The sequence below is a fragment of the Sphaerodactylus townsendi genome, linkage group LG05 (assembly GCF_021028975.2).
Source record: "Sphaerodactylus townsendi isolate TG3544 linkage group LG05, MPM_Stown_v2.3, whole genome shotgun sequence".
Taxonomy (NCBI): domain Eukaryota; kingdom Metazoa; phylum Chordata; class Lepidosauria; order Squamata; family Sphaerodactylidae; genus Sphaerodactylus; species Sphaerodactylus townsendi.
This window is the reverse complement of record NC_059429.1, coordinates 17,959,544-18,103,722: the sequence shown is the minus strand read 5'-3', so window position 1 is coordinate 18,103,722 and position 144,179 is coordinate 17,959,544. Positions and strand designations below refer to the sequence as shown.

General features: G+C 45.4%; 1 protein-coding gene across 2 annotated transcripts; it reads right to left on the bottom strand.

Moving 5' to 3' along the window:
- Positions 1-44,125: 44,125 nt before the first annotated feature.
- On the bottom strand, positions 44,126-129,378 carry LMX1A (LIM homeobox transcription factor 1 alpha). Of its 2 annotated transcripts, XM_048495821.1 has the most exons (8): positions 128,931-129,378; positions 124,529-124,715; positions 62,897-63,129; positions 57,557-57,726; positions 54,898-54,975; positions 48,699-48,768; positions 46,848-47,021; positions 44,126-45,406 (listed from the first exon to the last, which is right to left on the bottom strand). In XM_048495821.1, the coding sequence occupies exons 1-8, from the start codon at positions 129,007-129,009 to the stop codon at positions 45,246-45,248; spliced, it is 1,152 nt and encodes a 383-aa protein (XP_048351778.1). In that variant the 5' UTR covers positions 129,010-129,378; the 3' UTR covers positions 44,126-45,245. The 2 variants fall into 2 exon arrangements, with proteins under 2 accessions (XP_048351778.1, XP_048351779.1); XM_048495822.1 differs by lacking the exon at positions 54,898-54,975.
- Positions 129,379-144,179: the final 14,801 nt, after the last annotated feature.

Here is a 144,179-nt window from a genome sequence, read left to right as displayed (position 1 = left end):
GAATCTTCGTCGGGTCGATTCGCCCATTCAGCCAATCACAGATGAATGTTTTGGGCATGCGCAAGACGGAAGACTTGCGTCGGCAAAAAGCACGCCTTTCCCCCCAGCTTCCATATAACACTGACGACCATGCACAGTAACGAAGGGCAGATTGCACGCCACTCATAGCAACGAAACAGCAACATTTTTCCTTCACAGCACCATTTTGCCCAATCAATTGCACCTCATCCCGTCCTCCTTTCGGGTGGCATGTTATAAACACTTGTCATTATGTCAATGCTACATAGCTGTAACGTTAAAAAAATTGGAAAAAAGGAACACACGTTCGCATTCCTGCCTGAACGCAGCAGCCAATCAGGCACGACGAGTGAATGACGCGCCGAAGTGATTCCGCCCTCTGAACTCTGCTCCGGCAGGACAACCTTGGCTGCTGTGGGAAGTTACAAGGGGATTGACATAGGTCAACTCTTTCAGCCTGATGAGTCGATCCTCTGTCAATTCTCAAGTGCGAAATCGCCCTAGGAGTGCCTGCTTTCTTCCACTTATGTGCTGCTTGTAAGGTAATAAAAAACAAACAAAGATGATATGTAACCTACTTATCCTTGGCCACATCAATCTCCTAGGAAAATTTAAAAGTTAATATAATGACAGCACCCTGTGGTTTTACAAACAAATATGAAATTGATTGAACAAATGAACAAACCTTTAATTTAAACACAACAATTTTCTATCATTTAGGGATAAATAATAGTGAACATATATATGTATATATATACAGCACAACTCAATTATACAAAATATTTAGTGCCTTTTAAGAAAAGCACTCAAAACAGTTACAACTACTAACAGTGCCCAATAAATACAAAACAGCAAGAAAATCCAAACTATTAATAAATCAGGGTATCTCATCTGTTCTTCTGCATAGGATGTAGCTGCTGCAAGTCTTTCTTCAATTTGGGCCTGTAAAAATAATAAGTAATTCCCCCAATTGAGCTGTAGGCCTTCCTTCTCCTGTTGAAGCCAGATCAACTGAAGAGGGTTGAGGCCAGTGGTGGGATTCAGCCAGTTCGCACCAGTTCAGTAGAATGGGTAGCAATTTTTTGTAATCCCACCACTGCACCCCCCCTCTGGCAGCCCACTTGAGCAGGGAGGGCTGCAGCAACCAGGGGCGCAACAGCCAGCAGGGCCATGGCTTCCTGCCAGCTGCTGCTGCCTCCTCTTCAACCTCCATCGGTGGGTGGCACTGCTACCTGAGGCAGCAGGGCCAACACAGATGAAGGTTGAGCCGGGGGGCGGGTCCACCTGTTGCTGCCACCCCCACCCCCCGCTCAACCGGAACCGGTTGTTAAATTATTTTAATTCCACCACTGGGTGGGGCTCTTGCAGTTGGTAATAAGTAAGCAAGCTTACCTACCGCACATGCTCATTGAGCATGGGTCCCCTGGGTCCAAAGATCTAAACAAAACACAAATACTAAAATGGCATGGGTTACAGATACATCTCCAGTGGTTCTTCCCAGCCTGGTAGCGCTGCTTCTGACATTAGTTACAGCGTAGAAGCGGATAAGTGCATGTAACCGCACTTGCTGATCGTGTTTCTTTCCAAAGCCAAAATGAGTAGGAAACTTCCTGACTTTCTGGGATGGGATTCTGACATCCTCATTTCCACAAGTGGGAATGAAGAAGACTGAGCAAGCAGAGGCCGGCGTGGACCATCAAACAGCAGGATAGTAATAACCTCATTATTAGCTCGGAGATGCCAAGGCTGCCGACACAGCTGCCCTTCTGCTGACCACACTCTGCTGCTTGGCAGTTTGCAAAGTCTGTAATTGTGAGGAAGTTTGCCTGCTTCACACCTTGCAGCTCATTAGCTCCCTGCTGCTCTGGCACATGGGCAGATGAGGAGGGCTTGCGGAGCCCCATTGCCGATTTCGGTGCCACCCGGTTCGCCACCTCCCAGAGAGTGGAATTTGGGTCTGAAAAACAAGCCAGTGAGCCTTGACAATGTCCTGCCAACCTTGGATGCCAGTTCAGGTGAAAACAGGCATCATGTCATGAAATGGCGTTGACTTAGTAACAACCCACAGGGTGGATCAGTGCACCTGTGGGTCACTGGTGGTTTGCAAATTGTGATGCTCAAAGTTTTGCAAGATAGTATCCCAACTTTCATCTTTTATCCCACTCAAAGGAGAGCAAGGTGTCCAGTAACACCGTGAAGACTAACCGTATCTCCAAGCTACATAGGCTTTTGAAAGTCAAGACTCCTGGCGGTTGCGGATTTTTGTTGGCTAGTATTTATGAGATATTAATATTCATCATCATAATTCATACTTGGCAGAGGAATGCAACGAAGGCAGACAAGAGTCAGCCCACTGTGAATGAGATTTTATAAAAAGAGTCTTTACTAAATAATGCTAAATAAGAAGGGTTTACGTGATAGTAAAATAGTGAACTTTTCTAACTAAGCTGCATCTTAACTACATTGTGACTAGAGACTGACAGACATAAAAGAGAAACATGTGTTACCCTAGAGCAGGGGTAGGGAACCTTTAACACTCAAAGAGCCATTTGGACCCGTTTTCCATGGGAAAAGAAAACACTTGGAGCCGCAAATAATTTTTGACATTTAAAATAAAGATAACACTATATATATATTGGCTTTTAAAAAACCTTTTACTCCGCTCATTCTGAAAAGCGCATGGATGCATCCGCCCTGCTGCCTGCAGGGCGGGCAAGGATTGGGCCAGCGGCTCAGCCTTGCCGGCCGCCGGGAAAGCGCCTGCCCCGCTCGAATGGGGCGGACAAGAGGGGAAGCCCATGGCGCGGCCCAGCCAACCACGGGCAGTTGGTGCGCCTGCCCTGCTGCCTGCAGGGTGGGCAAGGATGGGGCCGGCGGTTCAGCTCGTGGAGCCGCAGTGCAAGAGCAGAAGAGCCGCATGCGGCTCTCCAGGTTCCCTACCTCTGCCCTAGAGATATGGCTGGTCTTTACAGTGCTCCTTAACTTGAATACTATGTTCTTATGTTCTTACTATTCTTATGCAGACCAACGTGGCTGTTCACCTGAAATCTCCCTGTGGAGTTCAGGGTAATGTCCCATTTCCTTTATTTTGTTCTCTCAATAGCTCTGGATCCTTTCCAGCTTGTCAATATCCTTCTTAAATTGTGGTGCCCAGAACTGAACACGGTAGTCTAGGTGAGGCAGAGGCGGAGCAAGGGGAAACTGCATCCAGGGTGCACGCACGCCTTGCACCCCTGCTGCAGCATCACCTGCCACGCCCTGGAATGCCCCCCGCAACACCCCCTTGACTGCCCGGCCACACCTCCAATGCTGCTCCACCCAGGGTGCCCCCCTCCGTGGGTGCTATGCCACTGAGGTGAGGTATGACCAATGCAGAGTAGAGTGGTACAATTACTTCCCTCGATCTAGACACTATACTCACCTTTGTCATGTCTTAAAAACAAGTATATGTACATTACATCTGCCCACAAGTGAAAGCAGTCTTAAACAACATATATTATTACTGATACCTAGTTTCCCTAGAGAGATAAAATTTAGTCAAAACATAATTTTTCTGGATTAAATCCATACAGAGGTTTTACATAAAAATTTCTGTTAATATAGGACTCATACCGTAAGTCGTTGAAACAGTAAGGCCTATTTTTACATGATATCCCAATAAAGGTTTCCGTATATCATCATAGCTTTCTAAGCTATCCTTCGCCAAATAAAATGTTAGCTTCTCTGCCGTTCTATACTCTTATGCTTTAATTAAGCAAACTTCTATAGTTGGACTTTCTTTTCTTCTCCAGCATCTGGCAACAGCAACCCTTGCTGCTGTTAATAAATAAATAAAAGAGTCTTTTATATTTTTGAAGCGTCTTATCTTCGAAGTCCAGGAATCCCCCAATGTAAGTTTCAGGTAATTTCTTAAATTTACATTTAAGAATTATTATTATTATTATTATTATTATTATTATTATTATTATTATTATTATTATTATTATTATTATTATTATTATTATTTATTAGATTTTTATACCGCCCTATCCCCAAGGGGCTCCGTATTCTATTTTTTTGCAGGACCACCAGCAATGACAAAAGGAGCCCACCTTTTCTTCACATTTCCAGCAGAGTGATAAGTAGGATTGGGTAAACTTGGAAATTGATAAGGGTGTTAGATACCATTTATATAACATCTTTAGATTATTTTCTCCTTTTTCTGCTGACAAAGTTTATAAATGTTTGTCCAACAGGTCTCCCAACTTTGTAACTATGTTTTTTCCCAAATTCTTTGCCCATTTTATCATATTGCTTTTAACAAATTCCGTTTCCATTTTGAGGGTTAATACCAGTTTATAAATTTTGCTAATAATTTTTGTTTGGTCTGTAAAATATATTAAATCTAAATCGGTATTACATTTCATAATTATCTTCTATGAAATTGTTTCTGAGCTGGAGGTATGTATACCAATAGCATTTTCCATTATCGATCAAGATTTCCTCTCTTCGTTTAAAATTAAATTCTGAACCTGATTTAGTCAGTAATTTTTAAAGGTCAGCCAGTTTTTTCTCTTCATTTCTATCTCTAACTTTTTAAAGTTTCCATCCTGGAAATCCACAATGGGGTTTTAGGATAAAATAAGTTTTTATATTTCATCCAGATCCTGTAAGGGCTCTTTCTCAAAGGGTGTTCTTCAATTTCCTTTGTTTTATCCTTTTTACTTTTGCTGGGCCATACATAATAATGCCAGCCATTCTTTAGGTCATAGGCCCTTTCTGCACTGCAACGGTGCGGGGGTTCTTCGGCATAAACAATGCCTATGCACCCCCCTGAGACCGTTCACATGGACGGTCCCAGGAGAATGGCAGGCGGCGGCACAGCCTTTGCACAGGCTGCGCTGTCGCCGAACGCTTACCTTGTCTCCTGGCTTCCAGCTCGTCGCAGAAGCCAGGGGACACGCCCCCGCAGCATGGAGCGACGGCTCTGGAGTCGCAGGCCAGGGGGGCATGTCCCCTGGCCTCTGCGACAAGCCGGAAGCCAGGAGACAAGGTAGGCATTCGGGAAAGGGGAGAATGGTGCCTTCCAGCTGCTGTCGTTCGCACGGCAGCGTTTGGAAGCCACTGTTTCCAAAATACCTTGCTCAGGGAGCGAGGTTCGGAAACAGCGGCTTCGCGCTGTTCAGGGGTTGCTAACCCGCCGCCGCCGCTGCAATGCGGCGGCAGCCGTGTGAACCCCTCCCCAGGGATGCTATTTTTAGCATCCCTGGGTTGCTGTATTCCGCCCGTGCGGAAACAGCCATAGTCTTCCAGATTTAATAAAGTCGTATTTTGAAGACTATCCAGTCTTTGGCCCACATTAATGCACATGCTTTGTAATAGGTCTCTAAATCTGGGCATGCCGATCCCTTTCTTTTTTCGTCAATCAAAGGCCCCTTCCGCACATGCAAAATAATGCATTTTCAAACCACTTTCACAACTGTTTGCAAGTGGATTTTGCCATTCCGCACAGCTTCAAAGAGCACTGAAAGCAGTTTGAAAGTGCATTATTCTGCATGTGCGGAATGAGCCCAATATAGATATTTTATTCTTGGCCTTCTCCCATTCCAGATAAACTTTGTTATCTCTTGTCTCCATTTTGCAAAGTTATTTTTACCAATATCCGTGGATAGATTCCTAAAAAGATAAAGAAATTTTGGTATAACAGACATCTTAATTAGAGCTATTTTCCCCAATAGAGAGACATTTATTTTGTTCCATTTCTCCAAATCTTCATCTTCTGCCATAAGATTTTGTAACTATTCTCAAATATTTGGCTATTGTTATTCCTCAGAAATATTCCTAGATACTTTATTGATTTTTCAATCTTAAATTCTGAGAGTTGTTCCAATTGTCTTTTCCCATCTGTTGGTATATTTCTAGTTAGCATTTTTGTTTTCCGTTTGTTAATTTAAAACCCATCAGCTTACCAAACTCATTAATTTTTCCTATTAAATATTGTATATTATCAATGGGGTTATTTAGCAAAACAATGACATCATCCACAAAAGCCATTATTTTCAAATGTTGGTTCTTAATTTGTAAACCTTTAATCTGTTTATCTTTTCTGATATTACTTAATAATGTTTCCAAAATGATAATAAAGAGGTTAGGAGAAAGCGGGTACCCTTGTCTTTCGGCATCCAACAATATTAAGGCTATTGGTAAATCCAACCTTTTTGATGACCTCTATTCGCTTACTGTTCTTATATTTGAAATCCCCTGTCTACCAGGTAAGAAACCTTCGTGGTCTATATACTTATTTATGATTTTTTAAAGTCTATTTCTTAAAATATAAACAAATAATTTCTAATTATTATTCAGAAGTGATATTGGCATAAAATCACTCACTTCAAGATGTTCTTTTTGGTTCTTTGGAATCAAGGAGATTGTAACAAGGAGATTGTAACAAGCATTGTAATCAAGGACATTGTAACAAGGAGATTTGGAATCAAGGAGATTGTAACAAGGAGATTGTTTCTGGGATCTTCACTCCTTCCATAGTGCTGTTGAATAGGGATTTCAAGTCATCTATAGCTTCCTGCTTTATTTTTGCTAGTTTTTTATTTTCTAAGTACCTGCTTATATTTTGATTTGAGATTTGTTTTTCCACATATAATGCCTCAAAAAAATCAACAAAGCAGTCCTGGATCTTTTCCCTTTCTAAAATAATTTTTCCCTCTTTAACTATACTGGTTACCCATCTCTTTTGTCTTTTCTTCTTTAATTTTGCCGCTATCTACCTGGTTTGTTCCCTTCAGCAAATTCCTTTTGTTTATAGAAATTTAGCTGGCAGGCCATTTGTTCTGTGTTTAAAATATTCAGTTGATTTCTTTTGTTTTTGTTTATTTTTTTACTTAATACATTCTTAGTATGATCTATTTCTAACTGTTTAAGTTCTTTCTCTAATTTTAGTTGATGTTCCTTCTTTTGTTTGTTTTAATTTTGTGTTTTATCATATCTCCTCCCAATACAGTCTCCATTGTATCCCAAATAATTTATTTTTGGGGTATTGAATCTTGGTTCAGTTCTCAAAAATCTTTCACAACTTTCTCAAAGGCTTCATTTCTCTCTCTCTCTTTTTCAGTAACCAATTTTTTAGAATCCATGTTTTGTTTCTACATTGCTTTTTCAATTCCCACACGATTGGATTTTGGTCTTAATTTGCTATCAAAAAGTTCTGCAACTGTCGTACACAAGCGTAATTTTACATGTGCCTGCAGTTACGGCAAGCAACACTGTTTTTTCTTTTCCCCCTTCATTTACACCACCTTCTTCCTCATCATTCTTGTTGGTTCTGGAGAACTTGAACAGTTGTTCACTGATCTGAGACATTTTCACTTGACACTAATAACATTTTTTGCACAACTGGTGGATTTTTTTGTGGTAGTGGGGAGGGAATTGCTCAGACATTATTGTGATCAGGAAGTCTTACTTATTAATGAAACAAATGCTAACATGTCACACCGCAGAGAGGGATTGCTGTATGCTAGCTGTGGTGTGGAGATCTCTTGTAATTAAAACAGACCTACAGACTATCGGGATCTGTTTCCCTGGAGAAAATGGCAGCTCTGGAGAGGTGAATTCCATGACATTGTATCTAACAAACTCTGCCCTCTCAAGGCTCCACCTCCAAATTTCTAGAAATTTCCAAGCCTGGAAGTGGCAATAATATAGGACAGCTCAGTATTTCCATCCATTTTCTGACATGATCTGTCTGACCCCAAAAAGAAAGTAAAAGAAGCCACACTTGCAGAACTGGCATAAATCCACTTATGTCATGATGACTCTTCTCTTAGGCCCTTTATGCACGGGCCAAATACAGCACCCCAGGGACGGCCAAAACGCCATCCCCAGGGAGCTGTTCGCATGGATGGCGCAGCTGCTTTGCAGCCATGCCGCCCTCGCACCTTCCCAGCAGCGCGAAGCCGTCATTTTCCCACCTTGCTCTCCGAGTGAGGTTGTTGGAAAACGGCGGCTTCCCGCCGCTGCTGTGTGAACAGCAGCAGCTGGAAGGCACCATCCCTCCCCCCTTTGCCCAATCGACCTACCGTCTCTGCGACCATCCGGCGCGTCGCCGAAGCTTGGGGACACGCCCCCTGCCCTGCGACTCTGGAGCGGTTGTGCAGGGCAGGGGGGCGTGTCCCCTGGCCTCGGCGATGCACCGGACGGTCGCAGAGAACGTAGGTCGATCGGACGACGGCGCTCCACAGCGCCGTCTTCCTGTTCGTTACCGGGACCGTTCATGCGAACGGTCCCGGGGGGGTTGGGTCGGCGTCATGTATGCTGACCCAACCCCCAGCATGGCCATGCAGAAACGGCCTCAGACAGGACTTAGGAAGCAGGACTTCATTTGTTCATGCTACACTCCATGACAAGGATCCAGCACTGATCACTGATCTGTTTGTCAGAGATCAAACATGTGTGAGGAAACATTTTCATGGAGCATATGTGGCAGCTTCCAGTGAAGGAGAGGGGAAAATATACAGTTCCATAGATGTGGGTAGATGGGCATAGTGTGAGAAAGATTGAGCAACATTTAACCAAAAAAAAGGTTGCTGGAGGCTTTGTATGTGACCCAGGGTATTGTTTTCCTGAAAGCAAAGGTTAAAATAATATCAGCGCATGCACCACCTTTATAAGAAGCCATGCAATTTATGTTGGGGCAGAGAGTGTTGAGCACTCTATTGGGGTTGAATGCCTGTGAGTCTAGCTCTAGTAATTAAAATTTTTCAAGTCAGATGCTGTACAGATATTAGTTGTCACATTGCATTAAAGGAATCCTCAGCTTATTCCCTAGAAAGGAATGGACTACCTGCCGTCCTGTCATCTGTTCGTGTGCCTTGAATATACCCAGCCAGAATGTCTCATTGGCAGGTTCTACTGAACAGCAACCTCTTTGTTATTGGGAGGGGGAATGAACTTCTCATGGGTAAGAAAGAGGAAATTTGCGATATCCTCTTGATTCTGGCGAGTTTCGACTATTAGGCTTGAAAAGTCCAACCGATATTCTGGATGGTAGAAGGAAGGCACTGAAAACTGGTTGGATAAGTGGCAAAGAAGTAAACTGGAAGGGGATCTACAAGGTTGTAAGTTGAAGTTCCCCATCAAAAGATGCAAAAGAGGATGGGTGCATAATACCAGTGACGACGCTGTTTAAGCTTTGCTTTCTTCAAAAACTCCCTATCTAGCCTACATAAGGGCTACCGACTGTTGTAGTCCACTTGGCTAGAGCAGGATCACACATTCTCTTGCAGTTGAGTTCACTTTATCATGAGCAGCTGGAATTAAAGAGGAATATTTAATTCTTGAGTAAATTGGGTCCAAAGTTTAGTTTTCATTGAACAAAGGCAGCAGAAGAGAACATTTCTATTTCCCTGGCTCCCATTGAGGCCCACTTATCCCTAAACTGGTTCCTTGACCCACAAGAACAGCATTTTGAAGAGATCAGTGGGTTGATATGAGAGGAATGGGGGCATTAGAAACTATGGCCCCTTCTGCACATGCAAAATAATGCATTTTCAAACCACTTTCACAACTGTTTGCAAGTGGATTTTGCTATTCCGCACAGCTTCAAAAAGCACTGAAAGCAGTTTGAAAGTGCATCATTCTGCAAGTGCGGAATGAGCCCGAGTAATCTGTTTCACTGATGAAAATTCTGTTGATAGAAACTGAATTTTGATTCCAGCCCAATATTTGAAATATCACGCTAGTTGATCACTATGGTCAGAGTAAAGTATCTTAATGAATCCTTGGTTGTGCTTTTATTGAACGCTCACATCTCTAAACACACACACCCAGAAATAGGTTTAAAACATTTTCTCCAATGCCCATTTTGGACAGATGCTGAAGGATGATACTGAAGTTATGGGAATGCTGGAAGCAGGGTTGCCAGCTCCAAGTTGGGAAATACCTGCAGATTTGGGGGGATGGAACCTGAGGAGAATGCAATTGGAAAGGGGAGTTACTTCAGTGGAATATAATGACATAGAGACTCCACCTTCCAGAGTCACCATTTTCTCTAGGGCGGTTTCTGCACAGGCTGAAAGCAACGGCTTCAGCCCAGTAAAACATGGTTTTGGCAGGGACCCTTCGCACAGGCGCTGCTGCCAAATCGATGCAGCAGCGCTCTGTGCCCGCCAAAATGGTGTATTCAAAACTCGCTTGGGGAGCGAGTTTTTCTGCAAATGCCGGCTTCCATCCGCTGCCATGCGAACGGCAGCGGGTGGAAGCCGGCGTTTTCCCCTCCCCTCCCCGGCCCCAAATGCCTTGTTACCTTCTGCTGGCAGCCAGCGTCTGCTATAAATTACGCTCTCTGAGGAGGAAGGGACATGCCCCTGGTCTCCGGTGCTTCCGCCATCGCTGTGGCCATGGGGGCATGTCCCCTTCCCTCCTCAGAGTGACGATAGAGCGACGTGGCTCACTCAGCAAAAGATAACAAGTGTTTAAGGGAGCTGGGAAGAAGGCTTCTACTGACTTTGTCGCGGAGCTTGCTCCCACACCTGCGCATCCCATGGGGCCGCTTGTGCGAACGGCCCCATAGCCTGCATTGGCATGATTAATGCCGATGCAGGGTCTCTCCCTTGGCTGTGTGGAAACCACCTAGGTGAACAGATCTCTGCTGCCTGGAGACCAGTTGTAATCCCAGGTGATCTCCAGCCACCACCTGGAGGTTGACCACCATAGCTCTGAGTCCAGAGATCTCTGAATCATAGAAGTGCACATCCTTGACACTTGAAATTTGCTGGCTTTGTGGACACTGATGGAAAAGTTGAGAAAATGTTTACCAGGGAAGGAAGGGCCCATTCTATTTCTATCTCAGTCAACTTGCACTTTGCTCAAAATTCAGTGGAAGATCATAACCATGAGTCAAAAAGAGTAGAGATACACTCCCTTGGATCCTAAGCCTTGCTTCCTTCTGGTGCTCCTCTTCATCTTTCACAGAGGTAATCCTCCATTACTCAAGGCTTTCTTTGGGTTTTACATGTATTTGAGCTTGTTGAAGGATGTCACATTAGCTGAAGGTCCTAGTGCTAGCGTAATATGCTTGGTAGTGGAGGACCACCCCCTCAGTGCAAGGTAAACAAAGGTCAGGGTTAGTATCCAAGGTGCTGAATCCCAAGGGGAAAGTGCTAAGAAAAGCTGATCATCTCTGCTAGCCATGCTGCATACCTACACCAGTTTCACTGGCATAGTTTCTAACAAATAATCTTGAGAAATGACATTTCAGTGACAGAGCAGAAGATAGTCGTTTCCCCACTTACCTCGACCACCCTTTGCTGCACGCTACTCCCAGCCCGCGGCATTTCTGGCGCGCTCCCGGGCTTCCCCACGCTTCTGCGCTCTGCACAGGGTCATCAAAAGGCGCCTTTTTGAGGAGCGCCAGGAATGACGCACGCTGAGGGGGCGCGACAGCGGCAGCGTCGGGGCGGCTGCATTGTCACCGCCCCTGTAGTGGGGAGTGCCGGGGGACCCCGCGCTACTTGGGGAGAGTAGCGCGCAGCAGCAGGTAAGTGGGGAAACGACCGATGTTATGGTTGAGATTCAATGCATCTATCAAAGGACTATAGTTGTGGGATTGCTTGAGAAAGGACAATTTCTATTCAAAGAAGTCCAGTTGGGGGTTTTTTTTAGAGTGTAGATGTGAAGTCCTAGTTTCATTTCTTAGGGAACCCAGTTCTTACTGGACTTTGATTTGTAGCACCCTCTGGTACTAAGGGCAAGGTTTTGTTTCATATAAAATTGGGAGTGGGGGAAACAGGCAGATTAAGGCTACAGTAAGACCTGAAGTTCCTTGAGGCTTGAGGACTCTATGTAGTTTTTTTTTTTTTAAAAAAAAACTGATTTTCTTTCCTCCAGAAGCCCCACAAAATGTACCGTTTTGAGCATTCTAACAGAGTTCCTCTCAGCTCCTTTCCCCAACTGCATTTGCCCATGTGAAGACAGTTAAGTCAGGAACCAGATTTAGATGGAGAGGGGCCCTAGGCTATTTCACTTGTGAGGCCCCTCCCAATTCCCCCCTTATGACCAGAGCAAGATGGGGTCCACAAAATGGGGTCCTTTTCAGTGAAGCCTTGGAAGGGCAAAATCAATATAGAACTCAATGCTTGTGTTGAGTTACCAGCTTAAGACAGTATTATTCTGAAACTTGAGGCCCTTTCCTTACCCAGGCCAAATACAGCCGGGGGCGGCAAAGCGCCGATCCCCAGGGAGTGTTTACGCCTTGGAGCGCAGCTAACCGAAGCCGCTATTTTCTCACCTCGCTCCCTGAGCGAAGTTTTTGGAAAATGGCGGCTTCCAGCCGCTGCCGTGTGAACAGCAGCGGCTGGAAGGCGCCATCCCTCCCCCCTTTGCCCGATGGACCTCCCTTCTCTGCGACCGTCCAGTGTGTTGCCGAGGTCTTGGGACACGCCCCCCTGCCCTGCGACTCCAGAAGCGGCCCGGTTCGCGGAGCAGGGGCGGAAACACGTCCCCTGGCCTCCGGCAACACCTGAAGATGAATTACAGCAGAAGGTAGACTCGAACCAGCGACTTGGCGGTATGCGGCGCCCGTCTTCCGCCGTTACGGGGACCGTTCATGCAGAGAGAGCGGTCCCGAAGTTGGGTCGGCGTCATGTATGCTGACCCAACTCCCAGCATGGCCATGTGGAAACGGCCTGAGGGTAAGGAAAATTACTGAAGGGTTGTTTAGAGATTACAGTGTGTCATGGCAACATGTGTAAGAAAGGCCTTTGACAATGTCAAAAATATTATATACCTTGGCTGGAGGCTCCTTATATTTTGAGGTCCTAGACTTCAGCCCGCCACGCCTCTAGGTAAATCCAGCACTGGTTAAGCCGGTATAAAACTGGTGAAGAATTGTAGTGTAGTAGATCTGCCCTTCATTTCAATACTAATTCATATGAAACCAGGAGGGTTAAATGTAGATCCCACCACAAACAAAGTTTCAATTAAAATTCCTTAAGGTTTATTGTGACTTCATGAGATGCTATTCTTAACAAAAAGTGTTCTACAATTTTCACAGCTTCGCAATCACCTATGAAATGAGTGTGCCTAAACTGACTTTTCCACATAGCAGAGACATTGAGAGAATTGAATGATTCTTGCCTCAGGAACACAAGAAGAGTCTGATGTAAACTTAGAGTCCCTGGCTGAGCTTTGAGCTGGCTTCTCCATGTGTTCCTGCTGACAGATATATTATTGTCTCTAAAGAATCTGATGGAGATTTGAGATAAGTGTAAAATTATTTAGAACTAAAGTCCCCATTAAATAGATTGGATTTGATCCCAACACCATTGACTACTTTCTAGGGCCAAGTTCACACGTCCCAGTTTAAATGCTCATCACTCCTCATCCCACTATTGCTAGGCATGTGTGAAAACCAGAACAGCTGATCTGAGTACACCAGTTTCAGGTTTTTCAAAATGTAAACAGCAGAGAAGCAAGTTGAAGCATGAATTTATTTATTTATTTATAATTTATATACCGCTCACCCCCGAAGGGCTCTGGGTGTTGTACAGCAGAAACAACATAACAAACAAAATTCACAGAGGCTCATTCCACACATGGAGAATAATGCACTGTCAAACTGCTTTCAGTGCTTGCACAAAGGACTGCCTTTAACTTTCTCTATTTTTAAGGAGACTCAATGCGGCTTACAAACTTCTTTCCTTCCACTCCCCACAATCTTGTGATGTCGGTGGGACTGAGAGGCCGTTTCCGCATGAAGGCGGAAGCGGCCGGGTCGGCGTACTCGACGCCGACCCGATGACGCTGGGACCGTTCACATGAACGGTCCCAGAAAGAGCCGGGACGACGGTGCCGCAGAGCACCATCGCCCGACCGACCCGGCATGTCCCCGGGCCTCTGGCACATCGCTGAGGCCTGAGGACATGCCCCTCCGGCCCTGCGCACCTGCTCCAGCGTCGCAGGGCAGGGGGGCGTGTCCCCAGGCCTCGGCAATGCGCTGGAGGCCCGGGGACAAGGTAAGTGCAGGGAGGGAGGGGGGGAAAGCGCCGGGAAGCCGCTGCCATTCGCACAGCAGTGGCTTCCAGCCGGGCGGCGTTTCCAGAAAAAAGTCGCGGCTTCCCAGGCGCACTCTGGAAACTGACCGGCTTCCGGCGCCGAGGTGGGCGAGTCTGCCGAGGGCGGTCGCGGCTGCTGAAGCAGCTCTGCGCCCTAATCGCGAATGGCGGACCTAGAGGGGCCCGGCGTTTTATGGCATCCCGAGGCCACCATTATTCCACCCACGTCTTGAAGCAGGCCAGAGAGTTTAGAGAGAAGTGTGACTAGCCCAAGGTCACCCAGTAGACTTCACATGGAGTAATAGGGAAATAAACCTGATTCTCCGGATTAGTCTGCCGCTCTTAACCACTGCATCATGCTAGTTCTCATAGAGCATTTATTTTTTAATCCATGTATTTGATTTTTGATAAGATTGGTTGGTAGATTGATAGATTTTGATAGATTGGTTGATAGACTGGCACAGAAATGGTGGAGGCAAAATAGAAGTCTCTATTGGGCTGTGTGAGAATGACAACCTGACTGAGTTGTGTGTTGCACTGGGAGGGAGGAATGCTGTGAAGCAACCTGCCAAATAACCACAAATAGGCCGACAAAACAGACAAGCCATCAAAACAATCGACTCGCTGTTCACAGCTGGCAAACATGACGTCAGCCCAAACCAGCAGGTGTTCCAGCATCCCTAAAATAATAGAAACCTGAACCACCATCAAGAATATAAATGAGTTAAAGACAGACACTATTTACTGAGAAAGTATTCAACCCCCAGTAAAATGGGAGTTAAGGTAAAGCTGCTTTGCCTCAGAGAGACAAAAAAAAAGTCCTCAAAGTTTTCAAACACTGAAGATGTTTTGATCAGGAGCAGAGGTGGGATCCAGCAGGTTCTCACAGGTTCCCGAGAGTAGGTTACTAATTATTTGTGTGTGCTGAGAGGGGGTTACTAATTGGTGATTTTGCCACGTGATTTTTGCCTTAGTTACGCCCCTCCTCTCAGCAGTAGCGCGCAGAACTTGAAGCAGTCTAGCAGGTGCACTGGTGTGCGTGGCAGCCTGCGCCTGCGTGCATTCATTTCCCGCCCAAGGACCGGCGCAGTGGCTGCGTCCTTGCCCCAGCCCCGCCCAGGAATGCCCCGCCCCAGAATGCCTGGCCACACCCCTGTTGTGCCCCGCCCAGCCCCATTGGTGCTACGCCACAGTTTGAATCCCACCACCATGGGAACCTGTTACTAAAATGTTTGGATCCCACCACTGATCAGGAGGGTTTGTCAGTAATGAGTCTATATTCTCAACAGCAATTGGTGCTCCTATGATCTCCCCTCTAGGCCTTTTGTCCCTAAGTTGAATTACATTGTTCCATCAATACGTAGAACTAACAACAGAAAGAAAAATGATTATTTTTTAAAAAAATTAAAAGGCAGAAGAACATGGCAATTCTCATGATCTGGAGAAGAGGTGGGTGAACAAGGCTGCTGCAGTCGGGGCCCTTCCTCAAGTGAAGCAGGAAAACCGTGAGAAGAGCCCAATATGGAGCAAGCAGGCTCAAGGCAGAAGGGATTTGAATAACCAGCCTAAATCTTTGCAGAGAGGTGTTTGTTTAGGCCCGTGGTGGCGAACCTTTGGCACTCCAGATGTTATGGACTACAATTCCCATCAGCCCCTTCCAGCATGGCCAATTGCCCATGCTGGCAAGGGCTGACAGAATTGTAATCCCATATCATCTGGAGATATAAGATTCTACTATGATTTAAACAGTATGCTTTATTACTGGAAGAGGGTTGTTATTACCGCGTAGAGGAAGATCCCTATTATGGCCTGTGAGATTTCACCAGGGTAAATGATCTTTCTTCCCATGGTCCTTTTAGGGTTGCCAGGGGTGTGCCTGACATAGGCAGGGAGCATTTGGGGCAGGCCATTGGGAAGCAGAACCTCATTTGACATGGCGACATCACTTCTAAGTGAAGAAGAACCAGAAGTGACATCACTTAATTGAGAGATGTTCTAGAAAGTTCCTCAATCTCTATAGTGAAGACCAAAGAGACTGGGGTGATGTCCGAAGAGTTGCTCAGTGTGTCAATGTCATTTCCCCTGTCCCTTACCCCTTCCTGTTTTCTCCACTGGGGGGAAAGAGAAGTGTGGACAGGAGGCTATCTCATCAGACGTAGAACTGTCTTAACACATTGGCACATTAGGCAGTTGCCCGGAGGCCCCACAAGCATATCTCTATCTCTATCTCTATCTCTCTCTCTCTCTCTCTCTCTATCTCTCTCTCTATCTCTATCTCTATCTCTATCTCTATCTCTATCTCTATCTCCATCCATCCATCCATCCATCCATCCATCCATCCATCCATCCATCCATCCATCCATCCATCCATCCATCCATCCATCCATCCATCCATCCATCCATCCATCCATCCATCCATCCATCCATCCATCCATCCATCCATCCATCGACCGACCGACCGACCGACCGACCGACCGACCGACCGACCGACCGACCGACCGACCGACCGACCGACCGACCGACCGACCTATCTATCTATCTATCTATCTATCTATCTATCTATCTATCTATCTATCTATCTATCTATCTATCTATCTATCTATCTATCTATCTATCTATCTATCTATCTATCTATCAAAATTAATATTATATATATATATATATATATAAATTAAAATTAATATTGTTTGTTATCTTCAGTAAAAATACATGCTAAATATGCATTTTCAAATAATAAATATGCATAGTGTGGTGTTTATTTAATTGACAGCAAGTCTATATATATATATATAGATAGATATAGATATAGATATAGATATAGATATAGATAGATAGATAGATAGATAGATAGATAGATAGATAGATAGATAGATAGATAGATAGATAGATAGATAGATAGATAGTGACTTGCTGTCAATTAAATAAACACCACACTATGCATATTTATTATTTGAAAATGCATATTTAGCATGTATTTTTACTGAAGATAACAAACAATATTAATATTAATTTTTATGATAACAAGTGGACTTTGCCGTTTGCCTCTGATTTAGTATCACGGTCACCTCTGCAGCCACACATACATGTATGTGTACATATCTCACGCACTGCTTTGCCCGGGGGCCTACAATGCTGTTAAGACTGCACTGATCAGATGTTATCTCTATATCTTTCTATCTGCATTGTGTTTCTGCGTGTTTGTACACTGAGTGTTTAGACAGACAGGCTCACATGGCTTCTTAAGGTGTTAAGCCCATGCCTATCAGGAGCCAAGCCACTGCATTTCACAGGAGTGTGTGGCATTCCCACTGCCCCCAATATGTGCAGTTGCATCCCTCTTACCTTTTCCCCGGAGAGATTCATGGCATACTCACAGAAAAAGCGTACATGTCCATATTGCTCAACCTCTGAGGAATCATTGGAGCATGTTCTATTAGGCTCTTTCCGCACATGTAGAATAATGCACTTTCAAACTGCTTTCAATGCTCTTTGAAGCTGTGCGGAATGGCAAAATTCACTTGCAAACAGTTGTGAAAATGGTTTGAAAACGCATTATTTTGCGTGTGCGGAAGGGGCCTTAGTCTGCCCAAAATTCATAGATCTCAGACCTAGTTTGTTTTTTTCAACACCGACTTACTTGTGCCCTCCATATTCCAAATTGAACTGCCTCTTGGACAATGAGGATCCCAGGCAGTTGAAAATGGTGGCCAAGTTCCTGCTCGATATTATGAAATAAGGCTGTTTCCTTGCAGTGGCGGCCTGGAGGCGGTAAGCGTCTCGGGCTGCCACACCGACCACTGCGGGCGGCGCAGCAACAGCGCCAGCAGCGCCCAGCGCCCGGCTGGCCCGCGGCAGTATTCGAAGCGGCTTTCTGGCGTTCTTTTTTGGAAACTCTGCTTAGCCGTGAAGCCCGCTTGCGGTGCAAGCGGCAGCGGCTTCCGCAGCGCCTCCGACCGGCACTCACCTTGTTCCTGGGCCTCCCGGTATGGCCGGGCAGGAGACACGCCCCCCCCCGCCTGTAGCGCGAACAGGCAGCGCCAGGCCAGGGGAAGCGTGTCCCCAGGCCACCAGCGCGTGCCTGAAAACCAAAGGCTAGCGAACAATCTTGAGCGCCCGGCTCAGCGGCGCCCGGCTGCCCGCTTCTTCGAACCCGTCGATGCGGGCCGGTCCCAAGCGTCTTCGATGAAGCCAAAGCGCCCGACAGCCCTCGCCGCCCGTCGCGTGACTGGCCTAAGTTTCTGGCTCTCCTTTTATTCACTTATTTCCTTGAGGTTTGTACTGCATGAACTATGAGCAGTTGTTTTACTCCGTCAAACTCTGGATCATATTACTGCACAGCTTTATCTGTATTTTCTCTTGACGCCTAATAAAGGTCTTTGAATTTGAATTTGAATACGTGCAGTTGCCATCGTGTCTGAACAGGGCAATGCACGTGTTCATCTGTGAACCAGAACCCTGCAAGTATAAGTGTCAGTCGGCACTTGCCGAAGCTGCGCACAAAATACATGCGTCACCCTATTCAGACAACTTACCAGCCATGCAAATCAGGAGCATCATGGGGCGTTTCCCCACTCTTGAGGATCTCCCCTATGCCGCACACTGCTCTCAGCGCACGGCATCCCTGGCACGCGCCCTGGCGTCTCCACGACCCCGCGCTCTGCACGGGGTCATCAAAAGGCGATGTTTACAAGAGCGCCAGGGATGCCGCGCGCTGAGGGGGTGCGACAGCGGCAGCGTCGGGGTGGCTGTGCTGTCGCCGCCCGTGTCATTGGGAGTGCCGGGGCTTGAGGAGAGTAGCGCGGGGCTTAAGGCAAGTGGGGAAAGGCCCATGGATAACGCAGGATCCCAAGATGCATAGCTGCCGGACTCCCCGTGCATGCGGACGTCACATATATTTTAAAAGCTGCACACAAACACCAGAAATTAGCATGGAAAGAGATCCCATGGACTGACAAGGACTTAGACTATGTTTTGTGATTCATGCGAGTCCCTATCACAAAGGCTCTCTTTCCCAGGTTATCTGCTTCTTCTGGTACGTGCCCAGTTCTTTTCCCCTGATGTGCTACAGAAAAAATGCAAAGCACGCATTGGCCTTAGCTGCCAGCAGGCAGGAGTCCGTAGCAAAGCTCTCCGACTATGCTCGGTATTCCCAACCCTCTGCCAAGGCAGGAGATTCACCTGTGTGGTGCAGACAGTGAAGAATTGTTCCGAGCAAAACACTGTGCAATCAAGTGGAGATAGTGGAGGCAATGGGGTCAGGCAAGCTGCCCGGGGTGTCTTTCATCTCCAACTTATTTTGGTGGGGTGTAAAGGGTGCGTTGGATGGTCCGACGGGCGACTGAAAGGCACCCTTGTTTCTGCGCTCTATCTCCCATCTCTCTGAGGTCACAGGTTTCGTTCAGGTAGCTCACTTCAAAGGCTCTTTGGTGGGGCATGGCTTTTTTCTAAAGTTGGGGGATAATAGCAACGCTTTTCAAAAGCATTTTGCTATGCAATAAAATCAAATATTTTTAAATGCGGTCGGGTGGGCTAGCCCAGCTCGAGCAAAGGAGCTTCCCAGGAGTCGCCAAGAAAGAGATACTGAAGCAAGTTTGCAAAGATATTGTAAAGTAGAGAGTGTTACTCTTGTTTATTTCTGCAAAGGATTTAAGGGGCTATTCTGGGGGCACACTGGTACAGAGGCACAGGGAAACCTAACTAGTAAGTCTCATTTCAAAATGCAAAATATTACCTTTTTAAAACTGTTAACCAGCTGCCTTTTAATAATTGGAGGTGAGAGCAGCAGAGGCAGTTCTGACTAGAAGTACCTGCAGCACAACAGGTTGTCATGGCACACGTGCAGTCATAAGTGATCACATTTATGCTCTTCAGATACAAGCAAACAGCTGCTGAACACCAAACTGCGATGAGCACAACTTGGAGCCCAACCAGTGGGTGAATGGATATCATTGATGCCAAACACTACTTTTGAGAATTTAAAAGCTGCAATTATATGCTGTGGACTGCCTTCTCCCATAGCCTCCCTGGACAATTTGGTCATCTGAAAAAAGTCCCTTACTGTGAAACTGCCCACCAGAAAAATTATGTCTGCAACAGGACAACAATTCTGGAACAAGCAAAGAAATTTCCATATGCCTGAGACTGTGGAGGGGATGGTCAGCCACAGTAGATAAGACCGGTCATGATAGACCAAGGGTCTGAGTCGGTATAAGTCAGCTTCATGGATTCATGGATGTGTGCACCCTATCATGAAAATAAGGGTAGCATAATATATATATATAATTCTTATTTACTATTATGTACATTCTGCCTTTATATATATATGGGGCTTTGGTATTTCAGTTTCCCCCAGCATTGCAGAATTCCCCCCATGCTGCCACAGGAGGTGGTGATGGCCACTAACCTGGATAGCTTTAAAAGGGGCTTGGACAGATTTAAGGAGGAGAAGTCGATTTATGGCTACCAATCTTGATCCTCTTTGATCTTAGATTGCAAATACCTTAACAGTCCAAGTGCTCAGGAGCAGCAGCAGCAGCAGAAGGCCATTGCTTTCACATCCTGCATGTGAGCTCCCAAAGGCACCTGGTGGGCCACTGCGAGTAGCAGAGAGCTGGACTAGATGGACTCTGGTCTGATCCAGCTGGCTTGTTCTTATGTTCTTATGTTCTTAGAATTATCACAGATAGTGGCTCTTGATGCACAGACCATTTAAAATGTTTGGAAAATAGTTTAAAAAGAACTGTTTTGGATTTTTGTCTGCATGCTGCAGAAACATTAAGCGTTTCAGGCAAAAATTGTTCTTTTGTCTGCCATTTTCTGCTGCTTCAGTTTGATTCTGCGTGCCACCTGCCATTTTCTGACTCTTTCCCACAGACATTTCCTCCACAGGCATTATGGCTAGATGCCATTCCAGTCGCTGAAGTACATGGATGAATTCAGTTGTGCCTGCCGAATACAGTAACATGTCATTCTCACCCCCCTTTTAAAAATATTTGATGGAATATCTTCAAAGGTTTGAAGATTCAATGATTCGATGTGACGATCAGCATGGATTCTCGTATCGAGGCTTCAAGGCTTTGAAGATACCTCATGGAAAATAAAGCGGGGGGGGGGGGCGCGGCGGCAACATGTTGCCATAATTGGCAGGCACAGCTGAGTTAATTCGTGTACTATAATAATTGAAATGATGCACAGCTACAATACCAGTGGAAAAAAATGTCTATAGGAAAGAATCAAAAACGGCAGGCAGCACGGAGAATCAATCTGAAGTGGCAGAAGATGGCGGGCGCGAGCAGCTGAGAAAATGGAAGTGAGAGCTTTGCATTTGGGTGGGAAAAATAAAACGCTTCCTGCTCTCTGCACAGCAAGTAGGAAACGTTTCAAAAACGGCATTAGGGAAAAAAGTCGTTAGTTTAGCATTTTCAGAATAACCCATTTTGAGCACAAATAAAACATTTTTAAAAGTTTTTTGGGGTGAAGCTGTGCAGAACTCCCCCCAAAATGCTTTCACCCCCTTCCTGAAAGTGCTTTATTTGTGCTGTGTGGAATGGGTCACACCAGCCACATTGCAGAAATGTTTATGCATACATGTATAAACAATAATAATATTATATTGGTACTGCTGTGTCATGTAAATCTGTTTTCCCCAGTGCAAGCAGAATCTAGAATTCTGAATCTGCACACAATAGAATATGCACACAATAGCCTTAGATTAATTTGCATTTGCAACCCACTTTGCTGCAATCGAATAGCTAACCTTTTTGCCCGGCTGTCATACTTTCCTAGCAGGTGGAAGATAATTTGTGGGGAAACCAGTTCAGCACACCTGTGTTCACTTGAGCAGACTCAGGAATGTTCCACACTTTCCAATAGCAGAACACCCACCAGTGATGAAAAGGGGGGCCCAAGTGAGGATATTGTTTTCTAATTCTCCTGTGTGTACCCATTAGTCTCCTTAATGTGGTCAGTAAACAGTAAACATCTAACTATAACATTTCTCACGTGGCTTGATAAGGAAGAATTGATTGCTCAGGAACAAGCTGGATTTTGTAAAGGACATTCAATTATCAATCATTGTTTAGTTCTGGATTATTTAATTGGAAAAAAACGTGCGAATCAAAAAGGATCCCCTTTTTGTGGCATTTATTGACTTGAAAGCAGCATTTGATAAAATTTCGCATGATAGATGGTGGGCTAAGCTAGCTGAGACCAACATCGATAATCGTGATCTTTACCTACTTAAGATACATAACAATACATCGTTTCGTATTAGATATGCTCACGAAAGTGACTTAACTGACTACATAGCTTCTGGAAAAGGAGTGAGACAAAGGTGTATTCTGCCCACACCCCCTCACCCTCAATTATTCAATTTTTATATCAGCACATTCATTAAAGACATGCAGGGCAAAGATACACATGTGCCAATTCTTGATAATGGCTACAGGTTACCAATCCCTATGTACGCAGATGATACCGCCATTTTATCTGGGTCAAGGGTAGGATGAAAATGGGCAACAAGGGATTTTGTCCTAAAGTGTGAGGAAGAACATTTGGTTATTAATGATACTTCTATGAGAAGCAGAAGCAAGCCTTTGTTGGCATAGATATTAATGATAGCAATAACATTTGGTTATTAATTATACCAAATTGTACACTTTAACTCTAAATTTAACAAATCAAAATGGCAGATATCAGGCCACCCCATGGAACAAGAAAAGGGTTTCAAATACCTGGGGGTTGTTTTTCAACAAAATGGGAGACCTACAGCCCATCTACAATCTGTTGTACAACTGGCATCTAGAAGTTCGCAAAGGATATTTAGATTTTTTCACTCTCTAGGAGGGGGCTATATACTGTATTAAGCTCTATACAGCTAAGTCACTGGCACAGCTTACCTTTGGAGCGCAGTTCAGCTGTGTATATGACTTTAATCACTTAGAGCGAGTACAATCTACTTTTTGAGAGCTTTTTTTAACACTCCTAGAGGCACGTCAAATGCTAGCCATTAAGTATTGGCTTAGAGCACATCCTTCGGTCGCCATGAATTGGAAGCCGCTGTTTCTGAAAAACCTCGCTCAGGGAGTGAGGTTCGGAAACAGCGGCTTTGTGCCGCTTGGGGGTTGCGAGGCCCCCCTCCCCAGGGATGCTGTTTTAAGCTGTTTTAATTATTTGTGTGTGCTGAGAGGGGGTTACTAATTGGTGATTTTGCCACGTGATTTTTGCCTTAGTTACGCCCCTCCTCTCAGCAGTAGTGCGCAGAACTTGAAGCAGTCTAGCAGGAGTTGCACCGGCATGCGTGGAAGCCTGCGCCTGTGTGCATTCGTTTGCCACAGCCCTGCCCAGGTATGCCCGGCCACACCCCTGTCGTGCCCTGCCCAGCCCCATTGGCACTACGTCACAGTTTGAATCCCACCACCATGGGAACCTGTTACTAAAATTTTTGGATCCCACCACTGCTCACAAGGTGTCTGTTGTGGGGAGAGGAAGGGAAAGGAGTTTGCAAGCCACCTTGAGTCTCCTTACAGGAGAGAAAGGCAGAGTAGAAATCCAAACTCTTCTCTTCTCCTTCTTCTTTGCACATTCCCCTGCCAAAATATATTTTAAGAAACACTTGGATTCTAGCCAAAACTAGCAATGAATTTTTGCCAGTGGTTGCACTTTGAAACAAGCAGTTTTGACAACCAGGGCTATACATCAAAAGAATTCTGGGTAACATTTCTGGCTGCCAGGTGGGAAGCCAAATTGAAGCCCAGTATCTCTAATTCATCCCTAATCCCTAATTCATCATTTGCCCTAACCTTAAACTTTGGTGTTGGGGAGAGGGCTATCTTCTATACATAAAAGACGTACTGGTGATGGCTCACACTTTCAAGAGCTACACAGGTGCATGGATGTAGGCTGCACTGATGCATGTGCATGCAAAGTATATTGGCAATGACTCACAGTTTTCTATAGCCCATTCTATTTTGTCGCACAATGGGCTTTACTGCTAGTCTCGCTATAACCCTGCAACAAACTAATTTTATAGCTAGATAACAGAAACTACGGGGGGTTTTAAACCAAGGCCACCCAGTTATACTTATGTAAGCTGACTTTTGAGAAAGGAGCCAATCAAGGCATTGCTGTTCTTCTGGCAATGATGGGGGGAGATCTTCATCATGTTTCATGCACCACCATTCCACAGTTCTGGAGGAACAATGGCTATGGAGTTGACTTCAGGACAATGGCCCAGAAACCAAGTATTAACAACCTTTTTCTGTGGCATAGCAAAGGCCCTTCCGCACATGCACTTTCAATCCACTTTCACAATTGTTTGCAAGTGGATTTTGCTATTCCGCACAGCAAAATCCAGCTGCAAAGTGTATTGAAAGTGGATTGAAAGTGCATTATTCTGCATTTGCAGAAGGAGCCAAAGGTCTGTTATCAACTCAGAGTACATCCAAAGAGGCTCAGCAATCTGAGAAGATTCCTCCTAAGTTTTAGGCATTGAGGAGAGGGCAGGAATGAAAATATGGGAATCTAAATCAATGGCAGCGGGTACATTGACAGGGAAAGATGAGAAGGTGAGGAAATTTGAGTCTGCAGAAGACAATTGATCAGAATATATGGCAAGTGTGAAGAGGCCGAGGGAGGGCAACATTGAGGCACTGCAGAACAGACACACTCCCTTTGTACTATTTTTGGGAACCGATAGATTTTACCTGTTTTGTCAAGTTGGTTGATAGATAATTCTCGGAAAGATGGTATTCCCTATCTGATGCTGGACAGTGGTTTGACAATAACCATCTTGGTTGCTAAATTCCTGTCTGTCATATTTTGCTTGCTCTTAACTTTGTTATTTAAATTTTAAGAAACTGCTGCTGTGGAAACTTGTTTTAATGGGGTTAAGTTTTGGTTATGTATTTTATGTGCTGTTATTGGAACAGCTGTATTGTGAACCGCCTTGAGTCCTTTGGGGGTGAGGCGGCCTATAAATCTAGTAAATAATAATAATAATAATAATAATAATAATAATAATAATAATAATAATAATAATAATAATAATAATAATAATAATAATAATAATATGTTCCTTTACAAACTTAGTACTTTTAAAAGTAATTGCTCAAGATCTATTCATCAGAGAAGTTCAGGGAAGGAAAGGAAAGGACAAAGGAATGAACCAAAAAGCAAGCTGACAGGTGCTCTTCAGTTATCTTGTTATTTACTAAGAAAGTTCCGCTGTACAAGACTAAAATGAATGAGTTCTTCAAGCGCTTGTGAATCTTCTAGTTAAGCTTCCTTATGTTTCAATCATGTTTACCCAAGAGAACTGCCCAGAAGACCACCATTTTCCCCCTGACTCAGTAAATGTCAGCTGCAATCCTTAGAACCCTTTCTTAAGACTAAACCCAACTGAATAAAGTTGGAATTACTATGACTTGCTGTCATTATTCCCATTCCGTGGAGATAGATTCCTATGCACCATGCAAAAATGAAGTCAAAATACTTTGCGATTACTCTAAAGCAGACCTGGGCATTATACGGCCCGAGGGCCACATCCGGCCCACCGGACGACCCTGACTGGTCCCCCTGCCATGCAGGGGAGCGAGGCGCCTTTGAAAGCCCCGCAGAAGCCGGTTGCCTTGGCTGCCAGCTTCTGCGGGGCTTTCAAAAGCACCTCGCCCCCCTGCCTTTTGGCCCGGCCCTCCACAATATTTTCTGTTTCTTATGCGGCCCCATGGAAAAAATAATTGCCCACCCCTGCTCTAAAGCGTGGTTGACAAATCTACTACTTAAAGCATGGAGTGTCAGTATCTACCGGAATGAGATGATTCATCTACAAATTAATGCTGGGACATCTCAGATCCAGTGAAAGTTTTGTTGATTGGTCTACTGGTGAAAGCATGGGTTTCTAGAACCAACTAAAGGACAAGTTGATTAGTCACTGATGGCCAATTTTAATCAATGAAAGCAAATTTTAATAAGTGGGATCAACATTTGAGTGTACTGTATCGTTATTTTTACAGCTTTTATTTTGAGAAATGAAAAAAACACTGAAGGCAGCACATTTCATAATGCATGATGCTTATATTTATTTAATAACTAGCAGGGCACCCATGCTTCCCTACGCATACTTCATCACAGGCTGTCTATGAATTTTGGGATGACATTCAACATACTTCTTTACAGCCTGTTTGTGAACTTTGGGGTGACATGCAGCATATTTCCTCACAGCCTGTCTGTGGACTGATGGGTTTCACATATTTTGCAGCAGCTTCCTGTAGTTGTCTTTTTCTAATGCAATGGGTTATTGCTCTCTTTCACCTGGTGGGCTCCAAAAGTCGTCATGTGGAAGCAGCCGTTGTATTTTCGGGATGCAGAAAGGAAGTGTTCTGCAATTGGATGCTGTTGAGTGAGAAGGCTGTGAAGAGGTTCAGGGTAGGGTTGAAGGGCAGGGAGTTGGACTGTATTGCCACTGCAGCACATTCCTGGGGACTCATCCCAACACTTCAGAGCACGACACCAAGCACAGGGTGATCGGAGGCCGAGAGCAGTATTCAATCTGATGTCTATATGCAAAACCCAACAAAAGTTTAGTAGTCCAAGGTAATAGTGTGGTATGATAGTATTTGGTTGTAGCGGTGTTGTTAACGTGCGGGTGGGTGGAGGAGTACTTTTTCACAGCCTGTCTGTTAACTTCGGGGTAACATTCAGCATACTTTTTTGCAGCCTGTTTGTGAACTTTGGGGTGACATGCGCATATTTCCTCATAGCCTGTCTGTGGACTGATGGGTTTGTTTTCAAATAGGTTCACATGCGTTGTGGAGGGCGGTGATAGAGTGCAGTTGGTGAAGGACATGAAGCTGGTGGTGTTGAACTGTCACCCTTAGAATGTTCAAGCAGCATGTCTGTGAACTGAGCGGTTGGTTTGCCCTTAGAATGTTCGCGCAGATGGCCAGAGATGAGCAGTGAAAACAGTAAATAGGTAATAAATTGAGTGAAAGTGAATATTTTGGAAAATCCTTTCTTAGTGAGCACCTGGAGTACATAAGGAACAGGTGTGCCGAATTCCATATGTGTGGCTTCGGTGGTTTTTGAGTTCTGTTGATGAGTCAGTCAGTGAGTCAGTCAGTGGTATTTCGCATTTATAGATATAGATAAGTAAAGTCATAAGTATAGTCAGCCTTTTTTGACAATGTGCAAATTTGTTTAGATGTCGTTGATTAACTAGCTAAATTAATAGTACAAATTAAAGTGCTAATAAATACTATCTCACAAATTAAAGCACTAATTAATACTGTATCGGAGATGGGAGGAGTAAGAATTTAAAAATAAAATCAAAATATATAAAATAAAAGATGAAAAGTACACCATTCCAAAACTGGGAAGCAATATTTTTTGACTGATCTAACCATGTTCTACTGTATATACTCGTGTATAAGTCGACCTGAATATAAGTCGGGGCACCTAATTTTACCACAAAAAACTGGGAAAACTTATTGACTCGAGTATAAGTCTAGGGTGGGAAATGCAGCAGCTACTGGTAAATTTCAAAAATAAAAATAGATACGGTCGGGCGCTATTTGGGGGTCTCTGCCACTGACCCCCCCATCTCACCAATCCCAGGGTCTCTGCCACCAACCACTCCATCCCGCAGCTTGTTCAGATCACCCGGGTCAACTGGCTGTCACCCGCCGAGAGCCAGGGGCCAGCCGCTGCCGAGAAGAAGGCAGAGGCAGAGAAAGTGGCTGAAAGGGGGGGGGCAGAGAAGAAGGCAGGAGAGAGCAAAGACGAGGGGGAACACCACACAAGAATTAAGGGGACCCTCACTCGCATATAAGTTGAGGGAGGCTTTTTCAGCACAAAAAATGTGCTGAAAAAGTAGATTTATACACGAGTATATAAGGTAAATTAATGTGAGAGTCCTTAGGTTGCAGGTAAGACCATTTAAGCAAGGCTTCCAATCTGTTTTCATTCTCTATAGAGTATTTAGCTTCACATCAAATCTGCCCTATGCTACACCTAGGGAAGGTGAGAGTGCCCATAAAGGACATGAGCAAAGTTCCCTGCTTGCTGCATCAAACTTTTTGCCGACTGAACTTTCAAAACACCCAGAAAGGGATTCTCTGCAGCTACTTTGGTCCTGGAAGTGAAATGACAGAGATTGGCCAAGGTGGTGAGGAAGCACCTTAAGGACAAATGACGAAAGTAACGTCTACCATTTCAAGTCCATTGCTGGAACATTTTCTTTGCTTACCTGTGGCTTTGTTCTTGCCATCTTGCACTCTGCCTCCACTGACCTTTTCCCAAGAAACAGGATCCTCGCAGGCCAACAATGCACCTTCTGTCCTCAGGATGATGTTATCGGAGCAAGCTTGGCCTGGTGCGCACACTCAGACAGGCGCTAATCTGGGGTGGCCAAGGCTGACAGAGTGAAACAGGAGCTCTTGCTCCCTGGTCTAAGGACACACTGGGCTTTGTGAGGCCTTTTGGGAGCCAAGCGCACTTTGATTTGGGGGCTGGTGGCATGTCACTTTCCCAGCTCCCCTGACAGAGACGGACAGCCATGTGTGCACAGGTGCAGAGCTGTAGTTCTTGCTTGAGACGGAACAAATTTCCTATGACTGAGGTATTATAGAACTCGGCCATAGCAGAATTGGGCATGATTGGCACATCGCATTGCACTTTTAGAGAAGACGTTATGCTCTTAAAAAGGACATGGCTTTGTGTGGAAGACCTGGGTGCCAGTTTTGAACAACTTTCCAAGACAATTGGTCTCAGTCATGAAAATGTCATAATTGCTACTTGTAGTCTGGTAGCTAAACAATGTATTGTTGTATTACTTTTGACCGCTGAGGAAAGCCAGTTGGCCAAAATGTGGCTGTTTTTCAGGGTCAAAAAAGTGTCCTATGGGACCCCTGTGTATTGTATTTGTGATATTGTGTACATAAGGCAGGCTATTGTGTACATAATGCAGGAGCAGCAGTGGCGTAGGAGGTTAAGAGCTCGTGTATCTAATCTGGAGGAACCGGGTTTGATTCCCAGCTCTGCCGCCTGAGCTGTGGAGGCTTATCTGGGGAATTCAGATTAGCCTGTACACTCCCACACACGCCAGCTGGGTGACCTTGGGCTAGTCACAGCTTCTCGGAGCTCTCTCAGCCCCACCCACCTCACAGGGTGTTTGTTGTGAGGGGGGAAGGGCAAGGAGATTGTAAGCCCCTTTGAGTCTCCTGCAGGAGAGAAAGGGGGGGATATAAATCCAAACTCTTCTTCTTCAAACTCTTCTATTATGGACCTTTTACAAACATAGGTGATTTTAATTTGTAATAAATACATATGTGTTTTTGATATTTAATAGTTTTATATTTAGTGGCCCCTTTAACTATTTATTGATCTTTTAGGTACTTAACTCTAAGCACGACACCACATTGGTTCTCATACCACCTTCGTTCAACTCCACCAAACTCATTCTTTGTTCCCATAACATTTTATTTTTTTTATGGTGAGTATCTTATCTACCTTATGCTGATCTATGACCATAATAAAGACTGATTGTGACTACTCCTCTGACAGATCAACAGATCCCCTGCACCAGCCATCTTCTTTCCCCCAAAATGGCTTCAACCTTTTCATACTTACTGTCATTATGCCTGGAGCTGCCCCCATACTAACTGCCCTTATACCATCTCTCTCTTTTCCATCAAGTCTCTCTTTGACTCCATTTTTTCCAGAAGGCCCTTGACAAACCCTTTAGGTTCAACCTGGTACTGAAATGATGACAAAGGACATGTAACTTCACCGAATCTCCATTCCTCCCTTGTGTTGCCTCTGTTACACCAGATTTTTAGATTGCAAGTTTCTTAGGGCAAAGAACTAAAAAGAACAGGACAGTAGCATAACAGTAGACCATCTGTCTTACACTTTTAAAGAAGACGTTATGCTCTTAAAGAGGACATGACTTTGTGTGGAAGACCTAGGTGCCAGTTTTAAACAATTTTCCAAGACAATTGGTCTGAGTCATGAAAATGTCTCAGTCATGCAGAAGGTCACAGGTTCCACTCCAGCCATCTACAACTAAGTGAATTAGGAAGTAGATTACTGAAAGGCCTCTAACTGTTTCCACACAGGCGGATTACAGTGTCCCTGGGGAGGGGTTCGCATGGCCGCTGCCGCATCACAGCAGCAGCGGCCTCGCAACCCCCGAGGGGTGCAAAGCCACTGTTTCCGAACCTCACTCCCTGAGCGAGGTATTTCGGAAACAGCGGCTTCCAAACGCTGCCGTGCGAACGGCAGCAGCTGGAAGGCGCCATTTCTCCCCTTTCCCAAACGCCTACCTTGTCTCCTGGCTTCTGGCTTGCTGCAGAGGCCAGGGGACATGCCCCCCTGGCCTGCGACTCCAGAGCCGTCACTCCAGGTTGCAGGGGTGTGTCCCCTGGCTTCTGTGACGAGCTGGAAGCCAGGAGACAAGGTAGGCATTTGGTGACAGTGGAGCCTGTGCGAAGGCTGCACCACCGCCCACCGCCCTCCCGGGACCGTCCATGCGAACGGTCCCGGGAGTGTGTGTCGGCATTGTTAATGTCGACACCCCCCCCCCGCACCGTTGCGGTGCGGAAAGGGCCCAAGACTCTAGAGAGTGCCACCTATCAAAGTAGACAATATAGACTAGGATTGTCAACTCTATGTTAGAAAATACCTGAAGATTTTGGGATGGAACCTGGAGAGGCAGGGTTTGGGGAGGGACTGTGGGTAAGTATAATATCATAGAGATCATCATCCTAAGCAGTAATTTAGATCAGTCTGGGGATCAGTTGTATTTCTGGGAGTTGTAACACAGACCTGGATTTGCCAGTCATCTGATCAAGTATCAGGCAGCGTCATATCTACAGTCCAGCTATGATGTAAGATGACATGTGCTTAACTTTACATCTCTGCAGGTTCTCTGTTTGAAGGATCCGTTTATTGTCATTTCCATCTGCCCTTCTGCTGTCTTTTCTGTGTCTCTCAGTCTTCCTTTACACACCCTTTCAATCCCTCCATCCCCCATGGCTCAGGCATCAAAACAAACATTTGTTCGCTCCTTGTGTGTACTGGCCTGAGGTGAATGCGGCTGTGGTACGCTGATGCTCTGGAAGGGGAAAAGCCAAAGAAACAGATGCGAAACTGCAGGAGCAATTAATTAAGTGATAGCTCCATCTTCTTTAATAGGCCTGTTTGCATTTAAAAGCATCCTGGAACCAGCGATTATTACTTGATTGATGGTAATTTCTCCTGTGGTGAAAGGATAGGATATGGTACCCTGAAGGATATGCGTTAAGAAAATGGTTATGAGCTTTGAGTTGTCAGTTGTCAGTTACGTTGATTAGGCAAAATGGGATTCGAGTAGATTATTTGGATTTATTAGTTGTGCTTACTATAGACACTGTCATTCATCAAAGATGCCATTAAATTTTTTAATACAAAAAGAGTGTTAGGTGATATTAGCATACCATTAAGAAAGCATGCATGCACAACAGGAAATCTTTATGCGCTTCAAGCAGGCAAGGTACACAAAGATGGCGGTCCTGAGCAAGAGGACTTCTCAGCAGACTGTGCTCATGGAATAGTAAACCTATGTTCAGTAGCCCGAAGATCCCAGCTTAGTCCAAGCTTGTCAGAGCTTGGAAGCTAGGCAGAATTGGCCATGGTCAGTACTTGGAAAGGAGACCACCAGTGGAGATTGGGTTGCTTTGTGGAAGAAGGCAATGGCAAACCACTTCTGCTGATCTCATGCCTGGAAAATCCTGTTGATTGGGCCATCATGGCACATGATGACACTCAGCTCATACTTTTGATGGAGGGGGGAACGGCCGCCGCCCCTGCAGCTCTCCAGCATTGTTTAGAGGCTGTGGCTGGTTGGTTGAAACAGAGCAGGCTGAAACTGAATCCATCAAAGACGGAGATCCTTTGGCTGGGTCGTGAGGGGGAGGTGGGGGATTTCCAGCCGCCGGTGTGGGAGGGGACTACATTGGCACCAGCCCCCTCTGTTCGCGACCTGGGGGTCCACCTGGATTCGTCTCTTTCAATGGAGACCCAGGTGGCCCATATAACCCGGGTCGCGTTTTACCATCTTCGTCAGGCCCGACGGCTGGCCCCCTTCCTCTCCCAAGCTGACCTGGCCACTGTGGTCCATGTAATGGTCACCTCCAGGTTAGACTATTGCAACTCGCTCTACGCGGGCCTTCCCTTGCGTCTGATTCAGAGACTGAAAATGGTCCAGAATGCAGCAGCCCATATGCTCACAGGAGGTGCCATTAGAGAACACATCACACCTGTGCTCTGCCGGTTACCAATTGAATACCGAATCATTTTCAAGGTGTTGGTGTTAACCTTTAAGGCCTTGCGCGGCCTGGGACCTCCATACCTGCGGGACCGTCTTACCCCATATGTCCCGAATCGGTCTCTGCGCTTGGCAGAGGCCAACTTAATGGTGATCCCTGGCCCCTCAATGATACGGCTGGCCTCTACCCGGGCCAGAGCCTTCACAGCTCTGGCCCCGGCCTGGTGGAACGCTCTCCCAAGACTGAGCTGTTCCACCAGGCCTTTGGGGAGACCAGCCGTTGATGGGGGGGCCCTCCTCCTCCCCCCTTTTCTCTTTATAACATCAAATGTATCCTACCACCCCTCTTTGGGGTTTGAGGGAATTTGATAGTAGGTGCCATCTTTTGTATCAATTTTAATGCTGCATTTTAATGGGGTAGGGTTTATATATATATATATAGAGAGAGAGCCTGTATTAACTAATATTTAACAGATTTTAATCTGATATATGTGCTCTATGTATATGCTGTTCACCGCCCTGAGCCCTCCAGGGGAGGGCGGTCTATAAACCTAATAAATAATGATGATGATGATGATGATGATGATGATGATGATGATGATGATGATGATGATGATGATGATGATGATGATGAATTGGTTGTGACTTGACAGCATGTTCTTCCTCTTCTTCTTCCGCATAGTCTAAATTTAAAATTGTTTACAAGAAGATATAACTCCCGGCAACAGTGTCTATTTTCTTATCCTTCATCAGGTCCAGTCCAGGAGTGCAACCTAACTTTTTAACAATCTACCAGTCATCTTAATATCATCTAGGTCTGGTAGCCCCACCCCAACTGAACAGTCTGCCTTCTCAAGAAGCATCACCCCCATCTTGTCTGCCTTATGCTTCAAGACATTGGCCTAGTACCTTGTCAACTGCCACCAGTTAGACAGCAAGATATGAATGAGAGTAATCCACTTCAGAGTAACAAACCAACATGAAGATCCTGAATTTCAGAAATGTAACTCTTTGTTCTATACCAAGTGACCTTGAGCTTCTTATAATGATAGTTTTGGGCTGATCAATAGGGCAGCAAAATAGAGGTACCCCATGAGCTCCCTGGAGATGCAGGGCATTGTTTTGGAGTTTTTTTTATTGTCGGAAAAAGATCAGCCCAATGAGTGTTGAACATGCTCCTTGCCCTCTAGGATCCAAGAAATATTGAAGATAGGTGCAAATCATAAAAATTTTATTTGTACTTCCAGATATTTACAACACACTCAAAAATAAAGAATTCACAAAGTTACTAGGTACTTATTCCATAAGAACTCCCAGTTCCTTCTGCACTGAATATTAACCCTAAGGCGGTTTCCGTACAGCTAGGGCGGTTTCGCACAAACGGCCCCATGGGATGCACAGCTGTGGGAGCAAGCGACGGCTGAAGCAGCAGAGACCAGGGGGCGTGTCCCCTTCCCTCCTCAGAGCGACAATAGAGCAACACGGCTGCCAGCAGAAGATAAGGAGGCATCTGGGGCCGGGGAGGGGAAAACGCTGGCTTCCACCCGCTGCCGTTCGCATGGCAGTGGATGGAAGCCGGCGTTTGCAGGAAAACTCGCTCCCCAAGCGAGTTTTGAATACACCGTTTTGGGGGGCACAGAGCACTGCTGCATCGATTTGGCAGCGGTGCCTGTGCGAAGGGTCCCCACCAAAACGGTGTTTTACCGGGCTGAAGCCGTTGCTTTCAGCCTGTGCAGAAACCACCTTAGAAACATTTTTTTTAGCACTTGGTCATTAACCATCCAAATAAAATTAAATCCTTACTGTCATTACTAATAAAAAGGCTCAGTTTTCTCTATTGGTTCTTGTTTTAATAGTCCTCAAACTTCAAAACCACTAGTCATCAATTTAATTTTTTTCTATTTTGGTCCAATTGTCCGTTAACTTAATTAAGTTCTTTAAAAAATAATGACATTAACTTGGCCGCTACTATTAATTCCAGTATGTCCACTCACCATTGTTCAATTGTTAGTATTGCTAGAGTAGAAGAAGAGGAGGAGGAGGAGGAGGAGGAGGAGGAGGAGGAGGAGGAGGAGGAGGAGGAGGTGGAAGAGGAGGTTGAAGAGAAGTTTGGATTTATACCCCACCTTTCTCTCCTGTAAGGAGACTCAAAGCTGCTTACAAACTCCTTCCCTTCCTCTCCCCACAACAGTTACTTTGTGAGGCAGGTGGGGCTGAAAGAGTTTTGAACAAACTCTGACTAACCCAAGGTCACCCAACAGGAATGTAGGAATGGGAAAACAAATCTGGTTCACCAGATAAGAGTCATGAGAAGGAGTAGGGAATCAAACCCGGTTCTCCATGTTATATATAGAGTCCACATATTCTTAACTACTGCACCATGCTGGTGTGTGCCAGTTGGGGAGGAAGATAAGAAAAGGAGGAACAGCATATAACTGATAAATAAATTATATGTCTACCTGTTTTCATGATTTTTAAAAAAAGTTTTACTTTGATGAAGATCATGGAGCTCAACATTCATAGGTTTACTAGACTCACTAGGAGGGAAGGCGTCCTTGCCACAGTCCCGTCCAGGAATGTCCCACCCCCGGAATGCTTGGCCATGCCCCCATCGTGCCCCGCCCAGCCCCATTGGCGCTACACCACTGTTTGAATCCCACCACCATTGGAACCTGTTATTAAAATTTTTGGATCCCACCGCTGGTTGGGGCAGCGGCTCTTGCCCACCTCAAATAAGAGAGATGAGGGCTCTTGCTCACAGCAAATGCGGTCCACCTCACGTGGCACTGCCAACTCCCAGCTACTTTGCTTGATGCAGGGAAAACTAGTTTGCAACAGCTCACACCTGCCTTGCACCTGACTGGGGCCACCAGCTCCCGCCCTCTCATTCAAAGCAGGCACTGCCCCCCCCCCCCAATATTCCTCAGTATTTTTCTCTTTGGCCCCACAGACTTTGTTGCCCACTGGCCTCAACCTGTAGCAGCAGCAGCTGTGGGTGCTCAAAGCCATTCTGTCTTGGAATTAGCACTATACCAAGACCTATAATGGCGTGACTTCCAGCACCACGGCTGAAATTCTGTATTTGAGAGCAGGACATTCAGGGAGAGCTCTAACCCTTCCTTAAAATACAGCACCTGGTGTCTTGTGGAACTATAACAAACGCAGGCACGCCTTTGAGAGAAGATGGAAGCCTTGTAGGTATTCCATTCCCCCAAACACTGCGGCTCAGAAATCGTGTTACACATTGACTAGAATGCTTTCTCACGGCAGCAAGTCCGGGCTGCAGCAAATCAAACGGAAACTGTAGTTCAAGAGAGATCCTGCTCATTGATGTAACCCGACAAAGCTCCTTTGACTCCAAGAGGATATATTTTACCCAAGGTCGCTTGGTGAGTTGGCATATTGTTACCTCCAGCTCAGTGAGATCACGGTCAAAGTTGTCAGGTCTCAAGCTATGACTGGAAGCTTCCTCTTCTCAGGACCTCCAAAGGAAGGAATACAATCTCTGGATGAAGGGCCTGAATCAGGAAGAAAAGCTGTTTTCACTCTGGCTTGAGAGGTTTTGCTATTTGTTGTGCCAAGGGTTACCAACCTCAGGAGGGTGCCAGGAATTCTTCCAGAATTATAGCGGAGCTGTGAACTTCAGTGGTGGGAAATGGCAGCTTTGGAGGACAGTCACTATGAAACAGAATCCAGGAAGGATAGCAGTCTTAGAGCATGGCTACCAAAGGTGGATGCTCCAGAATTTCTCCTACAATTTATAGTAGAGTTTAGGGGAAAAAACTAACTGAATCTTTTTCAATTACGCAAGGTGGGTGTCAGAGAAGTTCCTGCTTGAGGTATCCTGACAAAACTTGCTGTGAAATGCATTGGGATCTAAAAGATCAAATAAATTGCTCTCCCTTGTGCCTTGTCCCCCCCCCCTCCCCGAGGTGGGATACAGCAGGTTCTCACAGGTTCCCGAGAGTAGGTTACTAATTATTTGTGTGTGCCAAGAGGGGGTTACTAATTGGTGATTTTGCCACGTGATTTTTGCCATAGTTATGCCCTCCTCTCAGCAGTAGCGCGCAGAACTTGAAGCAGTCTAGCAGGAGGTGCACCGGCGTGCGTGGCAGCCTGCGCCTGAGTTCATTCGTTTCCTGCCCAAGGACCGGCGCAGCGGCTGCGTCCTTGCCACAGTCCCGCCCAGGAATGCCCCACCACCGGAATGCCCAGCCACGCCCCCGTCATGTCCCACCCAGCCCCATTGGCACTACGCCACAGTTTGAATCCCACCACCATGGGGACCTGTTACTAAAATCTTTGGATCCCACCACTGCCCCCCCCACACACAAACACCTCCACCCTCCTACCTACCAGTACAGCTTAATTTTCTTCCTGATCATTCCTGTAAAGACACTAAGGAACAGAATACGGGTGGGAATTGACAGAGGGATAGGGCTGCTGTTGGCTGGCATCTTTCTGTGGGTCCTCAGAGGGTTTTTGTTTTGTTTAGGTTAGCAGCCAGTAACAGCAGCAAAAAATATTCGGGATCAAAGAGCTAGAATGACATGCCAAGAACATGCTGACAGAAACCCATAAGTCATGTTACGGCAAGGGAAAACGAAGCGATATGAGGTGGGAAATTTAAATTTTGAATTTTGGTGGAAGGAAGCGTCTTTACAGGAAGGGGAGGAGTTGGGTGAGTTGATGCTTGACCTGGATGCTCCGTCACAGGATGGGCCATCACTTCCTTGCGGAGCTCTTCCCCTTCACAAACTGTCCCCTCCTCTGGCACTTCCCCCAAATCTTCAGGAATTTCCTAAGCCAGAATTCACATCTAGCTGTGCTTAGGGTTGCCAACTGTAGCCTGGGAAATTCCTGGACATTTAGGGGCGGTACCTGTGGACGGGGAACTCAGTGAATGGATTTCCCTTAGACTCTATGGTATACAATAGAATCCACATGCGGAAGCTACCATTGTCTCTGGGGGTACCAGTCTCTCTAGTCTGGAGTTGTAATTCCAGGAGAATACCAGGCTCCACATGAAAGTCGGCAAACCTAGCTTTGCCCTCACAATAGGTACTTTCAGTTTCTCCCCTTGAAAGACTACATAAAATCTCCAGGAACTACTGGATTATCTCCTACCCCACCAAAGATCACCCTTGATCTACCGGGCCAGAAACATAGGCTGATATAAATACCTTTTATCTCAGCTTTATGCATATTTATTTGGAAGTCCCAATGGGGCTCAATCACAAGTGTGCACAGGAATGCAGCTCTGGAATCTTAATAGCTCAGCCCTAACTCACAAGACCTCACCTGGAATATTATGTACAGTTCTGGGCACCACAATTTAAGAAGGATATTGACAAGCTGGAACTGGTCCAGAGGAGGGCGACAAAAGTCTGGAGTCCATGCTTGATGAAGAGAGGCTTAGGGAGCTGGGGATTTTTGGAGAAGCGAAGGTTAAGGGGGGATATGATAGCTATGTTTAAATATTTGAAGGGATGCCATGTCAAAGAGGGAGCAAGCTTGTTTTCTACTGCCTCAGAGACTAGGACATGGAGTAACGGATTCAAGGTGCAGGAAAAGAGATTCCACCTAAACATTAGGAAGAACTTCCTGACGGTCAGGGCTGTTCGACAGTGGAATTCACTGCCTCGGAGAGTGGGAGAGTCTCCTTCTTTGGAGGTTTTTAAACAGAGGTTGGATGATCATATGTCAGGAGTGATTGTGTGTTCCTGCATTGCAGGGGGTTGGACTTGATGACCCTTGGAGACTCTTCCAACTCTATGGCTGATTTTGGCATGGGCCAAAAACAGCAGTGTGAAAACAGTGTGAAAATGGTGTAAAAGGGTTTAAAACAGTGTAAAAGGGTTTATATTGTTTTCACACCGCTGTTTTTGGCCCATGCGGAATCAGCCTATGATTCTATGACTTTCTATTGTCTGTGACTTTTCTTATGCACATTAACCCTGTCTACAGGTGCTCACAGCATGTTTCAGGTGTATTTGCTAAGTTGTGGCTGAGAAATGCAGGCAGGCAAGGGAACTCAGGTTCTTAAAGTCAAAGTGAGAGTCCTGCTCCATTGGTGGGTGGAGTACAGAGATTCTCCTTGGTTGCTTAAGCAACAAATCTAAGCTTCTGAAAGAACTAAGCATAGACTGCACTGGGACAGTAAAGCAAGGCACTTGGTGAGATTCTATCAGCTCAAATCCGACATGTTTGCAAAGCTCGTCTTTATACCATCTTTCTATAGGACTTCATAGTCTAAGGTCAAACCACCTCTGCAGTGGACTTCAGAGAAATCTGTGTGCCTCATTCTGCTCTCTCTTTCTTGGCAGGGTGATTCATAATCTCTTTTGCTGGAAGCTACTTCATTAACACAATCTTGCTGAGAGCACGCTTGTTCCTTCCTATCAATAGCATCTAATCAGCATCCTTACCTGAAAAGTAATCTCTGCCCATCTCCTGTTGGCCATCATGCAGCTTCACAGAATAATGGCCCTTTGTTTGTTTAATGTTACATCCGAGAATGGAAGGTCAAACACACTCCTCCATGCCTTCCCCTTCTTTGCCCTTGACTGGAAGAACAAAGCAGGTGTCTGCAGAGACACCTCCTCCTAAAAAAGGACCCCAGTCTTTACAGGATGTCCAACAGAGGATAAATTAGACAACAGAAGGAATCCCCAGATTTTCAAGAGCATTTATTCCTTTTCAGATGTTACAAAAGAAAGACCTTTTTTTTTGGCCATGGTCTTCCTTTTGTAAATACAGGTGCAAAGGGAGCAGATATCCATACAAATCTTATTTTGTGAGAGACAAATGTTTGTCAGAAAAGGCCTACCATTACTTTTTGTGAGTGCAGTACACATTCACAATATTCATGGCAAACCCACCTTACCCCTAGTGGATGCAATTTTTCTGGCCCTACAAGGGCAGAAAAGCTGCCCCATGCAATAATACTTTGTTCAGCTGGTAGGGTCACTGCTCTGCTGGTAGGCATGGAGGATTTTGTACCATTCAGTATTCACCAAGAAAAGGCCTTTTCCACCACCAATCCAATCGAAACCTCCAGAATTTTATTGTGGCCTATGGTCCCGAATAGACTTTGGAACACCTCAAGATGATCGGAATTGCCCTGTTTCAGCAATCATGGGCCCCTTCCACACATGCAAAATAATGCATTTTCAAACCACTTTCACAACTGTTTGCAAGTGGATTTTGCTATTCTGCACAGCTTCAAAGAGCACTGAAAGCTGTTTGAAAGTGCATTATTCTGCATGTGCGGAATGTGCCATGGAAACTTATACCTAAGGATCCAAGAACACTCATTCTTGACCCACAGTGATGCACTTCTACCAACAAGGGTCAAACAGATGTCTTGGGATAGGAACACAAGCAGGGCCCAACTAGGCTTAGTCAATACCCTAGAAATTCAGTAAAATTCAGATTCGGGTTTATTTGAGCATAAAATTCCAAAAACTGGAATTGCTTGGCCTTGAGCCCCGTTTCTTGACACTAATTAAAGCTCTCCCAGCGGCATTAAAGTTATTTAATGCAAAAATCATCCAACAACTGCTATTTGGGATCCCCCTATAGATTAATGTCTGGACCCCTGCCTTAGAAAAAATCCAGTCGAGATTCTCATATCAAATTTTTGGAGTCCCACATTGCGTAACATACACAGTTTTATGCCTAGAAGCAGGCCAGCATCTTCTAGTCACAAGAGCTTGGCTCTTAACTTTCCAATTTGTGATCAGACTCTGTTTTTCCATCGATTCACATAGTTATCTCCACTTGGCTCTCCCTGAGATTCAACGCTTTGACTGGTGGAACCACACTGAAAGAAAATTGACCTGTTTGGATCTGTCATGGGACTCTTTTTTAATGCTAGCTCCCAATGAAATAATGCAAACAATAAAAGCCCGCCTTTTTAATCAGGAGCTCCAATTTCTGGTCCAGAGAGTTGGGGCTGCATGTTCACCTGCCCATTTAAATATTACCCATACCAAAGTCCAAATAGTTACCTAAAGGTACTATTCGACCCAAAACAAAAAGATGGGCTTTTACCAGAACCAGATGCAATTCCTTCCCATCAGCCCTTCTTCAAGGGCGCTTTTCGAGGATTCCGATACAAGACAGGGTGTGTTCTTGTTGTTTCAATACCCCTGAAACGATGTTGCATATTTTATTTGATTGTCCTAAGTATCTTGATTTTAGACTTGATTTCCAATGTATCATTCCCCCTTCAAAGGAATTCTATGCCTAACATGTGGACTTTTTGTTAAATAACAGTTCAACTGAGATCTTGGAGCTGGTTGCTGAATTCCTATGAAGGGTTTTGGATTGTTGATCCTTTTTGGATTTCAGATGTTTTATACTGCTTTTCGATTTCATACATTGTATTTATTGATGCCAATGAAAGGTTTAGGAAATGAAATGAAATGAAATCTGTATGCCCGAATAAGACAAATAACATATTCAGATATATCTGAATATTTCGAATATACCGAAAAATTGAGGTTCGTCTTTTTTGGTATTTTTCATGTTTTCCACATTTGTGCCTGCAGGGGTTGCATTTATAAAGCTAGTGGCACCGAAATGTCAGGGTATCATCTGGAGACTCTTCTGATGATACCAACTGAGTTTGGTGAAGTTTGGTTTGGGGGTAAAAAGGGTATGAACTCCCAAAGGGGGTGCCCCATCCACCATTGTTCCCATTGGGAGCTGATAGGAAATGGGCTTTTGGGGTCCATAACTTTGGACCCCCTGAATCAAACTTCACCAGTCTCACGTGGTATCATCAGGACAATATCCAGAGGAGACCTTGAAATTTTGGTGCTGATAGCTTTACAAATGCGCCCCTGACAGGCACCCCAAGAAATTGCCCAAAATTCTCTGCTCTGCAGTGCTTTGGCTCCATTGTACCCAATGGGGAATTTCTGTGCAGGCTGCACATTTTTTAACATAGAGGCACCAGACTGTCAAGGTGACTCCAGGAGAACTTCTTGGTAACAGCATCCAGTCTTGGTGAACTAGGAGTGGTGGGGGAGGGGTTAAGAGACTTTTGAGAGAACTCAGCCAGTAGGCTTCATGTGTAGGAACAGGGGAACAAAATAAGTCTTTTGGGGGCCCATAAAATTGAACCTCCAGAAGCAAAGTTCACCAAGTCTGGATACTATTACCAGGAGGGCCTCCTGGAGTCACCTTGAAAGTCTGGTGCCCCCACCTTCAAAAATGTGCAGCCTGCTTACACACTCAGAAATTCCCCATTGGCTACAATGGAGCCAAGGCACTGCAGAGCAGAAAATCTGGGCAAATTTCTTGAGGTGCCTGTCAGGGATGCATTGTTAAAGCTACTGACACCAAAATTTCAAGGTCACATCTGGAGACTATCCTGATGATACCACCAGAGTTTTGTAAAGTTTAGTCCAGGGGGGCAAAATTATGAACCCTCAAAAGGGTTGCCTCCATCTCCTGTTAGCTCCCATTGGAAACAATGGGGGATGGGGCTACCCACTTTGACCCCATAACCTTTGACCCCCAAACCACACTTCACCAAACTTGGGTGACATCATCAGGTCAGTCTCTGGATGGTACCCTGAAACATTGGTGCTGCTAGTTTTAAAAATGCACCCCTACAGGCCAAAATGCAAAAAAACCCCAAAAATATCCCCCCAAAAGCCCAAATGCCTCGCATTCAGATTCGTTCACATTTGGGCAAGACATATTTGGGCCGATTTTGGCCTGAATATGCCCAAATGTGCCCAGATTCAGGCTGAATCCGGGATTTGCTGCATCTGAATCTCCAAGCCTAGGCCCAATAGAAAATTCCAATTTTTGATGACAGGGGCCAGCATTTAACAGTCAGAGATATTAGCTTAGCTATGATTGCTAGCAGCCCGGATTGAAGTCTCTCTGCGTATTCACCCAACCCTTTACAAAAGTTCATTCATATTGATTACCATCATACTGCTGGTTCATCCTTAGATTTCCTGTTGTGTGTCTTCAGCTGGAGAGAGACAGTAATTTCCATGATGTACACACTTGTTGTTTTTGCCCCAGAAAGTTTTTGCATGAGACAAAAGTCTACCAAACCCTTTTTAGCAGACGAAGAAGTAGGACAAGGATCTTACAAGCAATTAACCTTAACGAGTTCCGCAGGACCTGTAAAACGGAGTTGTTCCGCCGGGCCTTTGGAGGGACCAGCCGCTGAAATGGTGCCCCCCCTGCTGGCCCTTTTATCTGGGGGGGCACCATTTCGCCGCCTTCCCCCCCCTCTCCCAGGGAGAATTTTAAAGTGGGGTCAGTCGGAAGCCTCTATTATTATTACTGTTATTGCTCATCGCTGTTTTAAAGGTTTTTAGTAATTTATTTATATTTATATTTTATGTTGTACACCGCCCAGAGCCCTTCGGGGATGGGGCGGTATAAAAGTCCAAACAATAAATAAATAAATAAATAAAATTTCAAACTGCCTTTTGCTCTCTAGAACAATTGTGGGGTTGAATCTCTTGAAGGATTTCTGATGATGGAAGTCGGGATAAATTTGCTTGTTCCCACTCCCATGGCAGACCTCTTTATGCTATTCCTTGGGGTTCTCCCCTTGCCTTGAAGAAGCATTTTGATAGCTGTCTTATACTGCAGTGTGAAGGGATGCTGAGAAAATCATACCCTGCAATTGGAAATCGTTCTGTATGTAAATATTTTGGGTGGGATCCCAGTGAATGTCTGTCTGCAGCCTTAAATCTGCTGCTTATCACAACCCTACTAGCCCAACTAGCCTGGTATTGTCAGAGCTCAGAAGCTAAGTTGCTATTTTGATTTCTGTGAAGGGAATACACACTCAGATGCTAAGCAGGGAAACTTATGGGGGTTGTGGAATTTTAACAAAGGAAAGAGAGGAAATTGAGTTTCTGAGAGATAGAAGTAATTCCTGCTCTGGAAAACAATATGTGGGCAAGACAACTAGTGAAGGGATTGTCTTTATAGTTTGTGTGAGCAGAAACTGTTTTGAAATACTTACCTGAGGGTAACCTCAGAACTTTCTAACTAAGATAAAGGAGAACTGTATACTGAGTATTCTTTCACCAATACTTAAGCATAAATATATGTATTTATCAGCCTGAATGTAATGTCTTAAAGGAACCAAGCTAGAGACCTGAACTATATTGTAACCAAATACGAAGAAAGCTACAGCAACGATGCTGCTTATCACAACCCTACTAGCACAACTTGCCTAGTCTTGTCAGAGATCAAAAGCTAGGGAGGGTTGGTACTTGGACAGGAGACCACCAAGGAAGACTGGGGCTGCTTTGCAGAGGAAGTGTGACAAATTCCAACATTTTGCCATATTTACTGCAATTGGAATGCAGCACATAAGCAGTTAAGTAGGGACTGCTTGTGATTGGCTGGATGCTTAGAAGCAGAGTTCTAGAGTCAGCATGAAGAAATTTTGAAGGGAAGTTCAGTTTCAGAGTATGCTAGTGAACGGATGTGTGGAAAGAACTCCATTCTCTGGTGGTTGTAGGATACTCTGATTGAGGGACTGAAGAGTCAGATTAAAAAGGAAGCTGTACTGAGTCCCCTGGTTTAACAAACCGGTCACACTAAAGAAATACATGGGTTGCTATTTTGATTTCTCTGAAGGGAATCCACACTCAGATGGTAAGCAGGGAAGCTTATGAGGGTTGTGGGGGGAAAAAATAAAAAAAACAAGGAAGCAGAAAGCATGAAATTGCCTCCACCAGTGAAAGTGGTTTCTCCCAGTTGCTCAGTCTTTGCAAACAAAACATATTTATTTATTTATATTTGAAATCGCGTCTTTTCGTTCCATAACTTAAGTGCATTGCTTAAATACAATTCACACACCAAATAAATTTGGATTTTTTTCTTTTTTTCCCCATACAGTGTTTTCTGATGTAATTAGGAACAAATCTGATACAATATTAGGTGTATCTGTGTCTTCTATATGCAAGCATACACCACTAAATGCATGGACACACACACTCATTCACTCACACAAGTATTTCTGCTTCTTGCCAGTTGCTTCACATGTTCAACTGTGGAGGAATATATATTAAAAATTTCAGTTTTCTATAGTGCATGAGGAAATTGAAACAAGGGCTAAGCTCAAACTTCAAATTATTTTTTGCATGTTCAGCCATTTCAAAAGTGCCTCCCCTTTTCAGTTTTCATCACACCTGGCAAAATACCTTTGCTTAACGGTTTGCTGCTGCCATTTGCCCTCCCTATCCCTCAGTTACATGATTGTGCAGACAGATCTGTTTGACTATGGGATAGATATATATGTAGAATTGTGGTGCATTTACTACAGGATGCCTGATTGGGTGAGAACCAACATGTGACTGATCCAAGAAGGAAGCAGCAGCAACTGCCCCGTGAAAGACACAACCAAAGGCACAGCATCCAGGAGAAACAAACAGAACTGCAAAACAATGAATATTTGAAAAGTCGGGGAGGGGGGGGGGAGGAATCCCACCCAAAATCACTAGTTGCCACCCATTAATTGAAAGCAGAGAATATTTGCTGCAGCCTTTGTCAACGTCTGAAGCACTAATTTCTGCAACTTTCTTAAATAAAACCAATATTTTAATCCAAGTCCTAGATTTTTTTTTCAAAATTTTACTCTCAGATATTTTTTAACACATTCATTCCAAAAACTGGTGAAGAAATAGAGATTAAAGTTTTGAAATAGTCTTCACAAATGGCCCTGGTTTTCAAATATGTAAAGAAATCGTCAGATCTCGGCTTTGCGGGAGTCCTCTTGAAACAAATTTCACTTTAGCCTTTCAATGCTCACCCTTTTCCTCCTTTTTCGCTCTAACTGGGGCTTGTAAACAATTCAGTAACCAGGTCTGTACAGGGCATCAAACACCTCAAGATGTAAAATAAGAGCTCTGCATGGAATACAGGTGGTCAATGGGGTTTCCCACTCTTGATTGTAGGGGCCCAGATTCGGAGGTCGCTAAGAAACAGTCGCCCAAGTTGCTGAGGGATGTGTCATCACAGTCAAGGTCGTGGAAAAGTGGCTCAACACCTTCAGGTGAGATAAACAAAAGAGGTTGTCTTATTGATGGTACAATCCTTCCGAAAGTTCCTCCTGCTCAATCTCCACTGCATTTATTTATTTATTTATTTTTATTATCATATTTATATACTGCCCCTCCCCCAAGTAGCACCCTTAAATAGTTCCTCATGCATTTCAATGTCATGTGCAAGGAACCTTCCCTCTGGCCTTTAGAATTTCAAACCAGCCACTTTTAGGAACCAAATATGTAAAAAAATTGTTTTATTTCCTTAAAAAAAGAAAAACTCAAGAAGGATAAACATAAAGACAAGAATATTGTAACAGCGGTGGCAGACCTAGAATAAGTTTCCATAAATATGTAAATCTTAAACATACATATCCATTAAATAAACAAAGCACACAGTAAAATCCTTGTTTAAATAATGTTGAAAACTACTAGGTAAGGAAGAAGGAAATCCCACACTTTTGTGTTATTATTAATTTACTAATTGATTGATTGATTGATTGATTGATTGATTGATTGATTGATTGATTGATTGATTAAATTTCTGTACGACCCCTTCCCTTTTGGGCTCGGCGTGGTTCACAACCATTTGTAAAACAGCATAAAACACAATCACTATAAAACTATAAAACAATAGTTCCATTCAAAATCCCAACACAACTAAGATGGTTTAAGACATCCCATTTCTGAATGAGCCCAGAACAGTCTTAAAAGAGGGGGAGGACGGAAAGAAATTACCACCTAATGGGGGGGATAGTGGGGTGAGGCCAGAGATGGTAACCGTTGCTGCCTCAACTACAAGCCTGGTGGGACAACTCTGTCTTACAGGCCCTGTGGAACTGAATTAGATCCTGCAGGGGCCTGGTCTAATCAGACAGAGCATTTCACCAGGCCAGGACAAGGATCAAGAAAGTCCTGGCCCTGGTTGAAGCCAACCAGACTTCCCTCAGGCCAGATACCACAAGTACGTTATTGCTTGAAGGATACAGCACCGGTCAGAGGGTCAAAGTGGGAGAGCCGGTCTTGTAGGTACACTGATCCGAGAACATTTAGGGCTTTGTACGTCAGCACTAGAACTTGATCTGGTACTCCACCTGGAGCCACCTGCAGCTAGCAGAGCACAGGTTGAATCCACCACGAGGTTCCAGTTGGGACCCTCTCTGCTGCATTCTGGACCAGTTGGAGTTTCCAGAGCAAGCCCAAAGGTAGTCCTGAATAAAGCAAGTTGCAGTAATCAAGCCTAGAGGTGACGGTTGCATGGATCACCCTTGTAAGGTGGACTTTCTATAATTGCATCTTGACAGTCCCTCAACTCATATTGAGGGATCCTTTTGCTTCCTGTGAAATATTCCATTGGAACACACCGGAATGAACGGTTTATTAAAAATGCAAATTTTCCTCTGATTGCAATCCGAATCTACAACATGCAGTTTTCTCAGTGCTTACCATAGGGGTGCATGTGGTCCCCAGGCATCTGGGGTGGAGTGAGTCCTTGCCGGAAGGGATCTGAGCTGTAGATGCTTTGATCAATAGCCAGCATTTCTTGTGGGGGCTGCGGCAAAATTGTATATGAATTCACAATACCCTCAAGGCCAGGGTTACTTCCACTGTTTGTCTGAGCTGGAAGACAAGGAGAGAAGCAATAGTTCTCCAAAAGTTCACTCATCATACCCTTCCATCCTACCTGTGTGGCAGGAACTAGATCTTGACTGTCTTGTTGACTTTTGTGAGGAAATCCCTGAACTTCCAAGCCCAGAATTTGTGAACTGTTTCTTACTTCCACATTTCCACTACATGTACAGTCATGATAAACTACACAAAAATAACCTCTTCATTTTTTAGCTGCAGTATAAACAGTATAGCCCATTAGGGGTGGTGATTTGGTAAAATCGGCATCTGGACATGGCCCACCCACTCTAGCGGAGGGAGGGGAAGGGGAGGGAGGGGTGGCATGCAAAGGAGGGGGAGGGGGTCCAGCATCTGAACATGGCCCACCCACCCTAGCAGAGGGAGGAGGAGAGGTGGCTTGCAAGGGAAGGGGAGAGAGGCAGGGAAGGGAGGGAGGGAGGGGTGGCATGCAAGGGAGGGGCCACGGCATCTGGACATGGCCCACCCATCCTAGCGGAGGGAGAGGGGGGAGGGATGGGGAGGGATGACATGCAAGGGAATGGGAGTGAGGGAGGGGAGGGAGTTAGGGGTGGCCTGCAGGGGATGGCCATATCAGATTTTTTCAACTTTTTCATTTACTGAGTCAAATAACCTTGGGACCGAAAAAGCCGGACATGCTGGTGGCGGAGGCAAGAACCTTATCTGGATGCTGGAATCCAGCATTCAGTTGAAACGATCCCCAATGCAGTCTCCCAAGTCTACTTAGACCTGGGAAATGGCGGCTGAGAGAGCAGGTCTCCCAGCATTCAGTTGAAGGTCCCTCCCTTGCCATTTCCCAAGTCCATGCGAACTTGGGAAATGACAGCAGGGTTGGGACAGGGAGAAAGCACAATCTACTTGTTAATATTTTATTATATATATATTTATTTATTATTAGTTTTATATACGACCCTCCCCCTGAGGGCTCAGGGCAGTTCACAACAGGTTAAAACATACATTAAAACATAATTTAAATACCAATTACTTAAAAACAGAATCCATTAAAAATGGGTGGATGGCATGTCATCTGGCTACCCCCCTCCCCCCCTTGTGCCCACGGGAGGCCAGATGACACGGTAGATGTATTTTTAACCAGGCTGGCCAAACTCCTGGTGGAACAGGTCCGTCTTGCAGGCCCTGCGGAAACTCTGTAAGTCCCGCGGGGCCCTGATCTCCCTAGGGAGCCTGTTCCACCAGGTAGGGGCCAGGGCTGAAAAGGCCCTGCCCCTCGTCGAGGCCAGCCTGATCGTTTTTGGACCAGGGATCACGAGTAGGTCCTCCTCCGAGGAGCGGAGGGGCCTACCGGGGCAATATGGGAGAGGCGGTCCCTCAGGTATGCAGGTTTGGTTTTTAGAAACCTGAAAAAATTGGGTAAAATCCCAAATAAAGCCCATACTGCCCTGATGGGTCCTCCTTTCCACCCCCACTTCCCACCTTCCACCTTCCGGCCCAATAAAGGACATGCAGAATCTGACCCTGAGGAACTAAAAAAAGAGAGGAACTAAAAAAATCGTCCTGCCCAGTAGTTGTTGTGGCCTCCCCAAGAAGGGAGTTCACCTCCTCATTTTGAGATTCCTGACTATGCGTGCTGAAGGTCCTGCGGAGACCCAGAGTTACCCTGACAGAAGAGGCTTAAGAGGCAAGCTGTACCAGAACTGAGTCGCTGTGTGTTTTGTTGATCTTGCTGTTGCTGCTGCTGTCGTCTTGCCAGTTTTTTCATCTGTTACCGGAAAAGGAAAATTAGAACAAGTCTGATTGATTTTCGATTAAATGGCAGGAATATCTGAATACTACCCGCCTGATGCTGCAATATGTGATTCTTGAGATTCCTAAGCAGTTCAGAACATACATGAGAACTATTTTTGCTCAGCCATGCCCCACTGATATATCTGGCTCATAGCTTTCACTTAATCAACCATAGCTATCCATTATGGTATTTCCTTCTTACTCTATCAATATTATATGAATATCAACATTATATGAAAAGTCCAGTTACCCAACTGCCCAGCAACATGACACCGCTGAGCAATTAATTAATTAATTAATTAATTAATTAATTAATTAATTAATTAATTAATTAATTAATTAATTAATTAATTAATTAATTAATTAACTACCCTTCCCTAAAAGTCTCAGAGGCCCTTTCCGCACTTGCAAAATAATGCTCTTTCAATTCACTTTCAATCCACCTTGCAGCTGGATGTTAATGTGCAGAATAGCAAAATCCACTTGCAAACAATTGTGAAAGTGGATTGAAAGTGCATTATTCTGCATGTGCGGAAGGGGCCAGGGCGGTTTCCAACATTGGGCACAATAATACACAACATCATGTAGATACTTTAAAATGTGTGCCTTATTCCACATTACACAATCCTTGTAGTAGTTTCTGTCAATTCTCGTCTTTTTTATGACCCCGTAAGATAAGAGAGAGAACAGAAGAGTCCCACCATACTTACATTCTCACATAAAGAGGCAAACAAGAGAAAGGATGCTATTTTTATTGTTTTATCCAACTGATATAGAAATAACTTGCCAAACCAGAGCCAAAACAGTAATACATCCCAAGATTAATACATTTTAGTATAAAATGTAAAGCTATGTAGATAAACAGAGATCCCATCCAGATAGTTAAAAATATTAAATGCCATTCTTCTTATGGAAGGTAAGGCCTTGAGTCCCAAAAAGTAAAATTGCCAGCAGGAAAACGGGACCAAGGTGATTAAAACTCATAGCAACAACTCTCCTCGTTGTCTCTCAGTACCATATAAACTGAAAATAATCAGACAGTTGATAAAACAATGGCATCACCAAATGGTTTCAGTTAAATGAAAAGAAAGTCCAGTAGCACCTAAAATACTAACAATATTTATTTCAATATTAGTCTATTAGGTGCCACTGGAATTTTTTTTAAAAAATTGTTATGACAGACACAGCTATCCCTTTGCAACGAACATTCAGTTGCAGCAGTGGCGTAGCACCAATGGGACAGCAGTGGCATAGCACCAACGGAGACAGACTGACACAGCTATCCCTTTGCAACGAACATTCAGTTGCAGCAGTGGCGTAGCACCAATGGGATAGGGGGGCACGATGCCCCTGGCGGAACCACGGCGGAGGTGTGGCCAGGCTGCAGATGGGGCATGGTGGGGGCATTCCAGGGGTGTTCCAGGGCAGGGGTAGGTAGTGCTATGGCAGGGGCGCAGGGCATACATGCGCCCCAGGCGGAGTTTCCCCTCATTTCGCCTCTGAGTTGCAGACAAACACAGGTTTGGTTGCTCATTATTCAGTTCTTAAAAAGAAGAAGCCAGATGTAGACCCTGGGAAGTCACACAGCTACTAAGGATAAGGCAGATATTGGAGTTGTGTGATATGCAATGAGACCTTTTATCTGAACTGCCCTTGGAAACATGAATCCTGCTTATTCACGCAATCTGGTTCTCAGAAGCTCCAAGCAATCTTGATGTTGAAAAGATGGAGCCTGCAAACCAATTTGCTTCCAACAGAAGACTACTGTGCTTTCAAACATTCAGTGCCAAAATACCCGGAGTTTCAATTTTTCATATAATAACTTCAGGTTTCAAGATTTTGCCCCAAAGACAAGGTACCCAACAAACTTCCCCAAAACATTAACGTATCTATTCCTCATCAGGAAAAGATTTCAAAATACTATACTTTACATTTCCAAAGAATATTAGGAGTTTATGAATGAAAGGTGTCAGATTAATATCCACTGCTGTCTGGCTGAACTTTTTAATATAATTTGAGCATGAGAACATAGATGTGCCTCCTGTCTCATACACAGCTGTCTCCTGTTCATGTGTACTTTAACTTGGAAAAATATGATACTTTGAAATCTGATCTTTGAATATTAATATATTGGTTTTCAGGATGGAGCTTCCCACAAACAGGTTTGGATGACAAGAATCAGAGTGTTATATTTGCTTCATTCTAATTGATTACTTCCTATCATGTCTGAAAAGCCACATTTTTGCAGAAATTGTTGGCGATCTTTTGTCTCTCACATTCCTACATGTATTTCCAAAACCTCAAAACATGTCTCCTGCCCTAGGCCTCAAGATTATGGCCTGAAACATCTCTTTCTCCTGTAAATATGCAGCCTGATGAATAGCTCTGTGATACATCATTTTGGTTGGTCTTAGTAAAAGGTATTATGTGGATTTTGGTTTCGGACTTTTCTTTGGATCAGCATGGCTATCTGGAATGTCCAACCTACATATGTGTTACCAGAGCAACACAGAAGTTGTCTCTCTGTACCTGGTTCTAACATTGTTCCAGTAACATCTGTAAATCAAAGCCATGTGCTTTGGATGAACAACAATCTTCTTTCCTACATTAGTGATCATAGTTTTGATCCGCAGGAAGGTTTCTGCTGACACAACGACTTTCCATTCACTGCAGTCCAAAAATCCCTCTGAAATGTCGGTCCTGAAGGGATAGGAGACCCCAAGAGCAGCATGAGGAGGGAATCAGAAGTGTTGTATTTCAAGAAATTAGCAGAGCAAATAATAAGGCAGAGATGCAAGTGAGTTTACACTAAATATTTACATTAAATACAGGAACAGCAAACTCTGCTTATGCAAGTACTCAGTCTGGGTGTCTGTGCAGTTTATCTGTGTCTGTGGCCCTTTCCGCACAGGCCCAATACAGCACCCTGGGGACGGCAAAAATGCCGTCCCCAGGGAGCTGTTCGCATGGAGGGCACAACTGCTTCGCAGCCGCGTCACCCTCACGCCTCCCCAGCGGCGCGAAGCCGCCATTTTCCTGAGCGAGGTTTTTGGAAAACGGCGGCTTCCAGCCACTGCCGTGTGAATGGCAGCGGCTGGAAGGTGCCATCCCTCCCCCTTTGCCCGATCGACCTACCTTCTCTGCGACCGTCCAGCGCATCGCCGAGGCCTGGGGACACGCCCCCCCTGCCCTGCAACTCCGGAGTGGTCGTGCAGGGCAGGGGGCGTGTCCCCTGGCCTCGGCAATGCGCTGGACAGTCGCAGAGAAGGTAGGTCAATCGGACGATGGCACCCCACGGCGCCATCTTCCTGTTCGTTACCGGGACCATTCGTGCGAACAGTCCCGGGGGGGTTGGGTTGACGTCATGTACCCCCAGCATGGCTGTGCGGAAATGGCCTGTGTGTCTGCCTCTTCTCTTTTGATGGAAGAAGAAAGGAAAGAGCTTTCCAGAAGCTCATTTGATTCCAGGCATGTGACTTCAGTATTCTATCTACATACTGAACAGTTAACTCTTGCTCGACTGAATGAAGCAGGAACTTATAAAATCCAAACAAACTACTTCTCAAGCGTCAGCCTCTGAAGCCGACCAGGTATTATTTATGATGGAGATTCTCAAATTTCATCTTGGTAAGTGGTTTTGTCAGTATGTCTACTATCATTTTCTCATGTAAAGAGTCTAATTCTTTTACTGCCATCATCCATTTTTCTTTTTCAGGGGGAGGCAACTTTACATTTCACCCAGCTTTTGGGTACTGGAGTGGTAGGTGTATCTGGTGCCCCACTCTTGTACTTCTTTCTGACCTCCTTTCTGACCTCCATTACTACAATTTCTCTTTCTGTGTTTTGGCTCTATCTTCTTCCTCTTCTGGTTTGGAAGTCTCTTGTTGGGATGCAGTACAGGCAGGCAGTGCTGTAATCCACTCTGTAACTGAGACTTCTTCAGTATCACGTCTGCTTTCTTTTGTGGAGTCAACTCGTTTTGAAGCACAAAGAATGCTTCTTTCATCCATGTATGTACCATTGCATATCTGGATATCATAGGATATGATATCCTATGGATCCATGACTCTGTAGCCCAATATCGGAGAATAAAATTTCTGGTGCTCTTCCATACTTGTTTTTAAGCTTTGAACATATTAAGCTTTGAACCAGAGGGGGGATCCAGTAGGTTCTCACAGGTTCCTGAGAGTAGGTTACTAATTATTTGTGTGTGCCAAGAGGGGGTTACTAATTGGTGATTTTGCCACGTGATTTTTGCCTTAGTTACGCCCCTCCTCTCAGCAATAGCGCGCAGAACTTGAAGCAGTCTGGCAGGAGGTGCACCAGCGTGCATGGCAGCCGGCGCCTGCGTGCATTCGTTTCCCGCCCAAGGATCGGCGCAGTGGCTGCGTCCTTGCCACAGCCCTGCCCAGGAATGCCCCACCCCGGAATACCCGGCCACGCCCCCTTCGTGTCCCGCCCAGCCCCATTGGCGCTACGCCACAGTTTGAATCCCACCACCATGGGAACCTGTTACTAAAATTTTTGGATCCCACCACTGCTTTGAACTTATTAAATACTTGAGCTTTTGATTTAAGAAAATACACATGGGCAAATCGACTTGCTGCATTAATAAAAGTCAACATGTATTTGTTTCTACCAACAGAAGGTGCTTGAGATCCAATAGGTCTGAGTATACTTTTTTAGCAATAAATTAGCAGAGCAAATAATAGGGCAGAGATTTGTTTTGTAGAACTGTACTAGACAAATGAATTTACACTAAATATAGGAACAGCAAACTCTATCTATGCAAATGCTCAGTCTGAATATCTGTGCAGTCTATATGTGTGTCTCCTCCCCTTTTTTTTCTTCAAGAATAAATGGGAGATCTTTCCAGAAACTCATGTGATTCCAGGTAAATGACTTCAGTATTCTATCTACATACTCAACACTTAACTCTTGCTTGACTGAATGAATCGTGTACTTGTAAAAACCTAACAAGGGGAGAACTGACAAAAATTCCTTCTCCTTGTGAGTGTGGCAATTCTCTAGTAGATGCAAGTCAATGAGAACGTCTCCACCCAGAGTTACGTTTCAGGAATATGCTTGCATAATGGGAAGGGTTGCCACAAGTTCAACTTACCCTGTTTGACACCCAAGATCAGACTGTGAGCTGAACAGGGATAATCTCTGATTATATTGAGCAATTTGAACAGCTGCCCATCAAGTTTGCAGCTGTCTGTTGCTCGGAAGCCAATTTACATCTGATGAAAGATCAACTGAGAGTCAAGTTCTTATTCACACATACACTGTCAGGTTACAAAAAGCAGAGGAGAAAAAGTCTCATTTTTTCCTTCCATCTCCTTCAAACTTAAAAGGGACTGCAGTGATTCTTTTGATTTCTGTCTTGCAAAAGGGAGGTGTGATAGAGCTGGTTTCTTTTCCTCCCCTATCAAGCTGGGTGGAGACAGATGCAATGTTTTAAATCTCTGAATTGCAAAAGAGAGAAAAGAAATAAATCGATTCTCTGCACAGCCCCACAAATAATGCTTAGGAGCTCCACACTGCAAAACGGAGAGGAGAAGGAAAATAAGGAGGGTTTCTGATCGCCTCCTCTCCCCCTAAACTTACTGCACCTAAAAAAGTCGGGAATCCAGTAGAGTTTCCAATATGGAATATTAGAAGAACCCAATTTGTAGATGATTCCTATAATCAGCTGGGAGTCAGCTCCTGATCCCCCTCTCCCAGTACTTGGCTGATTACATACATTCACCATCAGTAGATCAGTAGCTGACTCCCTGCTGATCTCTCATCAGCTGAGAGTGGGCTTCTGATGGCTGCAAGCAGTGAATAGAAATTAAATTAGCTGGCTTCCTGAACAGCACTGGTGAACAGGAAGTGAACCAAACTGGCAGGAATTCGAGCATTTTGAATGATAACAAAAGCTGATACTGGAATTTGATAGCCTTGGACATACGTTAGGCACTTTCTTTTTGCATGGTGGCGAAATGTGTATTCCAGAGCTTGAATCAGATCCAGACTCAGGTCCTACTGCACATATCCCCCACCTCCATCCTAAAAGCTTCCGTAATAAGACAGTAAATTGTTTAAAGAGAAAGGTTACCTTAGCTCTTTGATTCTGGAACCAGACCTGTACAACTCGGACACTCAGCCCCGTCTCCGCTGCTAAGGTTTCTCTCACCTTCATTAAATGTCAGAACAACAGACACTGGTATTCCTTCAGAAACAAAATCCTCAGCAAAATAGTCACTGCTGAAGAAATTGTGAATGATAAAAATTGAATGTTTATCTCCCCTATGAACTTTGAGGCAAGTATTTGAAAGGTATATAGTAATGTTTAATTTCCCCCCCAATTTTTAAGGCTTATGAGAGACCTAGCTGTCAACTGCAGGTTCTGAGTATAATAATAATAATAACCTCTAATGGCATAATTAAAACAACAGCAGCAATATACCAGCAACAATGGCAACCTCAGTGTAATGATACAATCTCCAGTACAGTTATAACCGTTTGCTGATGACAGAGCACAAAAAGTTAGCCAGCGCTTCCAATACACCTGCAGAACCACAATCCAGCATCGTTACCACAATTGAAGTTCTGAGTATTGATAGCACTCAATGGGTGACCAATAGAAATCTCAGTGCAAAATTTCTCAGCCACATGAACTAGCTGTTTGATGAAAACGCCTGTGTGGTAGTGAAGTTTTTAAACTCCAGTTTGTCATACTGATCTTTTACATTTCTAAGTTTGCACTTAAACATTTAATACGTCAAAAAGTTCTGAACTGGATAATTTATACTAACAAAACTACATCGTTTTGAATTTTAAAAAAATTGTTGAATTACAAAATTCAGCAAAAAATTTTGGCACTTAATTTTGTTGGCATCCGGAAAAAGCAGCAAGCTGATATTTTAAGAAATGACCACATGTACCCAAAACAACACACACACACACACACACACCGCAACACACCCTTCTCAGAACAGGAGCAGATTTTCCCTTCATTTTCACATCTGGAGTTTAAAAACAAATCTTCAGTCCATGGGGAAATCAGCATGAATTTCTATAGCCTCCAAAATCAATGTCAGTTTTATGTCCAGGAGCAGAGTTGGGGAAGGGGTTAAAACGGGAAATTGGAAGGCTGGACATGAGGGGAAAGACCAGGAAAGGAAGAGGAAGCAATGATTAGTGGAGGGGAGAGATTTCTCTGCCTCAGAAAATCCTGATGCATTCTCCTCTTGTTATCAAATAATCTTTAAATAATTTATTACCATCAAACTGAAATCTTCATTTAAATGCCAATCATGCAACAACAAGAAAGCTTGACTCTAACACTCTAGTCCAGCCATTCTCAACCAGGGTTCCGTGGTACCCTGGGGTGCCGTGAGCATGTCCCAAGGGTACCGCAGCAACACTACCGCGCCCCCTCATTTTTGTGGTGTCTCCCACCGGCGCCAGCAAGGACATGGAGCTGGCCCATGGGACAGGGCCTGCCACAAGGTCAGCAGCCGCCACCCCCCAGTGCTTCCCTTCACCCTGGGAGGGGAAGGTGGGGCTGTGGCAAGCAGGGGCAATGGAAGGGGAAGGTGGGGGGTGGTGGCAGGGGTACCGTGAGATATGAAGAATGAGGTCAAGGGTACCCTGACTTCGAAAAGGTTGGGAAACACTGCTCTAGTCTCAATGTGATCAAATTGTGGAAGGCCTTGAAAAAGTTCCTATCTTCCCAAATCAGAACTATCTCAAATCTGAACAGCTGTCCACATAACATCTACCTGATGCTATGTGCCCATATGTTACGTACCTCTGTCTATCCAATTACTTTATCACACTGTTATTAACTAGTAGTTAAAATTATGTAGTAATTGTAATTCAGCTACTTTTACAGGACAGCTTAAACAAAGGGTGTTGTGTGGTTTCCAGAGTGTATGGCCATGTTCTAGTAGCATTTTTCCTCACGCTTCACCTGCATCTGCGGCTGGCATCTTCAGAGGATCCTCTGAAGATGCCAGCCACAGATGCAGGTGAAACGTCAGGAGAAAATGCTAATAGAGCGTGGCCATACAGCCCGGAAACCACACAACCCCCCAGTGCTTCCGGCCCTGAAAGCCTTCGACAATATGTAGCTTAAAGTTACAATCCAAATCTATTTAGTGTTACGAGGTATAATTTTACAACAGATTTCCACACCCTCAAAAAGCTTCTATGCTTTTGACTATCAAAATGGGAAAAACCAACTGGGGATCTTTAAGGTGTGATAAGAAGAGTGCCAAGGTCACTTCTGTCTGTCTTGTCAATTCTTTTATCTGCCACAGTCCATGGTTGATTGGTCCCATTTGATACCAAACAGGGGAAGTCTGGGTTATAGAAACTCAAAGGCTGATTACCCACAGTCAGCTCTTGCCCCACTCGAGTGCAAAAAAATTGCTAGAAGTATTCTCACTTTCCGCGGAGAAAGTGAGAAGTACAAGTGGGGCAAAAGGAATTATGTTTGGACAAGAAATCTTGCCCCGATGTACTTCCTCTCCTGGTGTGCGGCAGGGAGCATGTACGTCAGGACAAGAAATCTTGCCCTGCTGCACTTCGGCTCCCAGTGTGCACCCGGTGCACCTGAAGCCCCTGGAGCCCCCCCCCCCTAATCAGCCAAAGATGCAGTTTCTGATCACAATATCTTGGATTTCCAAAATATGGGTTCCTGTGTGGCTCGATGATTCAATGAGGTCTCTAGCAGTTGAAATGTTCATGATGCCCATATATATTTATACCTTCCTACATGGCTTGGAGGACACCTCAAATGACGCTTTGAATGCCCTGCGCTGTTGCGTTGTGAGGATGGTCCGGGGTCGCTTGGGCCTCTTCTGGTCCTTGTTCTCCTCAGATGCTTTCCTGGCTCCTATTCCCATTTTGCCCAGGTTCTCCTCATCATCACTTTTACCTGAAAAGATGTATAAACGTTTCATGAAAAGTTGCAGCCTGGGACAGTTTAAAACGCCCTCTTTCTTATTTTATGCAATTTGAACTAGAAAGCATAAGAACGTATCTGGGTGAGGGTTTTTTTTAACCTTGTACACCAGCTAAAATTGGTGTCCAGTGTTGTTGATGATTACCACACTCCTCTTACACTATCATCCCTCTAAGGTCCCTTCTGGTGTTAGTCGTTTAACTAACTGCTGGTTCTTCTGTTTCTAGTGGAACGCTTTCCCCCTTTTCAACTACTTCTTTCCTGAAGGCCAAGGGTGAAACTGGATGCCAGTCAGACTGGCATGTTTTATTCTTTCTTTTCTCCTCCTCTCTGTGGTATTTCAAAAGCGTGATGGGGAAAGTCGTGATGTGGAAGGAATAACTGTACACCCCCAATCTTGCATGTGCAAGCATTTCATTGTTTTTGGAAGCATTTCATTGTTTCTGGATGTTCTCCCTGCTTCCAGCTCTTTTATTCAGTGTGATAAAACATTTCCCAATCTGGATACATGGAAGAATGAAATAGGGAAGTATTTGAAACCATTGAAAAGAGGAAAAAAGTTAACGCGCAGCAGGACGGGGGAATCCTGCCCTGTGAATGAAATGTGGAACATAGTCCCCCCCACCACTGTGAACACCTGCTCACCAAATCCCTTGGAATGATGGGAAGTTGATTCTGCTTTAACGTAGCTGTACTTTTAATTAACTCGGCCTTTCAAGCCTACCAGGAACAGTGTAGGAATTAATTAATCTTTAAGACTCCTCCTGATGTCACACGGGAAAGGCCTACGGGCAGTTTACATTGTCAGGAGTGACCTTGGCACAACCCCAATGCTCAACGGAGGGGGGGGGGAGATAAAGATGGAGAACCAGTTTCAAGCATGAAAATGAAGGAATTCTTTGGCTGCAGGGTATTAGGGGATGGAGAGATGTTAGTACACTTTTAATTGGGAAGTTCCCCTTTCACAGCTCGCTTGTTTACTTAGGCTTGGGTTCTTGGAAGGGAGTCATTGAACGGGGGGCTTTGCGGCTTATGACCAACATATGGCTTCCCGTGCTCGGCTCTTTATCTTAATTTTCTCATAAAGTGTCCCTAAGTTTCTATTACACTCCCTGGCCTCTTCTATTTTCAAAGAGGGCTTTGGGGAGAGAGGCCGGTGAGATAAGAATATGTCGCAATCTCCCAGCCTGATAAAATATCATCGGAGAAAGTGCCTTGGTGCAGTTATATCAGGACCCCCTTGGTGCTCCGTGCCTTGGTGCAGTTATATCAGGACCCCCTCATATTGAGGGGCCCTGCCGTCCCCCCTTCTGGGGGTAGGTTTTAAATTGGGGTTGGACCCCTCTTGTTTACTTGTTTACTTATGTATTACTGTTATTCGCTGTTTTATGAGTTTTAAATTATTTTATGGGATGGAGCCTATATATTTATATTTTGTATGATTGCTCCTGTCTGATGTTTAGATAGTGTTGTTCACCGCCCGGAGCCCTTCGGGGATCGGGCGGTATATAAATTAAATAAATAAATAAATAAAGTCTGATGTTGCTTGTAGTCGTTAGTTGTTCATTAATTTTTTTTTAATTGTCATTTGTCCAGATGGACATTTTCTAGCAAATCAGGATCGTTCCCCGTGAAATTTGTGCGGTCTGGTTGCAGTGTGGGCTACATCCACATTGTCTCCGTTTTGCATTCATTGCCACTGAGAACAACAAGGCATTTGTATTGATGACTGAGAATTCCATAAAGAAGTTTTCTGTACAGGTTCCTCCGTCAGCTGGCATGTCCCCATGCTCAGATAAAGGATTTTATTGTCCCACACATCTGGGACCTCATGCCTTTCCAACGTAAGTCAACTGCACGATTATAAGTCTTGTGAGTTTAATGAAAAGGACCAACAGATTTTTTTCCCTTTAAAAAGGACTGATAAGATACAAACAAATGTAGTTAAAGCAAGAACCTCCTTGGGGTTCAATTCAGTCACTGGAGACAGTTTTACAAAACAGTCCAAAGCAAAGGTAAACCCATTGACTTCAATGGACTCAGAGTTCCACTTGGATTACAACCTAGTCTTCTTCTCTGTCTGGAAATCTCTGGCTCATTCCGCACATGAAGAATAATGCACTTTCAAACTGCTTTCAGTGCTCTTTGAAGCTGTGCGGAATAGCAAAATCCACTTGCAAACAGTTGTGGAAGTGGTTTGAAAATGCATTATTTTGCATGTGCAGAAGGGGCCCCTGTTTGACAGAGCAACATTTTTATTTCCGTCAAAAAGGTTTCCCTTTTTCTTGCACGTCTGATCATTTTCCTTGGGGTGCCACAAGACAAGCTATTTTCCCAGTAGATGGCAGCATTTTGCTGATTTTGATCTAGTCAGCGATGTTCTGCAGCTCTTGCTTAGACAGTTTTGTTATGATGTCACTTGCAAGAAGATTCGCACAAAAATATGAAGACTTCATTATATACTACTTGCTCCGGACTTGCAATTGGTATGACCAAGCAGACATATTTCATCTTTCCTTCAACAATTTGGTACATCTATCAATTTCTTATTAAAGATTCGAATTTTGGGTGCCCAGGGACCATTTGAAATCATTTTTTTGCAAATTAATTCATCTGAGTCACAAAGGTTATAATAAATGTTATTTCTAGTCTGTTAGATGTTTTCATTTTAACCACTAGGGGAGGCCATTTGGCCAAAATGTACCTGGTCGAAAATTTATGTTGTGTAAATGTAAGCGAATATTTGTATTGAAGGGTATTATGGGCCTTTAACATATATTACATATATTTTTATAATTTTGTAATTAGCAGTCCTTTATTTGCATTTTCTTGGCCTTCAGGTGTTCTTCCCCATGGTGCCTGAATTGCACATATCTGCACCTGCAGAACCTAAAAAAAGCCCCCCCCCCAAAAAAAACCCTGGTCCCTATGATTTCCCCAGACATTGAGGGAAGGGGGAGGGAAATCTCACATGGAAGAGCCACAGCATTACTTAAGCATGGGTTGTGCTCCAACACCTCTCTGCTGGATGGGACAGCAAGGCCCAGTTCAGTCCGGTCTAATATAAGGTGACCAGATGGTCACCTTTGTGAACCGAGACAGGGTAGGCGGCCGCCCACGCACGCGCATACGTGTGCAGCCGCAGGAGCACACTGTTGCAGGAGCGCACTGCCTTCTGGGGCTTGCCATTTCCCGCCCTGTCACAGGGCGGGAAACAGCAAGCCCCAGAAAGCCGTGCTCCTGCGGCCCCGCGTGTGGGAGGCTGCCACACTGCCTTGCACCCCAGAAGGCAGTGCGGCAGCCTCCCAAAAATCGGGACAAATTAAAAAACCCGCGGGACGCAGGACAAATAGTTTGAAGGCGGGACTGTCCCGCCAAAAGTGGGATGTCTGGTCAGCCTAGTCTAATAGGACTTCACAATCATCCCTACTGCAGAATTGCCAAAAATGGAACAAGCAGGTAAGATGATCAAGACATCACCTTACCCTGCTATGTTCTATTTCTTCCAGCACATTTCTTCAGAGCCGGCAGATTTCCCTGGCCAGATTTCCCTGCATTTGTTGTTTTCCACCTTTCTTCCCACAGGAAGATGCTAGATGAATTACGATACACTGGAATACTAGGCAGAGATAGGTTGCTACCTGATTCGACCATGTGCTGTTTTGGTCCATATATTCCAGTTTCATTTTAAAATAGTATTTTCCCCTGTTTTACAATGTGGGGTGCCCAACTTTTTCCCAAAAGGCACTAGCAGCAGTAGAAAGGGGCAGATTTCTATTGGGGAAACGATGTGAGGGCCTTCAATTCCCTGCAGGGCAGGTGGGCGTCCTACATTTGAGGGCCAAAACCTGGGTCTCTGCCTCTATTCCCCTCCGCTGCAGTCCTCCCTGCCCACCAGGAAAATAAAACTGCATGAAAATGTGTTAGAGAGGGAGAGATATCCTCCCCTGAATGCTTTTTATGATGTCCTCAATATGTTAAACTTGTGTTCTGTGGAAAAGACCACAGTAGTGTACAGGATGCTGACATTTTTAAAAACAGAATCCTGGATGGGTGCTAGCCAGTGGTGGGATCCAAACATTTTAGTAACAGGTTCCCATGGTGGTGGGATCCAAACAGTGGCGAAGCACCAATGGGGCTGGGCGGGGCACGACGGGGGCGGGGGCGGGCACGACAGGGGCGGGGCATTGCTAGGCGGGGCTGTGGCAAGGACGCAGCCGCTGTGCCGGTCCTTGGGCGGGAAACGAATGCACGCAGGCGCAGGCTGCCACGCACGCCGGTGCACCTCCTGCTAGACTGCTTCAAGTTCTGCGCGCTACTGCTGAGGAGCGGAGGAGGAGCATAACTAAGGCAAAAATCACGTGGCAAAATCACCAATTAGTAACCCCCTCTTGGCATACACAAATAATTAGTAACCTACTCTCGGGAACCTGTGAGAACCTGCTCAATCCCACCTCTGGTGCTAGCTGAGGCTTCTCACCACAGTGGGAGGCTTTATATTATTGGCTTCACCTGTATCACCATCATTCATTACTGGCACCACTGGCCAAGACTGAATTGTGGCTCTTGTGGCAATTATAAAACTCAGGGGTGGGGGGTGGGTGGGATCTTGGCTTTCTTGCTCTGACCTTCCCATGGTCCTCTAGGGCAGTGGTTCACAACCAGGGGTTTGCACACCCTAGGGCAGGGGTCTGCAACCTGCGGCTCTCCAGATGTTCAAATTGTAGTCCATGAGCATCTGGAGAGCCACAGGTTGCAGACCCCTGCCCTAGGGGTATGTGCCAGAGTATTTGGAGGTACATGAAAAAAATTGCATAATGGGGGTACAATTTTAGGAAAATGGGTTGCCGAAGGGTACACGAGTGAAAAAAAGTGTGGGAACCACTGCTCTAGGGCAGGGGCCTGCAACCTGTGGCTCTCCAGATGTTCATGGACTACAAATCCCATCAGCCCCTGCCAGCATGACCAATTGGTGAATGGCCAATTGGCTGATGGGAATTGTACTCCATGAACATCTGGAGAGCCACAGGTTGCAGACCCCTGCCTAGGGCGATGGCCCACCAGACACTTTTCTGGTAAGTTAAATCGTCAGTCCATCCCTAGCAACGGTGGGGCACAAAGAAATGCCATCCCGCCACCTTACCAGAATCTGATGCAGCCGGGCTCACAAGGCTGAGCAGTTCGCGCTCCTTCTCGAAGTCACTCTTGCACAAGAGCTGCCCCTCCTTTAGGACAAATTCATCCCCCTTCTGGAGCTGCCTCTCGCAGACACAACAGCAGAAGCAGCCCACGTGGTACACACTCTTCAGGGCTCGCATGACGAACTCACTGGGGGCGATGGCTTCCAAGCAGCTGCTGCACTTCACCGCAAAGAGTCTGCTGGGCAAAAGGGCTGAGGTTAAGGCGAGATTGGAAGCGTAGTACTCAGTTAAGCCATGGTTGACAGTAAGCTCCTTTTACTGTTTTGTTTAGTTAGGGTTGACAACTGGTCTCCAGACTACAGAGATCAGTTCCCCTTGAGGAAATGACACCTTTGTAGAGTGGAACCCTATGACATCACATCCTAACTGAGCTCCCTCCCCTTGCCATATTCCACCCTCCCAAATATCTAGGAATTTCTCAAGCCAGAGTTGGCAAGCCTCGCTGCCAGCCTGCCTCAGTGCCTGGCAGGGCAGCAGGGCAGGAACCATGCATGTTCACCTTACAACCTGACCTGCAGCAGAATGTGAAAGTGTGTTGAGGTAGAACTGTATGTTCTGTTGCTAGAGCATGTACAGGGAGCTACATGGCTTGAGCTTGTGCAAAAGTGGGAATGGCCGCTGACTTGCACTTTATCCCAAAGATTTTCAGCAACCGGGCTTAATGTCTAACTTTCACAGCACACACATAACCTCTGGCAACTGACTGAATGGCCAACCAACCAGAGGATCCAGGTTTAGTAACCTTAGGCCATTTCTGCATGGCACAATTATACCGGGTTACAGTGGGTATCTTGTAATCCGTGTCTATTTTATCCCGGTTTCTCCCTTCACATCGCTGCCAGTTTCTGTGAAGGAATCAAGTGAAGATCGGGAGGAAATACTGCAGTTTATTTCACATCTTTTGTATTTACACTACAAGCGTATCCGCGCATGTGCAAACATCACCAGTGTCCCTCATTCTGATTAGCTGTTGTTTTGGAGCAACATGGGAAAATGAAGCCCCTCCTTTTTTCAGTTCTGGATGGGCCTGACGCAGCAAGTGGCAGCAAAAGACAACAGGGCACAGCATCACATCACATTCCCACTCACGTTCTCATATTTTTGTGGAAAAAGAGAGATCCCCCCCCCCAATAATATGCCCACTAACATTCGGCCCAAATTGTACATCTCCCTAGCTATGCACTCCAAGCAACCACTACATGTACAGAAAAGAAAACTGGGATATTTGGGGACTCCACTCCTGATTAACCCAGGTGAAATGGCACCCGGTCGATACCACCAGCAGAAAACATGCTTGGGGCAGCTCAGCAGAGTTGAAAACTGAGATGACGTCAGGTGGGGAGATCAGGGGGCGAGCAGCAGAGCGGGGAGATCAGGTGGCTGGGTGGGAAAAATAAACTGGTTCTGCTCCCGTGGTGTTTGCACGGTAGTGTGTTCATTGTGGGATTTTTGAAAAGAAACGCCAAATTGGCAATTTTTGAAAATCCTGGCATGGGGGGGGAAGTATTGCAATGCAAACCCACTTTAGGACCAGGAATCATGCGAACTTCTTGGCCAAACCAGGATATTTCCCTTGATCAACCCGGGATACTTGGACCGTGCAGAAACGACCCCATACTAATTGTTTGTGCAATGATTTTTCCCCATAGTGAAGCATGAAACCATTTTAGGGTTGCCATCTCTTGATTGGAGAAATCCTGGAGGTTTGGGGGGCTGGATCCTGGGGAGGGTGGGGTTAAGGGAGAAATGGAACCATAGTAGAGTGGTTAAGCCATGGAGACCACCCCCCAAATAGGGTTGCCAGCTCCTTCTTGGGTATCAAGGGGGAAGGGAGTCTTACCAGGCTTAAAATGAGACCAGTGCAATGACATCATTTCCAGAAGTGATGTCATCACCTTGCCAATTATGGGAATGATGCTCTGGTGTTTGAGCAAAAACTCTATGGTAGAAACTGCTTTTTCCTTAGAGCTTTGCCCAAATACCAGAGCATCTCCATCATCTACAGCGATGAGATGATGTCACATTTGGAAGTAACAGTGCCAGAAGGAAGGGTCCAAAGCAGGGGACCCCCACCCCTTGTGGGGGCCTTGCAACCCTACCTCCAAAGTTGCCATTTTCTCCAGAGATCTGGGCTGTAATTCCAAACCTCCAGGCCCCAACTGGAGGTCGGCAACCCCACAGTGCTTGTGGTCTGAAGAAATAGCTTCATGGACTCATCTATTTTGAGGAACACCGGGCTTGGATCCCACCTAAAATTTCCACTCTGCCCATGCAGTGTGGATTCCCTGGTTTCGCCAACACACTAGAGCCCAAAATGCCATCTAAGTACTGCTCCCAGAGGATAGGGTACCTTCCACTCGAGACAGCATAGAAGCAGCATACATTAATTTGCTATGGGGGGGGGGCAGCAAAAATTGCCTCCCTTGAAAGGCTAGGAAACTGGTAATGTTGCCAACTCTGAATTCAGAAATTCCTGGAGATTTGGGGCTTGGTGCCTGGGGAGCAGTGGCGTACCTAGGCAAACTGGTGCCCTGGGCAAAACCTGAGTTCGATGCCTCCCCATGGGAGGAGCAGCCCGGCTGCGGCACTCACCCTTCCTGGACGGCCCCAGCAGCCCAAGTTCACCGGAGGCAGAGCTCCCCGTCTTCCTGCTCTGCCTCTGATGGCTTGTGGGCCACCATACAGAGTGGGCAGGGCTTAGCCAGAGTGGGCGGGGCTTAGAAATCAGGCACACCCACGTGACTTAACATTTCTGCACCTTGGGCAACTGCCCACTTTGCCCAAAGGGCGGTACACCACTGCTGGGGAGGGGAGGGCTTGAGGAGGGTGCTAAGTAGCTATAATTCTATAGACTCCACCTTCCAAAGCAGTCATTTTATCCAGGAGACCTGATCACTTTTCTGGAGATCAGTTGTAATTTCAGGAAATCTCCAGACCCCACCTGGAGGCTGGCAACCACAAGTTTGGGAGAAGACTATCTGTACCAGAAGAACTGAGTAGATGGTCTCAGTTTCACTCCTCTGCTATAGTCTGTGGTTGGATCCTATATGCCCTTCAAAGCCGGGGGGAAGAAAAGATAATCTTGCAGTTCCAGCCAGGGGTGGCAGAGGAGGAGGTCAGATCTTGAGACAGACATTCCACTGAGCAGCCTGGTAACAGAAGACCTGTGAACACTCTCGACCCCTCTGATGGATGAGACAATCCTTTGCTGATTTTGTGATTCACCATTCCTCCTCTAACAAGCCTGTGGTTTGCATAAGATGAGCTAACGCCACACTGGAGATTGCACTATGCCAGATATTTGACTCTTTGCTCAGCCTAAAAGACGCAGAAAACAAAACCCACCCTCTGCTGAAGCTAATTGCAAACACTTGCTGTTGTGACCAAGAGCTCTATTTTTCAAAGCCCTGCAAAGATCCAGCTACAACAGCGGTGGGAACGCCAAGCCAACCCCGTGTATTCTTTCCACGCAGCCAGGGGTTTTTCGATTCTGGATGCCAAGATAGCCATTTCAAATAGTTCACGTACATAAAGATCATATCACTTCTCCACACATCACCCCAAGGCCTGGGTGCTGAACATTCATCAACTGCGTTCACATATTTCATAAGGCTGAGACATCAGCCAGCCCATCTGATGTTACCATATCCCTAGGCTGTGATTAAACTTTGCATAACATTTCTAAAAAATATATGTATTTCTTTAGTCATGTGGACATACTTTTCTCCCTAATGGGGACCCATAATGGGCTTATGACATTGTTCTCCCCTTCTCTGTGGAGGATTCTGCACAGCATAAATATAACGTGTTTAGAACATTACAAAAAGATCCATTTTGGCATTGTGTGTTCCCACAGCACAAGTGTTGCCAGCCAAAACAGATCTTTTCCCCCACTTGCTGCATGGAGCTCTTGTCAGTTTCACAGTGGCACCTGCTATTTTGTGTGCTGCAACAGATTCTCTGCAGAGATTCCCCATGGAGGTTTCCTCTGCTTGAAACTCATCCATTTGCTATTTCTCTGTAAAAAGTAGATGAATAAAGTTTGGCCCTTTCCGCACGGGCGTTTTATGGCGCCCTGGGGATGGCAAAAACGTCGTCCCCAGGGAGCCACTCGTACAGGGGGCGCAGCTGCTGCGAAGCCGGCATTTCCCAACCTCGCTCGGGGAGCAAGGTTGTTGGGAAATGCCGGCTTGGAGACGCTGAAGCAGGTGCACAGGGCAGGGGAAGCGTGTCCCCAGGCCCTGGCGACGTTCCGGATGGCCGCAGGAATGATAAGTCCACCGGGCGACGGTGCCCAGCGGTGCTGTCTTCCCGGTTCTTTCTGGGACCATTCATGCGAACGGACCCAGCGGCGTCGGGTCGGTGTCGACTACGCCAATCCGGCCACTTCCGCCTCCGTGCGGAAGCGGCCATTGTTTTGCACAGCAATCCTCTGCACATTGTTTTTTTCTTTTAGTTATTGTTCTGAGGGGGATGTCTGCGAAGCTATGGCATAACAAGTATGCATATATTGCAGCTTCTCTACTTGTGTCACCATAGCTTTGCAAACATCCCCCTCAAAACAAAACAAGGGAAAATGACACGTGCGCAGGATTGCTAGGCAAAACAAACTTTATTTATCTGCTTTTTACAGTTAAATATCTGCTTTTTACAGCTGCAAGTAGAGGAGACCTTCACTGGGAATCTCCCTGGGGAATCTACCGCAGCACACAAAATGGAAGGTGCGAGCAGAAGAAACGAAAGAGGTTTGGACAGGAGAAATAAAGCATTTCCCGCCTGCTAGTGTTCACTCAGCAGGCAGGAATCATCTTTAACCTGGGTTGTGGGGAAAGGATTGCTAGTCTTGTGATTTTTGAAAAACCCAGGTTGAGAGGAATATAACAGGCTGGACTCATTTTGGGGAAGAGAGCCGTGCAAAGTTCTTCCTCAAAACGCTTTTTATAACACCCCAAAGACGTTATATTTGTGCATTGCAGAATCCATCCATTATATCCTCACGTCAACCACCCTGTGAGGTAGATAAGGCTGTCAGCAAAAAAGACAGACCCCCCAAATCACCCAATAAGTTTCCACAAAGGGCAATCTTCAATCTAGAAGGCCGCTGAAGTCAATAAGTTTAGACTGGTCTATCTCTGCCTTGGATCGAAAGTTAGTTTTCCCCATTGGTTTGTTTTCCTTTTCCCAGAGCTTTCACGGTGAAGCTGATGCAAGGAATGGTCCTGAAAAACTAGATGGGATTTGAAGAACTGGCGAAGAGTTCTCATAATGGACAGCATTTTTCAGAGATGTCAGAACAGAGGAAAGTGTGACTGACACGGGTTTCCGGACTGTTGTCTGTTTCCGTGCTAGCCAAGCACATTATGTTTGAATAATGATTTTCAGAATCCTTCCGGCGCAAGCCACAGAGAGTCAGGGATTCCATGACTTAATACAAGATGGACGGAAATCAAAAAGAGATGAGGGTTTTGTTATACTGTGGGGTGGTTAAAATGTTAAAATATTTTGCAGTATACTTTCTCAGCCCAGCTGTACTACTGGTACTTTCGCTGCATGAGAAAGGAAAGCCATTTCTTCCTTTCTCTTGCAAGGAGTGGTAACAAATTTTGATTCACAACAAATCAAACTTTGGGAAACTAGAGTGCCGGACTAAGGTCCAGAAGAGTCAGATTCAAATTCCAAGTCCAGCATGAAGCCTGCTAGATAAGCTGGGGTCACACAGGTTTTTTCAGCTTCACTTATTTCATAGGATAGTTGTCCCAGTGAAACATAGGCCCCTTCCGCACATGCAAAATAATGCGTTTTCAAACCGCTTTCACAACTGTTTGCAAGTGGATTTTGCTATTCCGCACAGCTTCAAAGAGCACTGGAAGCAGTTTGAAAGTGCATTATTCTGCGTGTGCGGAATGAGCCATAGCTATTGCTATAATGTAGGGAGATCGGGTCCTGCAAAGAAGTGATAGAATTTTTTAAAAAGAAGAACCATCTAACACCAGACAGGGAATGCTTTTTCCCTTCTTCTTTGAAAGTGTGTATCAGCGGGTGTTTCCCCACTTGCCACGACCCCTGTATGCCCCGCGCTGCTCTCAGCACGTGTCATTTCTGGCGTGCGCCCGGGCTTCCCCATCCAAAGGCGCTGTTTGGAAGAGTGCCAGGAATGACACGCGCTGAGGGGGCGCGACTGTGGCAGCGTCAGGGCAGCTGCGTTGTCACCGCCCCTGTAGTGGGGAGTGCCGGGGGACCCCGCGCTACTTGCCTACAGTAGCGCGGGGCAGAAGGTAAGTGGGAAAATGCCCAGCTTCCCTACTATACATGTAGTCACTATACAGTGGAACCTCAGTTTTCGTTGACAGGTTATCGTCGGTTTCAGTTTTCGTCCGTTTTTTCCATAAACGTTTTGTCTCGATTTTCGTTGGTTGCTTCACCGCTTTCGTTGGCATAGATCGCTGCTATGTTCCTATGGAAATTTCCTATGGGAATCAGCGCCTCAGTTTCGTCGGTTTCGGATTTCGCCAATTGTTTTTGGACGGATTACCGATGGAAACTGAGGTTCCACTGTATATTAAAAGATAAGCTGAGAAAGAGCCCTGACCTGGATTGCCCAGGTGTGATCGTGGCCTACTCCAAAATGGGGGGAGGGTATAGAATGTCTGGAAAAGGTTGGGGTTTTTTTAATAGAATGAAAGAACAGTAACAGAAAACGGTCCCTTACCGAGCACATGAGACCAGCTCAAGGGAGAAATAGCCTTGAATTTGTCTTGATACTTGGAGCAAACTTTTGAGATTCAGGGTCCAGGCGGCTTATCCTGGGCGAGCCTTTTCATCTGAATGGTGTTTTCTTTTTGTAAATAAATAAAATATCATTGTTGCCAAACAAGAAGTCTTGGGGAGGGGTTTTTTTTCAGTGTTGTTAGAACAATCCCTTTCTTGCTTAGCCTTTCCCCCCCCCCCAACCCCCCATGGAAGACAAGGTTTCCCTTCGCTGCCTGGCAACCAGGCTGGGGCTAAGTCTGCTAAAATATGAGTGTTTTTTGGCTGGAGTACCGGAGGGCCTGCAGCCCTACCGAGAGAGAAAAATTAAACACCCCATGCCATGGCTCCAGAAAGGGGAGGAATTAGGTTTCATACCGTGCAGGCCGGACCATGGCATTCTTTCGCTAATGCTTAACAAACCCCTCAACAAAAGGAGCCAACCTAGCTGCCTGTTTGTAAAATGTACTCTCAGCAGAATCAGGTTGAGTTGAGAATGTTGTGGCTTGTGCTCTTGCTCCTAACCTTTCCTGCATATCTGTCCTGGGATAAATTTATATCCATTTTTTGGTCAAGAGTGCAAACTGTCACGATCTGTGAGGTTTTAACTGCTAGACCAACCATAAAACATATACAAAAGTTTAAACTCTCCATTCACCACTGCTGAAAGGTCCCAAGACTGTAAAGTGGATTATGCAAAAGAGAGAGAGAGAGAGAGAGAGAATGAAGATATTGTCGCATATACATTCTTCTATGTCCGTATTCATGGTATTCTTCTATGTCCCTACTCATGGTTTCATTACTTTATGGTGTTCTTCTTAGTCATTGTGCTTACATTATTGTCAGTACATTCTACAACATTATTGTCAGTACAAAATCAGTGTACATCATCACACTGGGATAATGCTCTAGGATTTAATCCAACACTCAAACCATAGAGTTTTTGATGAATGCTAGAGTGTTTCCCTGCCACGATGACATCACTTCTGGTTTTGTGCTGGAAATGCCATGCAATGCTGACCAGCTACTTTCATTTTTTTCCCCTGCCGGCCTGTAAAACTGAGTCAGAGAATGGGGGATCAATGCTTTAGTGAGAGATCTGATCACTCCCCTATTAATTGATTCTTTTTTATTAAAAACAAGCATGACAACAATCCATACTGCTACCAACACTGGAGCACAGGCACATGACAAGTCTAGAGCCATCACTGCCTGCACTACACATACATCACTGGTCAAATAGTTTTGGTAGGTTATTAAAATGGTTTCCAAACCTGCAGAAATTATTTAACTAGGAAGGTACAATTTGCCTGTAATGTGAGCGCGCATATTACAACCAATGATAGCTCAATCACACACCCTTAAATTATCTTTAAAAACTATTGTTCATTTACAGCCAGTGTCGTCTAACTTTTCTGAAAGCAAGGGAAAAAAGAAAAAAAGGAGTTAATCATAGAGTCATCCTGTGTACTTGTGCACATGTTAAGAACATAAGAACATAAGAACTAGCCTGCTGGATCAGACCAGAGTCCATCTAGTCCAGCACTCTGCTACTCGCAGTGGCCCACCAGGTGCCTTTGGGAGCTCACGTGCAGGATGTGAAAGCAATGACCTTCTGCTGCTACTGCTCCTGAGCACCTGGTCTGCTAAGGCATTTGCAATCTGAGATCAAGGAGAATCAAGATTGGTAGCCATAGATCGACTTCTCCTCCATTAATCTGTCCAAGCCCTTTTTAAAGCTATCCAGGTTAGTGGCCATCACCAACTCCGGTGGCAGCATATTCCAAACACCAATCACACGTTGCGTGAAGAAGTGTTTCCTTTTATTAGTCCTAATTCTTCCCCCCAGCATTTTCAATGTATGCCCCCTGGTTCTAGTATTGTGAGAAAGAGAGAAAATGTCAACATTTTCTACCCCATGCATAATTTTATAGACTTCAATCATATCCCCCCTCAGACGTCTCCTCTCCAAACTAAAGAGTCCCAAACGCTGCAGCCTCTCCTCATAAGGAAGGTGCTCCAATCCTTCAATCATCCTCGTTGCCCTTCTCTGCACTTTTTCTATCTCTTCAATATCCTTTTTGAGATGTGGCGACCAGAACTGAACACAGTACTCCAAGTGCGGTCGCACCACGGCTTTATATAAGGGCATGACAATCCTTGCAGTTTTATGTTCCTGTGAGGATTGCATCCTTCAATCGCCATTCACCACGTTAAAGCTCTTCTCGTTTAATCCAGAGACCTTTCAGACCTACAGGTCACTTATAAACACTGGTGGGATTCAGCCGGTTCACACCACTTTGGCAGAACCGGTTGTTAAAATGGCGTTTGTAAACAACCAGTTGTTAAATTATTGTTAAATTATTTTAATGTTAACCATGTTTAATGTTAAACTATTTTAATTCCCACCACCGGAACCAGTTGTTAAATTATTTGAATCCCATCACTGTCTATAAGGTTTCCAGACCTGTAATGAAATGTTTTGTCCTAGGATAAGGTGACCAGATGGTCAACTTTGTGAAGCGGGACAGGCAGGTGGCCACGTGCGCACGTGCGCGTGCGGCCGCAGGAGCGCACTGCCTTCTGGGGCGCTTCCGTTTCCCACCCTGTCACAGGGCGGGAAATGGGAGCGCCCCAGAAGGCCGTGTGCTCCTGCGGCTGCGCGCGGGAGGCTGCCGCACTGCCTTGCGCCCCAGAAGGCAGTGCGGCAGCCTTCCAAAAACCGGGACACTTGAAAAAACCCGCGGGATGCGGGACAAGTTGTTTTAAGGCGGGACTGTCCCGCCAAAAGCAGGATGTCTGGTCAGCCTATCCTAGGACTCCTGAACTTCATTTCCCCTCATTCTCTACCTTTTAATCCATTCTTTCTGAAAACCCTTTAGCACAATGTTTTCCACTGAAATTTTTCCAAGATGGCTATCCCTTGCAGTGTGATCACACTAGAAATGTTTTTTTCTTTCCCACCAAAGAGTCAGGCAGTTTTCAACGACCCTGTGCCATCGCCCAACTCTCTGCTCGGCACCTGTTCTGCCATTTTTTCACACCCCTCGCAACACACTTTCCCCCCTTGCCTCTTCATTTTTGTCATTTCATCAGGGTTTTTGCTGTTTTGTGTGGGTCAGACCCAAAAGTAAAAAAACAAAGGCTCAACAAAGCATTCTTTCAACAAATAAGCAAACAAAAAAATTACAGGCCGTTTCCCCACTTTGGTTGTTTCCCCTTAGCTGCACGCTACTCTCAGCGCACGTCATTTCTGGCACGCGCCCAGGCTTCCCCACAACCCCGGGGTCATCAAAAGGCACCGTTTTGAAGAGCGCCAGGAATGACGTGCGCGGAGGGGGCGCGAGAGCGGCAGCTTCGGGGCGGCTGCGTTGTCGCCGCCCCTGTAGTGGGGAGTGCCACGGGACCCCGCGCTATTTGGGGAGAGTAGCGCGCAGCAGAAGGTAAGTGGGGAAAGGCCCACAGTGGCCCTGAACCATTTGAAGGAGGTGAGTGTGGACAAACTGTGCGGTAAAGGCAGGGGATCGAAAACAATCTGGAAACATTTTACAAACTTGTGCAGAAAGGACCCAAAACAGAGTCCTGAATTGGCTTAAGATGGATCCAAATTGCCACTTCCCCTCTTAATTGCATCACCAAGTAGCAGGAGGCAAACTTCACAACGGTTTAGTATAAAAGCAGAAAGTTTGCCCCGAAGAAACAGAGACTATTGAAAAACATAACATTCCTAGGCAAGTTTAATATCAGGGGAAAGCAGGGCAAACCAAGAGGTCAGAATTAATTATATTCTACCAGGGTGTACAACAACACAGTAGAACCATGCCCTTTCCCCGGGAAGACCAACGCCTTCCACGGAGGGCACAAAGATATTACGAGCCAGTCCTGATTTATACGTACCCTCAGGAGATTTGAAGCATTTTTTCCACAGAGCTTTTGTGTATGCTTAGATTAATGATTACAAGGAATGCATCTTCCTAGTCATCCGTTTAGGAGAAAGAAGGACCCTTTCCCACCACATCTGGGCAAGACACTTTGGTAAAGGCAGTTAGACAAGAACAGCGCAGGCATCTAGTAAATTAAAAATTAACGACCAGAGTTTGGCAGGGGTAGTGGTGGGGAAAATATGCTTCGAACTGATAACAACATTTAAGTAGTCTCTCCAGTTTGGATTGAACAACACTTCATTCTTCAACGATGGAACTGTATGCTAAATACATGCTGGGCTTCAACAGAGGAGAACCAGAGTCAAACCTTTGGTATGACAAGAAGAGATTGCAGACTGCTCTGAATCTTAGGCCTAACCAAACATTACAACTCCCTGCCCAGGTCCAGTCTGTGTAATCTACTCAGTGGTGGGATCCAAAAATTTTAGTAACAGGTTCCCATGGTGGTGGGATTCAAACAGTGGCATAGCACCAATGGGGCTGGGCGGGGCACGACGGGGGCGTGGCCAGGCATTTTGGGGGCGGGGCATTAATAATTTCTCTGTTACTGTAAAAAACTCTTACTGTAAAAAAATTCCTAATTTCTAGCTGGTATCTTTCTGTCCATAATTTAAACTCATTATAGCAAGTCCTATCATCTACTGCCAACAGAAACAACCACTTCTCCTCGAATTGACTGCCTGTCAAATACTTAATACTTTCAAATACTTAATTTTGTTTCTAGAAATCAAAAGAAATATACTTTCCTTAAACAAGGAACTTTACCATATTTCTAAAACATGTTTTTAAAACAGCCCAACAGGGAGAATTACCCCGTTTTCTACCTTCGCTAACCAGCCACATAGGAAACAACAGGACTTTATGATTTTTGGACCTAATGGAACTTCTAACGGAAAAGCGGATCCCTCTCGGCACACACAAATAATTAGTAACCCACTCTCGGGAACTGGTGAGAACCTGCTGGATCCCACCTCTGAATCTACTTACATTTGCAAATTCCTCCCTGAGACCCCAGGCACATGGGGCCCAATTTAGATAGGGTAGACACCATGGGATATAAGCAGAACAGGCTTCCTTTCCCTCCAACACATTGCTTTCCCAACCTGAAACAGCTGTGTGAGTGCTCTTTGCCCAGATAAGAAAACTCTTACCCCATTAGTATGTGCAAAACCCTCAGTAAGGCAAATAGCGCTATTTGCCCTGCTGAGGGTTCTACACATACCAATCTGGGCAAAGAGCACTCCCACAACTTTTATTGGGTTAGGAAAACAGCATGGATGGAAAAAAGGCTGGCTGCCAAAAGATGACAAGTGGACAACTAGGGATTCCAGCCTCCAGGTGGACCCTGGGGAAACCCTGGAATTACAGCTCCTTTCCAGACTACAGAGATCAATTTCCCTGAAGAAAATAGATGCTTGGGGGGGAATTGTACCCCACTTGAGGTCCTGTTTTCCCAAAGCTCCATCCCCAAATCTTCAGTAGTTTCCCAATCTGGATCCAGCAATCCTATGGAAGACTTACCATGGGGTAGGGCCTCACTGGCAAGAGTGAGTCATTGTCAACAATGCCGCAAACTAGAAGCAACTCCATTATATGGAAACGATATTCATCCAAAGCTCTATGATGTAACTCTATCGTACTGCATATCTACAACTTATTCTGCGTGTGCGAAACGGGCCCCAGAGATGTTCCCAGGGGTAGGGAACCTGTGTCTCGAGAGCCGCATGCGGCTCTTCTGCCCTTGCACTTCGGCTCCACGAGCCGAGCCACCGGCCCCATCCTTGCCCGCCCTGCAGGCAGCAGCACGGGCACACCAACTGACCGTGGTCGGCTGGGCCACGCCGCGGGCTTCCCCTCTTGCCCGCCCCATTGGAGCGGGGCAGGCGCTTTCCCGGCGGCTGGCAAGGCCGAGCCGCCGGCTTCATCCTTGCCCGCCCTGCAGGCAGCAGGGCGGGCGCATCCATGCGCTTCTCAGAATGAGCGGAGTAAAAGGTAAAAAAAACCCCAATATATACAGTGTTATCTTCATTTTAAATGTCAAAAATTATTTGCGGCTCCAAGTGTTTTCTTTTCCTGTGGAAAACGGGTCCAAATGGCTCTTTGAGTGTTAAAGGTTCCCTACCCCTGCACCAGGCCTTTGGTTGAGGCCAGCAATGGTTTTCTTTTGAGCATTACAGGCCTCCCAAATTCACCCTTCCTCCTCCCCTTCCTTGATCCGGTATACTAAAGTGGGATAAGAGTTTATTGGCATTTTACACCATCTAAAGAAGAAATTGCCACCTGTGATAATATTGTAGTGCGTGGATGTTGTTTTTAATGTGTGAATTGTTTTATTGGTACAGTTTGGTTTGTTAGCTGGTCTGAGCCTGGCGGTTAGGCTGGGAAAAGCTGGATATTACATTTAATAAAATAGCAGAAATAAAATAAACTCTGTGAGATAAGTTAGACTAAGGGCTTTTCCCCACTTACCTTGAGCCCCATGCTACTTGAGGAGAGTAGCGCGGGGTCCCCCGGCACTCCCCACGACAGGGGCGGCGACAGCGCAGCCGGCCCGACGCTGCCGCTGTTGCGCCCCCTCAGCGCGCGGCATCCCTTGCAAGAGCGCCTTTTGATGACCCCGCACAGAACGCGGGGTCATGGGGATGCTGGTGTGTGTGCCAGGGATGCCGTGCGCTGAGAGCAGCGCGGGGCATAGGGGGGATAGGGGAGAGTGGGGAAAGGCCCTAAGAGAATATGATTGCCCCAAATTTATCCAGCAAGTTTCCACAGCAGAACAGGGATTTGAGCCTGGATTTCCCAGACCCTAGTGTAGTTGGCATCCTTTGTAAGCAGTCGGACCCTTCCTCCTGCTAAGGGGCATCAAGAAGGCATGGGGACCAAAGACTGGCATCAGAACAAAACTCTGTTCCCCACAAAATGGATTCCTCTCAGACAGTTTTGGGATCTATCTTGTGTGTCAAGCCTGAGCAAGAAGGTGGTTGACAGCTGAACTTTTCCCGTGGCCCTAAAGTGTGCATAGCTGGACAATGGGGCTAACTAATCTCCATTGTATCACCCTAATCAGCACTCGGAGGAACCATTACTTACCAGCAGCAGTGGCGTAGGAGGTTAACAGCTCGTGTATCTAATCTGGAGGAACCGGGTTTGATTCCCAGCTCTGCCGCCTGAGCTGTGGAGGCTTATCTGGGGAATTCAGATTAGCCTGTGCACTCCCACACACGCCAGCTGGGTGACCTTGGGCTAGTCACAGCTTCTCGGAGCTCTCTCAGCCCCACTCACCTCACAGGGCGTTTGTTGTGATGGGGGAAGGGCAAGGAGATTGTAAGCCCCTTTGAGTCTCCAACAGGAGAGAAAGGGGGGATATAAATCCAAACTCTTCTTCTTCTTCTCTTCTTACCCATTACAAAGAATCCGGTTTCATGCTGGAAATGTGGATCTTCAAACAGTACGCTTTTTCATCAATGGTGGGCTTGTTCAAGAATAAAAATGTTTTGGACACAAATTCATAAAGAAGTTCAAAGAATGCTTAATATATAGTTAAAACGTAATCCCGAATTGTACTTGTTGGGAATGTGCAGCAAAATCATAGATAAGAAAAAGAGTTTTACATTTCAATACCTAGCTACAGCAGCTAGGCTAGTGCTTGCAAAGAACTGGAAAACTTCAAATATTCCAGCTATATTTGATTGGCATTTGAAAATGTTACAGATAATAAAGATTGCTCAAATACAAGGGAATGAAGCATTGGAAAAAACTTACAAATTAAAAAATCAGTGGGACAAATGGATTAAGTATCTAGAACAAAAATATGCTGTCCAAAACATGTAGTTTGGTTAATAATCTTATTTGATCATAATAAAGTATGTACAGATAGAAGCCAAAGAATGTTAGTTATAAAGGTGTTAAATAGTCATATTATACTACTGCAAGAAAACGAATGACGGAAATTAGAATTGTAATTTTTTTCTCTCTCTTCTTTTTCTTCTTTTTTTGGTTTTTCTTTCTTTCTTCACTTTTTTCTTTTCTACTTTAATCTTGTAATTAAGAAATATGAATGGGGAAAAAACACTGTAATGTCCTATCCAACTGTATTTTCATGAAATCTTAATAAAGTAACCATAATAATAAAAAAGGCGGAAAAAACCAATTACTTACCCTACATCATAGCTGTCAAACTCAAGGCCCTCCAGATGTTATGAACTACAGTTCCCATCATCCCCTGCCAGCATGATGCTGGCAGGGGATGATGGGGACTGTAGTCCATAACATCTGAAGGGCCGCGAGTTTGACACCTGTGCCCTATATGTATCCATTCCAGAAATCAATGAGTATTGAAGAGAATAGTCTAGGCCAGGGGTCTGCAACCTGCGGCTCTCCAGATGTTCATGGACTACAAATCCCATCAGCCCCTGCCAGCATGGCCAATTGGCTTCATGATCTAATCTTCATGATCTAATCCAACTGACCATGCTGACAGGGGCTGATGGGAATTGTAGTCCATGAACATCTGGAGAGCCGCAGGTTGCAGACCCCTGGCCTAGGCATTCTATTGGGTCCTGATAAAGCTCTCGTATCTTTTTGGCCCTTTCCGCACGGGCCAAATACGGCGCCCTGGGGACGGCAAAAACGCCATCCCCAGGGAGCTGTTCGCATAGGGGGTGCGGCTGCTTTGCAGCCGCGCTGCCCTCGCTCCGCCCTCGCAGCGCAAAGCCGCCGTTTTCCTACCTCACTTCCTACCTCGCTTCCAATGCGCCTTCCCTCCCCCCGTGTCCGGTCCACCTACCTGCTCTGCGGCCCTCTGGCATGTCGCCGAGGCCTGGGGACACGCCCCCTCTGCCCTGCAACTCCGGACCGGTCACGCAGGGCAGGGGGCGTGTCCCCTGGCCTCGGCGATGTGCCAGAGGGCCACAGAGCAGGTAGGTCGACCTGACGATGGCGCAGCACAGCGCCGTCGTCCCGGGAGGTTCTGGGACCGTTCGTGCGAACGGTCCCTGAGGGGTTGGGTCGGCGTCATGTACGCTGACCCAACCCTTACTGTGGCCATGTGGAAACGGCCTAAGTTGGAACCCTGGAAAAGCAACCTATTCTTTTACTCTGGCTTTCCTCATCCTGCCTCAGGACCCACGTTAGGGTATAAATATTGGTACTTTGCTCATTCGTATGTGTGTATATTCTGGATCCATACACGTACCCCCACTTGGGTGTGCGCTGTTTCCTTTTGCTCCTGGAAACACTGGTCATTTTCCTCTTCAGCGCTGCTTTCCCTGAACATCCCTTCAAGACTGGTAACCGTCACCCTTTCCTGAAACCCTATCCAACTTCCTCCCTTTTCTCTTAGTCAGCTTTTGTATGTGAGCATATGTTCATTGCTTAAAATGTGTTTCCTGCTTTAATTCTACATCTGCCAGTTCATTTGAGAGTTTTCACCCAGGACAATCCTAGGATACAAAGGTTATTGATTCCAATGATCCCCTTTCCTTCTCTGTCTCCAGCTAATCCCCCTAACCAAAGTGGAGACTACCTCCTTGGGGTATAAACTGAGACATGGGGCAGATGTGAAGTTCTTCCAATGATCTGGGGGTCCAGTCAGGATAAACAGAGAAGTGCTTGAGAGTCCATTTCTTCTCATGTTATGTATGTTGTTGCTCAGCAGAATGTACTGAGAGATCGTGGAGAAGAACATAATAAGAATTGGATGTACTCAGTGGTGGGATTCAAATCATTTGACAACTGATTGTTTACAAGCACCATTTTAGCAACCGGTTCTGCTGGTGCGAACCGGCTGAATCCCACCACTGGATACACTGGAAATGAGTTGTTGATCTTCAGTCTCAACAAAGAAGCAGCGAGGTGAGGACTGGATTCCTGCCTGTTCTAGACTAGGGGTAGGGAACCTGCGGCTCTCCAGATGTTCAGGAACTACAATTCCCATCAGCCTCTGTCAGCATGGCCAATTGGCCTTGCTGGCAGGGGCTGATGGGAATTGTAGTTCCTGAACATCTGGAGAGCCGCAGGTTCCCTACCCCTGTTCTAGACCTTTCAGTTTATGAATAAGGACTGGAATCACTCATTTTCAAGACATAGAGCACCACTGTCTATGGACATGCGTTGACGTTTACCGACTGTCAGGCTTCTCTTATCACGAAAAAGTTTAATTAGCGAAAAGAGAGTATCCTTTTAGGGCAAGGCCCACTGAATACCATTTCCATAGGAATTAGTTGCCATCAATTCACTAGATAATAATATATTAAACACAACATGAAATTGGAGTAAACTATAAGGTCGCTGTGCAAACCAGCTGTTTAAGCTGACTGTAATAAACGCTGCTTGAGAGTGGCCGCAATAGTCCAGGGATTGTCAAATGGAGTTATCCATTTCCAGTTAGACTCTGACTTCATGATCTAATCTTTCATCTTTGCATTTATCAGCTCATCCCCCTGGGGCAGGTGGAAAGTTATTTTTGTTCATCCTCCCATTTAGCAAAATTTTTAAAAAACCAACAATCGCTGAAACGTGCAGCCTGCTGGTTTTCCAAATCTCAGTTCTAGAATGAAAAACAGCTGTTGGGGTATCGGTTACAAACCAGAGGAGGCGGTTTCAAACCCCAACTGGACAGTGGATCCAAGTCTCCTAGAAAAGACGTTTTTCATGCACACGGCCATGTGCAAAGACCCTGCTGTACGCCTTCTCTAAAGTCTAGCTCAGCAGTTTCACAATTGCCAGAGAAACACGCACTGAAGCATTCTCCAAAAGAGACTTGCTGGCTGAAATCCTGTGCATGCATACTAGGGAAAGAAATACTATCACAATCTGCAAATTACGTCTGATTAAGCACACTTAGCATATTTTTAATTAGTCACAGCGGGATCGTATTTCAAACCCGTATTATGTGTAGGGATCACAGATCTGCAACAATTAATTCAGTATAAGATTGCCCTGACCGGGATGGCGCAGACTAGCCTGATCTCATCAGATCTCGGAGCGCAAGAAAGGTCAACCCTGGTTAGCAGTTGGATGGAAGACTACCAAGAAACTCAAGGGTTGCTACACGGAGTCAGGCAATGGCAAATCACTTCTGTTTGTTATACTGGGACCCTCGTACCTTCGGGACCGCATTACCCCATATGTCCCAACTCGACCTCTGCGCTCAGCAGAGGCCAACTTACTGGAGGTCCCCGGCCCCTCAATGATGCGGCTGGCCTCCACTCGAGCCAGGGGCTTTATGGCTCTGGCGCCAGCCTGGTGAAACACTCTCCCTCCAACTGTCCGGGCCCTGCGGGACCTTGGGGATTTCCACAGGGCCTGTAAGACTGAGTTGTTCCACTGGGCCTTTGGAGAGACCAGCCGCTGAGGGTGCCCCAGCCCCCTCCTCTTTACCCCCATGGGCCCAATACCATCAGGACCCACTATTCTTCATTAGGAGGGCTTCGTAAGGGATTCGTGGGACGATGTTTTAAGATGCTTGTTGTTTTAAACTATATGTATGTTTTTAGTTGATGTTTTACCTGTACACCGCCCTGAGCCCTTCGGGGATAGGGCAGCATATTAAAGTCAATAAATAAATAAATAAATGCTGAAAAAAACTCTCTCTGTGAGGTCATCGTAAATTAGCTGTGACTTGACAGCACTTTCGGCCAACATAAAGATACTTCTATGAGTGACCCAAGAATTAATAGCTCTATTTAAATGGTATCTTGCAGCAGCAGAGATAGTTCTACAGTGAGACAAGGCTGAGATGGTAGCCTCAGGACAGAAGATTTTGGGGTGGTGGCGGCCTCATCTACCACAGTGTTCTTGAACATACAATACTGCTTCATACTTAATCAGAACCTCGACCTATCAATGTCAACACTGTCTACTTCGACTGGGAGCAGCTCCCCAGGATTTCAGGTGGAGGTCTTTCACATGGACCTACTGCCTGATCCTTAACTAGAGATGCTGGGGATTGCACCTAGATGCCAACCAAATGCTCTACATGCCAAGCAAATGCTCTATCACGGAACCATGGTTCACTCCTTATCTCTCCATTGCCCTCACATCACACACATTGCCCTCTGTTTCCACTGACCCATTGCCCTCCCTTCTTTTCATGGTGATGGGACAGCTAATGGGCCTTCCTTTCTAAAGACGTTAGAAAGTCGTTTTAGACATTCAAGACTTGTCACCCTACACAAGTCTTGGACTTTTTGTGGTCTGACTTCCATTTACGGTACACTATAAGGGAGATGGGTATTTTGTTCTGGACAGAGTAACCAGCCTTGATGATGATGATGATGATGAAGAAGAAGACACAGATGCAGACGGAAGAAGAAGAAGAGGAAGAGGAGGAAGAAGAGGAAGAGGAAGAGGAAGAGGAAGAAGAAGAAGAAGAAGAAGAAGAAGAAGAAGAAGAAGAAGAAGAAGAAGAAGAAGAAGAAGAAGAAGAAGAAGAAGAAGAAGAAGAAGAAGAAGAAGAAGAAGAAGAAGAAGAAGAAGAAGAAGAAGACGACGACGACGACGACGACGACGACGGTCAGAACCCAAGTAGAGTTTGTTCTGCCCCCCAAGTTGGACGTGCCCTGTTCTTGGCTAGGACAGAACGGGGGAGACACAAGCCAGTTTCAACAGTTCTTATAATGGCTTTATTAATGGAAAGAAACAAGACCCTAACTCCTCCCTTGGATCTAACTAATCGGAGTACTTGCTTGTCTTCAGGATGTTAGAAGCTGCAGACAGTGTCATCTTCTGGCTGCTTTCAGATAGTTCACTTTCTCTTGCTTCCTTACAGCTCTGTTAGTCTTTGTCTTTGCTCTAACTGCTGATAAACTTGGCTTGTTCTCTTTGGACCACCATATAAACATATGGACGTCACGAATATTGCGGACACCAGCCTCCCTTAGCACCTCATTGAGACTGACTAAACTTAAACAGGGTGGCTGGGTAAGGAAAGGAAACTGCCTACTGGGAAAAGTCTTAAAGGGGCAGAGGCTAACTAAAATACCCTCCCATAGAAGACTTAACAATAAAGGAAAACCATATCAACTGTGGGGAAAACTGAATCTTAAAGGGGAAATAACACAAGCCTCTGTGGGGGCATGACAGAGAAATTCTAAGAGATTTTGGGGGTGGAACTTAGTGAAGGTGGGATTTGGAAAGAAAAGGGACCTCAACAAAACAACAAGGAGACATTCAATTTAAAGGCTGTTTCTCCACTGGCCAACATTACCGGTGTTGGCCCGGTAAAAACACCGTGTGTGTGTGGGGGGGGGAACTGTGCACAGCTGCTGCCTCCAAATCGAGACAGTGCTGCTCTTTTCTCCCCCGAACGGTGTTTTGCTGACTCGCTCAACGAGTGAGGCTTTTAGAAAACAGCAGCTTCCACTCGAGGCCAAGAAAATGGCACCTGGTGGAAGACGCCATTTTTCGGCCCTCTGCTTTTGTTATTAAAACTTACCCCCTCTTCCTGCATCACTCCATGGGGACAAGCGGACATGCCTCCTGTCCTCCAGCCCCTGGGGCGTTGCCAGGGCCACAGGGCATGTCCCCTCGTCCTGATGGAGTGATGCAGGAAGAGAGGGTAAGTTTTAAAAACAAAAGCGGCATGCCTCATGCAGAGGCACTGTGCCACAGGGGTGCGGGAGCGCCAGGGCCACAAGTGCACAACTGTGTAAATGGCCCTAGGCCAGCGCCGGGGTCATGTACACCGGCACTCTGGCGCTCCCGGGGGCCCGTGCAGAAATGGCCAAAGACTAACTGATAGATTATGGCATAAGCTTTTGTAGAGTGGAATCCACGTCATCAGATGCGTATGAAGAAGTGAACTCTAGGGCATGAAAGCTTATATCACAGAAAACACAGTTCTCACTTTGGCTCAGTGTTTTCCTTTAGTGCTTCCATCAACCCCTTGATCAGAGGTGGGATCCAGCAGGTTCTCACAGGTTCCCAAGAGTAGGTTACTAATTATTTGTGTGTGCCGAGAGGGGGTTACTAATTGGTAATTTTGCCACATGATTTTTGCCTTAGTTATGCCCCTCCTCTCAGCAGTAGCGCGCAGAACTTGAAGCAGTCTAGGGGGAGGTGCACTGGCGTGCGTGGCAGCCTGCGCCTGCGTGCATTCGTTTCCCGCCCAAGGACCGGCGCAGCAGCTGCGTCCTTGCCACAGCCCCACCCAGGAATGCCCCGCCCCCAGAATGCCTAGCCACGCCCCCATCGTGTCCTGCCCAGCCCCACTGGCGCTACACCACAGTTTGAATCCCACCACCATGGGAACCTGTTACTAAAATTTTTGGATCCCACCACTGCCCTTGATACTTGGGTCCACCACTTGACCCCATGGGGCTCCACTCCAAAACCCAAGCACCTTCAGGAGCTGACAATTGCAATGACTGAAGAGAAATTCCAGGTCTATGCAAGCCATGAAACATGCCATGCTTGAAATAGTTTGTACCTGCTCAGAGCAATGTGTCAGCGTTTGGGAGGTTGCACAATTCTGAAGCTACCACCATGAGTGTCATTTCGATTTCGAATACCTTTTAATGGCATATAAATAGTTTCACATTAACACTGCAAGATAATAACAGCCTTTACAACTTCTGACGAGTTAAAATAACACCATTTAAAAATTTAGCCGCCGCTTCCAACAGCTCGTAGTTGTGGCTATCTAAAAGACATATAACCTTCTGTTTATCTGTAATGCCTTCACTTCCATGCAGGAAGGGGATTATGTGCTTCTTCCTACCTATCTCATAAAAAAGGACAATCCAACAGCATATGAGATACTGTTTCCACAGAACCCATGCCACACAGGCATTTCCTTTCTTTATGTGGAATTCCAAGGTGGCGTCCAAGGCTAAAGGAAGAAGGCAGGGCATTACACCTAGCTAAGGTGATTGCTCTACACCACCGGGCCTCAACCAGGAGATAAAGGTACCGGGCTACAATTAATCTATCCACAGGTATTCCTAGAGAGATCGGGGAACGGAGTGTCATTTTAAAAATAAAAGGAAAGAAAAGGATAGGAGGAACCTGCTAAATGTGTACACCTAGTGTCAAAACTCACAGCACAACTCAAAAAGTGTATTTGGAAGGTAAAGAAGGCCTGTGATCCAGCTCACTGGCAGAAGTATACAAAGTCAAATCAAAAATGTAGCACACTGTTGTCACTACTATTAGGTAACTACAAAGTACTTTCAAGAACCACTGTGGTGTACGGTCTCTGACTAGGATCTTGGAGAACCAGGTTCAGAACTCCACTCACCTCTTAACCTCCTCACAGAGTTCTTGTGAGGTTAAAAGGGAGGAAAAGAGAATGATGTCAACGGTTTTGGGACCACCTTTAAAATGAAGTTTCAAAAAAATCCCTTCCGTCAAATTCAGCCAGCAAAATAACTGCTGAAAGCTGATTTGTGATATCAGATCAAGGGTGTATACGGCAGCATCATTCCAAGCAGAATTAGACCCCTCTAAGAAAGTTGGGTTCAGAGCAGTGGTGGGATCCAAAAATTTTAGTAACAGGTTCCCATGGTGGTGGGATTCAAACTGTAACGTAGTGCCAATGGGGCTGGGTGGGGCATGACGGGGGCATGGCCGGGCATTCCGGGGGCAGGGCATTCCTGGGAGGGGCTGTGGCAAGGACGCAGCCGCTGCGCCGGGCGGGAAACGAATACACGCAGGCACAGGCTGCCACGCATGCTGGTGCACCTCCTGCTAGACTGCTTCAAGTTCTGCATGCTACTGCTGAGAGGAGGAGCGTAACTAAGGCAAAAATCACAAGGCAAAATCACCAATTAGTAACCCCCTCTCGGCACACACAAATAATTAGTAACCTACTCTCGGGAACCTGTGAGAACCTGCTGGATCCCACCTCTGGTTCAGAGTCTCATCCTTCACATCCCACACTAGATCCCATTGAAATTTTCATTCTGCGGAATATAACTTCCCTACAGTCCCCTTCCCATTACAGCCCCAAATGGCCTTGAAATGTGGTATATATCTGATGAGATCTGGCTAGCCTGTGCCATCCAGATCAGGGCATAGTCAGTGGTAGGATTCAAATAATTTAACAACCGGTTCCAAAAGGACTCTGTGGTGGGATTACACCAGTTCTCTGAACTAGACAAAAAAATAGCTACCGGTTCTACCGAATAGGTGCGAATAGGCTGAATCCACCACTGGGCACAGTCATTATGAACTCGGCCCATAAGCAAATGGTCAGCCAGCACAGGCCTTTTAAAAACTGACAAAATACGATCCCTAGAAGTTGAACACACAGGCTGCAAAAAGTTCCTTGGAATGAGTGGTAAAGAGAATATGATGGGAACTGGGTTTCACCATTCAAGTGATAGAACTGCACTTCTCAGTTTGATCTTAAATAAATCATTTCCCAGCTGGCATGGTTTATTACAAAAGCAAACACTGGGTTTCCATTAGATTTTCTAGTTCTTAATATGGAGATTGAGCCCATGGTTTAATAATTCCAGGGTAACAAGGTATTATCTGCTCACAACCTGTTTGATCGGTTTCAGGTAGCCAGCTCAAGATTGACTCTCATCTTTTCAGGGTCAGTAAAATGACTATCCAGCTAGTCACTAGTATTCAGATTTTTTATCCTCCAAGCACCTTTCAATTGTAACATTCCCATGTAATTAGGCACATTTTGGGGAAGCTTGCTTCCTTTATTTTAGTATTTTGGGGGACATCCCTTTTTTTTGATCCATTACTTAATTTATATCTTTGAATATCATTATTTCTCCTAGGCTTGGTGATTCGGGTATCCCAAATCATCAAAAATGGATGAATCGTGGCATATTCGGGCCACATTTGGCCCAAATACATTATGCCCGAATACAAACTGATCCAAATGCAAAGTATTCGGATCAACTTATATATATTCGGCGGCATTCGAGGATTGTTTAAATACATAAGAAATTTAAAGATTTGCTTGTATCTTTTTAAAAAATTCTCCTGTCTTATGCCTATAACTTCTTTTTTATCTTTTCCTGTGTACTCTCTTCTGCTTGTCTATTTTTTTCTTGAGTTCTTTCCTCTGATTGTTTAATTTCATTTGTAACTGTTTGAATTTGCTGTATCAATGTTTCTGAAAGCTTATTTATTACCTCTAGGACATTCTATTCATTGTTGTTCCTTTTGCTTATTTTTTTGGCATTCCCCTGATGCCATTATTGTCTTTCTATTCTTTCTTCTTTGCTTAAATATTTTATTAAAAAAATTCACTTATACTATTCCATAGCCAAAACGCTCAACAATATTCAAAAATATTTTAAAACAACAATTTTATAAACTATTCCATATATAATATTTCAGCGCATCAACCAAGATTTATAAATCAAAAATTTAAATTTTTTCATAAGTCAAGTAATTTAGACAGCTCAACCCATTGAGTACCAATTTCTTAATCTTCTTGATTTTATGAAATTCAAGGTAAAAACATTATTTAAAAAGAAAAGAATGGTTAAAAAGAAAAGAAAAATGTCAGAATTCATTAGCTTTAATAGTACGAAGGTGAGGAAATAAAAAAGTAAAAGGACATAATAAAATATTACTATTAGTATATTTCTGTATTAATATTAATATAAACTATAAAAATTAGTATTATAATAATATTATTAACTATTAGTAGAATAGTCCCAAAATAGATATTGGACTTTAAAAAAAGTCCCAAGAGATAATTCCAAAAATAAAAAAATTATTCTCATAGTTCCTCCTTCTTAAGACTACCCCAGATGACCCCAAAATCCTTGCTCAATCTCCTGTTAACATAACATTTGGCTGCATTACCAATTCTCTTTTAGATGAATCCAACCTTACATTTTACAAATCTCTGTATCAAAATCTTGGTTCAACAAACAATGCCTATTCAATGTCTTCTTAAAATATAATCTTGTTAAAATATCTTGTTAAAATATTGTTAAAAGTCTTGTTAAAAGTCTTGTTAAAATATCAATACAGATAAAATAATAAAAATAGGTAAAAATAAGTCAGATAATTTGAATGATAAGAGGTAAGGGGAAAAAGGGGGAAGGGGTAAATATATATATATACTTTTGTAGCTCTTAGTATATAAAATCTGACAGTAATATTTAAATGATGGATACTTTTGATGGTAAAAAATGAAATGAACTATTGTAACACGATAAATATTAATAGAAATGAATGTGAATATTGTATTATTTACTCTTGTATATTCAAAATACTTTAATAAAAACTAATTTACAAAACAAATATCTGAAAGGTAAATATGGCAGTGGATGCAACAGCAGAATTATTTTTCCATTTTTTTTTTAAAGGAACATTTGCAGCTGTCACTTGATAGGATTGGGAGATTTACAATCTTGCCTCCTCACTTAATTACTTGTTGGCATTTCTGTAGTTCACTTTTAAATCATAATGTATTCCTGGCACAAATTTCAGAGTTTCAGCTATTTCACCATTTTTCAGAAATAAGAATACTTTTGTAGCAAACATGCCATCAAACTTTTTAAAAAGTAAAGTCCACATTGTAAAGTTCGTATAATAAAGAAGCAAATGATAAAGATAAGAAATTAAAAAGTGTAAAGGTTGATCTTGTAGGCTTTAAGCTTCCCTGGCAGAGGTCTGGAAAGGTTTACCTGTCAAACCCTTAAATACCTAGGGGTTGTCTTGCTGCATAAGCCTCGCTGGGCTAAATAAAAAAGGCCCTGGAGGGTAGCAAATGTGCCTCTGCTGCTGTCCTGAATTTTTTTACCTCAATTGGCAGCAGTTTCATCCCGGCTGCCCTGAAAATATTTAACACCAGATGCGTAGCACCCAAGGGGCGCCTTGACCAGGTGCGCACCAGTGCAGGGCATAGCCAGGGTGTTCTGGGGCATTCCGGGGGCATTCTGGGGTATGGCCACCCCAGAATCTTTGGACTCCCACATTGCGTCCCCTATGCAGTCCTTTGCCTTGAGGCAGGACAGCACCTTCTGGAAACCAGGGTGTGGGTTGCAACAATTCTGGGTACACTTCTGTTTCCACTCTGACTTGCACAGCTTAGTCCAACTAGTGATGCATGAGCTCCAGACCTCTGACTAGTAGTTACTAATCGAGGCTAAGATCTCCTCATTGGGCCTTGCCTGGGACTCCCTGCTCATGGTCACTGCTAATGAGGTTTTTCACCAACTAAAAAGTAAATTATTTGATCAGGAATTTCAATACTTTCTGAGCAAGGCACAGAGTTCTTGTTCACCCTTGTACTTTGGGATTATTCCCCGAAAGCTCTGTGTTGCCCACTATCTGAACCAACTCCCAAACCATAAACTTAGATGCAGAGGCATTCCTCCCATTGGGCAAAGTGGGCAGTTGCCCTGGGCGCAGCCCTGTGGGGGGCGCAGGTTTGTTTGTGGGATTTTTTGTATTTTTAGTGTTTTTCCATTTTTGGCCTGCAGAGGGCGCTGTTTTTAGGCTAGCAGCACCAAAATTTCAGGAATGTTTTGGAAGACTCTCCTAATGCTATCACCCAGGTTTGGTGAGGCTTTGTTCAGGGAGTCCAAGGTTATGGACTCCCAAAGGGGGTGCCCCATCCCCCATTGTTTCCAATGGGAGAAGATGAGGCTACACCTTTGAGGGTCGATAACTTTGGACCCCCTGAACCAAACTTCACCAAACCTGGGAGGTATCATCAGGAGACTCTTTTACTGATACCACCCAGGTTTGGTGAAGTTTGGTCCAGGGGGTACAAAGCTATGGACTCCCAAAGTGGGTGCCCCATCATCCATTGTTTCCAATGGGAGCTAACAGAAGATGGGGGCTACACTTTTGAGGGTCCATAACTTTGGACCCCCTGAACCAAACTTCACCAAACCTGGGTGGTATCATTAGGGAAGTCTCCTAAAGATACCACCCCTGAAGAAGTTTGGTGCTGCTAGTTGTAACAATTGCACCTGCCAGGCAGCAGGCACCTCCCCAAATTTCCCCAGATTTTCCTTTTTAAAATCCCCCCGCCTTTGACATGGATTTAAAGGGAAAATCTGAGGTCCCTGTTTAAACATTGCAACCGTGATGCTTGTTTCAGGGTGGGGGAGAATCAACCCCAAAATAGCATCACTTCCAATGTTATTTAAATCTGGGGAACCCCAGATTCTCCCCTTTAAAGGTGGGATTTAAAAGGAGAATCTGGGCAAAATCCCTAGTTTACTAAACAATTACCATTGAAAAAATGATGATGCTGTTTGGGGGTGGATTCCAGCATCACTCTTGGGCTGCAATTCCGCATGGGCCAAGAAACAGCTAGTGTAATGAAAACAATGTGAAAATGGTGTAAAAAGGGTTTAAAATGGGTGTAAAAGGGTTTATGCACTTGTTTTTCACACAGTTTTCACACCGCTGTTTTAGGCCCATGCGGAATCAGCCTTGTTTAAACTAGGGAGCCCAGATTCTCCTTTGAAACATTGAAAGTGATGCTGTTTTCCCCAATTGGGGGTACTGGATACAACACCATAAAATGTTTTATAGCAGTAATAAAACATTTTGAAAGCATTTTGAGAAATGTTTTCAAAAAAATTATTTCTGCTGTGTGGCATGGCCACATTTAGCTGTGTTCAGATTTGTGAGTTGGGGGGATGTTCTATAAATGTGATGGTGACTTTAGAAACAATACCTGGTGTAATAAAAAAAAATTAGCATTGCTGGTCCCACAGTGGGGAGAGGGTAGCTGCCCATATAGGGGTTTTGCCTAAGATCACGCCACTGGGGGGGGTAGCGTTCTAAGGGGTCGCGTGGCAAGATTGTATTGGGCATGCGCCTGGGGGGCATCAAACTCAGGTTTTGCCCAGGGTTCCAGTTTGCCTAGTTACGCCACTGCTTAGATGGGCATTTTCAAGAGCAAGATGCAATTCCTTTCCATCATCTTTACTTCAGGGTCGGTTCTCAAACATCCCTTGGCATGATCGACATTGTTCTCTCTGCCTTTCCTATACTGACTCTCTTGAACACATCTTGCCCCCCTGCCCAAAGTATAACAGCTTTTGGCCCGATTTCTCTGCCATAACCTCGGCTGAGTTCACAGATCTCTCTACCAATGCAAAGATGACTCTTCTGCTCAACAACACAGAGGCTGAAATAATGGAAATCATAGCCAAATTTTTGCTGCACACTTTGAACTAGGTACCCTTGGATTCTGGTCACACTATTTTCACTGTTCTCTATTGGATTTACTTTTTCCTTTTGTTCCCATGCTGTATATCCATGGTGGCGAACCTTTGGCACTCCAGATGTTATGGACTACAATTCCCATCAGCCCCTCCAGCATGGCCAATTGGTCATGCTGGCAGGTACTGATGGGAATTGTAGTCCATATCATCTGGAGTGCCAAAGGTTCACCACCACTGCTGTATATGCCTAATAAAGGTCTCTGAATCTGTCAAATTGGTCTCACCTTCGAGAGGTGAGAGGATGATAAATGCTACTTCTCACCTGGCATTCCACATCAAGTGGTCCCAGTAAGAAAAAGCTCCTGGAGCACTGCATGAGTGCTCCTGATTAAATCATCATTTTACAAGGAAATCCAATGGCTTCATTTCTACTGATTTTTGTCTTGGTTGTTTGTAATTTACTGTGGTTGATAGTACTACAAGTGGGATCAGTAAAATTCAGATTCAGGTCTAATGGATTTGATGGGGGAAGGCAGAACCTAGATAGTCCCAAACTCTATTTTGAGAATATCTAGATTCCTTTTAAAAAAATGAGTCCATTAGACCTGAATCCAAATTATTCAGGAATTTTTTAAAAACCATGTTTAAATTGCTGCCATTTTTCATGAGTTTTTATTATTCAATTGTTTTGTTTACATTATTTTGTTGTAAACTTCTTGCCAAACTGGTAATTCTTACTGAGAGGTGGCACATTGTTTGTTTGTTTGCTTGCTTGTTTGTTTGCCCATCATTTTCCTGCACCTCCCAGGGCTTGAGGTGGCTCAGATAGAGCACAGAGTAAGGCAGATCTAAAACAAGTATCACACACTTTTATTAACCAATAATAAACATGTGGTGGGAAGGAGGACTCCTGTTTCACAACTAGCTGGAAAGAAAGGCAAGAAAAGAATTCACTGCATCCAAGGGTGGAGCTGCTGCTCCCATGTTTTTTCCACATGAGAAAAAGTGCTCATAAATAAACTGGATATGTTTTATTGAAGTGACCACTAGAGGGAGCAAAACACACAGAAAAGGGGAAAAATCCAACATAGTACATTTTTTGGTATGAGCAAGATGTGGATAATTTTGACACTTTGTTCTCTTTTCATTAAGAAAGTGCATGCATGCACAACCCAGAATGTACACATTGTGTTTTTAAGAAATGAGGTGTTGCAGCTGCAGTTACAGATCAGTCAGGGGACAGTTAATCCTCCTCCCCTCCCTTTCCCTATGTCCACCTTCATTCCCCATAACAGCTCCTCACAAATGACTTCAAACATATTGTACTGATCTCTGCCTGATTTGGAACTCATAACTATCTGCTAAGTACCTTTTCAAAAACTGAAAAACCCAGTTACTCCACACACCTCCCTGTAAATGTTCCCAGCTTCTTGTGAAATGGCAAACTGTTTGCTGGGCTATTTCTCTGCCTCTCTTCCATTATGCAGATCTAGCACTTCACCTTCAAATGGCCTGCCACACAGAGTAAAGCAATCCCTTGTTTTACGCAAGGAGCTCAAGGTACCCAGCTTTGCCTGAGCTTGTCAGGCCTTGGGAGCTAGGCAGAGTCAACCCAAGTCAGAACTTGGATGGGAGACCCCCAAGGAAAATTGGGGTTGCTATATGAAGGAAGGTAAAGCAAAGCACCTCTGCTCTTGTCTGACCTGGAATGCCCCATGGATGTGGACACTAAGGCCCTTTCCGCACGGGCACCAAGAGGGGATGTGTCAGCATAAACAATGCCGATGCACCCCTTCCCCAGGACCATTCACACGGATGGTCCTGGCAGGGCGGCAGATGGCGGCGCAGCCTTTGCACAGGCTGAGCCGTCACAGAATGCCGTACCTCTCCTCCTGGCTTCCAGCACATCGCAGAGGCCAAGGGAAACTCCCCCCCCCCGCTGGCTGGAGCGGCAGCTCTGGAGTCGCAGGCCAGGGGGGGCGTGTCCCCTGGCCTTTGCAACGTGCCAGAAGTCAGGAGGAGAGGTATGGCATTCTGAGACGGTGGGGGGGAAATGGCGCCTTCCAGCTGCTGCCATTCGCACAGCAGCGGTTGGAAGACTCTGCTTCCAAAAAACCTCGCTCAGGCAGCGAGGTTCGGAAGCAGCGCCTTCGAGCTGCTCGGGGGTGGTGAGGCCAGCAGCATCGGCCGTGCGAACCCCTCCCCAGGGACGCAGTTTTTAGTGTCCCTGGGGCACTGTATTCTGCCCGTGCGGAAACAGCCTATGAGTTGTTTGCAACTTGACAACACACAGTTATTATTATCCGAGTCAAAGTTACTCCCCCTCACAGATGCACACACATATTATTTAGATACCTGGGCCAACCATCCATCCATGACCCTAGTAAAGAATTGAAATGATGAAAAAATGAATGCACATCAAAACCAAACAGAATTTCACCACTGGAAAAAAAATGTGTGTTCGCTTGCCAAATAAGTTCACTGCCAATTTTTGGACATTCCTACCCACGCTATCTTCTTCATGCATTCAATTTGGCATAGAATAGTTGTGATTAGAGAGTGTGAGGACAGCAGTCTCAGTAGCAGCTGCCTGAACCACAACAAAAAAAAAGTTAGTCACAATCCACCAGAGCTACTGAGTAAACATCAGGTGCTTTCTGGACAGTGAGCAGCAAACATCTGCACACTCCAGCACGCACTTGTGAACGAACATCCGCTGGTGAGTGTCAAAGATAGTAATAAGGTGCTAGCATTTCCCCAGGTTTGCTAAGTTGATACAAGAGACAGCAGGCCCCTCAAAAATGGGTTCTGTCTTAAATTCATAGAACTACAATCCTAACCTGCAGCCTAATTTTCAATTGGGCTGTAGGCCCGAAGGAGAAAAAGCAGTTTTAGTTTATGACACAGGGCTGCCTTTGAGGATACATCAGAAGGTCCAAAGAGTACAAAATGTGGCAGTGGGGCTCCTTTCTGGGGCCAACCACTTGGAACACACTACTCTAACACTGTATCAACTGCCCTATTTGTGTCAAGGGCCAAAGTGCTGGTTATTACCTTTAAAGTCCTTCATGGCCTAGGGCTAGTGTTACCAACTATAGGTTGAAAAATACCTAGAGATTTTGGGGGTGCAGCTTGAGGAAGGCAAGGACCTCAGTAGGATACAATGCCATGGAGTCCATCCTCCAAAGCAACCATTTGCTCCAGATCTCTGTCATCTGGAGATCAATTGTAATAGTGGGAGATCTCTAGGTGCCACCTGATGATTGGCATCCCTACTCAAGGCCCTTATACTTACAGAACCATACATGCCTCTATACTCCCTTGCTCCAGTTATGTTCTTCAGTCATTCTTCTTAAAGTGCGTTGTTTTAGGATTTTCCATATGGCTACAACCTTTGTAGGGTTTTTCAGTGTTGGGCTCAGTACTTTGGAATGGCTTACCACAGTAGTTGAGGATGTGTATTTTAATCTGTTGATTTTATTAACTGGACTATTATAATTTGTGGCTTCATAATCTGGCTGCTGCACTGCCTTGACTCCAAGGAGATAAGATGGGACAGAAACAAATAAACAAATAAATCAACCATTAAATATCAAACAGTGATATCCATCATCACTGGATACTGAATTAGGGTTGCAAATTTACTCCTTGTGGTGGGTGCTGCCACCCATCCTCCAGTGCTGATTGAATGAGCAGAAGGGAAAATTGAGAAGGGGGGAATAGAAAGAAGTTGTTGACTGTCGAAGTCACTTCTGTTTAAAACCCTGAAGTAACATCACCAAAGTTCTAGGGGTTCACCATTCTCTTTAGAGAATGGCAACATCCGAGAGTGTCGATGACATCATTTCCAGGTTTGCACATCAACAACATCGGTTTGCACCTCAACATCATCTTTTTCCCTCCATGCCCTGCTCTCCAAAGTCTCCAGTAGACTCCAGGTATGTGTCGGGCAACTCTATGCCAAATACATATATCAAATATTCTATTGCTTAATAAACCCTGCTCAAAGGAGAGCCATAATGCTCGCCAGGTTTAATGTTATGCCTTCTGCCTTGTTACATGGCAGATTTAATAAGCAAGAAAAGGCTAAAAGATTGTGCCCATGTAATGATGGCTCAGTTGAATCTCTGGCCCACCAATTACTACACTGTCTCAGATTCAAGGAAATCAGATCCAAGTATGTGAATCTTACTCCTTTACATTTACCCCATCTCCCTGATTTAATTAGATTACACTACTTGTTGGACAACCCTGGTCCTTCTCTCTGTATGACAGTGGCAGACTTTCTCCTGGAAATTACTAAACGCCAGTAGATTTCCTTCGACCTAACATTTAATTCCTGTATTGTATATGCTTTTTAATCCGTTTTTTATTATTGTTGTACCGTTGTCTATGCCAATGAAGGCTTGCTATTTAATATCAAATATTCTGAGAACAACTGGCACATATTGAGCATTTGGGAAATATCTGAGGAATATCTGATGTTACAGGGGAAACCTGGGCAGTGAACGAAGGGGAGCAATTTCATTCCGCGTTTGTTTGGGAGGAAAACTTGGCCATGAACACATCTGGGTGTGATGAAAAGTAGTAACCATCATTTAAAAGATCCAGGAAGGCAGGTGTGAGTTTCTGGCGAACGCAGAGGGCAGCATGCAATGCCACATTCATAACGGTTGAAAGGTTCTCAGAAGGGATTCATACCCAGAAGGTTTACTGAAAACTATTACCTAATCGGCTCTCCTACATCACATTACTTAAGGATTTACAATGGGCACCTCTTGCTGAAATGGCTTCTGGTAAATTTCTTGAGAGAGGGAGAGCGCGCACTTTGTTGCATCCACAAGGTTCAGGGTCAACATGGCATTAACAGCAGCAAAGCATTTAGCCCCCGAACTCATTCCCCAGCAAACTATTTTATTCATGCGTTTTAAATTCAGGAAGCAATTAATAGTTGCCACAAGTACGCCATGAACTAATAGAGGGAGAGAGCAAGGGGTGAAGAACAATGATCTATCGCCTTTGTCTTAAAGACACATACAGGTACCAGCTCAAGGAAATAGGGTTGCCAGCTCTGGGTTGAGAAATACCAGGATATTGTGGGGGTGGAGCCTAAAGAGGGCGGGGTTTGGGGAGGGGAGGGACTTCAATGGGGTATAATGCTACAGATTCCATTTTCAAAGCAGCCATTTTCTCCTGGTGAGCTGTTCTCTCTTGCCTAAAGGTATCATCCCAGGAGATTTTCAGCCACCAGATGGAGGTTGACAACTATCTGACACTAGGAGAGATGGAAAGGCCTCTCCTAATAAGTTTCCTACTTATTAGGAGGAGCAGCAGTGGCGTAACGGTTAAGAGTAGGTGCACTCTAATCTGGAGGAACCGGGTTTGATTCCCGGCTCTGCTGCTTGAGCTGTGGAGGCTTATCTGGGGAACTAGTTTAGCCTGTGCACTCCAACACATGCCAGCTGGGTGACCTTGGGCTAGTCACAGCTTTTTGAAGCTCCCTCAGCCCCACCCACCTCACAGTGTGTTTGTTGTGAGGGGGAAAGGGCAAGGAGATTGTAAGCCCCTTTGAGTCTCCTACAGGAGAGAAAGGGGGATATAAATCCAAACTCTTCCTACTACTCTTCTCCTTCTCCTTCTCCTTCTCCTTCTCCTTCTCCTTCTCCTTCTCCTCCTCCTCCTCCTCCTCCTCCTCCTCCTCCTTCTTCTTCTACAGCCCCCAATCCTATGCATGTTTGCTCAAAGAAAGTCTGATTAGCTTCCAAGCAACCATGCATAGGACTGAAAATCTATATACAAATATGCAAGTGTCTCAAACTCTACATAGTTCATAACACTTTCTTAGCTCATTAAACATTACCCTCATCACCAGAACCATGTGCACACACTGAAGGAGCTTCAGTCTTTTCTCCTGTACTGTCGCCCTGAAGAAAAATGAGCTGGGGGATGCTATTTGACCTGTTAGAGATGGCTGCATTTGATCTTGTTCAGTGGGCCCAACAGTAACAGCACAGAGGGATACCAGCCTCCGGGTGGGACCTGGGGATCCCCCCAGAATTACAGCTCATCTCCAGACTACAGAAATCAGCTCCTCTGGAGACAATGGATGCTTTGGAGGGTGGACTCTGTGGCACTGTACCCCACTGAGGTCCCTGACCTTCACAGTCTCCACCCCCAAATCTTTAAGAGTTTCCCAACCTGGATCTAGCAACCTTCTGGACTGGTAAATATTGCCCTTCGCTCAACACCCTCTTCTATCCCCTCTATCAATCACTTCTGTTTACATTAAGGTGACCAGATGGTCACCTTTGTAAACTGGGACAGGCATTGAGTAAGGCGGCGTCGCGGGTAATACGCTGCATACATCTGGCATGCACGTGCAGCCACCAGGGCCTTACTGCCTTCCTCAGGGCGCCTCCCGGGTTTCCGCCTTGTGACAGAGGCGGGAAATGGGAGCTTCAGGAAGGCTCGTGTTCTGCAGCCACGATCTTGCGCAGGAGAGCTACCCTTGCACTGCCTTGCGCCCCAGAAGGCAGTGCAGCAGCCTTCCAAAAATCGGGACACTTGAAAAAACTCGCGGGACGTGAGACAAATTGCTTTAAGGTGGCACTGTCCCGCCAAAAGCGGGACGTCTGGTCGGCCTAATTTACATTCTAGTCTTCTTGCATGTATGTTTTGCAGCTTTGTGTGTGTATTTCTATCATGTTTAATCCGTAATCAAATTGTAAACCTTCTTACTTCTGGTTTTCATGCGGATTTCTAAAGGGAGCAATCTTTGTAAACATTGATGCAGATCTTGTTACTCACCTTCTCACATCGCAGATCTGGTCCCAGCTAATTCCCAAATCAAAAAGGGGAAAGACCAGACTAATTTGAGTAATGCTGCTGCTACTGGGCATATGCAAAGAGCAAGGACATAATGCGGGGGAAAGGCCAGCTGCAGCCACAGTACCGCGACAGGGTGCCTGGCTCATGGATGGGGCTGCCCATTAATTATTTATTTCACATGCCTGGGGGGGTCAAGGATTCCATGAATGAGTCAATGATCTAAAAATCCCCCCCCCCGCATTAGACCTTCTCCCCACTGACCACTCAAGTTGGTAGATGAAACAAGACACTAGGAAGAAAAACGGCCACCCATTCTCAAAGCAGAATTCAAACATAAATGAACTTTGTGAATAAGTGTCCAATCAAAGAACTTCAAGTTAATGGAAAACATATTATTTACATTACTCCATAAGAAGGAATAATAGTAAAATGGATGCTGAAATTATGTATATAAATTATCAATAGCCTACATCAGTGGTGGCGAACCTATGGCTCGGGTGCCAGAGGTGGCACTCAGAGCCCTTTCTGTGGGCACACATGCACAGAGTCCATCATGTGAAGGGGCGGAAAATCACACCCACACCCACACACACACATCTAGGGCTGAAACTTTGAGCACTCTATCCTTTTACCAGGGAGTGAGCTCAGTTGCTGGCAACGGGGCTTGCTTCTGAGTAAACTCTCCTAGGGTCGTGATTCACCCATTTGAAGCGTTGCACAGTTGCCTCCTCCAAGCACTATGCCCCAGTAACTCACACCTGGCGGGAGCATGTAAACCGTTTTTTCTAAACTAAAACCTCAGTATTCAGGTTAAATTGCCGCATTGGCACTTTGCGATAAATAAGTGGGTTTTGGGTTGCAATTTGGGCACTCTGTCTCAAAAAGGTTCACCATCACTGGCCTACATGATATATTATATATGTTTTATTGAAAAGGGGGTTCAAGGGAAAGAGATAAATGGATAATCACTCTTGGTAAGATATTAATAATATGCCAATTCAACTTTTATGTTGTGGGGAAAATTGAAGATATTTGTAACAGCAACCATTCATCCGGACTCTTTTACCTATTTTGTATTATTAGAATTTACATCAATAATGGCCATTATTGTCAGTTTTTTTAACAAACATTATTTAATATTTTAAATTTTATATATATATATATATATATATATATATATATATATATATATAAAATATTGTTCCCTCTGTTAGTTTTTAGACAAATTGTAACTATGAATTGATTCTGTTTTCTTTTTCTGTCTGCTAATTCTATATCTCTGAGTGAATAAACGTATCACCATCCTTGGTGTCAGTATTATGAGGACACAAACGGGTCCAGACTTCCTAGAGCTCTTGTTTCCTCCCTGCTTCACCAATGGCAGTAATATGGTGTGACTAATCTCTTCAGAGACCCCCAGCATTGCCCTTTTAGAAGAAGCAATATCACAGTCCGCGTAGGCCATTCCCATCACCTGCAGGCGCAAGCTGTGCCGTTTTCCTTTACAAACTGTTCACACAAACTGAGGACACTCCAGCAAGAGCTTTGGGAGTGGGGGAGAGAGATAAGGGAGAAAGAAAAGTATTGGTTTGGCTGCCAATAATCCTACTTTCTCACATCCCAGTGGAATAACCTCTACAAGTCCATATTTCTCAGTTACCTTCTCATGAACCCAGCTGAGTTATTCCAGTTCCTTGTCTCAATAATTCAGATATTTTCTGTTTCTGCAAGCACTAGGAATGTAGCAAGGTTCCAGAAACATAACTGTAGCAGTCTAACCCATGCAGTTACAGCCAACCCTACCTACCTGCGGGTGTCCCTGTGCATACACAACACAAGTGGTCATAGTTGATTTCCTTAAAAGATTTGAAGATGGGAGCCCAGGTCTTCCACTATAGCAGAAGGCTTCTTGGCTCAGACCCTACTGTCCTCATTGTTCTATCTATCTATCTATCTATCTATCTATCTATCTATCTATCTATCTATCTATCTATCTATCTATCTATCTATCTATCTATCTATCTATCTATCTATCTATCTATCTATCTATCTTATCTCAAAATACACCTATCTATCTTAATCTATCCTATCCTATCTATCTATCTATCTATACCTATCCTATCCATCTTACCTATCTATCCATTCCATTCATCTATCCATCCATCTATCCATCCATCCGTATCCATCCATCCATCCGTCATCGTCAAATCACATCCATCCATCGTCATTCCATCCATCCATCCATCCATCCAAATCCATCATTAAAATGCATCCGTCACTCCATCCCATCCGTCAAAATCCGTCGTCCATCCATCAATCCGTCCGTCAAATCCGTCATTCAAATCCGTCCATCCATCAATCATCCCTATCCACCTTCATCACTATCCATCCATCCATCCATCCATCCATCCATCCATCCATCCATCCATCCATCCATCCATCCATCCATCCATCCATCCATCCATCCATCCATCCATCCATCCATCTATCAATATTGAGTGAGAGATTCAGATAGACAGACAGACAGACAGACAGACAGATATGGTAGCCACTGTATGAGTGCTACCAAAAGAGAAGAGGGGAGGGCTCCAAAGTCAACATGCAGTCAAGGAGGGCAGTTAAGGTTGACAAGTTCCCAAGGATCTGGCTCAGAAAACCAACCAACCAGGACTGAACAGCCACCAGAAAAGGATGGAGGGGTATAGGCTTTCCAGCTCCAAGTTGGGAAACTCCTGAAGATTTGGGGGAGGAACCTGGTGAGGACAGGGACCTCAGTGGGGTACAATGCCAGAGAGTCCACCCTCCAAAGCACCCATGTTCTCCAGGGAAACTGATCTCTGTAATCTAGAGATCAGCTGTGATTCCAGGTGATCCTCTGGTCACACCAGGAGGCTACCATACTTCCAACTCAATCTAAGGCTGTTTCTGCATGGGCCCTGGGAGCGCTGGTACATGACACCGGTGCCGGCTTGGGGCTGTTCGCACACTTGTGTGCTGGAGGTCCCAGCGGTCCCGCACCCCTGTGGTGGCACCTCTGCACGAGGCATGCCACTTTTGTTTTTAAAACTTACCCTCTCTTCCTGCGTCGCTCTGTCAGGATGAGGGGACATGCCACCATGGCCCTGGCAATGCCCTGGGGGGCAGAGGGCAGGAGGCGTGTCCCCTCATCCCCATGGAGCGAAGCAGGAAGAGGAAGTTAGTTTTAAAAGGGCAGAAAAATGGTGCCTTACACCCAGTGCCGTTTGCTCACTACTGGGTGGAAGCTTCTGTTTTCTAAAAGCAAAACACTGTTTTGGAGGTGGGGGAAGAGCGGCACTGCTTTTTCTAATTCCAGCAATCTTCTGTTTCTCAACAAAATCCATTCCTTCAACCAAACCAAGCGACAGGCAGCAAAATATAATTGAAGATCAGGCAATCCCAGTCCTCTTTCCTTTGTATCTTGTGAAATTTTATATTTAATCCGAGGTGGCACCAATTTTGTGCTTTTCAACATGAGGATTTTGGAGTCATATCTGCAATAAGAATTTGTGCCTCCGGCCAGGCTCAGCTCCGTGTTGGAGGAGCCCTGGGTAGAGATAGGCTAAGAAACATGGAACCACCTGAGGTGGACCATAAGTAGCAGATTCTAGCCAGATCTGGCCAAGCACACCACAGAGTCTGCCATCAGGTCTGTGAAGTGTCCATGGGGGTAGCAGAGAATCTGCTCTCCTCAGCCACCATTGCACAAACTGTTAATCTCGTCCGACAGAGCTGTTCCAAGTGATGCATGATGCCCAAAGTATTATACCCCAAAAAGATGCACCAGAAGGTAAAGCACCTGCAGCCCACTATGACCAATTTGCCTGATTCTTGCTGAGACTCAGATCCAACCTGACTTAGAAGCAAAGTCAAGAACATCAGATTCCTCAACACACTACCAAATAGCTTCACATGACACGTCTTCCCATCAGCTAACAGGGAGAGGGCTGAGCTGCTAATGAGTGGGCAGCAGGGTCTGACTGGGTAGTTCTAAACACGAGTTCAGTTTCATTTCCTGTTGCCTTGCAAACTGCTTCTGCATCTGCGCAAAAGGGTACAATCGTTTCCCAAGATTGTGCAAGGTTGAATGGGGAGCAAGGAGCAATAGAATTCCTATAAGGCTGTGTGAAAATGACCCATGTACGAAATAACCTAAGCCTTTTATTCGCTTGTGGTCTGCCTTGCATTGAGCGCCCACTCCCTTTGGGTGGGATCATCAATTATGCGCCCATTTTGGCCTCTTCAGAAGTCACCACGATCTCAGATCAGAGAAGTATTGAGGCTTCTGAAACAAGGCAAAGTCTGACTTCCCCCCCTTCCTTTTCAGGGAAGGCAAAGAGAATTAGAATGCAATATATTTTCTTTGGGTTTTCCAGCGGCTTCCCGCTTCCCCTGCTCACACAACAGATTTCCAGCCAGCATTGAACGGGCTGTCTTTTGACAAATTTTGCACTGAGGGTTATTTGCTGGAACAATAGACCAATAGAATTAACATGGTCAATTGCATCCTCAATAGATCCAACCCAGCACCACAAGAACAAAGGCCGCAGACAACCTCCCTAGAAGTTGGTTGCACAGAAATGAAAAGGAAGCAGCAGATAGGCAAAATGGCAGATTGCGTTGGAGTGGCTGGGGACACTGCACAGCAGGGACTTCCCCTCTAAACCGAAAGTAAACCCCGCTGTGAGCAGTAAGTGCACAATAGGCCAATGACTTTTCCGAACAATACAGTGCAACCTCGGTTTTTGTTGATAATCTGTCCGGGAAACCTCGGCGAAATCCAAAACAGAGGCAAACACCGGAAAGCAATGGAACTGCATGGGTCGCCATTTGTTGTCGCAAAATTAGCCGTGCGTGGCGACGAAATCCGACGAAAACTGAAGCAACCAATGAAAACCAAGACAACATTTTCAGGGAAAGTATTGACGAAAACCGAAACCGATGAAAACCAATGACAACAAAAACCGAGGTTCTACTGTACATACATTTTTCATGGTCGCAGAATGACCAGGTCATTTACTCACTGATTATTTATATGACCAGCTGGCAAATGTGAGCAGCAAGGACGGGTATATAAGTTAGGGAGGGCTTAGATTATCATCAGGTATGTATGTGTGAAATACTGTCAGCTGCCTCACCTGAATGCACAAAAAGTAACCCAATGAACTGGCCTGAGCTGCTTGCAAACTGCTGAACAGTCTGTTGAAAAATCACCTCCCTGCTCATGAGTGGTGAGCAGAACATAAACCAAACCAGTGAGCGTTCTAGCCTGTTCCTTTTTCCCATTGTTATTGCTGGTGTTCACAATTCATACGGTTCATTTATAATTTTTTTTTAAAAAAAACTTTGACATATTATGCACCAGCTATATGCAATCAATGCAAAAATAAAATTTTAAATGACTGAAAGTTTTGGGGGACAGTGTAAATGTATGTAAAATTACTCAGCAGCAGTGGCGTAGGAGGTGAAGAGCTTGTGTATCTAATCTGGAGGAACCGGGTTTGATTCCCAGCTCTGCCGCCTGAGCTGTGGAGGCTTATCTGGGGAATTCCGATTAGCCTGTGCACTCCCACACATGCCAGCTGGGGGACCTTGGGCTAGTCACAGTTCTTCTGAGCTCTCTCAGCCCCACCTACCTCACAGGGTGTTTGTTGTGAGGGGGGAAGGGCAAGGAGATTGTCAGCCCCTTTGAGTCTCCTGCAGGAGAGAAAGGGGGGATATACATCCAAACTCTTCTTCTTCTTCTTCATGTGAAATTCTCTCCAACTTATTCAGCAACATGAACTGATGAGTGACTGAACGTGCAAACCCTTGAACCAGCTAGAAGAGGGGGAAACAATGCTGGAACCGCAAGGGCTAATTTCTTTCCCATTATCTCTTCCTGCGATCCATCTTTATAAATGCAGCCTCTTGTCACATGAGCATTTTAACATACCCTGCAGGTAATGTGTGGGATAGAAACCCTTCCTTTCTCTTCTGGTTAACTAGCGTGCTCAGGGCCAGCTCTGAAAGTCAGCAAGGCCTAATAGCCATAAACATTTTCAGTGTCATTAAACTTTTAAGCGGGCCTGCCGAGGTTCTCCCGTAAGCCTCTAATTATTATGGATGAAGTGGGGAGGCAGAGAATCGTTTACCTGAGCTTGCCTTAAGTAGCTTTGGCCCTCTAAATGGTTTTCATACCAATGCGCCGTGTCCACGCTGCCATTTAAAAGGATGCATACCTTTAATATGTCCTCCAGCAGCTCTTTAACTGTCAGCAGCCATGTCAAAAGATATAAATAATTAAATCCCTTCCTCGGGCTAGCAAGTGCTCTTAGATCCCTTTGGCCTGAGCAAGTGTGGATGGGGCAGGGGATGGGTGGGGAGCGTGAAGGGAAGACGGTAAGGAGCAGCAGTGGCGTACTGGTTAAGAGCAGGTGCATTCTAATCTGGAGGAACCGGGTTTGAGTTCCTGCTCTGCCGCCTGAGCTGTGGAGGCTTATCTGGGGGATTATCTGTGCACTCCCACACACGCCAGCTGGGTGTCCTTGGGCTAGCCACAGCTTCACGGAGCTCTCTCAGCCCCACCTACCTAACAGGGTGTTTGTTGTGAGGGGGGAAGGGCAAGGAGATTGTAAGCCCCTTTGAGAGAAAGGGGGGATATAAATTCAAACTACTACTACTACTACTACTACTACTACTACTACTACTACTACTACTACTACTCTTCTTCTTCTTCTTCTTCTTCTTCTTCTTCTTCTTCTTCTTCTTCTTCAGGTTACACCTGTGAAGCTTCAAAAGCTTTGTAGCCCTGAAAATCAGTGCCTTTGATTTGTCATGGCTAGGATAACCACATTCCCTCTGGCCATCAGTGAGAGGGAGTAGCAGAGGTGGGATCCAGCAGGTTCTCACAGGTTCCCGAGAGTAGGTTACTAATTATTTGTGTGTGCCAAGAGGGGGTTACTAATGGGTGATTTTGCCACGTGATTTTTGCCTTACTTGTGCCCCTCCTCCGCTCCTCAGCAGTAGTGCGTACAACTTGAAGCAGTCTAGCAGGAGGTGCACCGGCATGCGTGGCAGCCTGCGCCTGCGTGCATTCATTTCCCGCCCAAGGACCGGCGCAGCGGCTGCGTCCTTGCCACAGCCCCGCCCAGCAATGCCTCGCCCCCGGAATGCCTGGCCCCGCCCCTGTCATGCCCCGCCCAGCCCCATTGGCGCTACGCCACTTTTTGAATCCCACCACCATAGGAACCTGTTACTAAAATTTTTGGATCTACTGGGGAGTAGCATTGCTAGATCCAGACTGGGAAACTCCTAGGAAATGGGGGTGGAGCCTGGAAAGGACAGGGAACTCCGTGGCATACTGTGCCATAGAGTCCGCCCTCCAAAACATCAATTCTCTCCAAAGGAACTGATCTCTGTGATCTGTAGATGAGCAGTAATTGCAGGAGATCCTTGCTTCACCCTAGGTAAGTAATGTAGCACACTGGACTAGGATCTGGAAGATCCCAGTCCGAATCCCTAATCTGGCATGGCAGCTTGCTGGGTGACCTTGGGCCAGTCTAACCCACTCAGCCTAATCAACTTTGCAAGAGAGTTTTGGGGACAAAATGTAAGCCTCTTTGAGCTCCTGTAGAAGACCAACGCTTTAAACACTATACCACTATACCGCACTGGCTCTTTGAATGATGAACCATGAATTCCGTACTTCATAAGAGAAAAAGCTCCTGAAAATGTGAGATTTTATTTTCATAATTCACCAAAACAAAGGAGACAACGATTAAAGTGTGTTTTACAGAGCTTTCTAGTGGGAGTGAATAGTTGACTCGTCGGGTTATTGCTTTAAAGGCAGGTTTTCCTCTGGATGCTTTATGATGCCACTTCTATCAGTCAGTACGCGACACAATGCGACAAGTTGTTCCCATTCCAGGGGACAGACATCCAAGGGAATATTTTCATGGTGTCATTAGTGGTGAGGGAGGGGGGGGTGGAACAGTGGGAAGAGGAGCGATGATTCTGTTCAAAGGGATTTGTTCCGCTGTCAACAAGAGAAAGCTCTCCCTAAGAGCAGCATTTAGGAAATGGAGCCCACGGGTGCAGGGGGGAGTGTGGGACAGACACTGTATAGCCAACCCACCACGGGAGGAAGCAGCTGGCTCGAATCAATACAGGCCCTCCAGGGTTTGAGAGTACAATTAGTGTCTTGAGGACATGCCACTAACATGCCATGCCCATCTAGGAATGTCTGCCTCAAACATCTATGGAAACCTGAGCCAATGGATCCTGTCAAATGCTCCTCAGGAGAGTCACTGCAATTCACCTTCTTTGTCATCTTAGCAATCTGTTCTTTTTACCTCCAGAAACAGTGAGAATAAAATGTATTTTTGAAGGCTTTCACAGCTGGAATCAACTGGCTGTTGTCAGTTTTCTGGGCCCTGTGGCCGCGGTCTGGTCGTTTTAGCTCCTAATGTTTTGCCCACTCTTTGGCTGGCATCTTCAGAAGCATGAAGATGCCAGCCAAAGAGGCAAGTGGCACATTAAGAGCTAAAACCATCAGACCACAGCCCCAGGGCCCAGAAAACCCACAACAGCCAGCAAATGAGAAGAAAGCTCAGGATAAGCAGTCAGTAAAGAGATAAGAATACAACACCCTCCCACTCAGGATATTCAAACACAATCATAATACTGTGATTCATTTGTTTGTTGTAACTTTCCTACCACTTTAAGGCATCTTACACATGCTCTTAAAACAAGTATGAAACATTCCAATAGAAACAACCAACTCAAACAGCCCCTAAACTACTTATCTGTCATGTTTCCATGCAAAGAACCTGGGCTGACATAGGCCCCTTCTGCACATGCAGAATAATGCACTTTCAATCCACTTTCAATGCATTTTCCAATCCAATGCACTTTCAATCCACTTTCAATGCATTTTCCAACTGGATTTTACTGTGCGAAATAGCAAAAGCCACTTGCAAACAATTGTGAAAGTGGATTGAAAGTGCATTATTCTGCATGTGCAGGGCATAAGAGGGCTCATCCACCTCCATTTTATCTTCTTTATAATCCCAGAGGGAAGGTTTAGGCTGAGAGAATGCAACTAGTCCACGTAGAGGCAGGCAATGGCAAACCGTCTCCGGAAGTCTCTCTCCTTCAAAATAAATTTGCCAATCTCCAGGTAGTGGCTGGAGATGATAACAGGTCTTCAGGCTACAGAGATGACTGTTATATATTCAACCAACTTCCCCATGCAGGGAAGCAACAATACAGGATTTACAATCAGCCCTGTGCAGAACAGCATTAGTTTAATTGTCCCGAAATCAGTGTGCTTGGTCTGGAGTCAACTGCACAGAATCGCTCTGTTAATTTTCTTTGGAGAAGAGAGCACCAGAGGGTTGCCAACGTCTAGCTGGTGGCTGGAGATCTGCCACTATGACAGGGTGTCTTGGTTGATAGTTCCATGGGAATGTCAACTCAATGCATGACAGCTGTAAAAAAGGCAAACTCTATGCTGGGGATCATTAGGAAAGGAATGGATAATAAAACTGCAAAGATTGTCATGCCCTTATATAAAGCCGTGGTGCGACCGCACTTGGGAGTACTGTGTTCAGTTCTGGTCGGCACATCTCAAAAAGGATATCGAAGAGATAGAAAAAGTGCAGAGAAGGGCAATGAGGATGATTGAGGGACTGGAGCGCCTTCCTTATGAGGAGAGGCTGCAGCGTTTGGGACTCTTTAGTTTGGAGAGGAGACGTCTGAGGGGGGATATGATTGAAGTCTATAAAATTATGCATGGGGTAGAAAACGTTGACAGAGAGAAATTTTTCTCTCTTTCTCACAATACTAGAACCAAGAGGCATTCATTGAAAATGCTGGGGGGAAGAATTAGGACTAATAAAAGGAAACACCTCTTCACGCAACGTGTGATTGGTGTTTGGAATATGCTGCCACAGGAGGTGGTGATGGCCACTAACCTGGATAGCTTTAAAAGGGGCTTGGATAGATTTAAGGAGGAGTAGTCGATCTATGGCTACCAATCTTGGTCCTCTTTGATCTGAGGTTGCAAATGCCTTAACAGACCAGGTGCTCGGGAGCAACAGCTGCAGAAGGCCATTGCTTTCACCTCCTGCATGTGAGCTCCCAAAGGCACCTGGTGGGCCACTGCGAGTAGCAGAGAGCTGGACTAGATGGACTCTGGTCTGATCCAGCAGGCTTGTTTTTATGTTCTTATGTTCTTATGTTCGTAGGGGATCTCCAGACAACAGAAATCAAATCATCTGGAGACTCTGGTGGACTCCACGGCATTATCCCACATTTAAGTCCCCCCTCCAAAAATCCCACCCTTTGCAGGGTCCACTCCCAAAATCTCCAGGTATTTCCTGACTTGAGAACCATGTCAAGCTGAGACTTGACAGCACTTTCTACCATCAGTGTGATTATGCAAGAACCAAGATCTGAATCAGGGGCTGCTCGATTCACGACTCAGCTGCTTTAGCTGTTTTAACCACCCTGCTGCATAAAGCACTTTTGTTAATAATGTATGAGGATGCATTGCAGGGAGCACATTGGTTTGGCTTCAGAGCAACTCGTTGCCAGTAGACGCTTGAAACAATGAGCAACTCTGGCCCTTTCCGCACGGGCCATTTACAGCGCCCTAGGGATGGCAAAAACGCCGTCCCTAGGGAGCTGTTCGCATGGGGGGTGCAGCTGCTTTGCAGCCGCGACGCCCTCGCTCCCCCCCAGTGGCGCGAAGCCGCCATTTCCCCACCTCGCTCCCCGAGCAAGGTTTTTGGAAAACGGAAGCTTCCAGCCACTGCCGTGCGAATGGCAGCGGCTGGAAGGCACCATCCCCCCCCCCTTCCCAATTGACTTAACTTCCCTGTCCCCTGGCCTTGGCGACATGCCGGAAGGTCACAGGGAAGGTAAGTCGATTGGGCGACTGCGCAGCACAGTGCCGTCTTCCCTGTCGTTACCGGAGCCGTTCGTGTGAACGGTCCCAGGGGGGTTGGGTTGGCGTCATGTACGCCGCCCCAACCCCCAGCGTGGCCGTGCGGAAGCGGCCTCTGATTGAGCAGAGACAGAAGTTGTTCAGAGTGTCGTGGGTAGGATAACACAACCATCACACCTTGTTTGAAAATCTTTGAAACGTTACAGTCCGGCCACAGTTGTTTCACCTAGTAAGATAAGCCTGCACACTGCAGGCCACTACGCCTCACCATTTGTCACTCTGCGAAAAAATTTTGTCTGCCTCTAGCCTAATGCGAGTTCAACATTTCACGAGCTCAGAATTTCACACTAACGCGGAGTACCGATCTCTGCTGAGCAGAGTCAATAGGTGGTCCGAGAAGAGTTCTGTGCCTAGCAACAAAGGACAACTGATGTGTATATTTGGCTTGTCTGCCTCTGGAAGGTTTACTCAGATTGTCCATGGGAGGAAGTCCACCCCACTGGCTGCCAAATATCTATCCGCTCTACTCTTTCCTATGAAATGAAAATTGCAAGACACAAATCTAATTAGGGGTGAGGTGAGTGGCGAGAAGCCAGGTCTATTATTTGCTGTCTTTCTAAAATAGAGTCCTTAAAAGCGGACAAGGGAGATCACTTTGTGTGCCCTTCGCCTGTAGGTTTTAGAAGTATTTTTAGTTGTTTCTCTCACTTGGGTCCGATTGCAATGAGACAAAATCCCTAGCACAGTTTGTTACATCAGCGTTGGCCAAATGGTCTCGAGAAACTTTGCATTAAACTCAGGTGGTCCGTTCACACTCTCTTTTCCACCGGAACTGTCCTGAGACAACTACACTGCTTCTCGGCCGGATTCAATGGCCTCCCTGTGCAGTCTGACATAGTAACTTCCAAGTTGTCCAGAATGTCAGTGTTTTCAAACAGAATGTTATGTCCAGTTTTGTTTAGAGCAGACTACACAGGGAGGCCACTGAAATCCATAAACACCAAGACAACTTCAACAAGAAGGGACTCTGAGAATTAACAAAACTTGGCGACCAGTACTTAAAAACACCAGAATCAAAGGCCAAGGGCATGCTAGGTTCATGGACAATGGACTCCACCCAGACACAGGGTTTGCATTCACTAAGACTGTTGCTACTGCAGGGAATGCAAATGTGAATCACTCCCTGGACTGGAAAACCCCACCTGCAATACTATACTAATCCAATCCAATCCAATCCAAAAACCTTTATTAGGCATAAACCAGAAGTACCATACATTCCAAGTACAAAAACAGGATCATTGTTACATATCATGTAGAACATGGATTAAAAATGTAGCAACTGCTTCAGAAATTTCTACATTAGGGCTGTTCAATAGCTTAGACATTTTTAGTTTGTCTGAGAGAAACATAAATTCTGGAGGTAATAAAGCTCCCAGATCTGTTCTAATATCATTATACCTCGAACAGTAAAGCAGGATATGAGGGATTGAGTCCATAGCGTTGGGACAGTACCGACAACAACGCTCACTTTGTGGGATGTTAAGGAAACGACCTTGAAGATAGACAGAGAGGAATGAGTTGCACCTTGCTCTTGTCATGACCCATCTGCACTTATAATTAACAAGCTGTTCTAAATATACAGCAGGGCTAGATTTCGGGGGTGTGATCCCAAAATATAGAGGGGAACAGGAGCTTTGTGCAGCACTCAGGAGAGATTGGTATTCCTGGTCGTACAGTCTGATCTTTAGATGATGGTAAATTTCCATGGCGGTAAGCATATGAAGAAACTCCCATGAAAAACCCAAGGAGAAGGCAATACAATACTATCAATCCCACCTTTGCATAGCAAGTTCCACCCAAACACTTACTGATTGATTCCCCACCCTGGGACATGGACAATATATACCTCACTAAAAACATTCCCTTCTCACTGTACACAGTGTGTAACAGACTTCCCTCTGTGATACACCTCTGAAGATGCCAGCCACAGATGCAGGCGAAACGTTAGGAACAATATCCACCAGACCACGGCCACACAGCCCGGAAAACCCTCCACAACCAATACACTGCTTCTGTTGGTACATGTGCTATCCATGCATTATTATATTAGCGGGGGAGAAGAATGCTCTGGGAAGATGTCTGTAAGCTGAATATGACTTTGTGGCCCTGAATGAGCCAAGGCAGATGATCCAGGACTAGCCCAAACTGTGGTCTATTATACTGTTCAGTGTTCTTCTGATTGCTTATTTGCATTTTACTGTTGTATTTTGTAGACTGCATTTGTTCTCCAGTGGGGGCGAGGGAAGCATAAAATGCTTAGCTATGTTAAATGAGCAAATACTATCTCTCCTAGTGGTGTCTGTACTACTTCTTGGAAGTCAAGGAGTGTGCAGTGTCTCTTTGTGCAGTGCACACCACCACTCCAGAGGGGGCAGTAGAGCTAGTAAGGTCATATTCTTCAATATCCTTCCTTTTCCTGTATTCTTCTTCTGCTGCTGTCTCTGTATTTACCCAGAATGCTAATGTCAGGGTTTCCCTTTCTTCCTTGCACTTGTCCTCTTCCTGCTTCTTTTTCTAATCTCCATGAAGGCAAGCTGTGCTCTCAGCACCTCACTCCATCCTACCTTAGACAGATATCAACCTGCCCATGCCCAAGATCACCAGATGAAACCCTTCTGGGGGTACCACAACCTTCAATGGTAATAAAGGTGAAGACATGAGAGAGAGCTTTTTTGGTGGTGGCCCCAAGGTTGTGGAACGATCTCCACCCTGAAGTGCAACAATCTTCTTCTTTAGATGCATTTAGTAAATTGGTAAAGATGCACTTATTTCCCCTGGCTTTTGGCTGAAGAGATGGTTTTCCCCTTGGGTAATTTTGCAAATCTATAAACAGGTTTTTATGAATTTTAATTAATTGTGTTAATTTTAAACAGGTTTTATTGTTACAGGTTATAATTGTTTTTAGGCTTATGATTTCTTCGACTTCCACTTGCTGGCTACTGCAAGAAGCTGGCAGGATAAGTAGGACGCAAGAAAGAGCCGGCAACATGGAAGGGGGACAAGGGAGGAGGCAGGGATGGCAGTGCAAGGGAGTGGAAAGGGTGAAGCTAGGTAGGCTGGCTGTGGGTGGAAGGAAGATGTCTGGGGCAAAACTGTGCTCACAGGCAAATCTGTCCCATTCTGGTGACAAAACAAATTAAAGTAATGGTAGAAGTAGTGTCACTTGCCAAAGAGAGAATGGAAAGTGAAAGCAGGGGCTCAAGGAAATACAAGAAATCTTGCTGCTAAGGACATCTGCACTGGAATGAAGCAGACACCTTGTGCATAATCAGCTCTGCATATATGTCTCCTTTTAAAGTTTGTTAGACCATAGAGAAGAATATAGAAGATCACGCACAATAAACTGACGAGAGCAGACTCAATCGGAACTGACGAGAGCAGATCTCAAGAGTTTGTGTCCACCCACATTGTTTCAACTGTTCTAGGCTGGGAAATTTCATAAAGTTCACATTGTTAATTGCAAGTGACTACCAATGCAATGAGTTAGGTACTCATTTACTGACCAAGAAATGGATGGATGGGTGACTTGACCATGAATCAGCTACCAGGATATCTGACCCACAGGGGGCTTGAACTCCTGACCGTGTGAGTGGCAATGCAATCACTTAACCATTATGTCATGCGGTACCTAGCTCATAGCTAGGGGGTAAAGAATAGCCGGGGAAAGCAATGGCAAACTACCCCATAAAAGAGGCTTGCCTATAAAATCACTGCTTGCAGCGGTACCCCAGGGTCGGATATGACTGAAGAGGAAACTTTACTTTACCAATGCAATCCTATGCAGTTACTCTGAACTAAGCCTGTGAAATTCAGTAAGTTTAGACCACAGTAACTCTGTGCAGGATTGCATTGGAAAGGTTGCAGATGTGGCTTGGGTTATTTCAAACGTGCCCCCAATATAAAATGAAAGTCTGGGTAATCTATTGTGATTGCTGTTGAGTCGTCGTAACGCCAGGAAAAGCAGCTGCAGCTGTCGTTGCAATCTTCACATTAGTGCCCAGACATCATCCCCACTCAAGCCCACACCATTGTGATGAAACACAGACCTGTTCATCTTACATGGGAGAGGGATAGAACAATGCTGGCAAACTCACTGCCCTGAAATGGAATCATTTGTCTATCCTGGGACGATGGTTCCCAAATTTCTGAGGGCTTCCTTGGCAGCCGTCCCGCTGAAATCAGCAGGGCTGCAGTTCCAAGACGCATTTTGGACGAGGAGCTCAGGCAGTACCCGACCTGCCATTTGGCAGAATGAGGCAACCATTTCAAGAGGCAAAATTCCAGGTGCCGTTAAAGAGCTGCAAACTTTTCGACGTCTCTCCCGTTGAAAGAAAGCAAAGGATTTAGAAGAAGAAGAGTTTGGATGTATATCCCCCGCTTTCTCTCCTGCAGGAGACTCAAAGGGGCTTACAATCTCCTTGCCCTTCCCCCCTCACAACAAACACCCTGTGAGGTAGGTGGGGCTGAGAGAGCTCCAAGAAGCTGTGACTAGCCCAAGGTCACCCAGCTGGCATGTGTGGGAGTGCACGGGCTAATCTGAATTCCCCAGATAAGCCTCCACAGCTCAGGCGGCAGAGCTGGGAATCAAACCAGGTTCCTCCAGATTAGATGCATGAGCTCTTAACCTCCTATGCACCGGGTGCACTCTGGCCTAGCTACGCCTCTGCTTGGAAATGCTAGCACTTGGTGTTTACCTAGGATCAAGCACTCACCACAAGATTTTGTGGAAACCTTGTGCCCAGAAAGGAAAGGTAGGAAGGCAGTCCCCTTTAGCAGCAAGGTCAGTACTGATTGGTCAATGTGCCTGTCATCCCTGCCATTTTTTGGACTCTTTCCATCCGCTACCCTACCCCTAAAACTGACACAGTGCGTGAGACGCCAGAAAACACAGTATCAACCATCTTCTCCAGTTGTAATCAACTGTCTAGTTTGGGATTCGTTACAGTAACTATATTAAAGAACAATCAAGCATGTTCTGTTTGAACTTTGATTTGTTTCTATCAGAATGAGCGTCCCTAATTATTGAAATAATTCTGGATGCAACAAGTTCAAATTAAGTGCATTTACACTTCAGTAACATCCATCAGAGAATTAAGTTCATCTCAAAACGTGCCCTGTTGAAATTCCATGGGACTTAAAAGTGCTTAACTTTGGGTGAATCCTATCCTTCTCATACCAGTAATAGTTCATACCTCCTGTTCTTATACATTGCTTTAATGTTTAATTCTGCGGGCCTGTATAATTAATTTAAATTCATAATAAATTGCATCTTCCAATTCTATTTGCACTGCTTCCTTCCAGAGCTAACAAAATTGCTTTCCATTACCTCTGGGTGGTTTCTGTCCAGGCAGGAGGAGTAACTTTGTATAACCTCATATCATCTAATAAGAAGCTACAGTTCAAAGGAGAAATAAGGCGAAAATGAGGAACTGTTCAGGAATGTGTTTTGATGAAGACCACTGTAAAAGGTTAAGTCATTTTCATTGCTCCTGGTATATATAAAGTCTCTTATTTCGTAATCCAATTTTGTCTCATTTGTTGAACAGATTGTGATATTGTTATTGTATTGCTCATAGTAGATTGCTTCCAGCACCTTTAAGAACAAAAAGCATGAGCTATTATTTATTTGATAGATTTATTTGCTTACTTTGTATCCGACCTTTTTTCCCAATGGGACTCAAGGTTGTGTACATAATTCTTTTTTCTTCCATTTTATCCTAACAACAACCCTATAAGATAGGTTAGGTTGGCAGCATGTTACTGGCCCAAGGTCACAGAGGCAGCTTCCATGACAGAGATTATTTAAACTTCGTCCTCCTTGATCCGTGTCACTCTAAACCAGGGGTCTGCAACCTGCGGCTCTCCAGATATTCATGAACTACAATTCCCATCAGCCCCTGCCCAATTGGCCATGCTGACAGGGGCTGTTGGGAATTGTAGTTCATGAACATCTGGAGAGCCAAAAGTTGCACACCACTGCTCTAAACTCTTCACCACACCAGCTCTCAGATATTACACATATGCAAAGATATGATCCAGTCAAAATTAAGCACTTTCAAACCCCGTAGAATTTTAGTAGGGCACATTTCAAGATGGGATTAGTTCTCCAGTTGAAATTAGTGCTTCAATGTGATTATAATTTGTTGTGTCCACAATTATTCTCGAATAATTACTTTCAAATTTTGTGATCCCGTTTTATTGCATCATTGATTTGTACTATACTGCTCTAACTGTATTGTTTTTAATTGTTAGATATGCCTTGAGGCTCTGTGAGAAAGACGAATTTTTGTGCTAAAGTAAATAATCCAGGAAGCAGACAAATCTGAAGTCCTAGGATTTCCTCTGCTCTCAGTAGTTCGTTACCATATTAAGACTGTGGTTCTGGGCACATTTACGTATGGATAAGTCGGAGTAACTCATCCGCAAGCATGTAAAAGGTCTGGCTACTATTCTGAAGAAAAAAAATGTTTCATGGTGGGGAGAGATATCCACTCCTGGATACATTCCATTCCTCAAATATTTGTGCTTGGGAGGGAGGGAGGATTTGTAGTCCACCACAGGGCTCTTCAGAGCCACCCGTGTGTCCTTAAATAATAGTACACAATAAAACAACAACAAAAAATAACACCAGGAGAGGAGCATTAGCAATCTTCCAACCTCAGCAAAACCTGGGTCCAAGTTTATGGTCAAGATTAAACAGTTCATTCATGTCCCATAAACGGTTGCTGGGTTTTTTGGGGAAAAAAAGTGCATGTTCCATAAACGGCTGCTGGATTTGTTAAAAAGCCAATTCTAATCATTCGAGTCGGAGCGGCAAAATAAAACAGGAGTCCACTCAACCTTTAAGCAGAATTTATCCTGCATACATTTTTGTGGAACAGGCCTCTCCTCATTAGAAGCACAGAAACTCCGACTCACAAAAACATACCTAGGAATAAATGTTAAGGTTCTGTGAGACTCCTAACCCAGTTTCCCCAGTTCTGTGAAGTATCTGTTTCATCTGCACTGCTCAGCTAGGAATACCACTCAGAGCAAAAGTATCCAACTCCCACTCAAATCATAAAGACAGAAAAATTACTTGGGGTACCTGAAAGACTAACAGGTTAATGGGAACTTGTAATGGAACAGAGCATTTCGGATTGCCCACCCGCCTTGAATGGCTGCCAGCTCCATATGGAAGCGTTATGCATTTCCTGCTACCTTCACCTTTCAGAAACATTTGCTTATTTACTCCATTTACATTAGGGTGACCAGACATCCCGCTTTTGGCGGGACAGTCACAATTTTTCACAATTTGTCCCGCGTCCCGCAGCGTTTTTAAAAAGTCCCGATTTTTGAAAGAACACACAACAATCTGGTCACCTTAATTTACATCCAACTTTTCTTCTCAGTAAGAACCAGAAGTACCTTTCAACATTTCACCCCCATTTTATCCTTACAACTACCTTATGATGTAGGTTAAGCCAGTGGTGGGATTCAAACAATTTAACAACTGGTTCCGGTGGTGGGTTTCAAATAATTCAAATAATTTAACAACTAGTTGTTTACAAGCACCATTTTAACAACCGGTTCTGCCGAAGTGGTGCGAACTTGCTGAATCCTACCACTGGGATAAGCAGAGATGGGCTTTTTCGGCACAGAACATTTAAAATGTTTTGCAAACATTTTAAAAAGAACCGTTTTGGGTTTTTTTGTCTACACAGCGTGGAAAACTAAAGTGTTTCCAGCAACAACAATGATTTCCCATTTTTATTTTCTGCAAGGTATCTTGGAAGCTAGGGAGACTTGAAATCTGCACAGATTGTTGATTCTCATATCGTGTCTCTGTAGCTTCAAAGATACCACACAGACATTTTTTGAAAAGGAAAAATGACATATTTTTCAGCAGTGGAGAAAACGAAAGTGAGAACTTTAAAATCGGGCAGGAGAAATAAAGTGTTTCCTGCTCTCTCCACAGCAAGCAGGAAACATTTTCAAAACATTTTGACAAAAATGATTGCTAGTTTAACAATTCCAAATAAAGCATAAATGTTTTCAAGTCGTTTGGGGAGACAGCTCTGCAGAAGTCATCCCCAAAACTATTTTATTTCCATCCTGAAGATGTTTCATTTGTGCTGTGTGGGATAGGCCTCTGTGTGACTGGCCCAAGGTCACCCAGTGATCTTCCAGGGAGGAGTGGAGATTTGAACTTAGGTCTCTCAGATGCTAGTCTAAAACTGTAACATTGGCTGATTAGCTCCATTGTCCATTGTCCCTTTTGCTTGCAGATGCTCAACTAGATCTTCAAATGAAAAAGGCACATCCCCCCAGATTTCCATAGAGTGAATGCCAATATAAGTCAATAACAGTAACACATCTTTAAAAAATTATCTCTGGCTTTAATTTTGGGCCATAAAATGGCAGGCAGATCACTTGTATTTCGAACTATTTAAAGCATTTTTAGTTGACATGTTCATCTGTCAACCAACAGATTAATGAATCAATTACATTCAAATAACTGTGCGTATTGCTGTACTCTTAAGATAACTACTTTTTCTGAGAGATTGAAATCAGAATATGGTACCTTGGGGGGGAAAACAGCACAACAATCGCTCATAGCTAGATGGGAATATCTGCTCTTGTTCATTTCATTTGCACAACTTAAAAAGACTCAAACAAACAAATGCTCCCTTAAGTCACTGAAATTCACCTCATTGATCAAAATTGGTTGCAGTTGATTAATCTCCTGAGGCACCACTTTAGTTGATTAATCTACTGATGTAAACCAATTAAACCTGGAGCTGACAGCTATTCCCGTGTGCCCCAGGGATTTGCAAATCAACCAGATTTAATGTTTTTATTAATTTTATTGGATTTGTATCTTGCCCTTTCCCCACTGGACTCACGTACTTTCTCAGGGACACCAGATTATAATGTGATCATGTACTTTATCATCCTCCCCTTGATAGGTGGTAAGATGACCAGATAAGAAACAGCAATCCAAGGTAATACATCCCATCACATCTTCACAGCCACAAAGTACTGCAGGGAAAACGGTAAACTCCCACCCTGAATGGGTTGTGGTAATTTGAAGAAGCCCAGCCATGAAGTAAGGAGAAATGACCATGTCAGATGAACATTTGGGGAAGGCAAAAGAATGGGTGGGAGGTGAAACAGTATGATCTATCACAGTGATGGCGAACCTATGGCACGGGTGCCAGAGGTGGCACTCAGAGCCCTCTCTGTGGGCATGCACAAACAGAGGGGGCCCCCCACACACATCTAGGCTGGCCTGGGCCGCTGGGCTCAATTATTAGCATTAAACCTAAGACCTAGTTTTGAGGAAGCAGTGTAGGTAACCCTGTTAAGTGCTGTTAAACTCCACTGATTTTCATGCAAAGAACTAAAGCGTGATCCTTTACCTGGGAGTAAGCTCGGTTGCTGGCAATGGGACTTGCTTTTGAGCAAACCCTCCTAGGGTCGTGATTCACCTGTGGGAAGAGTTGCACGGTTGCTTCAAAGCCGACTACCACCAAGCTTACTACCACCAAGCTTACTCCCGAGTAACGCACACCTCAGAGCCAACCATTTTTCTAAATTAAAACCTCAGCAATCAGGTTAAATTGCTATGTTGGCCCTTTGCAATAAATAAGTGGGTTTTGGGTTGCAATTTGGGCACTCGGTCTCAAAAAGGTTCACCATCACTGATCTATCATATACAGTTATAAAGCCTCTTTGGTGAAATCAGTAGAAACTGCATGGATGGGAACTTATCCCTCTCAGTGAAACTTGTGCAGAAAAACGATTTGGTAGACTGCTAGGGAAAGGGTACCATTTGTCCATCTATCGTGCCGGCATTCTAGGAAACGACGGCATGAGAAAATGGAAGGGAACAAGAATAGCCAGTTCTACAGCCGATAATCAGAAGCTGTCATAATTGAAAATGTATATTTACAAGTTGTATGACCCGAGGACCCGTTGAGCCAAAAGCGAGACAAGAAAAGAATCCAGCTCAGAAACCTCAGCAAGCTGAAGTGACTTACAAAAGAGAGAGAGAGAGAGAGGTCAAAATCCACAATTCGTCCACTGATATGGTGTGCCCAGTTCACACCAACTTTCCATGCACATGCCACTCTACATATACACACCATACAGTATTTGAAGGGCGTATAAAAGGCAGCGAGTCTCCCTAAATAACCATTGTGCTGATCTCTTATAAAGGCTGTAGTGAATTTTCCCTGCGTGCTTTTAATCCTCTGCACATTTCCCAGCACCAACTCAAGGTCTCGGCAATCCTGCGCTGCCAACAGGCAGGGGATAGAGATTCAAAGCCAGCAACAGGGCAACTCTTACAGATGCAACATCTTGTCATCCCAAAATATCCTCCTTTCCCAGCGACAGAAAACTCTCCAGCAGACCAAATGGAGCGAAATCTTTGGCTGCATGCACAGCATAGTTACTTACGAGCAGAAATATTTTCAGTCAGCTCGGCAGGTCTGAATCGCCAAATATTTACTTAACACATTTCTGTGCCACCTCTTCAGTGACCTGCGAGAGGCAGTTCACAAAATAAAAGGTAATGCAAAATAAACCACTAAAAACCCAGCCAACAAAACGCTAAAACTTTTTTGCAAAAACCCAGTACGAAAGAAAAAACATCTAGCAAGCTGAACAATATAACAGGTTGCAATAACAGATAACGGTTCTCATCCTAGAAGAAAATTTTGAACGTAATTAAATGATCATACTCAGAGTTAAGAGCTGTATTTTGGACCAACTGGTTTCTGTACAGTTTTCAAAGGCTGCCCCGCGTAGAGCATGTTAAAGTCATCTAACTGGATGTAACCACAGCATGGATCACCATGTCCAGGTCGTGATTTCTGAGGAACGGCCATAGCTGGCATATCTGATATTGTAGAGCACTTTGAATACCTATAGAGCAGTTTAAATACAGCAAATCTGAACACACGTACAATCATCTAGATCAGTGGAGTGTTAGAAATATAACAAGCTCTCCAGATCTCCAGCAATTATGAGCTTCACCCACAATCCATCCTCACATCAATACAAACTGTCTCCCCCAAACTAATTTCCTGTTTAAGATAAATGTTGTTTAGGTGCAGGCAGCAGCCATGCCAACCTAAAAATGGCAATGTGGAGTTAGGTTGCCATGTCACAAAAGGGGATGAATCCAGAGGTGGGATCCAGCAGGTTCTCACAGGTTCCCGAGAGTAGGTTACTCATTATTTGTGTGTGCCGAGAGGGGGTTACTAATGGGTGATTTTGCCACGTGATTTTTGCCTTGCCACGCCTCCTCTCGTGCGCAGCAGCACACAGAACTTGAAGCAGTTCAGCAGGAGGTGCATCCCATGCTAGCGCAGGGCAGCCTGCCTCGCGCATCTCGCTTTCCCCCCGCCCAAGGACCAGCGCAGCAGCTGCGTCCTTGCCACAGCCCCGCCCAGGAATGCCCCGCCCTGGAATGCCTGGCCACACCCCCGTCGTGTCCCGCCCAGCCCCATTGGCGCTACGCCACAGCTTGAATCCCACCACCCTGGGAACCTGTTACTAAAATTTTTGGATCCCACCACTGGATGAATCCAAAAAAATTAGCCACAGGGCTTCTTTTTAAGCCTTGAAACATCTTGAGCCTAAAAGATAAAATGGAAATAATTTCTTTAGGGTTTAAGGAATACCTAAACCTTACATTTATATCAGTTTTTTTTTTAAATAATACATATAATTCAACTACTGGAGTTGCCACTGTGGCATTCTGGGAACTGTGGTTTGATGGGGATAGTGAGACAGTGACAAGGGACAATCGCCCGATCATCTTAGGCCCATGGGACAGGAGCAAAGCTTGCATTTGTCTTCCACTGACAATTTACTATCCTCCCTTGGCCCTATACATATTATAGAAGAGTTTCCTGACTCAAATGACCAATAGGTGCTCTGTTACTTTTTTGAAGGGGCAGGGTTTCTTCCTACTTTGCACTTGATTTGGAAGGACAATTCAAAATTCTGAAGAGTCGTTTTATCTCCTTCCCCATCGTAGCCCAATAAACCTCTTCTGCTAGATCCTTCAACAGCACAGCCTGGACAGAGCATTTCCTTGTATTCCTAAATGAAGTTGGAACTCACCAATTCTAAATGGGAGTAACTCTGTGCAGGACAGCACTGTTATTTTTTTTAACCAGAATGCAGCTGATGTTGTTATCCACCTAATATATTTCAGTGTTTTCCCAATTATCATCCCATCTTTTCCTGTACATGATTTTGAGGGGAGGGGTTACTTCAAATGCAGTTACAGCCCTAATTTGTCTGCTTTAACAAAACGCTGTTGAAGTTCTCAGAGGGTGACTTTAAATTTCTCTTCTTCGTCTTATCTCGGTTCTCATACAATTATTAGTTGCTCCCTGTTCACACTTCACTGTAAACGCTCCATTCCAGAATTGATCCTTTGTTATTACTTCTTTTCCTTACATTCAAAGCAGTTACTACTCTGGCTTGATTTTTATCATGATGACACAATTACAAAGATACAATTGAGGACAAGACAAAAATAACTGAGCAATAGTTTTGGTACAAAAAGGCAAAGATTAACTGCAGCTTCTCTCGCCGCTGGGACGAACTAAGAAGAAGGCCTTGTTGGTTCAGCCGTTGCAACCAGCAGATGGGAAATAATGAATGGCATTTTAGAGAAGGAGGGGTAAACCAAAAGAGGAAAATGGAAAGGGACGGTTTCAAGAAGCGGAACTGCTACTGGGGGAGGTTTAACTTCCAAGTAAGCCAACAGTACGATCTCAACAGCTTTTCATGAGGGACAGTTTCTGTGATCAGTTTGCATGATCAGTACAGCGCCATGCCACAAAACCAGTTATAATCCTGCTTCCGGCTGACTGCTGAAAGGGATCAGGGGGGCGGGGGGGGGGGTCCTTTATTTGCTTTTAAAAAATTTTTAATTGTATCATTTGAATTTTACAGTTTATAATAATTTCCTTCTTCATACATTTTCAAACAATACATTTCCCCCTTTTCTCCCTCCCCCCCGTTTCATCTTCCTCATAGTTTTGTCACACAAACAGCAGTAAGTTCATTCTCTATAGCCTCTTCTCCCATATTTCTTCATTGACTCGAGCTTCTTTCACCCAGTCCACGTATACAATCCATATCTTCAAAATTTCATTCTGTTTATCTTGCCACGTCTTATTTTTGGTTAATATATCGAAAATATCAAGTGTCACTTGTTCCCAGATATATTCTAGCCATTTCTGAAATGTCCATTTTTTTCTTTTCTTTCCAGCCCAAGGCTTATTGTTGCATGGGCTGCTTTAATCATTATTTTATACATATACCTTGTTTCCCCGAATATAAGACATCCCCTGAAAATAAGACGTACTAGAGGTTTTGCTGAAGTGTGAAATATAAGGCATCCCCCAAAAGTAAGACGTAGCAAAGTTTTTGTTTGGTAGCATGCCCGACGAACAGAACACAGAAAAATAAGACATAGCGCACCTTTGGGAGCAAAAATTAATATAAGACACTGTCTTATTTTCGGGGAAACACGGTAACTATATTTCTCCAACAGACCTGGAGCAAATGAATTCTTTAGTCTCCAGATCTTACCCTTGTTTAATTTCTTCTGATTTTGTACTGATCCACCCTTCTATCCTCCATTACACCCATGAACATTAAGTCATTATTTAAATCAATATTAATCTTCACCAGTTTCTCAGTATATAACAATACATTTGTCCAAAAAAATTTTCACTTCTGCACATTCTTTCCACATATGGCTATAATATGCCTCCTGGTCTCCACAGTGCCAGCATTTGGAACTAAGTCCTTTTATCATATATGCTAGTTGTTTTGGTGTTCTGTACCATTTTAATATCACTTTTCTTTGGGTCCTTTATTTGCAAGCAGCATTAAAGACTGTGTGCCTCAGTACCGGATAGGTGAGGGCAGATGTCTTCATGCTGTGCTTGGGAGCTTCCTAGGAGCATCTACCTAGCCACTGTGGGAAAGTAGGATGCTGAGCTCAATAGAAAAGTGGTCCAATCCCTATGTAATTGAGAGCCACTTCAGTGTACTGTGAAGGGCACAGAATTTTTTTAAAAAATTACCCTTTGCCCACCTCTTTCTTTTATAGTTGCATCCTTTATACCTGTGCCAAGTTCCTCCCACCAGACAGTCTGACACAGATGACACTGAAGCCTAGAAGAAAACTCAGGTGCTGGGTATGACACAAACACAACCCAACTTTCACAAGATGATAGCCAGCAACTGTCCGCTTTGGCACCCCGGGGGTCCAACTTAGGCACCTGTCTTAACTGCATGGTTGTGAAATTGACAACTTTCTCTGGCAGGGATGTGCAATATTTCCATTCAGGAGTGTGCAATGGGTGTGCAATATTTCCATTCATTCCATTTATTTCCATTTCCGTTCCAATAATGGGTGTGCAATATTTCCATTCAGGAGCTCTGGAGGCTGCTCTCTCCCCCATCCCCATTTCCATGACAAGGGCAGAGGTTTTCGCCCCTTGCTCCAAAGGGAATATGTTTTGGGGGAGTGGAGAGTCAACTGTCCACCCAGCCAGCCACCTACCCCTGCAGACCATCAAAGTGATCTGTGGAACCAAAAGGGTCATGAGCCCCTTTGAAAATTGCCTCTATCATTCCCCCCATCCACCCATACAATAAAGAATGGAGGAACATATTTCCAAAACAGGGCATGTATTCTGCAGCACGTTTATCGAGCTAAATCAGATTAAATCAGACCCTATCCTAATTGGGTTTTTTTAAAAAAAAATGGATACCCAATATAAGCAAGCCGAACAAAATTCTGGCTCCAAGGCCAACAGACCTGGAGCAAATGAATTCTTTAGTCTCCAGATCTTACCCTTGTTTAATTTCTTCTGATTTTTTACTGATTCTCTTATAGCAAGACAATGAAAATCACTCTAAAGTCAACGCTGTGCCAGTATTTCTCCCTCATCCAATAAGGGAGCATTTCCCAGAACTCCTTGCAATGTTCTGTATATCTATGATTGACTGTTCTCCCAAAGCTATGGACCTGTTCAAACCACAGCTGTGCATTTTTGTAGTCCGCCTGATTTTGAGGCAGAGGGCAGAAGAACCTTTGCGGTGAAGTGAGACATGGAAAGTCCCTCATTTCAAAGAGATCAAGGCTGTCCATGAGGCCAAGATGCCAAGAAAACTCACAGATGTCTTGCTCAAAACACCGAACTGCATTTGAAGTTTACTAGAAAGGAACCCACATTTTCAGGCAAGATTTCCTTGAACTACAGCCTGGATTCTGGAATGGAATATTGGTTTTAAGGCTGCTTTTATGCCAATTGATTGTTATAAGCCCCTCCGAGCCCCTATCCGGGAGGGAGGGAGGGAGGGAGGGATGGGGGGAGGGTGGATGGATGGATGGATGGATGGATGGGTGGGTGGGTGTATAGAGGATGGATGGATGGATGGATAGATGGATAGAGAGAGAGATGAGAGATGATAGACAGACAGGCAGGCAGGCAGGCAGGCAGGCAGGCAGGCAGGCAGGCAGGCAGACAGACAGACAGACAGACAGACAGACAGACAGACAGACAGATAGATAGATAGATAGATAGATAGATAGATAGATAGATAGATAGATAGATAGATAGATAGATAGATAGATAGATAGATAGATAGATAGATAGGTAGATAGGCCTCTGTACAAGGGCTTTCTCCAAAGGAACTCTGCCTTGTCCAACTAGGAACTGATATTACAAGTGTGCAGGATTGCAGACTTATTCCGGATTAAACCCTAGCGCCAGCACTCCGTTTCTGTTCTGAATAAATATTCTTTCGACTTGGGCTGCACTTCGGGGCCTCCTCTAAGACGGAGCAGAAGCCCCCCCCCCCCGCACTGGCTCCCGAATAGACGCCCTCCCTCGCCCCCTTTCCCGGACTCACTTTTCGTAGTCCGGCCGGCAGTAGAGCTTCTTCTCGCGGTAGAAGCAGCTGCGCTCCAGGCGCTCCTGGCAGGAGGCGCAGCGCACGCACCGTTCGTGCCACAAGCCGTCGTTGAGGCGCAGCAAGAAGCGCTCCGCGATGACTCCCCGGCAGCCTTGGCACACCGAGCGCCGCCCCGACGCTCCCCCTGCAAGGAGAGGCCAGGAAATTAGACTGGGGGCGGCCCGGGTCCCAAGGAATCCCTCCCCCATCGTCTCCCGGGAGCCCCCTCCCTCCAGCCTCTTGGGCCCGGTGGATCCAGCCCAGCTGACCGCACTAGCACCCGGCCAGCGTGGTGTAGTGGTTAAGAGCAGGTGCACTCTAATCTGGAGAACCGGGTTTGATTCCCCGCTCTGCCACTTGAGCTGGGGAGGCTTATCTGGTGAACCAGATTAGCTTGTGCACCCCAATGCATGCCAGATGGGTGACCTTGGGCTAGTCACTGTTCTTTGGAGCTCTCTCAGCCTGACAGCCCACCCACCCCACAGGGTGTTTGTTGTGGGGGGGTGGAGGGAAAGGAGTTTGTATGCCCCTTTGTGTCTCCTTACTGAAGAGACAGGGAGGATATAAATCAATCCAACTGTTCCTCTCTCTCCTGCTGGCCAGCTGTAGGGTCCATGGGGTCCCCTCTTTCCTCCAGGGGAGAAGGGCTCTTCCTATCTGCACGTGCAGAATAATGCACTTTCTATTCACTTTCGCAATTGTCTGCAAGTGGATTTTGTCATTCCGCACAGTAAAATCCAGCTGCAAAGCGCACTGAAAGTGCATTAAAAGTGCACTATTCAGCATGTGCGGAAGGGGCCAGGACTGCGCTCTTGCGCTGTAGCAATTGCGTCCGCCTGGATTATATAGCGTCTTGTGTGCTCTACAGCACACTACGCTATTAAGCCTGGTAAGGAAGCGGCTTTTTTAGTATTTCCGGATGCTGGCATTTTTTCCCCTTCCAGATTTCTCTGCACAGAACCATTCCACTAGGAGGAGCAGTAGTGGCGTAGGAGGTTAAGAGCTCATGTATCCAATCTGGAGGAACCAGGTTTGATTCCCAGCTCTGCCGCCTGAGCTATGGAGGCTTATGGGGGAATTCAGATTAGCCTGTGCACTCCCACACACGCCAGCTGGGTGACCTTGGGCTAGTCACAGCTTCTCGGAGCTCTCTCAGCCCCACCTACCTCACAGGGTCTTTGTTGTGAGGGGGGAAGGGCAAGGAGATTGTCAGCCCCTTAGAGTCTCCTGCAGGAGAGAAAGGGGGGATGTAAATCCAAACTCTTCTTCTTCTTCTTCTTCTAGTCTTGCTTTGAAAGTCTTGCATTTACTGCTCCTCGGGCTCATTTATTCATGTATTCATTTATTTTCTCCAGTCTGTCTATTGAGATTTGCTTTTGGTTTGTTTTAAATGCTTCGAGGGTCGGTACAGAGAAAGCTCTGCGAACCTCTGGTTTGGATGTCTGGGCTGACCCAGACCAGTCAAGAAAAGGAGCCCCTCTGACTTCAGGGAAACCTACTCCTTGGCCCCTTCCGCACATGCAGAATGATGCACTTCCAATCCACTTTCAATGCACTTTGCACCTGGATTTTACTGTGTGGAATAGCAGAATCCACTTGCAAACCATTGTGAAAGTGGATTGAAAGCGCATTATTCTGCATGTGCGGAACGGGCAGTGATCCAGGGTCAGACCAATTGACTGGACTAGGGACAGGGCTTTGGGCCCAGCATCCAAGTAGAGTCCAACTCGGCTGGGATGAAGCTCCGGCTGGCCTGATCCCTCAGTAAACCTCAGAGCCCAAGTCGTCCTTGGAAGCCAGCGCCACACTGGACCCGGTCACTGAAAACTTGTGACCAGTTACCTGGGAGTAACTCTCACTGAACTCAATGCAACTTACTTCTAAGTAAGCATTACACAGCCTGGTCCTGTATGATTCCTGCCTCCAAGCAAATGAGCTGAAATCCAAATCTACACCCACCCTCCTCGGCTGAGCAAAAAGACGAATTATTAATATGATTGGTTATTATGAATTAAATGTATTCTTTAATTTAGTTTGCATGTCTGCGGGGGCCTTTTTCTGTTACTGTCGGAGCAAGGTTGGAAGATGGGAAGATTCTCCCCACCCAAAGGAAACTGAATGGCATGAAGAGAAGATCCGCTCTCGAAAAGATCCCTGCTCCAAATTAAATCCGGTTCTCAGAAGTCTTCCCTAGAAATCCTGGTGCGGGGAGAAATCTGCTCTGACTTTTTTTTAGTTTAAAAATGCCCTGCGAAATACTAATTCTGTAAACACGTCACAGCCAACACGTGTCCTGTATATTCACGTGCCCATGTTTTTTGTAAGAAAAAAAGCAATTGGGTTTTCCTTTAATTTTAATTTTTTAAGGGAACTGGGATGGAAGGCAAGAATTATTCGATTGTATATATTATATATATATATATATATATATATATATATATATATATATATATATATATATATATATATATATATATATATATATATATATATATATATATATATAATATATTGTATATGTATATGTGTATGCATATGTGTATGTATGTGTGTGTGTGTATGTGTGTGTGTATATATATATATACACACACACATTATATAATATTATATTATATTATTATTATATATAATAAAGCGGGGAAGGGAATCCCCACGCACATTTTGTTCGGATGGTGCATGCGTGCGCGCATCTTTTGTTACATCCGACTATTTCCCCCAATTTTCATTTTTCAGAATGGGGGAGGGGGTGGGATTGAATTTTAAACAATAACAATTCAGGCGAGGCTGCCCCATATGCTTCAGTCAAGTATCTGGTTGTGCTTTTGGGGGGCGCCCCCTGGTAGCCCCCTGGCGGGGGGGGGAGGGAAGAAACTGGGTGCAAAGGATAAGCGACTAGGGCGGCCTTTTCTCGCTTCTCCTTTCAAGGCGGGTTCTTCCTCGTTGGCATTCGTGACAATTGACAACGATTAGAGTCACTGACTGGGAGAGCTTTGATTTACCCAAATGGGGGGGGGGGGAGTGTCTGTCTACAGTTCCGTTCACTGGGTTCCATCTTGGGACCAGGAGGCGAAGGTTTCTTGATTTAGACATCCAGGGAATCATTTTAGGTCCCTTTCACACATGCAGAATAACGCATCTTCAACCCAGTTTCACATTTGTTTGCAAGTGGATTTTGCTATTCCACACACAGTAAAATCCAGCTGCAAAGTGCACTGAAAATGGATTGAAAGTGCGTTATTCTGCATGTGCGGAAGGGGCCTAATAAATCTGGGGAATAGAGTTTCTCTGAAAACAAAGGGAAGAAAGCAGTTGCCCACAAAAAGGGGAGAGGTATTTCAGAATCTAGACATTTGTTTTGCCTGCGTGGAATCTACTTTCAGGGCCCTTTTTCGATGCAGATTTATCAGCGCAATCCTATGCAGAGTTTCTCCAGTCTAAAACCATTGGATTAGACTGGAGTAATTCTCCATAGGACCGAAGTGTAAAACTTCAGTCCGGACGAAACGGCGTGAAGGCAAATAGTTCTGCTTAAGAAGCAATAGGTTTCGGGAGGGCGCAGCCCCCGATCGGAACGGGATCCGCCTCCCAGGACCTCAAAACCCGCTGCGCACCGGTCCAGCCTCCTCCAGAAAGTGAATGACACCCCCCTCCGCCCCCAGAGTCCGTTCCCTCCGCAGATCCCGGTCGGTGATCGATCCACTAGCAGCTCCATTCAAAAACCCGTAGAGCAAAGCGCAAGAATCGCCTGGAGCGCAGGGCTTTCTCTGCGTTGTCTGCCAAACGCGTTCGGATAATCCGCGGGCAATAATTTATTCAGGGGCCTCACAAGAAAAAGAAACGCTTCGACCCTTCATTTTCCAGCCACTGTGTTGGCGCTACCGATCGGTAGATAAATGACTAAAAATGGAATAGTGATCCCGGCCGTGAAAGCCTTCGATTATACAAAAATGGAACACCGTTTACTTTTATGTCTTTTTTAATCCGTGCACCCACTTCTACTAACAGCAATGAACGCGAATAATAATCTGCTCTCTCTTTCATGCGCATCCCTAACCTCTTCCCCCTGGCAGAGGGGCTCGCATTTGGGGCAGGGCTTTCTTGCGATCCCGTTTCTCGGAAGCCGCCGCCGCCGGTTCCTTCCATCCGCACCGAGTTTCCCAGCGCCAGGCATTTGCAGGGTCGCTGGTTCCGGAGGGAAGGAAGGATAACCAGTCCCTCCTTGCGGACGGGGCTGGAACCAGCAGCTCCTTTGGAGGTGGGGACCGGCGGTGGGTCAGGTCCGGCTGGCAAAGTGGCCCGCTCGGGACCCCCGGAGAACCTTTGGGGAAGGGGGTGGGGGGGAAGGCAGGCCAGCACTTACCCAGCAGGGAGGGGAAAACGGGCGGCGGCGGCTCCAGCACGCTCTGCAGCGTCTCCTCGATTTTCAGGCCGTCCAACATGGCTCGAAAGCGGGCAAGCGGAGAGGCCCGGCTGCAAAAGAGCGAGGCTTGGTCAGCCAGGCGGGGACATCACCGCCTTCCCCCGGGGCGACGGTCACTTCTTGGCCGCCGCTGGAGGGAAGCGGCGCCAAGCTCCGGACGGCTGCGGGCTCCGCCGTGCGCCCAGGGCGCAAAGTCGGACGGCTGTGCGCTCCAGGTGGAAGGACCGCGGCCGGCTTCGGAGCTGGCGGCGCTGACCTGGCGGCTGGAGGAGCAGGGGAGGGCCGGGCCGGCTTCGAGACCCGCAGCCCGAAGGGTGGGCGTCAGCAGGAGCCAAGGCGCTGCCCGCAGCCCGGCCCGAGCGCGCCGTGCGCCGTCGCCTGCTTCCAGCGGTCCGCCCGGCGTCTGGGTTCCTCCTCCGGCAGGGCTGGGCTCTGCTCGGCTCCCTCCCCGCTGGAGGACGGCAGTTGCCTCTCCACCCCCCACCCCACCCCCGCTGGCAAGTCTCATCCCTGCCCCCCCCCCCCCCCTTCCGTCCTGCTCGACCCGTCCAGGCGAGGAGGCAGCTCGGGCGGCACGGCTGGTGGCAGCAACGCGTCCGCACGCCCGGGCAGGTTGTGTGTGTGTGTAGGGGGGGGGGTGGCCTTGGCAGGCGGCATGAAAGACCGCAGGGAGCCCCCTCGGAGCAGAAGGGGCCCGCAGCCTCCGGGGGGGGGGGTCCTGGGCAAGCCAGCCCCACACAAATGGGTCTCTGGAGCCAGGGCTACCGGTCAGCCGAAAGGCGCACAGACCCGTCGGAAGAATGGCGGCGACCTGAACTGTCGGGGGGAGCTGGCCCGCTCTGGTCCCGCTTTTGGACGCTCAAACTGTGAGCTTTTGAGCGTTTACCTGGGAGCAAACCCGGAGGATTTGGGGGGGGGGGAACCCGAAGGCGCAAGTTCCCCCCAGTGACACACGTTGGGTTCAGACCCCTCTACACCTCCGCCCTAGGGCACGGTTGCTGCTGACCGGTGAAACGTACAGCTAAACTGGTTCACATAGCGATGTCCCCCCCAACCTCCGCCCCCAATCGCCCAGGTTTAACTGGCTGAGGGGGGTGAGCCGCAGGATAGTCACAGACTTGGGCGGTTCTTCACCCCCAGGGTTAACAGCGGGTCGGGAACCCAGTTCTTTGTGTTAATTGGCTAGGGAAGGCCTTGGAGGGCATCAGTTGGACCTTTGGGATGGCCGCTCCTGGCCAGGACTGGCAAGCCTGGAGGTGGGGGCTGGGGCGGGGAAGGTTTCATCCAGACAGGTGGAGAAGCCGAGGTTAAGGGGTGACATGATAACCATGTTTAAATATTTGAAGGGATGCCATGTCAAAGAGGGAGCAAGCTTGTTTCCTGCTGCTTCAGAGACTAGGATACGGAGTAATGGATTCAAGGTGAAGGAAAAGAGATTCCACCTAAACATTAGGAAGAACTTCCTGACCGTCAGGGCTGTTCAACAGTGGAATTCACTGCCTGGAAGAGTGGTGGAGTCTCCTTCTTTGGAGGTTTTTAAACAAAGGCTGGATCAGCATATGTCGGGAGTGCTTTGATTGTGTGTTCCTGCATTGCAGGGGGTTGGACTTGATGGCCCTTGGGGTCTCTTCCAACTCTATGATCTCTTAGGACAGTGATGGCGAACCTATGGCACGGGTGGCACTCAGAGTCCTCTCTGTGGGCACGCACGCACAGAGTCCCCCCCCCCCCCCTCTAGGCTGGCTTGGGCCGCTGGCCTCGATTATTAGCATTAAACCTAAGACCTAGTTTTGGGGAAGCAGTGTAGGTAACCCTGTTAAGTGCTGTCAAGCTCCACTGATTTTCATGCGAAGAACTAAAGTGTGATCCTTTACCTGGGAGTAAGCTCGGTTGCTGGCAATGGGACTTGCTTTCGAGCAAACCCTCCTAGGGTCGTGATTCACCCGTGGGAAGAGTTGCACGGTTGCTTCAAAGCCGACTACCACCAAGCTTACTACCACCGACTACCACCAAGCTTACTCCCAAGTAACGCACACCTCGGAGCCAACCATTTTTCTAAACTAAAACCTCAGTAATCAGGTTAAATTGCTGTGTTGGCACTTTGCAATAAATAAGTGGGTTTTGGGTTGCAATTTGGGCACTCGGTCTCAAAAAGGTTCGCCATCACTGTCTTAGGAGGTGAGAAGGTAATTCAAAGATACATTCAGATGTGTGCGTTCCGTGTTGAGGGCAGGAACTGCAGACCTGTCCCTGCCCCAGGAGCTTTCAAGCCGGATACAAACCAGAGGCACTTCACATAAGTTCCTTCCGCACATGCAGAATAATGCATTTTCAGATCAACTCTTGCTGCAGGGATCCAAACTAGCGACTTTGGGTGTGAGTGGTGCTGAAAGCTTTAGTCACTCATTGGCACAGGCAGGTTATCTTGGATGGATGGGACATTCCTGTTTCTCTGCCCCTTTTCACTCACAGATCTCCTGGGCTTGGGGAGTACTGGGGTTACCTTTCAGTGGTTCTGCCTATTCACAGTTGGGGCGGCAGAAGATTTGGCCAGCAGGATGGAAAGATAAGAAAAATGGACGATTCAGAAATGGTTGGAATATATATGGGAACAAGTGACATTAGACATTTTTGAAATGTTATCAAAGAATAAAACATGGCAAGAAAAACAGAATGAAATAATGAAGGTATGGACAAGTTATGAGAATTGGATGAAGGAGACGGGAGTCAAAGAAGACATGGATAAGAAGACAACAACGAATGAACTTACTGCTGTTTGGTTAAATAAAAGTAAAACATAATATTAGGGGAGGGTGGGAGGGGAAAAAAGGGAAAATGTATTGTTTGGAAATTATATCCGAAAGATGTAAATAGAATGATTATTTCAAACTATACAATAAAAAAGATTTAAAAGAAAAGATTTGGCCAGCAGGGAAGCAAAAGGTGACTCAGCGCTTCAGTCTGAGACCTTTGGCCTGCAGAAACTGCCTTCAGACATGGTGTGAAATTAACCAGGGCAGTCTCAATTCTCCAGGGCATTCACAGGCACAAACTCTGGTGTCCCTTCATTTCAGTGGGGCTTCCACAAGAGAAATTCCTGGTGTAACCAACTCCAGGTGGGGAAATTTCTGGAGATTTGGGGTGGAGCTTGGAGAGGGCGTGGTTAGGGGAGGGACCCCGGCAAGGCAAAACCCTCCCAAGCAGGGGAAACTGGTCTCAATTGTCTGGGATCAGTTATAAGTCTGAGACGCCCTCATGTCAAACCTGGAGACTGGCAATCAGGGGCTGCAGAGGCGTATGGGGGAAGTGGCTCCGGGCACCCCCACCCCCCACTGGTCACGTAGCCCCACCCCCATGCATTGCGTTGAAACACCATTGAAAGTCATGCTGTTTGGGGGTGGATCCCCCCCTCCAAAAAAACCCAGCATCACTTTCAGTGTTGTTTAAACTGGGGACCCCAGATTCTCCCTTTAAGGTGGATTTGAAAGGAGAATCTGGGGTCCCTAGTTTAAACACCATTGAAAATAATGCTGGAATCCACCCCCAAACAGCATCACAACAGTTTAAACTAGGAAGCCCAGATTGTTCTTTTAAACTCACCTTAAAGGGAGAATTTGGGGTTCCCAGTTTCAACAACATTAAAAGTGATGCTGTTTTGGGGTAGATTCTCCCCCACCCTGAAACAGCATCACTTTCAATGTTTAAACTGGGGACCTCAGATTCTCCCTTTAAATCCATGCCGAAAGGGGTGGATTTAAAAGGAGAACCTGGGGAAACTTGGTGGGTCCCTGCTGTCAGGGGTGCAATTGTTAAGCTAGTAGCACCAAAATTCCAGGGTATCTTTAGGAGACTCTCCTGATGATACCACCTGAGTTTGGTGAAGTTTGGTTCAGGGTTATGGACCCTCAAAGGTGCAGCCCCCATCTCCTATTAGCTCCCATTGGAAACAATGGGGGATGGGGCATCCCCTTTGGGAGTCCATAACTTTGGACCCCCTGAACCAAACCTCACCAAACTTGGGTGGTATGATCAGGAGAGTCTCCCACAAAAAACTCTCAAATTTTGGTGCTGCTAGCCTAAAACCGCACCCCCTGCAGACCACAAACTGAAAAAACACTAAAAATACAAGAAAACCACAAACGAACCTGATTTTTTGTGCCCCCCACTTGACCAAATGGGGGATGCCCGGGGATATTTTACTCCCTGGGTCCCCATGGCAGATATGCCCCCGCTGGGCTGAAATTGGCTTTTCAGCATTTACCTGCAACTTAGGTTCAGAGGGGTACTTTTTCATTTCTATCCGTTGAATACTTTGCAGTGTTACCTCATCCTTGGATCAGAGAAGTCAGTGTGGTGTCCACTCCCCTTCTCCATTTTATACTCACAACAAGTCAGGTTAGACTAAGGAAGAGCAATTGGCACAAGGTTACCCACAAGCTTTCTGGCAGAGCAGGGCTACTTGGAACCTGGGTCTCCTGGAACCTTCTCCCTTTGCAGACTGGGTTGACGTGGTCTCTGGGTAAATGGGCCTGACTGTAAAGTGGTGGGAACTCAACAATGATCTGGGCAGCATCATCTGAAGATTGTACAGACTCTGGGCCTCAATGGAACAGAAGGAAACCCTTCCAAGTGAAACTGGCTGCTGCTGGATTTGAATAGAGGAGGAGGAGGAGGAGAGGAAGAGGAGGAGGAGGAGGAGGAGTTTGGATGTATATCCCATCTTTCTCTCCTGTAAGGAGACTCAAGGTGGCTTACTGCTCTGCTGCCTGAGCTGTGCCGCCTGAGCTGTGGAGGCTAATCTGGGGAATTCAGATTAGCCTGTACACTCCCACACATGCCAGCTGGGTGACCTTGGGCGAGTCACAGCTTCTCAGAGCTCTCTCAGCCCCACCTACCTCACAGGGTGTTTGTTGTGAGGGGGGAAGGGCAAGGAGATTGTAAGCCCCTTTGAGTCTCCTACAGGAGAGAAGGGGAGGTATAAATCCAAACTCCTCCTCCTCCTCCTCCTCCTCCTCCTCCTCCTCCTCTTCTTCTTCTTCTTCTTCTTCCTCTTCTTCTTCTTCTTCTTCTCCTCCTCCTCCCCTCCTCCTCCCTCTCCTCCTCCTCTCCTCCTCCTCCTCCTCCTCCTCCTCCTCCTCCTCCTCTTCTTCTTCTTCTTCTTCTTCTTCTTCTTCTGCTTCTTCTTCTTCTTCTTCTTCTTCTTCTTCTTCTTCTTCTTCTTCTTCTTCTTCTTCTTCTTCTTCTTCTTCTTCTTCTTCTTCTTCTTCTTCTTCTTCTTCTTCTTCTTCTTCTTCTTCCAAACTCATTTCCCTTCTTCTCCCCACAACAGACACCTTGTGAGGTAGGAGGGGCTGAGAGAACTTCTAAGAACTGTGACTAGCCCACGGTCACCCACCAGGCATGTAGGAGTGCGGAAACACGTCTGGTTCACCAGATAAGCCTCTGCCACTCAGGTGCAGGAGTGGGGGATCAAACCTGGTTCTCCAGATTAGAATCCACCTGCTCTTAACCACTACACCACTCTCGCTTACCTGGAAGGAAGCCCTTGGCACTGTGACCGGCTGTTGGTTACTCTGCGGGCCTCCTCTTGACAAAATACCCTGACAATAATAAAAGCCTGGACATTCCATTTGACATGACCGCTACCCCACCCAAGGAGCTTTCCTTACAAGTGGACCAGATATTTATTTCTGAATTTCTTCTCCTCTGGCCCCTAGTTTCCACTGGTCCAGTATCCTGAGTTAACAATGCCATTCTAGGCAGAAATTCCTTCAGTCAAAGCAACAGGAAGAAACGGGCTTTGACTGTAGTATTTCTGCACAATCAGTTTCCAGTTTGGTTTTGCTGGAGGAATAATCCGATGCAATTGACAAAATAAAAACAGCATCGGTGTTTTGACTTCAGAATAAGGCTAATTATTATTGATATCCTTTCCCATAGAGCCAATGGTAATGTTTTTTTTTTCTTCCCAATAAAACAATAATAAGATAGTTGTCGAAGGCTTTCACGGCCGGAATCACTTGGGTGCTGTGTGGTTTCGAAACTGTTGGCATTCTGTAATCTTCAGAGGAGATCCTCTGAAGATGCCAGCCACAGATGCAGGCGAAACGTCAGGAGAGAATGCTGCTAGAACACGGCCATACAGCCCGGAAACCACACAGCACCCAAATAAGATAGTTATTTCTCTTAAGAAGGAAAAGAGGATGTATATTATTGAGGAAACTCAAATTCTAATTTTCTAAAAGTACTAGCAAAAACAGTATAAATGGTTTGCAACAATCTTTATTGAGAGAATAGGATTTTTTGTTTAATATGATTGTATAAGGAAAAATAGTCCAACAATAGAAGAAAAGACAGATGGAACATAGAGATTAAGAAAAACGACAGAAATTACTTTAATCTCTTACTTTTTCATAAATGTTGCAGCTAAACTGGAAATATTTTAATTAATTATTTGACAATTGTAAAATTACAGTTGTTGTATGTATGTAAGTGTGTGTTTGTGTTGATTTTTGTAACTATGTGAATCTATAATAAACTTTATTTTTTAAAAAAAGAATAAGGCAAAGGGATGGTGAATAGTGGTAAGGTCTGGCAAAATCATCTGTTTTTCTTCCAGAGTCTGATTTTCTGCACCTGCTAAAATTCCATGTCCCTTAGAGCAGTGACATCTTAGTAACATTTTGAAAATGATCCAGCACTTGCTTGGAAGTAAAATCCTCTCTAAGTCCATTTACTTTTATGGACTTCACAATGACCTGCACTGTAATGCTCTCTAGCAAAACAAACAAATGGTCACAAATACATCAAAAAATAGAAAAAATTATAAGAAGAACATTTAAGAAAGAACATAATACTTACCTTTTAGGCCCTACTTTCATAGAAAAACCAAATATACCTTACCATTTATTGTTTCATCTAATTACAGCAGCGCGACTGACCTTGGCTAGACATTGGAAGACAGCTTATATTCCAGAAATAACAGAATGGGAAAACAAAGTTCAACTTGTATTTGTTGGATAAACTCACATTCCAAATAAAAGGCCATCCAGCTGAATTATATCTAGAAAACTGGCAATTATGGATAGACTATCTAAGTAAGGAAACAGGTGCGAAATCCTACCCGGTCATGTATTAACTACCCTGATGTTTAGAACTGTATGTATTTTCCTTTCCCCTCATTATTGAAAACTATTTCATAATATGCTTCAATGATGGATAAGGAGGCAAATAGATTTGATTTGTTACAGCAATGGATATGATCTGATATAGCAATGGATAAGGATGTAAATAGTTACTTAAATGTAAGCAAAACTAGAATGGATCAACTATAACGTTAGCTCCCTTATCAGTATGTAATTTTTCTCTTTTTCTGTCAATTTTTTGACTGACTTTAGGTGAAGAAGTCTACTTACTAAGATTTTGGAAAGAGAATACTGGGTGGATATACACCCAAGATAAAGGTTAACAGATAGGTCAAGGAGACCGCTATTAGTCTTTCATGATAACCCATGTTTATTATGGTTTACTTGACTTGTTTTGGTTTATTATGTATTTTTACTAATGTAACCACATAGATTGTTGATTGTAAATGAACTATTCGAAAATTTAATAAAAATTTATTATACAAAAAAACCCCAAAACAAATGGTTCTAGTAGGTTTTCCGGGCTGTGTGGCCGTGGTCTGGTGGATTTTGTTCCTAACGTTTCGCCTGCCTCTGTGGCTGGCGAAACGCTCGGAACAAAATCCACCACACCACGGCCACACAGCTCGGAAAACCCACCAGAACCAGTTGGATCCGGCCGCGAAAGCCTTCGACAATACATACAACAAACAAAGTTTGCAAATGCTTAACTTGGGTTCAACCATTCACCCCCACAAACACTCCTATACATTTTTGGTCCTGACGTTTCAATCAACTGTTTCATGCCTTTTGAGTTTATGTTCTAACAGTTTCATGGACCAGATGATCATATATTTTTTCGATTCTCAACACAGATGATAATCTATTTTGAGTTCTCGACGTAGGAGGAATCGTGTTTGTTTTATTTGATTGACTTCATTTGTACCCCACTGTTTTTCCCAGTGGGGACTCCAACCCCTCTCCTCTCCTCTGTTGTAACATCACCAACTACCCTATGAGGTAGGGAAGATTGAGAGTGCGTGACTGGCCCATGGTCACATGGGATGCTTCTACACCAGCTAGTGAAGATTCTAACCTGAGTCTCCCAGATCACATGACATTCTAACCACTACATCACACTGGCTCTCATCTGTCAATGTCAGGCGGCACATGGGACATCAAACGGGGTCCTGGTTTCTGTCATGATAATGGGTCTCCTCTTCTGTCGGTTTCCTGCTGCCTTTGTGCTTTGTAACCTGTTAGTAATGTAGATTGCACCCAAGCTCCAGTTGGGCTGATAGCCCTTCCTATGGTCTTGAAAACGACCTGCCGTCACATTCCTGTTCTGTAATGCTTTGCTTTGATATCTCTGGGGGGTGAAGGGAAGGGGCATCTTGGTGGACATAAAAAAGGGTGCTTGGGAAGCCATTCTTTAGAGACCCAGCGTGGTGTAGTGATTAAGAGCAAGTGCATTCTAATCTGGAGAACCAGGTTTGATCCCCTGCTCTGCCACTTGAGCTGTGGGGGCTTATCTGGTGAACCAGATTAGCTTGTGCACTTCAACATATACCAGCTGGGTGACCTTGGGCTAGTCACAGTTCTTTGGAAGCTCTCTCAGCCTCACCCACCTCACAGGGTGTTTGTTGTGTTGGGGGCAGGGCGGAGGGAAAGGAGATTGTAAACCCCTTTGAGTCTCCTTACAGGAGAGAAAGGGGGGGGTAAAAAAATCCAAACTCCTCCTCCTCCTCCTCCTCTTCTTCTTCTTCTTCTGAGGCCATGCTGTCGTCTATCAATAAAGGCTTTTGATTGAAATAACTGAGTCCCATATTGCTACAGATCCAGAGTTTGACTGTCAATCATAAAAGAGGGGGAGGGAATTCCACTATACTGTGCTGACAACTGTAACCAACATCTGTGTGTGGTGTGTAGTACCAAAGACATCCAGCAGTACCAAAGAGTAGGAGATAACAGAAGCATGCTAAGGTGGGAAAGGCATAAACATAGTTTGCCTAGTATCAGGGGCACAGCGAGGGGGAACTGTACCCAGTGTAAGCATGCGCCCCACGCCACTGCCACGGTCCCGCCATGCCACGGCACGGCATGCCATGCCCCCTGTCCCCCTGGTGCTACGCCACTGCCTAGTATATGTCAGGATGTGGTGTCATCATTTGGATCAGTATTGACCCGGTGCTTGCACAGGGGACTACCTTTACTTTTAAGGTTCTGGCCCATCAAGATTTCGATATGGACTACAGAGACTGATAGTTACTTACAAGTTTCAATCTGTCCAGCATGTTTTTGAAAGGATTTGGTTCCAACGCCATTGTTTTGGCCGGAGCCTGCTCAATAGTTGGACCAAGGCCGTGAAATAAAAGTATAGGCAAGTTCAAATAAAGGCACTTCCAGCTTTGTATCTCAGCTATAAGCCAAATAAGCTGTTGTAGAGAAGACTGCATTGCCAGCAAGTCTCATTGAAATGAACAGGAGTTCATGGATTTCAGTGTGGACTTTGCAGGAGAACTTCTTAGTGGAATTGGGTCCCATTGGTCAGAGCCAATGACATACCTCTAATGGGGACATGGGGTAGCTCATTTCCCCGGTCCCTGCAACCAGCCTCTCACCCGACGCAGCAACCCAGCCGATGCCCAGCTGCTCCTCCCTGCCACCCTCCACTGAGCCCCACCCCCCAGCTTCCATGTAGGCTGGCTCCTGCCAGTTTGCAGGAAGGCCGGGGGGGCAGGGCTCAGTGGCGGGTGGTCTTCCCTCTGGCTCCCATAAATGGGGCGCAGAGGGGGCGTGGGGAGCCCAGAGGGGGTGGGGTCTGGAAGGCGGCTATGTCCCCGAGAGCAATTTAGCCCTGGTCTGCCACTGGTCAGAGCTATTTATTTTATTGATTAATTTATACCCTGCCTTTCTAAAGCCATATTCAAGGCAGCTTACAAAATACAATAATACAATGACAATAAAACCAATAACGGTAAACAAAATACAATACAGTCACACCATGCCATAAAGAATGAATAAAATACTGCTATAAACCCTGAACTGATGCTTGCTAAAATCACAATGTTAGACGCCGATCAAAATTTAAAAAATGTCTTCACCTGACAACAAAAGGAGAGCAAGGAAGGAGCACAATGGGTTTCCGTAGGAAAAGCAGTCCAACATCTGGGCACCAAGAAGGTTATCTCCCGGACCCTTACCAGATGTACTGATGGGATGGAGTGATAGTCCTCCCCAGATGATCTTAATGAACAAGCAGGTTTACATGAAAATAGGTGGTCCAGGTAACCTGCCCCAGTGCCATGGAGGGTTTTTATAGGTAATAACCAACACTTGGAAGTGGGCTCAGAAGTGTATTGATAACCAGTGTAGGTGTTGTAGTAAAAGTATCTGTCTTCTACTTAATGAAACTCCAGGTCTTGACTTATCGTAGGATCATGGGGAAGGGGAAACATCTCCAAGAGACTGAGATCCAGCAGATCTGCTTCACTAGTGGTGGTGGCAGAGGTGGGATCCAGCAGGTTCTCACCAGTTCCCGAGAGTGGGTTACTAATTATTTGTGTGTGCCGAGAGGGAGTTACTAATTGGGTCTGCTTTTCCGTTAGAAATTCCATTAGGTCCAAAAATCATAAAGTCCTATGTGGCTGTTTCCTATGTGGCTGGTTAGCGAAGGTAGAAAACAGGATAATTCTCCCTGTTGGGCTGTTTTAATAACATGTTTTAGAAATATGGTAAAGTTCCTTGTTTAAGGAAAGTATCCTTCTTTTGATTTCTAGAAACAAAATTAAGTATTTGAAAGTATTAAGTATTTGAAAGGCAGTCAATTAGAGGAGAAGTAGTTGTTTCTGTTGGCAGTAGATGATAGGACTTGCTATAATGAGTTTAAATTATGGACAGAAAGATACCAGCTGGAAATTAGGAACTTTTTTTTTTACAGTAAGAGTTTTTTACAGTAACAGAGAAATTATTAATGCCCTGCCCCCGGAATGCCCGCCCACGCCTCCGGAATGCCCCACCCAGCCCCATTGGCACTACGCCACTGTTTGAATCCCACCACCATGGGAACCTGTTACTAAAATTTTTGAATCCCACCACTGGGTGGTGGTGATTTCCTTGGGTTCCAGCCTGGGACCTTCTCTGGAGGCAAGAAGTTCCTTGCACTAAAGGAAAGGGCCTCTGCTAGTGAAATGGATCCACAGGACCTAGCCCATGATACAACAGATGGAACCAGAGCTCATAAAACTGTATTTCTCTCAAAACTCCTGTGCATGTTTTCTGTAGGGGGAACCCGATGTTCTGAGAAGCATAAGGCCACTGCAGAAAATGGCATCCCTGCGCCGAGTTTTCCTTCCTTGGTGTAAGGCTGCCAACTTTGAAACTGGTTCTTCTAGCTGTCCTTTTAAAATCAGGTTGGTTTGCAATGAAACCTGGGTGAATTTTACTTCCTCTTGCCAATTGCCATCAAAAGCTTCAGCTGACTAATTTTCCACACCTTAAACCTCGATGAAAGGGTTTCCCCCCTACACACATTATTAAACCTCTTTGACGCTTTCATACGGAATGCTTCTCGCCCCCCAATCCCCAACCCCTGTTTCATAATAGAGATTGATGTAGGTGGCAACAGAAAGACCCACAGCACAGTGAGATCAGAATACAGGACTTCACGCTATGGAGGTAGGTCATGTCAATACCATGCCGCCATTTTGTGAAGCAGCCCCCCATTTCTTGCGACAAATAGTTTGGCCCTTTGGTTGCTCCATCAGGCTTCCTCCAAAGCAAGGGACCATTTACAGACTACTAAGAATAATATACAATCACTTAAATACATATGAATACAATAGATACAACCACAAGAGCAGAAACCCCACATATCTTCTGCTCCTCAGTGCTGGTCAGTTTCTGTTTTTGGATGTAGGATGTCCAAATAAGGCTGCAATCCTAAACACATTTGCTAGGGAATACATCACATCAACCTCAATGAGATTTCCTTCTGAGAATACATGTAGAGTTTTCACGTTGAATTATTTAGTATTTCATTCATAGAGATATTTTATACCCCCTTTCCTCCTCAGTGGAGACCTGAAGAAGCTTCCAGCATTGGGTTGCCAGCTCTGGGTTGAATCCAGGTCTTACTTAAAGAAAGTATCTCCGGCCGCTGGGAAAGTCTTCTCACTGAAGATCTTGGAGACCAGAACAAAATCCATGGGATCCCTTCTGCTGGATGAAGAAGAAGAAGAAGAAGAAGAAGAAGAAGAAGAAGAAGAAGAAGAAGAAGAAGAAGAAGAAGAAGAAGAAGAAGAAGAAGAAGAGGAGGAGGAGGAGGAGGAGGAGGAGGAGGAGGAGGAGGAGGAGGAGGAGGAGTTTCGATTTATACCCAATTTTTCTCTCCTGTAAGGAGACTCAAGGTGGCTTACAAGCTCCTTTCTCTTTCTTTCCCCATAACAGACACCTTGGCTGAATTCCCATTGAAAATTTAATCTAGATACAAGAATCGGCACTTTTTCATCCAGGTTCCAACATCCTCACTGTAGCATGTTTCTAGTGAAGATGTCTAGGTCTGCCTCTTTTTTTTGGGGGGGGGGGGGTGTCTGCTGTCAGGGGTGCAATTGTTAAGCTAGCAGCACCAAAATTTCAGAGTATCTTTAGGAGACCCTCCTGATGATACCACCCAGGTTTGGTGAAGTTTGGTTCATGGGGGGCCAAAGTTATGAACCTTCAAATGTGTAGCCCATTGGAAACAATGGGAGATGGGGGCACCCCCTTTGGGAGTCCATAGCTTTGGACCCCCTAGAACAAACTTAACAAAACCTGGGTGGTGTCAGTAGGAGAGTCCCCTAATGATACCACCCAGGTTTGGTGAAGTTTGGTTCATTGGGGCCAAAGTTATGGACCCTCAAATGTGTAGCCCCCATCTCCTATTAGCTCCCATTGGAGTGTTTTTTTTCTCAAAAAGGTGCATATGCAAGCAGGTCCAGGAAAATCCCATGATAAGGGGGGGAGTTTCAGAAACGGGACTGATCTGTGTTCTGCGGTTCAGCAGTGGGGAGATCACAAGGAACCCTGGATATTTCTGGTGACTATCCCAGGAGTAATTGCCAGTGGGAAATCGCCCCTTGTGAGGTAGGTGGGGCTGAGAGAGTTCCGAAGAACTGTGACTAGCCCAAAGTCACCCAGCAGGAATGTACGAGTGGGGAAATGAACCCAATTCACCAGATAAGAATCTGCCACTCATGTGGAGGAGTAGAGAGTCAAACTGAATCTCCAGGTTAGAATCCAACTGCTCTCAACCACCACACCACACTGGCTCTCAAGAAGGGGAACAAAACGTAACCCTGTCACAATGGAATCAAGTACCTGAAGGTGAAGGGAATACAAATAAAGGGCTGCTGAGCACAAAACTAAAAAAAATTACAAGTTGTATATTACAAATTAAAACCAACAATACACGTTAAGTAAAAAAAAATATTATAAAAACAGTATTTCTAATCTAAATGTTTTTGACCACTGAGAAAGGCAATTTTGGCTAAAACGTCCCTATATTTTTATAATGTTGTAATTAGTGACCCTTTATTTGTATTTTCTGGAGCTTCGGGTACCTACTAGAATGCCTTTTATGGGACCAATCAGGTTAGCACAAAAGGCTTTGCAGGCTTTGAAGTTACAAGTTTTTAAAAGACCACAATGAATTAGCCTCCAGTATTCAGCCTCCTATTGCCATGGCAAGATTCAAATGTTGCCTCTTCAGGTAGGGAAACCGGCAGTGGTGGGATCTAAAAATTTTAGTTACAGGTTCCCATGGTGATGGGATTCAAACTGTGGCGTAGGGCCAATGGGGCTGGGTGGGGCATGATGGGGGCGTGGCCTGGCATTCCGGGGGCAGGGCATTCCTGGGTGGGGCTGTGGCAAGGACCTTGAGCGGGAAACGAATGCACGCAGGCGCAGGCTACCACGCGCGTCGGTGCACCTCCTGCTAGACTGCTTCAAGTTCTGCGCGCTACTGCTGAGAGCAGGGGCGTAACTAAGGCAAAAATCACGTGGCAAAATCACCAATTAGTAACCCCCTCTCGGCACACACAAATAATTAGTAACCTACTCTCGGGAACCTGTGAGAACCTGCTGGATCCCACCTCTGGAAACTGGGCTGCGACTTATGCCAGAAGCAATCATGGCAGCAATCGCTTCATTCCCTTTCTTATTAGCACATGGGGGAAGCACATGTTTCCTTGCAAATGCTATGTGGTCCGATGCCCTCTTGTGGAAGTCCATAGAATTTGTGGGAAAGTTCATAGAATTTGTGGGAAACATGGGAAGCAGTTCTAGGAGGTATGTATTATTAGTGTGTGTGTGTGTGGGGGGGGGGGTGTCTTGTAGTTTCGGCAACAACAAAAGTCCTATCCTTTAAACAAAAGCTTAGTGGAATGTGGATTTTTCCTGGTGAGGTGTAGAAATGGACAGTTGAAGCTTTTCATATGTTGGTAAATAACACCCCGTTAAGCCTCTGTTTAAAGAAGGATGTTTTTCCTCCAGACATCTAGAGAATCCAACCTTTGTTAGGTACTCTTTCTTTCATCTCAATCTACTCTGCAAGGCTATTATGCAGACTGGGTTGCTAACCACCAGCTGGTGGCTAGATATCTCAATGCTACTACAACTGACCACCAGGTGAAAGAGATCAGTTCACCTAGAGCTGTGGTGGCGAACCTTTGGCACTCCAGATGTTATGGACTACATTTCCCATCAGCCCCTGCCAGCATGGCCAATTGGCCACTGACCTAGAGCATGGCCACTGACCTAGAGAAAATGGCTGCTGTGGTAGGTGACATTATACCTCAGTGTGGTTCCACCCCCACCCCCCCTCCTCAAAATCTCCAGGTATTTCCCAACCCAGAAGGGGCAGCCCCATATGAAGATAACACGGAGAAAGAGAAATCAAAGCATGCCATCCCAAGTTCCTGGCAGAAAGAGAGAAAGACAAAGGATGAAACAATTATGTGTTTTTATTTAGTACTTTGGGATTATACCTTTGACCCAAGGATGTGAGTTGTGCCTGCTCCAGATTTTC

Bases quoted from the DNA above. Each gene is read 5' to 3' on its own strand.
- LMX1A (XM_048495821.1), bottom strand. From the start codon at position 129,009: ATGTTGGACGGCCTGAAAATCGAGGAGACGCTGCAGAGCGTGCTGGAG. The intron at 63,130-124,528 runs GTGAGTCCGGGA...TTTGCCCAGCAG, and splicing joins TGCCGGCCGGACTACGAAAA to ACTCTTTGCGGTGAAGTGCA. The intron at 57,727-62,896 runs GTAAGGTGGCGG...ACATCTTTTCAG, and splicing joins CCCGGCTGCATCAGATTCTG to GTAAAAGTGATGATGAGGAG.